Genomic DNA, 124,383 nt, shown 5'->3' with positions numbered 1-124,383 from the left:
CAATCTCAATGTATACATGGTTGTACTTTGACAATAAAGGTTCATTCATTCATTTGTTCATTAGATGTGGCCATCAAAAATATTTCAGAAATATTTGGGAGACAAGCATATAACTCACTTGAACCCACCCACCCTCCAAATAGTTGCACGGAAGTGGAAAAACTGCTTTGCAATCTAAGTGAAAAGGGAAGAAAAATTCTGGCCAGAATACTTATTTGTGGTGTTCTGATCTAGATCATTGGTTCATGGCTTATATAGCCCAGTTTTCCAGCTTTCAAAGTCTTCTAATTTTTGAAGTCTTCCATTATTTTACATAAAATCTGCAAATCTTGGACCTTCTTTAGCTGGAAGAAAATCTTTCTGATATCAGTAAGGATACTTGTGAATAGTCATATATTGGATAATTGTTTAAATTCACATTCCATATTTTAGGAAATGTACAGTATTACTGTACAGATACAGTATTAATGTTGTCATTAACATCAATGTTGGCAGAGACACAAGTTATGATTTGTTCTTTGGGTTGCTATATATAAGAGCTATATGTTTGCAAATAGGAAAGGAGCTATATGTTTGCAAATCAATAGGGGTTTTTTTTCTCTTCGTATTTCCAATCATTTTCCCAAAGTCAGTTGATTTGGAAACAAGGCAAGATTCAAGAATTCTTAATTTGTGTTTTGTGCACTTGTGTGGAAAATGTAGGGAAGGGAGCTTTCTGGGCTTCTTAATTCTATATTGAGGCACTGAAAGGAAGCTGTGAGTTAATAATAACACACTATCTTCCAGTGGATGGATCAGTCTATCCCCTATCTATCTGAAAATCATATGCACACATTCTCAACTGTGTCCTATTTCAGCATCAATCCCTGATTTTTAAAAAATGCATGAACGTTGGCTGCATTTGATGCATGTGTTACCCTTTTATATATATATACATTTCTGTAACTGTTACAACCTGAAATGTTCAATTTTAGTTTTTCAGATGTAAACTGAAAGTTCCAAATTGTGTTCTATTAGGTTAGGGGAATCATTTTGAAATGGCAAACTGGTAATGACACAACAGTAAAAGAGAAAAAAAAAGGAAGGAACATCCTCCCCACAACATCCTCTATTTTATGTCATGTTTCTATCCAAAATTTGTTGCGTGCTTTTGGCTTGTACTGAAAGACCACCACAAACCACAAATGTTTAGCAAAAAACCTTGATTTCTCTGAATGGTATGCTGTAATATGTAGGTAAGCTTTTATTGTAATCTTAGATAGATAGACAGACAGACAGACAGATAGATATAGATATAGATATAGATATAGATATAGATATAGATATAGATATAGATATAGATATAGATATAGATATAGATATAGATATAGATATAGATACACACACACACTATACACACTACACACACACACACACACACACACACACACACAGGGCTTTTTTTCTCATAGAATGCTCAGAACAGCGTTCCAGCCCCTTTTTTCGCAAAAAAAAAAAGCTCCCTCTAATCTTGGCTCTTTTTTTATGACTCGTGGACTTCAACTCCCAGAAATCCTGAGCCAGCCATGCTGAGGGGAAAGAGAGAGGTTTCCAAGCTGAGCCATGCTAGCTCAGGAATTCTGGGAGTGGAAGTCCCTGAGTCATAAAAGACCCAAGGTTGCCTGCCCTGCACTAGAGGAGGACATGAAAATTATTTACAAGGTTACTTCTTTAGGAACTAAACTTTTAGAATCTAAAACAGCTAATTCAAAAAAGCCAACAGGAAAGAACCTCACATTTTTCATCATCTTCTGTCTTTTGGAAGGTAAAATTAGATAACAAAATAATCTATTTCCTATGTTAACATCTATTTCCTCTAGTTAACATCTCTGCAATGAAATCAATAAAGGTAACAGGAAAGAAATGAGAAACATTTTTCTCAATGTAATATGTCTAATTTAGCTGATGCTAGAAAAAAATAGTATCTTTTGTACACTCTTGAAAACTGTTTTGAATCTATAACCATCTATTACAACTAAACCACTTTAAACAATTCTTAAGAATGAAATATTCTTAATTTGAACGTTACTTTTACTGTTTGGACTGTTGTGTGTTTTGAAAAATAGATTATTTAGAATCTAGTTATGTTGCACTTCAGTGTTTAAATAATTAACCTAGTATATACATAACAATATATGGTGTTTTCCATGGTGAGCTTAACATCAATAACAACATTTATCAAAAAGGCTAAAATAATTTCTGGTGGTATTATCTGTGGTATTATCTGTACATTAAAATTTTGTTTAGTCACAAGTAAGTAAGTAAGATATTATTTGCAAATAGGATGGCAATAAACAATTTAGGCTGCATTTACATCAGGGCTTTTCAACCTTTTCAGAAATTGTACCACTTTTAGGACATGACAATATTCAAGCACCACCAGTGCTTAACAAGGTGTCAAAAACTTGATGAATAAAAAAAAAAGGGGGGGGTATTTTGGGTTTCATTGGTTAGATTCATTTATTGTCATAGAAATGGCTAGTTTATAATATTATAGAAAAGCAAAAAGTTGAGCTTCAATGTTAATGCTTCCTTCTAGTCCTGTAACAGAGGAAGTCAGAAGTCAGTGCCTTTTCTTTTTCCCTTCTCCCCCTCACTTTTCCTTTTTTCTCTCACCCTTCGCTCGCAAAAGCTCCCCCACTCACTCACACTTTGCTCACAAAAGCATCCAGTCGCTCTCACTCACTCCTCCATTTCTTTCAAAGGCACCTCGTTCAGTCTCTCCCCCACTCACTCCGTCTCTTTCAAAGGCCTCTTGCTCACTCACTCACTTACTGCCCCGTCGCTTCCAAACACCATTTGCTCATTCGCTTACTCACTTACTGCCCCGTCGCTTCCAAACACCATTTGCTCATTCGCTTACTCACTTACTGCCCTGTCGCTTCCAAACGTCATTTGCTCGTTCACTTACTCACTTACTGCCCCGTCGCTTCCAAACACCATTTGCTTTTTCACACACTCACTTACTGCCCCAATGCTTCCAAACACTTCCAAACACCACTTGCTCGCTCACTCACTTACTGCATTTGGAAGCGACGGGGCAGTAAGTGAACGAGTGCTGGTGCCAGAGGCCATCAGCTGTTTGGCGCTGGAGACCGCTGCCACAAGGAACACAGCTCTGGGTCGGGGTTCAGAGCAGCTCCGGGTGGGAGCTCAGCACAAACTGCGACATGGCAACTGCGGGGAGGGGAATCCCCACGGCGGCTGTGGGGAGGGGAATCCCCACAGCATGTGGCTCCAAGCTGCAGGGGCGGGGGTGCAAAGGACAGGCGGCGACGCCGTAGCAAGACACTGGCATCGCTCCCAGTGACAGCACCTCTGAGTTCCGGTACCTTTTTTTTTTTTTTAAGAAAAAAAAACACTGTATACACACACACACAAACATACAATTTGCAAAATGTACATTAAAAAAACTAATTAAAAGAAGTTTAATAAGTTAGTGAGGAAGGAAGGAAAGGGGAGAGGAGAGGAGACAAATGTAAAGGTGTCAAAGCCAATACTCCAGAAGATAGGCTTAAGATACAGAAGGATCTGGACAGACTCGAACACTGGGCACTATCTAACAAAATGAAATTCAATGGTGAAAAAAGTAAGGTTCTACATTTAGGCAGGAAAAATCAAATGCATAGGTATAGTATAGGTGGTACCTTGCTCAATAGTAGTAACTGTGAGAGGGATCTCGGAGTCCTAGTAGACAATCACTTCAATATGAGCCAGCAGTGTGCTGCAGCTGCCAAAAAAGCCAACACAGTGTTAGGCTGCATTAACAGAGGGATAGAATCAAGATCAAGTGAAGTACTAATACCACTTTACAATGCTTTGGTAAGGCCACACCTGGAATTCTGCATCCAGTTTTGGTCACCACGATGTAAAAAAGATGTCGAGACTCTGGAAAGGGTACAGAGAAGAGCAACAAAGATGATTAGGGGGCTGGAGGCTAAAACATATAGGGAACGATTGCTGGAATTGGGTATGTATAGTTTAATGAAGAGAAGAACTAGGGGTGACATGATAGCAGTGTTCCAATATCTCAGGGGCTACCACAAAGAAGAGGGAGTCAAGCTATTCTCCAAAGCACCTGAAAGCAGGACAAGAAGCAACGGATGGAAACTAGTCAAGGAGGGAAGCAACCTAGAACTGAGGAGAAACTTCCTGACAGTTAGAACAATTAACCAGTGGAACAACCTGCCTCCAGAGGTGGTGAATGCTCCAACACTGGAGGTTTTTAAGAAGAGACTGGACAGCCATTTGCCTGAAATGGTATAGGGTTTCCTGCCTGAGCAGGGGGTTGGACTAGATGACCTCCAAGGTCCCTTCCAACGTTGTTGTTGTTGTTGTTGTTGTTGTTGTTGTTGTTGTTGTTGTTGTTGTTGTTATTATTATTATTATTATTATTATTATTATTATTATTGCCTTTTTATTGGACAATATCTGTTACCTCACTCTTGCAGCAGAGTTTGGCTACTTTCTGGGTGGTAGTGGGTTTAAGGTCTGCTAAAAGATAGGAGACATACCATTGGTTGTTGGTTGCTCTCCCTGGGAATTCCTTTATGATAAAAGCTGAATTAATACTTCAGGCAGATTCAATTAGAAATTATCGTGCAGCTGGACATGTCGAACATCCTCTATGGCAGGGGTCCCCAGTCTTTGGGCCACAGACTGGCCCTGGTCCATGGTCCAAGTGAAGTTTCATCTGCAAATACACAGGATCTAGGTTGCGTGTGAAACCATCCCTCCTGTCCACGAAAGACATTTCCCCCCCGAAATCAGTCCCTGGTACCAGAATGGTTGGGGACCATTGCTGTATGGCATGGGAGACACAGGGGCAAAGGTGTTTGTGGAAGACAATTTTGGGGTATTTACCATCAATATCTGCTGAAAGGAACATGTTGAATTGAGCCAGAGCAAATGCTCTGTCAGGTCTATTGTTTATTAAGAGTTGGCATTAATTAGCCATCTTAATCTATTATGCTTCCAATAGTTTTACAGGGCCAACATTATATAAGAGGAATTCTCTCTGGGGACTTTGCCGCAGACAGGAGGAGAACCTAGCCTGTCACAGACAGCCATTTTTTAAAGCAAGTTTGTTTCTATTGTGAAATAAAATGTAGCATATAAGTATCTCGCCAGGCAACATGGAAACTGCTGTGGTCAGACAAAAACGGATGACCTGAGTTTTAAATGTTTGCCACAATCTTTCTTTCCCTGCTTCTCTGCATCACTGCTGCTATTACAGTAATTGCACACATGTCTTATCTCCCTTTGGTCAGGACTGTAGGCTGGGTTAAGACACAGGAAGCGAAATTTAAATGCAACACCTTTATACCTATCTGAGGAGAAACCAGAGTAATAACATTTTAATTCACCAGTTCCAACTTTGTCACACTTAATCTTTGAATCTCAGAAAGGTACCAACTGATACAAAGGTACAAACCAACAGAAGAGAATATTTGTAGCTCAGGAGTGAAGTGTGGAGACTTTGGTGCTGTCTGAGCTTGTTTTCTTGCAGACATTTCATTACATCATCAGTGCTAGCAGGATGATAATGGTGTTACCTTGTTTGGATAATGAAATGTCTGCAAGAAAACAGCCAAGCTTAGAAGGCACCACGGACTGCATGGTGCAAACTAGGCTTGTAAGAAGACTTTAACCTGCTTTCTTTTTACTTATGGTCACCTCAGAGGTAACTGTTATTTGTGCTACCAAAGAATTACAAATCCTGCAAAAATATTCTTCCAAGAAAGTCCAATTGTCTTTTGAAAAGCACCTTTGGGACTCATTCCTACTACATTTGGCTTGCTTAATTTTTCTCATAATATATACAACTCTCACTTTCATGTAACAAAATAGGCAGAGGGGTGTTCTTATGCATAGACATTATTGGATCTCTCAACATTCATTCCTTTTTTAAAAAAAATGTATATTGATTAAGAATTTTTGCATAGAATAAAAAATAAGGGGGGGGAGACAGATGGAGGGAATTTACCAAAATTGGGTCACTAATAAAGGAAAATTAAGTCCTGAGTATTAATTGGCTCCAGTTTCCAAGATACAGCTTCAAGTCAAAGTTGCATCAAAGTAATTCAAAAGTATGAGGGGGATGTGCAATTATGCTCCATACCTTTTCTGCAATGTGTGATATAGAAATGAGAATGGTGCCCCACCAATCATTATAAATTTATCTTTTTATTGATACCAATAACATAACTTTCCATTCATTCATTGGTTTTTCATGTAACATTTTCATGCATTTTGCATGAAAAACTGACAAGCTCTAACATCAGATTAGACTACGAGGTTCCATCTTTGTTCAGTACTTTTTGGCTTTTCTCTTGTGAATTGCAGTAGGATCATCCTTGGGGAGATTCCAGCAGTAATCGGCAAGCATGGACAGGCTCCATTTGCCATGGTATCTTTTCTCCACCCCTGTGATATTCTGGTGGAATCTCTCCCTATGCTCATCACTGCTCCACAATTCAAAGGGAAATAGTCTAAATGCGAGTGTAAGAAGTGAATTTTCAGTGACGTGTTTGCACCAAGTGCTTTATAGGACCTAAGCAAATTTTCCACATGATTTTCATAGTCATCTGCCTTGCTGTTCTTGAGAAATTCCATTGCCATGGACCTGAAGGCTTCCCATGCCATCTTTTCCTTGGCATGGAACAGATGATCAGACTTGTCATCTCAGAGATGTTCTCTAATCCGATAAAGACGCCTTCATTGATTTTGGCTTCACTAAGTCTTGGAAACTTTTCACAGAGATATTGGAAACCTGGTTTTGTTTTGTCCATAGCCTTTACAAATTTCTTCATCAGCCCCAGCTTTATATGCAATGGTCATAACAAAATTTTCTGAGAGTCAACAAGAGCTGGATTTTGAACATTTTTCTTTCATGGCTCCCAGGACTGTTGGGATGGCCGGTCTTTCTTGACATAATGAGAGTCTCTGTCTTGACTGTCCCATTCAGAGAGGAAACAGCAGTACTTCATGTATCCACCCTGCAGGCCAAGCAACAGGGCAAGAACTTTCAAATCACCACAGAGCTGCCACTGATGTTCCTCGTACTTTATACACCTCAGCAGCTGTTTCAAATGTTGGCAATTTGATCTCTAGTTCCTCTGCCTGTTCAAAATCCTGCCTGTACTTCTGGTAGTTCTCGATCCACATACTGCTGGAGTCTAGCTTGTAGGATTTTAAGCATAACTTTACTAGCATGTGAAATGAGTGCAATGGTGCAATAGTTTGAACATTTTTTGGCACTGCCTTTCTTTGGAACTGGAATGTAAACTGATCTTTTCCAATCCTGTGGCCACTGTTGAGTTTTCCAAATTTGCTGGCAAATTGAGTGTAGCTCTTTTACTGCATCGACTTTTAAGATTTTGAATAGCTCAGCTGGAATACTGTCACATCCACTAGCTTTGTTGTTGCTCAGCTTTCCTAAGGCCCACTTCACTTCACATTCTAGGATGTCTGTTTCAAGTTCAGTGACCACCTTATTGTGGTTATCTGGGACATTAAGCTCATTCTTGTATAGTTCTTCTGTGTAATTTTTCCACCTCTTCTTAATCTCTTCTCACTCTGTTAGGTCCCTGCCATTTTGATCCTTTATCATGCCCATTTTTGCATGAAAAGTTCCCTTCATCTCTCCAATTTTCTTGAAGAGATCTCTGGTCCTCCCTATTCTATTGTTTTCTTCTATTTCTTTGCACTGTTCATTTAAGAAGGCATATCTCTTCTAGCTATTCTCTGGAATTCTGCATTCAATTGGGTGTATCTTTCTTTTTCTCCCTTGCCTTTCGCTTCCCTCCTGTCATCAGCTATTTGCAAAACTTCCTCTGACAGCCATTTTGCTTTCATGCATTTCTTTTTCTTTGGGATAGTTTTAGTTGCTACCTCTTGTACAATGTTGCGAACCTCCATCCATAGTTGAGCAAGGTGCCACCTATACTATACCTGTGCATTTGATTTTTCCTGCCTAAATGTAGAACCCTACTTTTTTCACCATTGAATTTCATTTTGTTAGATAGCGCCCAGTGTTCGAGTCTGTCCATATCCTCCTGTATTTTAAGCCTATCTTCTGGAGTATTGGCTATTCCTGCCAGCTTGGTGTTGTCTGCAAATTTGATGAGTTCCCCATCTATCCCCTCATCCAAATCGTTAATGAAGATATTGAAGAGCACTGGGCCCAGAACAGAGCCCTGGGGCACCCCACTACACACTTCCTTCCATGTAGATGCAGTTCCATTGAGGACCACACGCTGAGTACAGCCTGTCAGCCAGCTATGAATCCATCTGGTGGTGATGCTATCTAACCCACATTTTTCTATCTTATCAAGTAGTAGGTTGTGATCTACTTTATCAAATGCCTTACTGAAGTCCAAGTAAATTATATCTACAGCATTCCTCTGGTCCACTAATTTTGTCACTTGGTCAAAGAATGTAATAAGATTTGTCTGGCATGATCTGTTTTTGACAAACCCATGTTGGCTTTTGGGAATGACTTTGTTTGCCTCTAAGTGTTCACTGATTCGTTGCTTGATTATCTTTTCCAAGATCTTCCCAGGTATTGAGGTCAGGCTGTCGTTTCCTGGATCCATTTTTTTCCCTTTTTTGAAGATGGGAACTACATCAGCTCTTTTCCAGTCCTCTGGTAGTTCCCCAGTGCTCCAGGATCTTTGAAAAATATAGTTCAGTGGTTCTGAGATCACGTCTGCCAGTTCCTTGAGAACTTTGGGGTGTAATCCATCTGGTCCTGGTGATTTGAACTCGTCTAGGCTGGACAGGTGTTCACTTACCATTTTTTTGCCTACCTTAACTTGCATTTCTATAATGTTTTTTATGGCACTGGTTTTGGTAGGTTGGACTGTTTTTTCCCTTTGTGTAAAGACAGATGCAAAAAACGAGTTAAATAGTTCTGCTTTCTCCCTGTTGCTTGTCACCTTCTTGCCGCTTTCCCCCCACTAATGGACCACTCATTTCCTTAACTTTTTTCTTGTTTATTATATGTTGAAAGAAGCATTTTTTGTTATTTTTGACTTTGGTTGCAAGCCTTAGTTCATATTGAACTATTGAAAAGTTTGCCTTGGATTCGAACTGAGATCATTCTGTCATTTTGAGGATTGTATCCCAGTATTGCTTTTCCTACTCTTTTATTGACTATGAAGGCTACTCCATTTCTTCTGAGGGATTCTTGCCCACAGTAGTATACCTGATGGTCATCTGAATTAAATTCACCCATTCCTATCCATTTTAGTTCGCTGGTTCCTAAGATGTCGATGTTCAGTCTTGTCATCTCTTGTTTGACCATGTCCAGCTTGCCTTGATTCATGGATCTTACATTCCAGGTTCCTATGGAGAAAAAATCTTTACAGATTCAGACTTTCCTTTCACCACCAGATACATCCACAGCTGAGCGTCCTTTCACCTTTAGCCCAGTTGCTTCATTCTTTCTGGCGCTACTAGTACTAGCCCTCTGCTCTTCCCCAGTAGCATATTGGAGGACCTCCGACCTGAGAGACTCATCTTCCAGCATCATATCTTTTTTCCTTTTGATACTGTCCATGGGGTTTTCAAGGCAAAGATACTGGAGTGGGTTGCCATTTACTTCTCCAGTGGATCATGTTTTTCAGAACTCTCTCTATGACCTGTCCGTCTTGGGTGGCCCTGCATGGCATAGCTCATAACTTCATTGAATTATGCAAGCCCCTTCACCATGACAAGGCAGTAATCCATGAAGGGGAGCAAGAATTATATTTGCATAGTATTGGGAAAATGAAAACAATTTGGGAAGAAAGGAGGATCAGGGAAAAAAGACTGGATTGTGCAGTATTGAACAGATTTATATTGAAGATGTTAATGTTAAATATGTGAACCCACACAACACATTGTTTACTAAGCAATAAAGATTGTAATTGTTAAATTACCGCAGCCCGGTACTGGTCCACAGACCAGGGGTTGGGGACCCCTGGTTTACACAGTTTCAAGGCATCTTGGCTTCTGAGGGAAAATATCATGCAACTGTTCCTTGGAAATGTTAGGCAATGACACTTTCACAAGCAACCAGATATAACTGTATGATGCGTAGATCTGACGTACCTTGCAATACAGGAATAATAATTTATAGTTAGGTAATAATCTTTAGCCTCAAAGTGAAGATAAATTTATACACTTCCATGTGGTACCATTTTCATTGTTCTACTGTACTTTGTCGAGAAGTTACGAGGCATCATGATCATTAGACACCTCCCTCCCTTGCCGGCAAATATATCTTGAAAACTTTAGCCAACCAGCACATTTATCACCTGTTTTCTAATTCATTTAATCAAAATATGTAAGAATTAACACATTTTATCTTGGAGGTCGATAATTTCCCAAAATTTGTAGACCAGTTAATTATTCTCACATATTTCACTTCCATCATATGCCAGTCTTCCTGCATTCAACAAGCAACTTTCAACTTCATCTTTGTTCAAAACACTCGGCAATTCAATCCTATTCACTTTATTTATGCTTTCTTTAAATCTACAAAATACCGTAAACTTTATTTCTCACATTCATGCATTGCTCAAAAATTTCCTGAAGAACAAATATTCAATCTGCACAGCCCCGGCTAAGCATAAAAATGACTGCACTTCCCAAATGGTGCTCATTGTCACTTCTCATAACCTTTTAATCAGAATTCTGTCAAAGACCTTTCTGGGCAATCTAATTTCCCTGTAGATTTTTCATTCCCTCCTGCTACCTTTCAATTGTTCTCATATGAGAACAATAACAGCCTTTTTCCAGTTGCTAGACACAGATGTCACCGTCACCCACATAGCAAAGATGTTTAGCCATTCCTCAAGCAAACCACATGCATATTTTAAGATTTCCCATTTCCATCATCTACACCTCTATACCTTTTTTTCCATATTCTCACAGCATTTATTTTCTTTTCATATTTTTTATCCCTTGAATATGAATGCTTGCAGTATTTGCTTCCATTCTACTCTTCACCCTATCGCTGAATTTCCTTTTGTGTGCCTTTGAGCAGTGTTGACTCCTGGCAGCTGCCTGGACAAGACCTTGCAGTTTTCTTAGCAAGATTTTTCAGATGTGGTTTGTCATTTCCTTTTGCCTACGGCTGAGGCAGTGACTGACCCAATGTTACCCAGCTGGCCTTATGCCTAAAGCAAAACTAGAATTCACACTCTCCTGATTTCTAGCTGTTGCCTTAACCACTACACCAAACTGACTCTCCCGTAGTATTTTCCAAAGAAATCTCTAAAATATTCTTTCCAGGATTCCCTCACTTCAGTCATGCTTTAGTAGCCATTAACTTATCTGGATGCCTGTGTACTAAAGAGAAGATGCATCTGCTCTTTGCTGAACAATTTTATCTATCCGGCTGCATTTTCTAATTTGGTTCTCTCCAGCTATGTCAGGACTACTGATCTAAGCTTTCCTAGTTAAGCAGTAGAAATTTAAAGGAGAGAGCTAAAATATCAGTTTAACCAAGTGTTGAAAAGGCATCCTGGCAATTTTCCACGAAGACACAATTGGTTAAAAAAAAATACAGACTTTTGGAGACAGACAGTCAAGACTGTCTCTTATAAATAGGACAGCTGCAACAAAATGTTAAAAAAAAATCTTGAGACTGGAGTGAGGAACTAAACTATCACTGTCACGATAGAAATCTCCACTAATCTTCATTACAGCATCATTTTTATTTATTTTATTTTAATTCCATTTATATTCCGCCCTTCTCCGAAGACTCAGGGCGGCTTACAAGCTTAGCAGTAGCCTTCATTCTATGTATATGCCTGCTTGTTAGGGCTTCCCCCCCCCAGCGGCATTATTACAAAGTCAGCTTATTGCCCCCAACAATCTGGGTCCTGATTTTACCTACCTCGGAAGGATGGAAGGCTGAGTCAACCTTGAGCCTGGTGGGACTCGAACCTGCACTAATTGCAGGCAGCTGGTGTTACTTAAGGAGGCATTAGCCCACTGCTCCACCAAGGCTCATGCTGCCTTCACCATCTCACATTCAACATATTGCAACTGTTGGGTTAACTTGGCGAACCAGCTCCCCCCCCCCATTAGTTGGCAATAATAAATCCAAACAATTTCCCATCTGTTCACTAAAAACTAATGTGGTGAACAGTTTCTGTTTTCCGTGAGTGTGAGGGGCACATTCTTTTGGGATGATTCCACAAAATCCTTGTTAAAGGGAAACAGGAATAACTCTCAGCCTTGTATTTATTTCACAGATGGAAAGTTGGTTGGGCTTGAGCTGATCTTAAAATTTTGCCTAACAACTATCTTGTGGGAAATGCGCTTTAGAAGAACTCCACAAGTGAACAACAGTCACCTTGAAACTTCCCTCCAAAAAAGACATTAGAAATTATATCTCTGCCATTTTGGTAGCTGTGATACCTATGTATTTCTCCCCTCTCCTTCATATCCCAATTGCTTGTTTTACTAATTGCCTCATGCTGCCAGCCCTTACGGTGAGAAAGAATTTGCGCTGACAATTTGACAAATGGTGGGTCATTCATTGTCACAAGGAATAACACTCAAACTACTCTCCAAGGAAATAACCCATCAGTGACTAAAGTTTTGCCCAGTGCTTAGAAATAGTTAGAATTTTGCTTTTCTACCATATACTCTATAATTGGGAAAGTCTGCAAAGCCTGCTAAGAGTACAGGTGGTCCTCAACTTGCAGCAGTTCATTTAGTGACCATTCAAAGCTACAATGCCACTGAAAAAAGCAACTTGTGCCCATTTTTCACACTTAGCACCTTGGCAGCATCCCCATGCTCATCATGAAATTTCAGATGCTTGACAACTGACTCATATTTATGACGGCTGCAATGTCTCGTGGTTATGTGATCACTTTTGGCTACTTTCTGACAAGCAAAGTCAATGGGAAAGCCAGACTCACTTAGCAACCGTGTTACTAATTAACAACTACAGTGATTCACTTAACAACAGTGGCAAGCAAGGTCATAAAATGGGACAAAACTCACATAACCAATGTTTCACTTAGCAACAGAAGTTTTTGGGCTCAATCGTGGACATAAGTCGAGGACTACCTATATGGGCAATTGCAGTGGATGAAAAGGGAAAGGAAGGAAAATGGGGAGAGAGAAAAAGATGTGATGCAATGTGTAATGTATTGGGATTTACTTGAACTGTTTTCACATGTCTTTTGAATGCTGCTTAAGGTTGCTCAATTGGTGTGTCTGTGTAATGGTCACTGACTAGCCAGACTCTCTGTCTCCAAGAAGATCATTGGATGATTTGGGGTGGGAATGGGTTCCTTTAAACCTATTGGCCGCCACCTAGTGGCCAACTATATAAATAGCTGCGCAGAAGCCTCTGATTCAGTTCTGTTCCTGTTTGCCTCAATAAAGCAATGTTCCTGTTTGCAACCTCTCGGCTCGCTTACTGCCTCTGAAGAACTCACTACACAACACAATGTATCTGCATATCCTTAAGGACAGAGAATTATCTATAGAAGTTTAATTATCTTTGCTGTCAATGAGAGAATGGCATGTACTTCTCTTCTTTAAATCAAGAAGAATTTTGATTTTGATTTCTATTACATCAGATTGCTTTTACATCTAGGATGCTGCTCTTAAATTACCTTTGATCAAAGCCAAGCTTACCAAAAGTACTTAATTACTGTAGTAATGATGTGCAACTCATTCTGTGTATAATTCGGGGAATATCACATTATCTGTTGCAGGTTGCAGCACAACCCTGGCTAAGCACATTGTGCTTTAGATTGTAAGCCGCCCTGAGTCTTCGGAGAAGGGCGGGATATAAATGGGATTTTTAAAAAGAAAGACCAAATGGCTTTAGCTGTTAGGCTCCTCCTCCTGACTCCCCTGGCCAATTGAATTCTTGTTAGGGTTCCACTCCTGTAGAGTGACTCTCCAGTGTGAACAGCCATGGCCATTGGTGGGTAGCTTTGCATGGGTTCATCTTGTATGCAAGTTGTGTATGTTCCTGGACCAGGAAGCTTTGTTCAGTTATTCACTTCCTGGATGGATTAGTGTAGTGTGCTCTGCATGAGGCTATCCTTGATGGATATTTGGAAGATTGCACATATGTATGCAGCAGTACATGCAATCTTGGATGCTTTAAAGGTCATGCATGTAATACACAGCTGCCTGTGTGCTTTTAAGTGCAATTCAAAGTGTTGTTTATCATCTTTAAAGTCCTACGTGGCTGGAGGTCAGGCTACTTGTGGGGATCATCTATCTCCAAAGATTTCTGCCTGTTCCACCTGATCCAATAGAGCAGACATGTCAAACACAAGGCCCGGGGGCCGGATCCGGCCCGTGAAGTGGTTTCATGCGGCCCGCGAAGCCATCCTGGAAACAGTGAGGGAACGGTCCCCACTGCCTTGGCCCTGGCCCAGAGACCCTCCTTCTGCCAGAGACCCTCAGATCTGCCCCGCTCCTGCCCAGGCCCCCATAGGCACCCTTGATGCGAATGATGTAGAGCTGGCCATGCCCACCCAGTAGGCCATACGCACTCTAGCCATGCCCACCCAGTAGGCCACACCCACCCAGGCCATACCCACCCGGCCCCCTGAGGGCAACCGCAGTGCTGATGCGGCCCTCAGTGAAATTGAGTTTGAGAGCCCTGCAATAGAGTAGGCAGATGGATGAGAAAAAGAAGATCAGTGCATTGTTCAGTGGAGAAATAAAGCAGATGTGCTGAGTGGGTGTAAAGTCCATGGCAATAGAAAGATAAGCAGGTCCATCAAGTAGCTGCTATTGTTATAGCAGGGAAGAAAGGCAAAAGAAAGAGTGGGGAAGGACCAAATGAGTTGGGCAGCCACACTTGGAAGGAAGTGTAAGGGCAATTAATAGAAAACAAGGGGGAGAAAGGTGCTTGGATGATTGTTGGGCAGGCTGATGCACAGACCAAGTGGAGGAAAGGAGTGAGTGATAGAGTGCACCAGACTTACTCTACTTGCCCCTTAGGATTTTGGCTCAACCAAAACCCCAAATCAGCCTAAATTATCTGAGTTTTGCTTTTAACAGGATCATTATGTGTCTTGAATAGTTTGGGTGAAGTTCAAAGGCACACTGCTTTTGTTCTATACTTGGAGCAAAATACGTTTTTCCATTTTTGCACGCTCCTGCTCTGTAGTGAAATAGGATCCTTTCAGTGAATTGGAGAAAGATGGGCTGCCAATATCTTATAAAGCAAAGAAGAACACAAAGGGAACAGTAGCATCAGATTTTTAAAGCACGAAGCTCGCTACTACAGACAAACAACTGTAGCAGTAAAGCTGTGCAACAATTCAAATTTGAGTGGAAAACAGGTGGTTCAGAGCTTGGGTAGGCAATCATGTCACACTTCATGGAAAGAAGCTGATCATTTTTATGGGTCTGCCATGATTTCTGGAAAAGATGCTTTGATTTAAGAAGATGTATACATCAAAATACACCCAAATGCAGGTTTGAAGTAAAAATGGTTCAGGATCTGAAGCCCACCATCATGATCATGCATTTGTCCCAATTGTATCCAGCACCCATCACTGGGGCTGCAGCAGACCCCATGCTAGATTTGGTATTCTGTTCAGCCTGTGTGGGTTACCTAAAAATAGAAGAGTTTTTCTGTAACTTTGCTTTCATTACAGGTCAATTGGTGGCCAGTCTTAATGTCACGGTTCTGATGGATGAAACCCATCCAAAGAACTACAAGGCAAAAATTCTTCCTTAAAGAACATTTTATTCAGGAAATGAAGTATCAGCACTACATAGTTAAACCCAAAAACTAAATAAAATCCCTTCCCTGGGATACAAAATAGCAAAGTGCAATTCCTACCCACAATAAGCTGTCATAAATCACATTCTCCAATTAGCCTAAAATGTGTGCTTTCTCCCCAGCTCCTCAGCCCGCCAAAAAACGTTATCAGTTTATCCTTGGGTTCCCACAAAGCAGCATTGTTATTATGGCTAGCTGAGCTTGAGCTTTCATCCCAACCCCCTCCCCTTTCTGCACTTGAATTCTAAATACCAGAAAAAGCATGTTAAAAGGAAAGAGAAAATAGCTGCAACTTTTCTCAGTTGTCAGAATGGGAACATCCAGTGTTTACAGTATTGACACTTAGTTTACTAGCAGCCGTAAAGCTCTGCAAGGGTAGAGGATCAGTTAAAGTGATCTAATCTAGGTAGCTAATGAATCCAGATTGTTTTTTGGGTGTGCTTGGGGAATATCCTGTCTTGCCTGCTCATAATACCATGGAACACAGGTGTCAAACTTGTCATGTCACATGACGTGTCACGACATATTGGGAATTTTTTACACATTGCCAGAGCTGGAGTGGGCATGGCCTCTGCATGATGCAACCAGCTCATGTTTGACACCCCTGCCATAGAAGCTATGGTTGATCCAAGGTTTGACACCCCTGCCATAGAAGCTATGGTTGATCCAAGGAACATATATTCAACTCCAAGCAGATCTGTGCAAAAAATATTTTCTGGATACCTTGAAAACTTCTCATCATGATCCAACATACAGTATACTCTTCCAACTATCCTTCCCTAATAGAGTTAACTTTAAATGGCACCATTGAGCAATCCTCTGTGGATATAACAGTGAAAAAATATTGATGCTTTTATATCAATAGTCTAAGGCAGGGGTGTCAAACTGCCGGCCCACGGGCCAGACGAGTCATCCCAAAACCATGCCCACCCCATTGCTGGCAATGGAGAAAAAGCTCTGATATGTTGCATGACATCACGTGATGTCGCAAGTTTGACATGTCTGGTCTAAGGTCAGACCTGAACTCTTACCTCTGTCCACTCAAATTCACTCTTTGTCTTATGTCAGCATTGCTTGAGGAGATCTTCGGCCTCCTGTTATTTTACTGGAGATATAATTTTGATCCCACAAGGCATGATCTCTAGCTTAGATCTAACGATCTTTAAGGGAAAAAAAGACATTTTTGGCTTCTTAGAAGATATTTGCTTGGTGCTTTAAGTCTGGAGCTGAATCTTACCATTCTCTTCTGAGTTGCTGATGAAACTTGCTACTTGCTGTCTCTGATGAAATACAGATTGGTTACTGCAGAGCCACAGGTTATGGCCTAGCTTTTAATAGATGCTGCAGCACTTAAACCTCAAGTAATGTTTTTCTCTGATGACTTTCTGAAATAAATTTAAATGAAACTCTGTGTCTATAAATACATGTTTCCTATGATGTTATAAAAAAAATAAAGTTTGCTCTGAAAAATTCTGAATGATTCTTATATGTAGATGACTCTATTAGTCATCTACGTATTATTTGAAATAATCATGAAATGATTAGACATTATCTTGAGAATAACGACATAAAAAACAAACCAGTAGATTCTAAGGTCACTAAATTAATTACTAATTTTAAAGATTATGGTAAATAAATAATAGCAGAATATGAACCATTAGTGTTGTAAGACAACCAATTTAACAATGTAGGGATTCAGGGGCAACAGGTGTGTGTGTGTGTGTGTGTGTGCAAGAGGTTGTGTGTATGTCCAAACTGTTAAGGTGGAAAGGAAGAGCTTCAATCACAGCTGCTAAGTTTTTGACATCCTCCTATGGGCATCCCTATATGGACTTGAATATTATAAATGTGTATGTATGTATATATAAACTTTATAGGCTAAGAGTTTGTTTTTATAGCCACGGTTAAAAACTTGCCTGTTGCTACTATAATTTTAAGATTTTAAGCTGTGAGTAAAAGTTTAATATATCCAGAAATGACTCTTACTGCTCTTAATTTAAAAATAGGACAAATTACATTCTGCCTAAAAGTCTTATAAAAATGTAAAGTGCTAAAATATTTAGGAATTAAAAAGTATAATTGTATTTATTCCAAAGGTCAGGGTGAACATTTGACATTAATTTTTGTACTGACTTGTCCATACTTTTTCTTCATTATCATAACTTGCTGATGTCACACTTCTAGAAAGCATATATTTGAGTTTAATGCCAATCTAATGTATCTTTGGAATCACCTGTTTAAACCACATACTATATATAAGAATCATTTAGAATTTTTCATAACAAACTTTGTTTTTTGATAACATCATAGGAAACATGTATTTATAGACACAGAGTTTCATTTAAGTTTATTTCAGAAAGTCATCAGAAAAACTGAACATCAAAATAATGCACAAATAATTCTGTGAAAATGCATATTTTGGGGGAGCTATTTACTTTTGAGTCAATGTAGGCTTCTGGTGACAACCTGCACAAGTCCATGTAGTTTTCCTGGCAAGGTTTTTCAAAAATGGTTTGCCTTTGCCTGCTTTCTAGGGTTAAGAGAGAGTGACTGGCCACAAGGCCTCTAGTTGGCATTGTGCCTAAAGTGTGACTAGCATGTAGCCTCACAGTTTCTAATCTGGTGCCTTTATGCACTACACCAAATTGGCTAAAAATATACCAGATTACTTGTATAGTTTGTAGACCAACTTGATGAAGTTACAAACAGATTAGCACATATTTTGTGTGTTCCAACTTTGTGGCCATGCCATAACTGGAAAAATTATTAGATCAGATGTTCAAAATGATTCCTGCTATTGATTTACCAAACATTTTTCCTAAATGGAAGCAATATAAGAAATTGATAGCAGTAGCACTTATATACCACTTCACAGTGTTTACAGCATTCTCTAAGCCAGGGGTATCAAACTTGAAGCATCATGTGACATATCGCGACATATTGCCACTTTTTTTCCCCATTGCTGGCAATGGGATGGGCGCAGTTTTTGCATGATGCATCTGGCCCGCGGGCCAGCAGTTTGACATCCCTGCTCTAAGCATATTGAGTCAGCATATTGCCCCCAACAGTCTGGCTCCTCATTTTACCAACCTTGAAAGGATGGAAGGCTGAATCTACCTGGAGCTGATAAAAATCGAACTGCTGGCAGTCAGCAGAGTTAGCCTGCAATGCTGCATTCTAACCACAGCACTACCATGGCTCCGATGTTAATTACTTTTGTTAGCTGCCAGGTTAGTTACTGCAAAAAAAATAAAAATAAAATACATCTTTTATCAAATTCATGATATTTAAGTGCAAGAAATTGATTTGGCAGAAAAATTGATCCAGCAAATGAACAGCTGAAAAAAAATGTCATCACAAAAGTTTTATTTAAATCTAATTACCATGCATTGGCTACAGTAACAATATTTTCTCTAATTGATTTTAATTTGTACTAATATTATTCTAGATGAAAAATATTGAATATGGATATTTAAAATGCTTTTCCACTGTTTAGATGACATATGATATGTCATTTATTGTATATGCATATATAAACATACTCGCCCCAAGCTTTATTTTTAACTATTTTAGGGATTTTTTTAGTTTTTTAAAAATCTACAATATTTCAATTAATAATTTTGTTTCGCAAAGAAGGTTTTAAGATCTAAGAAAAGATGACAATATTGTATATTTTAATACTAAAAAAAATGAAGATTACCATATCATTTTTTTATACATACATGTATATGTCATTTGCCATTCTTGACATGGAGTAGGATTAAGAACTGTATTGACATTTGTAACTTTGGTACCCAAACACCTTCTAATTATTGGAAACTGCCAATTTTTGGAAGGTGGCAATTTATTATGTTTAATAAGTAAACAAATAAATTAAAGTCAAGTGCTGTTCATATATACTTTTGATTTATTTTTCTCTATGGATGGAGAAATTAAGGGACATAAAAGCAAAGACGAAGAGGTTACCAACTTTCTCATTTGTTTTCAATAGTTAACAGGTGTGTCTTTTGATGTTTAAGGCTAAAGAGAAAGAAAAGTGAAAGAACTATAGTTGCTTTACACCATAGTTTGTAGGCAGTTTTAAACATTTAAGGTTTCTGTCCTATATGTAGGTTGTGAATCTTTTCCTTCTGAAGCATGTACTACATGTTGTTAACTTGCCCATGAATAATAATTACTATTGCAGCACAAAGAGCCTTGGTGGAGCAGTGGGCTAATGCCTCCTTAAGTAACACCAGCTGCCTGCAATTATTGCAGGTTCGCATCCCACCAGGCTCAAGGTTGACTCAGCCTTCCATCCTTCCGAGGTAGGTAAAATGAGGACCCAGATTGTTGGGGGAAATTAAGCTGACTTTGTAATAATGCCGCTTGGTGTGTGTGTGAAAGCCCTAATAAGCAGGCATATACATAGAATGAAGGCTACTGCTAAGCTTGTAAGCCGCCCTGAGTCTTCGGAGAAGGGCGGGATATAAATGGAATTTTAAAAAAAATTCAGGGAAAAGGTTTTCCTACCTCCTGGTGACTGAGTGACTTTAGGGGACTGAGGAGTGTTCTAAAGGGTTTAAATCAACATGCAATTTAGCTGCTTATTCCTAAAGAAGTCAGTTAGGGTACATTGATTTTACTAATTGCATTGATACTACAAGTTCCCAAAGGTAAATAATTATGCCCTATATTTTTGCTTCCAGCTGACCAACCTTGTAACTCATGTCATATAAATTATAGCACTTCCCATGCAATTTACTATGCAATTAATCGAGCCATATCCTCAATTATTCTGCTAATACCAAGCAGCTCTGCAAAATGAGAAGGCTGGGAAAAGGCTCTTTGTGAATGGGACCCATAGCTCTCTGATCTGTAGATCTATAGAGAAGCTTTTTTTGCTCTTGGTGATTGGAAGGCCAGATTACTTGTTTCATGGATATGATGGTGCCTACTGGTCAGCCACATTTGAAAACTGTTTTCTTCCATTCCAGTTTGCACAATCTTACATGGGCTATCAGTCTGCAAAAATCTGGATGTCAGCTAGATGGCAGCAATGATAGTTTTATGCAACTCTTTGAATTCTTCTAGTGGTCATCTGGAATTTTGCAAGCCAGACGTGGTAACCCTAGCCTTAGGAACATTCTGTAAGTCAAATCTCCAGCAGATGGATTACATAAAAAGTTCTTTTTAGCAGGCAGGAATATAAGGATATTCGTATAAACTGTTCTAACATAGAATTGGTAAGTCTGGTCTGTTTTATTACCGGCTTTGCAGGACAAATTTGTACTCTAGCACTTTAATATATCCAGAATTTTAACAGGAAATCTGGATATAAATTCATTGCCTTGTTTATAGAGTGATGACTAGTTATTTAGTTGTGGAAACTTATTTTTCCCCCTTTTTGCAGGAAAAATGATCTCTGTGTTCAGAGCACTGCAATTTTCTCAGCAGAGGTTGCGTGAAAAGTCATATGGCCTTTTCATCAAGTGCCGCAGAAGAGAAACGGCCTCTCCAAAAAGCCATATCCTGTTGTGAGCAGATGGAGGCTTTTTGCTACAAGAAGAGAGAAAAAGTCAAATCACTGGGCCTTGCAAATGTTTTCACAACAGCGTAGGAATTTTGGAAAAATTGATAACAGGTGATTGGAAATAGATGATAGCTAGCCATACTATGTATCTGCTTAGTAGCAAACAATCTACCTGCTGCTAAACTGCTGTAAATTCACTAAAATTCACTTCTTGTTCGTCTGTATGCCACAGCTGTAGTTCAAAGAGTATACCAATGTGATGGGTGAGTGAAAGCCCGAGTACATGTGTTTTACATGGCCTAGTTATTGCTCTTAATGTGTTTCTAAATTTGCTGTTACATTCTACTAAATTTGTTCTACACTGTGTACTGTTTGGGGATGCTTGAATAGGAGTACTGGTCATGCTCAGTCAGTACTAAATATTCAACATTGACGTGAAGGAATTTCTGAAAGTTTAGATCCATTTATATAGGACTTTGGTTACTGAGCAGCTCAGGTGAAGTCTACTAGCAGGGGATTGGACTAGATGACCTCCAAGGTCCCTTTCAACTCTGTTACTCTTTCCTGTTACTTAATTTGACTCTATAAATCAGAAGAAAACTGAACATCCAGGAAACAAAATTTCAGGTTTGCACAGTTGTAGCTCTCCTTCCTGTCATTTCTGCCCCCTATGTATAGATTTGGCTCCATTTCTGTGTTCACTAGAAATCTGTCTTTAAAAAAAAGTTTTTGGGGAAAAAAGTCTGTTTGTTAAAGTGTGTGTGTGTGTGTGTGTGTGTGTGTGTGTGTGTGTGTGAAACTGCCTGCTGCAGTGCTGTTCAAAGCAATGTGCAAAATAGAATACATGCAAAGCAATGACCCTAATCTTGAAACTTGGCAAAGACATCAGAACTCATAGCTAACCCATTTTCTACTTTGCTTTTGCTCTGTGGTTACCTGGGATGTTTGCAGTGCAGCTAGATCAAACAGCTGATCAAGCTTTTACACAGCTTGGCCTCTGTACACTTGACCTATTAAGAGCAAAGCAGAGGCCCAATGCTACTTCTACTGGCTGGATTAACCAACATGACTCAAGACTTCAGCACTCAGCAAAGGGAAAAAGATCCAGTGGGGATTCCAATTCTACTTTAGTTGAAGTTTTTGATCAGTTGAGTTTATTGTTTTAACCTTAGACACGGTTGTTTGGACTGTGGAAGTGTTTTAGTTTTGTACCGTATAACTGCCGGAATCACTGCTGTGGGATGGATAGCCAAACAAACAAACAAACTTAGAATTGTGTAGTTTGTAGCAACTGTACAATTTGCTTCTTCAAGCAAATGGCACAAGAGATTTAATAAACTTTGAAAAGAGACCCAGGGTTGTAACTCATAGTGCTATTTCAAATCTAGCAATTGTTCTGAATCTGAATCTCATGCCCATAATTTCCCAAATGTGTTCAAAAGATTAGAGATACTCCAGAGCAGATCAGGGTATGCACACAGGGATGTGCCAAGCAAGAAAATAGTAGATTACCTTATTCCTTAGGCTAAAATCTGCTTAACTGATGTTGGAATTAATCTGTTTTATTTACTTGAAAAATTAGTTTTATGTTACAGTATACATACAGAAAAAAGTAGAGTGAACTCTGTGACGTATTTATTCACTTGCTTATTACTTTTTCATATTACCCAATAGCCACAATTATTTTGCAAATATGCAAAGTATCTTTTAAAGTCTAGAGCAGGGGTAGGCAACCTCGGCTCTTTTATGACTCATGGACTTCAACTCCCAGATTTCCTGAGTCAACTAACTAGATGTTCCTGAATATGAATGGTAGGAGCTATCAGGAACACCTTACACCAATTTGTCTTTTCTGGAGACTATGCATCAGATGCAGATGGCAGCCAGATTTTTTTGGGGCGGAGGAAATCCGATACTTTTTAAATGTCCATCATTCCTGAGAGAGGCTGTATGGTGTTTTATTTTATTTTATTTATTTTATTTTAATTCCATTTATATCCCGCCCTTCTCCGAAGACTCAGGGTGGCTTACAAGCTTAGCAATAGCCTTCATTCTATGTATATGCCTGCCAAGGTGGCCAGGGTTGCATGATTGAAGCTCTGCTCCTTTTTCACATGTGTTGTACACACAATGCGTATAAAAGGTAAGTAAGGAAAAGGTTGTAGAAAGAAGTGAATTATGATAAAATCTTGGAAAGAGAAGTTTGATTAGAATTATATATAAAAAGCTGTCGAGGAAGATAGATAGATAGATAGATAGATAGATAGATAGATAGATAGATAGATAGATAGATAGATTCTGTTTTTTAATTTTCTTTTTCTATCTTTTCTCTGTCTTTTTCATATTTACTTTACTATATGTATATATATTTGAATGTATTTATTATCTATGTAAAATCTACCATCAAGTTAGCATCTTGACTTTTTTAACACCTCAACACTCCTGCTCAATGATTCATTCACTTCAAGTGGGAAGAGGCCCACCACATGCCTGACTCTGCCCACACAGAAACTGGGAAATAAATGGTCAAGCAAACAAATACGCCAACATTTTGAACCCAAGCAGTTCCCAAAGCCTGATTAAATAAATGTCTGATCCAGTCTGCAGTCCTCTTACCTTGAAATAAGACCATATCATTACCTAAATTATTCTTCCACATATATTCTGAATTAAATACAGCATGCATGTTTAATTACTACTTAATATACCCTGAACCTAATTACTGCATTTAAATTTGGAAAGTCACTTCCAAATTTTATTACAAGTTTGGCTCCAGTTTTTGCTTTATGTCACAAACACAAACTGTTGCAGTTCAAGAGCAAATTGCTAGTGTATATTTAGTATTATTTGTTCTGGCTTAGATGCTAAGCCAGAACAAATGGATGCTAAGCAGGGGGCCTTCTTGCTAAGAAGGAAAAGACATATGCTTTGTCTAACTTAGCTCAATGAAAATCCATTCACAACAAGTACAGCCATCTATCAAGGTCTCATAATAACTACCTGAGTTTCCTATTGCTGCAAGTATACATATGGAGGATGGGGAGTCAAAAAGTCAAGATGGCAACCTCAACCATGCAATCAAAGACTCTCCCCACTTAACACTGGGAGCATTCAAGAGCCTTTCCTAGTGGCTGTCAGTCATCATGGTATCAAGTTGTGAAGTTGGAGAGGCTTAAGGATGCTGTAAACAACACATTTATATTAAAAGTTTCGTGAGAAAGCGATTATGTGTTGAAGAGAGGAAGTGGAAGATATTCCACTGCATACTGAAATGGGGTGTTTTGACTGAGGAAAAAAAGGAATCAGATGTGATAGGAAACCCCTCCTATTGAGAACCATATTCCTGCTGGCTGCAGAGGCATCACCAAAAGAAAAATAAAAACATGGTAATGTGGATTTTTAGGAGAATTATGGCCTTCCTTCGTGGTGGAAATAGATGGGGGAAGGAGACACAAGCAATGGGTGAGAATCAATAAGTTTCTAGCAGGCCAGTGAAGATGCTCAGAAAACTTATCTGAGCCAGTCATAGACTGAATAGTCCTTTAGATGAAGATTTATTTATTTGATTTATTTATTAAATTTACATGCTGCTCCAGTTCCTCGATAAAGTGACTCAAAGAGTAGATGGTCTCCTTACAATTTGTAAAAATTGTTTATTTGAGTCAAGCTTGATTTCTAGTGACCATATGGCCATATCAATGTAGGTTCCTTGGCCACAAATAGAATGGCTTCCTGTGCTTGGTATTAACCAAGTCCAAATGTATGTAGCTGCATTGAGATCAGCCAATGTTATTGTTAAATAGTGGGTTCTTTGGCGCAGGAATGAAGACGCAAAGCTGAATACAAGGTAACTCATAGTTTATTTCGTGCAGAAACTGTACTGGGGGAAAAGGCTGCAACTAGCCGCAATATATAGTCTAGCCCCTAGGCGGCAGCCAATAGGTTTGAATCAACCATTGCCGCCTGGAGATAGCCAATTGCAGCACAGGAGACTTGTAGTCTGGGTTGCTGGAGAGCTGTTAGCTGCTCCAGCAACCCACATGGTATTCTTTAAGAGCCCAGTACATAACAGTTAAGTTCTATCATCTGTTTTGGTTCTTGAAATACTGAACTGTCCATTATAAAGCAGAATGCTGACCATCCTTTGAGACCCTCCCTCATCTTTCAGCTCCAAATATCTTCTTTCCCCCAATAAGTTTGGGCATCATGGTTTACTGATACCATCATGTGTTTTTTTCTTGCAATAATAGCACAGGCAGCAGGGGGAGTTTAAAATATCACTCTCTGGAAATGCTGCTCTTTGCATCTGCTCTGCATCTGTGAACAAATCTAACTTTAGATAGAAAACAATAAATATTTTTAACTTGCTAATGATCCTCTTGCAGAGTCACTATAGGGACTCACTAACACTTTCATTTGCTTAAGTTCTGGCCTGCTGTAACGTGCCCTCTCTGATAATCATCTCAAAATGTAATTTGAAGTAGAAGCAGCAAACTGCTTTGCTTGCAGCAGAGAATCTATTGCGACAAACTGATAGGTGTTTCAGTAAACAAAACAGATATTTGACAAACTTGTAAAAACAACAAGATTTGGAGTGTTCTGTGGGAACATGCTCTATACTTCTGAATTAGAATTAGTAGGTTATTTTTAGACCTTTTGCTCTTAGCAGTTTTAATTGATCTTGAGGTAACATAGAACAGGTGTCTCCAACTCCCAGGCTGCGGCCTGTTCAGAACCGGGCCTCACAAGCAGCTGGCAAGGACATAAAACTCCACTTGCGGGGGCGGGTGGTCACACTCCTGCCCGCTGCTTACACAAATGAAGTTGCACACATGAGTGTGCTTGCCCACTGCTTGCATGAATAAATGAATGAACCTTTATTATCAAAGTACAATGTGTACAATGAGATTGGCTGAGCCTCCCTTTGTGACCCCCCACAACTCACAGTGACAACAAACCCACCATCTTGTTACACCATGTGAGCTAATTGCACAACACACGGCCTAGAGTTATTTCCCATTCAGGAGCCTGACAGCCCATGGATAGAAGCTGTTCTTCAGCCTGTTGGTACGGCTGGCTATACTTCTATATCTCCTACCCGATGGTAGGAAAGTAAAGAGGTACCGGCCAGGGTGTGAGTCGTTCCTGAGAATTTTCCTCACTCTTCCAAGGCAGAGAGCCCTGGTGAGGTCATCCAGTGGTGTCAGGGGACAGCCCACGATGTTTTGTGCTGTGCTTACCACCCTCTGTAATATCTTCCTATCCGTGGCTGTCAGGCCAGCATACCAAACCACAATACAGTGCGAAAGGACGCTCTTTATAGTAGACCGGTAAAAGAAGGTCATTAGTTGTTGTTCTACCTTGTTCTTCCGCAAGACCCTGAGGAAGTGGAGTCTCTATTGGGCCTTTCTGGCCACCTGGGTTGTATTAACTTTCCAGGTAAGATCTTCACAGAGGTAGACGCCTGAAAGGTTGGGGACTACTGACATAGAAGTAGAAGATATGTTTTGCAAAGTCCTAGAAACATCTCACCAAGCTTTCCAGAATAATTTGTGAATTTGACTATACTATTTTCACTTCTTTAAAGTTTCCTCTTCCATAGTAACACATGCTTGCATTTGAATGTGTGCCTTCCTTTGGAGAGTAATGTAGATTTAAATTATACTAATTCTATAGCCATTAACTTCTGCACTGATTCAGTTATGTACTTAAGGACCATAAATTTAGAGTGTTTGAAGCTAATCCCAGCTGAATCTCTGCATAATCTCTGCATAATACACTTACACAGAGAAATATATATATAACATTTTTATTAAAGACAAATTGCCATTAACAATCTGATTGGGATTTGTTTTATTTCTCCAGGCCTGCTACAGAGACTGGAGAGGAGGAGGAAGGTAAAGGTCCACCAAGTCAGCTTGTTGCTCTGAGGAATTGTTTTCACCCGCAGAGGAACAGTATCCTTGAGAAGCTCATCAAAAGCTGCCCAGTTTGGCTTCAGTTTGGCATCAATCTGGAAAAGGCTTCTGACATACTCTGCAAGGAACCATCAGGGGTACAGTTATGCTTCTTCAAACATAACTCAGTTCTTCAGGGATCAGATATTCTTTCTCAAACCTCGATCTGATCCTGAATCAGATCTTTCAGCTAATCTGCATTTGACCGATGGCTTTGTTTCCCCATTATAGATTTGTCACTTCCTCAAGTGTTCATAGGACTGATTGTAAGATAGCGCTGTAGGCATAAATAGTAGAGACCAGCCTTAAGCAGCTTGCCCTTCATCAGAATTGCCAACCAACATGGACTGTCTCATCTTAGAAGCATCAAGTTGGGGAATGCAGGGTAGCCTGAGAGTGGCAGGCATCAGGAATGACAGGTTATTGTTGTTTACTAGCCTCTCCAGGCGGGCTGTTTAGAACCAGATACAGCATATGATTTATTCATTTGATTTATTTAAAAATTCATATGCAGCTTTTCCAAACTTTTTCCCCCCCAGGACAGTGTGCAAAACATTTTAGAAACTGATATCTGCTTCTGAGTACCTGCTTAGCTGAAGAATTTCTTTTTTTTTGACACACCAAGATTGAATTTTCCTTATTATAACAATCACATTTGGTCCAGGGAGAGGGAATTTTTAATTATTGGTAATATAGGGTTGCAATTTGATGACTGAATGTGGATTGACTACAAAAATTGAGTAACCTGTACAAAACAAGTATATTGGGGTGCTTTGGTCATGAATGAGCATGAGAATGACTAAGGATTGAGTCTTTCTCTTATCTCCTAACTTTAATTTCTCTTGTTTACTATTTCTCACTTTTCTTTTGCTTTATATAATGTAGCTTATCCAAAAAAAGTGTTGCGTGATACATATGCATGTATGGAAATCTAGTGACATTTTACTGAGATCTGTTTGGGAGATTTTGTTCTGTCTTTTGCTCTGCCTCAGCTTGCAGGGATGAAAAGAAAATACACCTTGAATTTATTTGCACAGTAACTTTTGTAGCAATTGTGTTGACCATAAAATGCTTTATAACTATTACATGAATGAAAAAACGCAAAGGCTGTAGCTCGTTGATATTCAACATGTGCTGCTTGTAAATAACTCAAATCTGCAATACAAAATTACACTTCAATTCCCATTTACCAAATCTTTCATCTTTTATTATTCCTTTGTAGTACCAGCTGCTATCTTTGAATAATGGAAACAAATACATAACACAGCAGATTGCTAATACATATACTCTTATTTGGTCCTTATCAACCTTCTCAGTTCAGTTGTCCCAGAATTCCCAACTTCGCTATCTGGAAGCCAACAGATTGGGGAAAACTGGTAGACATATTCATTTTTACACGAATCCTTCCCACAGAGAGCCTTTCATCTCCTTATTCCCTTATATATCTCATCTCTACTTTCCTCTAAACCCAGCTCCATTTGCATTTGTTTTGCCGCTCAGTCCCAGTGGCTCTGTCCTTAACAGTCATTCCCTCTAGCGCACTTCTGCTTCCTTTCTTGTGTCATTCTGACTTCCAAAAAATCTTCTCCCCACTTTAGAGACAGCTCTTTACAATAGACAGGCCTTGGTAGAGAATCTGAAAGGGCTAAAAGCAGAATGGATAATCACAATGAAGGCAGCTTTGTATCTCAACCAACCTATTTATGCTAGGTCTCAAATGATCTGGAACACAGGGAATAGGAAGGTAGTCTGATTTTCAGATGCGAATAATAAAATTCAAAGCACGTTTTGTGGGTTGTTTTTTTTTACAAAATTCTAGAAGGAACAGCAGATAAATGGGTTACACAATGGTGAAGATTCAATATATTAAATAATGTACTTTGAATGGGCTGTCAGTGCCCTTGAAAGTAACGTTGGGATCTTGGTGGACACCTGATTGAAACCATTGATATATTCTGCAGTAGGGTAAAACAAAAATTAAACTGTAGGGTAGGGATTGATGTGGGGGCGGGGGGGGGGGGAAGAAGCAAATCCATGGCATGGCTTTCTTTGCTATCTAAGATATAGTTTCCAGATGGTGGAGCCTTCTGTATTTCCCACAGCACTAGGTCTTAAGTGGAATGCCTTAAGAATCCACTGCTGTGCCTTCTTCAGAATCATCTTGAAGGCAGTGACACTCACAGAGGGGTTTGATAGGAGCTGGAGGGCATCTGATGAAAACTGATCACAGCTTTTTTTTTGTAAGCGCACCATAATGTCACTTCCATGTAAAAGGGGGGGGGGGTTGTGCTGCAATGGTGCAACTTCCCTGGTCATTTTGGTGATAAATCCTACAGATGCTTCTGCCTGAAAATATGATGTGGCTGAGGTTTCACAGGGTGTTTTTTGAGAAAGCCAGATAGAAAGCTTTCCAAGGCTATTTCATGGACTTGGTATTGGAACAAACATGTGTATCAACCGACACTTAGGTTTTTTCCCCTTGTTTTATCTGATAGTGTTATGCTATGCTTCAGAAATTAAATTTGGTGCAGGACTGAAGACAACATCTCTTGACAACAGCATGATAACAATAATGAAGAATCTCTTAAGAACAATAAAATTAGGAAAGCACTGATATGTCCATTCCTTAACACGACAAAGCAAACCTTACTTTAGCTGTGGGTAAACTCATAGTTAAAATTATATGGAAGTTTTTGTTATCGTTGTAATGAGTGGATAGAATGGGGAAATTGTTCTGAGAAAACTTGTGGATTTGATTTCAATAGATTCAGAAATGTGTGAAGGTTTACTTCCATGAAAATATCTCAGTATGCAATAATTCTGCCTTACCACCTGTTAAATACGTTTCTTTCATTTCCTTTTATCAATACATTTTTGCTATTACATATTACATGCTATTGCATATTACTGCATCATTAGCATTGCTAGTGTTACCTTCCCACTTTTTGTAATAAGAGCAGCAGTCTATAATTAGTCTATAATTAGTCCATTTTTAAAGCTCTTGACATTCTATTTGGCCCAAGGCAAAATGTCAGTTATAAGTCTTCTCATCCCACCTTAAGCATGAAAACCATCTGGGTGACTATCGGGCCAGTTATTCTTTCTCAGTCCAATCCACAATCAGACGGTTATTGTTGTTGTGGGAAAGATAGGAAGAAGAAGGAGTATTAGGTATGTTTGCCACCTTGAGTCATTTATAAAAATAATAAATGTGGGAAACAAATAAATAAGGACTTCATTTTCTATTTTAAGGGCAAGCTAACGTAATTTGTCATAATTAGAGCTCAGGCTCTAATTAGATGTCTACAGAAAGGGACAAAGTAGGTATTATCTATTACTTAAGCAAACCTTATAAAAAATTAGTGATTAGGGGATCGTTAGTAGGCAAAATGGGGGTAGTAAAAGAAGCATTTAATCCCTTGTTAGGGCAACTAAGTTTCCAAGAATAAAAAGGCATATTAATTTGTAAAAATGTATTTATTAATGTTAATTCATGAGTCCTGAGCAAAATTTACAATAAATAAATAAACTTGAAATTTAATATGTGGAAAAAGTTATTTAGAACAAAGCGGCTTTCAATACTTACAAACTTTTCCTGTTTCCTATTTGTGATCACATTTTGGTCAAAGCAAGTTAGTCAATGACTGAGAAACAATAGACTCTTTGAGCTATGATTCAGGAAATGAAGAAAGGAGTAGATCCTCTTTTCCATTCCACAATCCATTAAGAAGCTCTCCCAAACTGGATTAATACAGAATTGTGACAACAAAGGGAGATCATTCATCTATGTAACAGTTCTGACATTCATTAAGAGAGAGGACCTAGAGGAAATCCATGCTACCATAGAAAGATGGTTTCTGATACATTTGGCATGCCGAAACTATTAGGACCAGGCATTTTTTTCTACTTTTCCTGCAACTAACATTTCCTCCTACAAACATTTTCCCACATTTTCCTCTCAGCTGGATTTATCTTCCATGTTAGAATCCAGAATGGGTTGTAAGGATAAATGCCTGCAATTAGTGCAGGTTCGCATCCCACCAGGCTCAAGGTTGACTCAGCCTTCCATCCTTCCGAGGTAGGTAAAATGAGGACCCAGATTGTTGGGGGCAATTAAGCTGACTTTGTAATAATGCCGCTTGGGGTGTGTGTGAAAGCCCTAATAAGCAGGCATATACATAGAATGAAGGCTACTGCTAAGCTTGTAAGCCGCCCTGTCTTCGGAGAAGGGCGGGATATAAATGGAATTAAAATAAAATAAATAAATAAAATAAATTTCCAGTTAAACTTAACAGATGACACAAAAGCTGGGAATCCATACTGATCTTACTGAATCAGTGTGATGGCTGAATCCGTGTGATAAAGTTAGCTGCACAATGACCAATGTCCCCACTGCTTAAATTATTCAAACTTATACACATAAATTCACCAGGAATATGTGGCTATAAATTTGACAACCAAGCCATCAGTCAAATGCATGTTCATTATACTGTTTCTTTTTAGGGGAAGCAAAGTTATGCAAAATGAAGAAAGGGAACGATCCTGGCAAAGCACATTGTTTCTTCTTCATTCAGTAGATTTATATGTTGCCTTTTGTACTTCAATCTTCTCATTTTTTCAGGGTTTCATTAAATTTATTCAACCACAATTCCCTTGACTTTCCTGTTCTTCTCAGCCCACTCCCTCCTTCTTCCTTGTTTTTGCAATTCAGTCCTTATTCACCTGAACATCCTTCTTTTCCATTTGTCTCTCACATTCCCGTTCAATTTCTGTTCATTCAGAATCCATCCATTTAGAATCTATTTACCAATCTCTTATTATATTACCACACTCTGATTCAACTTACATTTATGTTTCTCCTTTCATTCACCTATTTCTTTTGATATACCCAGACTTTTGGACAAATTCTGCTATCTATCTATCTATCTATCTATCTATCTATCTATCTATCTATCTATCTATCTATCTATCTATCTATCATCTATCTATCCACACACACACACACACACACATACACTATATATATCTATTTTTAACATTTCATTCCTCATGACAAAAAGATATGCTTTGCTTTGCCTTTCCAAAAGTATTTGCATTAAAATTTCTGCATCTAATTTCTCATCATATAGTTTTCAAGTTACAAATTCATCTACTTGTTCTTGTTATTCATTACTTCTGTGTAAGTTTCTCTCCATTTAACCTGTCAAACCTTGAACTTTATTAACTTTCAGATCCATATTTCTTGTTTCATCAAACTATACAATCTACCTAACCATCATTAGTAAATAATTTGAATTCTTGCAAACAATATGATCTCATCTGCAAAGAAAATTTAATTTAATTTAATTTATTAATATTTCTATACCGCCCTTCTCCCGAAGGACTCAGGGCGGTGTACAGGGCAAGAATAAAACACAAAGCTACAAAAATTAAAAAGTAATTAAATACATGCCCATAAAAAACAATAAGTACATTAATAAAACCCCAATAAAATAATAGTAAAAACCCCACCATTCCCCCCTCAGGCCAGGCCGGCTTGTTCGAACAGATATGTTTTCAGATCGCGGCGAAAGGAGCGAAGATCGGGCGCCGTCCGGAGCTCAACCGGTAACTGGTTCCATAGCTCCGGGGTGCCCACAGAGAAAGATCTCCCCCTGGGGGCCACCAATCTACATTCTCTGACCGGTGGCACCCTGAGGAGGCCCTCTCTGTGGGAACGCACAGGGCGGAGGGAAGTTGACGCCGGCAGCAGGTGTTCCCTAAGGTACTCCGGACCCCTGCCATGTAGGGCTTTAAACACCATAACTAGTACCTTGAATCTCACCCGGAAGACAACTGGCAACCAATGCAGCTCACGGAGCAGAGGTGTGACATGGGAGTATCGGGAAACTCCCAACACAACTCTCGCGGCTGCATTCTGTGCCAGTTGGAGCTTCCGGGTGGTCCTCAAGGGCAGCCCCATGTAGAGAGCATTGCAGTAGTCTAGTCGAGAGGTCACGAGCGCGTGAGTGACTGTGCATAGATCATCCCGGCTTAGATAGGGCCGCAACTGGCGCACCAGGCGAACCTGGGCGAAAGCCCCCCTAGTCACAGCTCCTATGTGGTCTTCCAGGGTGAGCCGTGAATCTAGGAGGACTCCCAAGTTGCGAGCCCTATCTACGGGGGGTAATAATTCGCCCCCCATAGCAAGAGGTGGAATGTCCGAATAAACCCGGGATGAAGGTATGCAAAGCCACTCGGTCTTGTCGGGGTTGAGTTGAAGTCTGTTCCTCCCCATCCAGACCCGAACCGCCTCCAGGCAACAGGACATCACGGTGAGGGCATCACTGGGGTGGTTTGGGGTCAAAAAGAAAAGCTGGGTATCATCAGCATACTGATGATACCCAACTCCAAAACCACGAATGATCTCACCCAGCGGTTTCATATAGATGTTGAACAGGAGAGGCGAGAGGACCGACCCCTGAGGAACTCCACAAATGAGAGACCTCGCGGTCGACCTCTGCCCTCCTGCCAACACCAACTGCGAGCGTCCCTGGAGATAGGAGGAGAACCACTGTAAAACCGTGCCTCCCACTCCCAATCCCCCGAGACGCCGCAGCAAGATACCATGGTTGATGGTATTGAAAGCCGCTGAGAGGTCTAATAGGACCAGAACAGAGGAATGCCCCCTATCCCGAGCCCTCCAGAGATCATTCACCAGCGCGACCAATGCCGTCTCCGTGCTGTACCCGGGCCTGAAACCCGATTGGCACGGGTCTAGATAATCCGCTTCATCCAGGACCAGAGGGAGCTGATGTGCCACCACACTCTCAACAACCTTCGCAAGAAAGCGAAGGTTGGAGACAGGACGAAAGTTGTTCAATACAGCTGGGTCCAAGGCAGGCTTCTTGAGGAGAGGCCTCACCACCGCCTCTTTCAAGATGGCGGGGAAGCTACCCTCACTCAAAGAAGCCGATATAACTGCCTGGAACCAGCTGCATGTCCTCTCCCGGGCTGCATAGACCAGCCAGGAAGGGCACGGGTCCAATAAACATGTGGTGGTGCTCAGCCTCCCCATGATCCTGTCCACTTCCTCCGGAGTCACAGAATCAAACTCCTCCCAGGTGATATCGACAAGACCACCCGTGTCCTGCTCGACAGACTCTGCCCAGTCAGAGTCCAGACCGGTCCGAATCCGAGCGATTTTGTCCGACAGATGCTGGTTAAACTCCTCGGCACGACCCTGCAAGGGATCCTCCCTCACCTCCTGATTTAGGAGGGAGCGAGTCACCCTAAACAGGGCGGCCGGGCGATTATCTGCGGACGCGATAAGGGTGGCGAAGTGGTTAGACCTCGCCTCCCTTATCGCAGCGAGATAAGACCTAGTGTAGGTTCTTAGTCGCAATCGATCGGATTCGGATCGGCTGGATCTCCAACCGCTCTCTAGGCCCCGTCTCCGACGCTTCATCTCCCGGAGCTCCACGGAGAACCATGGGGCTCGACGGGATCTGCACCGGGTCAGGGGCCGCAGGGGTACAACTCGGTCAAGAGCCTCAGTGGCTGCCCTTTCCCAGGCTTCCACTAAAGTACTGTGCGTGTAAGAAAAAAAATCCTTGTCTTGCTTCTTTCTCAATGTAATTCATTTGTTCTCATGCAAATTTTATTTCAAGACTTTAACTCCTAGACTTTTTGAGTCAATTGACTTTTGGTCATTCCCCCCCCCCATCCTTCAGAGTCAGAAACATCTGCTTCATATTTACATAATGGCTTTATCTGGGCTGAGAATCATTGATTCCTGCCTACTTGGCTTTAGCCCATACAGTACCTTTCTTTCACTTCATTTATTAAGTCATATTATTTACCATTTATTGTTCTCAAATTACAAGTTGCGGTCTTATATATCGTCACCAGACTGGCCCATGTATGTTGACCTCTGCCAGACAGTATGGATTTCTTTGACTGAAGCTTTCACATAAACATTTTTTATACGTTGGAGAAGAAATAGACTAGCTTACTCATTATAATGGTGCCACATGAGCATTCTGTGCTGCATGTAATGACAGAACTGATGAACCTGGACACAATTCAGCCAAAGTGCAAAGTCCACAAGTGCAACCAAAAATGAATTCTATCCCAAGCATGCTTATGTTATGATATGCAAACAAAGAACTTTAGTTGTATGCCAAGACACTGCTGCCCATACCCCATCAACTAGGAATGTTTCTTTTACAAGACACCCAAATCTATAGTGACTCTTAGCCAGTGCCTTTTTTGTAAAAGAAAAAGGTGCCGGAACTCACAAATGTCATACAACCCACCTTGCCTACCCTACAAGGTTCCATCCAAAAAAGGTGCCGGAACTCCGTTCTGAGCGTTCTATGACAAAAAAGCCCTGCTCTTAGCAGTGATTGACATACTCAGGGTACAATATCAAGAATACAGAAATTCACTTCCATATCCTTACAATGCATACCCGCACACTTATGCATTCAGTTTATTTGATTCAAATGATATGAACTCTTAGTAATTATATAATTTTCCAATACAAGCACATCAGCTTTTCTTCTTCAAATTTCTTCAATGAGAAAGAAAGAAAGCAATCCATGAGGGTACAGGTTACTGCTTTAAATGTTATAACTACACACCAAACTTGATTTTAAAGCAATCCAGAAATTTCTTCCAGTATCAAACTGATCATAACAAGAATATGTGAAATTGTAATTTTGGTAAGAATGTAATAAAATTTTGTGTTCATTTTACAATTCAGATCTGATATTTTTAAATGAGAGAAAAATATTTTTATATTCTCATATAATCTCATTTACCCCTTTTCCTCTGTTTAGATATTTCTGGTTCGGAAAGATGAGAGCCTGAAAAATCTATTCCTGTTAGTTCATTTTCCAGCCCAGAAAGAAGGATGTGACATTCTAGAATACAAGATAAAAGAAGAAAAATCATGTAAGTTTATCTTCCTTCTTGAAACACATTCCACATATTTATGCACACTGTATCCACATTATGATCTGTTTCAGTGCATTATATATATATATATATATATATATTTACAGTATATTTGTCTGCATATACATTTGCTATGAACCTCAGATTCTGGGGCTTGAACAGGTGCAGGAATTGGCTTTATTTAGTCTAGTGAAAAGAAGGACTAGGGGGTAACATGATAGCAGTATTCCATATTTGAGGGGCTGCCACAAAAAAGAGGGGATTATCCTCTTTTCTTAAGGGACGCGGTGGCTCAGTGGGTTAGGATGCTGAGCTTGTTGATCAGAAGGTCGGCAGTTTGGCGGGTCAAATCCCGAGTGCCGCGTAACAGAGTGAGCGCCTGTTACTTGTCCCAGCTTCTGCCAACCTAGCAGTTCAAAAGCACGTAAAAATGCAAGTAGAAAAATAGGGACCACTACGGTGGGAAGGTAACAGCATTCCGTGCGCCTTTGGCGTCTAGTCATGCCGGCCACATGACCACGGAGACGTCCTCAGACAAGCGCTGGCTCTTCAGCTTTGAAACGGAGATGAGCACCGGCCCCTAGAGTTGGAAAACGACTAGCACGCATGTGCGGGGGAACCTTTACCTTTACCTTTATCCTCTTTTCAAAAGCACCAAAAGGCAAGACAAGAAGCAACGGTTGGAAATTAATCAAGGAGAGAAGCAACCTAGAACTAATGAAAAATTTCCTAACAGTGAGAAAAATTAACCAGTGGAACTTGTTGCCTTCAGAAGTTGTGGTGGGTGCTCCATCACTGGAGGCTTTTAAGAAAAGACTGGATGGCCACTTGTCTGGAATGGTGTAGGGTCTCCTGCTTGAGTAGGGGGTTGGACTAGAAGACCTCCAAGGTTCCTTCCAACTCGGTTATTCTGTTAGGACTGTAGGACTGAGTTGGATCTTCTCAGGAGTGCTGTCCTTTGAGAGAGGAAGAGATTCTTCCTTGGTGGGTTTTTTTTTAGCAAGATGATTTTAAAATTATATTGGACAAATTCAGAGAAGATAGCACTATCAGAAGTTATTAGCCATGATAGCTAAATGGATATTGTAAGTTCAGGAACATTATATTGCTTAATCTCAAATGCTGGAGACCTACACTAAAGAAAAGGATTTCCTTTCATGCTCTGTTTATGGACCATTTAATAATATTTGGCTGACCAATACTAAAAACCAAGCGCTGGACTAGAGCATCTGGCATCTGGTGGTAATGTAGTAATAAATCTGTTGCCAGATGGTGATAGGCTTCTTGTCTTTAGTGCATCAGAAAATCTCTGTCCAGCTCACTGTTTCCAATGGGTGGAAGTTTATCCATCAGGAAAAAAATACTGATGAACAAAAATGGAACAGCAGAGCTATTATGATTGAGATGGAAAAGCAATACATATTTCCATATTAGAGAGATTGTGATCAAATGGTCTAGTGTCCCCTTTCATAATGCACAAGATTGTGGCTACTCAATTCTTGTCTGGGCATTAACACCGAGGGGCAGTTTTCAAGAATGTTGCTCTCTTTTCTTTCCTAGCTGCCCATCTTATACATTATCGAACTCTAGGGAGCTCACGTTTTTTAAATCTTTAACCAACTAAGACTGGACAGCCCTTAAAATAAAATGCAGCAAATTTGGACATATGGCCACTTTAGCTTGGAGCAGCCGTTAATATTATGAGATTTCCAATTTTCCTATTACGGATCTTAGAAAATCTATGTAACTTTACCTGTTCCTTTTGCAATGTTATCTAAACTGCTGATTGGTATCTCTTGGTAGGGAATTCCACAAAAGCCTTGTCTTTCTGAATAAGGCTGATGTGCAGAATGGAAAAATGCTTAAAAAAAGGCTGACCCTGAATCAGGAATACTATGCTACACCAGTTTTACCTGCTGGCTCATAAAGGGAGATGACATTTTCCTTCCTTGAGTTTTGAAATGTGTCCCTCCTTAATCACCACATCTCTCTGGCAATTTTCCAGGTTACTTTTCATTTCATTGCTGTTCCCAATTCCTGGTAATAAGGTGATTAAGTGAATGCAAATGCTAATGGCTATTCCAGAGCACTAAAACATTTAGCATGCTGCTTGCTCTCTGTGGCTTGGCCCACAGTGGCCTCTTGCAGATTAATTATTTTGTCCTAGCTATTCTCAGAAGCCACATTCTCAAGTGTGATGAGTTGTGTCAAAGAAGCCAAACATTTTAAAAGTGTGTGTGTGTGTGTGTGTGTGTGTGTGTGAACATGTTTCCATAGCATTCCGCAATTTGAACTTCACAGTGTCCTCCTTCCTGAAAAAATCCTGACTCTTTGATTCCTCAGCACACTTGATCTCATTTTCTGATAAGCAGCATTGCACACCCTGATATTTGCTGAGCTGCTGCTTTTGGAAGGAAGTAAAAAAAAAGTGGAAACATTTATCAGAATAGCTTGCATTGACATGCATCTGTGCCTAGAACTATGGAAATACTTAGGGAATTTTCATGGGTTTTATGGCATACAACATATCGTGATTAATATTCCAGTATTTGAGGGACTGCTACAAAGAAGAGAAGGTCAATTTATTTTCCAAAACAATCCCAGAGGTATGACATCACTGCTGCATTTCTGCACTATTCATATGGAAACTAATGAGCAAATGGAAGGAAAAAAAACAAGACAGAAGCTTAGACAGCGTTATTCTTTCAATTGAGCAGACCGTTTGCTTCAGCTTGTTTCTGTAATTATCTGGAAATGCATTACAATTCAGTATCCCTTGCAAAATATCATTAATCCTCCAAATACAGTTCAAGCATATTTTAACATAATTCATGAAAAGTGTCTAAACTAATTGCATCATGGAACCATATCAGCATTGACCCTTGAGGTTACATTTGTATCCTATTGTTGAATCTTTCTGTTAGGGTCAATCATTATGCAGCCTGCATATGAGATCATTCTAGGAGGCTGGAACCAAATGGTAGTGATCTCAGCCAGGATGACCGATCACCTCCTTTTGGCTGCAGCTGGAAACTAGATGTAGCCAAATGCAGCTCTGGGTCCAAAGAAATCAAATATTACTTGGTTCCAACCAGATCTCATCACTATTTCTGATGTGGCCAAATTGAATGAGAAGAGGTAGAGTGAAGCAAGCTAACTGTTGGCTGTGTTCCAGGTTGTCTCCCAAGAAATATTGGGCACATGCTACTTTTTGAGAACTTTATCTTATGAGAGTGTTAGTCACTTTAACAGATCCCAGGTGCCTCTTGGAGACCTTTACTTTTCTCCCCAGTTTGTTCCTGATCCTAATGCCAATGATCCCTTGGTTATTCCTACAGTGTACTTCTTGTAAGTTGTAGGTTCCTGGAGTGTACAGGGAGTGCAGAATTATTAGGCAAGTTGTATTTTTGAGGATTAATTTTATTATTGAACAACAACCATGTTCTCAATGAACCCAAAAAACTCATTAATATCAAAGCTGAATATTTTTGGAAGTAGTTTTTAGTTTGTTTTTAGTTATAGCTATTTTAGGGGGATATCTGTGTGTGCAGGTGACTATTACTGTGCATAATTATTAGGCAACTGAACAAAAAACAAATATATACCCATTTCAATTATTTATTTTTACCAGTGAAACCAATATAACATCTCAACATTCACAAATATACATTTCTGACATTCAAAAACATAACAAAAACAAATCAGTGACCAATATAGCCACCTTTCTTTGCAAGGACACTCAAAAGCCTGCCATCCATGGATTCTGTCAGTGTTTTGATCTGTTCACCATCAACATTGCGTGCAGCAGCAACCACAGCCTCCCAGACACTGTTCAGAGAGGTGTACTGTTTTCCCTCCTTGTAAATCTCACATTTGATGATGGACCACAGGTTCTCAATGGGGTTCAGATCAGGTGAACAAGGAGGCCATGTCATTAGATTTCCTTCTTTTATACCCTTTCTTGCCAGCCACGCTGTGGAGTACTTGGACGCGTGTGATGGAGCATTGTCCTGCATGAAAATCATGTTTTTCTTGAAGGATGCAGACTTCTTCCTGTACCACTGCTTGAAGAAGGTGTCTTCCAGAAACTGGCAGTAGGACTGGGAGTTGAGCTTGACTCCATCCTCAACCCGAAAAGGCCCCACAAGCTCATCTTTGATGATACCAGCCCAAACCAGTACTCCACCTCCACCTTGCTGGCGTCTGAGTCGGACTGGAGCTCTCTGCCCTTTACCAATCCAGCCACGGGCCCATCCATCTGGCCCATCAAGACTCACTCTCATTTCATCAGTCCATAAAACCTTAGAAAAATCAGTCTTGAGATATTTCTTGGCCCAGTCTTGACGTTTCAGCTTGTGTGTCTTGTTCAGTGGTGGTCGTCTTTCAGCCTTTCTTACCTTGGCCATGTCTCTGAGTATTGCACACCTTGTGCTTTTGGGCATTCCAGTGATGTTGCAGCTCTGAAATATGGCCAAACTGGTGGCAAGTGGCATCTTGGCAGCTGCACGCTTGACTTTTCTCAGTTCATGGGCAGTTATTTTGCGCCTTGGTTTCTCCACACGCTTCTTGCGACCCTGTTGACTATTTTGAATGAAACGCTTGATTGTTCGATGATCACGCTTCAGAAGCTTTGCAATTTTAAGAGTGCTGCATCCCTCTGCAAGATATCTCACTATTTTTGACTTTTCTGAGCCTGTCAAGTCCTTCTTTTGACCCATTTTGCCAAAGGAAAGGAAGTTGCCTAATAATTATGCACACCTGATACAGGGTGTTGATGTCATTAGACCACACCCCTTCTCATTACAGAGATGCACATCACCTAATATGCTTAATTGGTAGTAGGCTTTCGAGCCTATACAGCTTGGAGTAAGACAACATGCATAAAGAGGATGATGTGGTCAAAATACTCATTTGCCTAATAATTCTGCACTCCCTGTAGATTCTCAATTACAATTCTGCATATTACATAAAGAGGAAAAGTAATGGCTGATGGAAGCATCCTAATTATCTTCCAAGATATAATAGTATCAAAGTGACTTCAGAATGTTCTCTGAAGGCCTGAGAGTGGAGTGAAGAACACCCCTTATCAGACACAGGTTAGAATGAATGACAGTTTCTTAGAAAGAGGACAGATTGGAGCAGGAGAACTAGCAGGATGAGGATACTGAGAATGGTTGGAAGGCTGGTCTAGACAATAAATAAGATCATGTATACACAAAATTCTGGCCTGGTGGAGCCAAGCCATGTACTGTTGGTGGTAAAAAAAAAACAACAACATCTGAATTCAAGGCACATTCCTGTTTAAGTAACAGAGGTAAACCTTGAAGTTTATTCATCTATATTTAAATCTGCAAACTCCTACATCTGGTGCCTCTTGTAGCTCTGAGGATTGAATTGCAGGTAACCCTGTCATGAGAAATGTCTGTGGAGATTCTCAGTCATCCAGGTCATGGTTGTCCCAAAGGTGCTTTTTCAAAAGGCAACTGGACTTTATTTTTTCTTGAAGATGTTTTGCTTCTCACCCAAAAACTGAAGAAGCTTCTTGGATGAGAAGCGAAATGTCTTCAAGCACAAAGTCCAGTTGTCTTTTGAAAAAACACCTTTGGGAAAACCATGACCTGGATGACTGAGTATCTCCACAGAAATTTCTCATGACAGGGTTACCTGCAATTCAATCCTCAGAGCTCAGGGATAAATCCTTTGGAGAACAGCCTGTAATGTATGGCTTAAAACCTTCCTGGTGATATGTCTCAGCCAGCTTTATCTTATACTTATAGCTTTATCTTATACTTAAAATTCTGCAAGCAAACTGTTTCATTGGTGTAGCCTGGACTACACCAATGGATCCATTGGTCCTTGTATTCACATGGGACCCTGAGCATCCCTCTCTGCATGTTCACAGGACAGAACTGAGCAGATTTCCCCTGGAAAAGATGATCCATGAGGTAACCAGGATCCAAATCACGTAGGCCGTTAAAGATCAAAACAGCCCTTTGAATTGGACCCAGAAGCTTATTAGCAACTAAGGCAATGACTGGAATATAGATGCTAATAACCTACTGTAACTGTAGCATTGAGCTTTGTGCCAACTGAATGGTATAATAGTAGCTTCTGAATAATTTTTGGCAGTTTCATGTAAAGCTTGTTAAAATTAAGTATAAAGTTATGGGTCCCAGTTGTCGGTACATCCTAGTCCAAGTACTTCAAAACTGATGTTCCAGCCTCAGCTAAACCACAAGCCTCTGGCCACAACTTCTAGTTCTCTTATGGGGAGAACAAATCTGTCCAGAACTAATATTGGAACAGTCATGGAACTAGAATGGTTCCAGATAGACAGTCACTCCCTCTTGCTAGGACTGAAGCTTAGGTTATTTCTACTCATTCAGATTCTCACAACTAGGACTTCCACAGCATCTCTGATCTGGTTTGGGATGGCAGTACAGAATGTAGAATAAGTATCAATAATGTACTGATGATCCCCCCCTCTCTCTGTCTCTGTCTCTGTCTCTGTCTCTTTCTGTGTGTGTGTGTGTGTGTGTGTGTCTGTATGTCTGTATGTCTCTCTCTCTCTCTCTCTCTCTCTCTCTCTCTGTCTGTCTCCCTTTTTCTCTCTCTGTCTCACTCTCTCACATACGCACACACACAAACCAGATGTCCCCTCCCAGGATCTTCATTTAGATGTTAAAGAGCAATGAAAAGACAGTTGAGTCCTCTGGTATCTCATATTTATTCCAACAGGCAATGAGGTGCAGGGTGGTAATGCTTTCCAGAGATTTAGGAAAATTCCAAAATGCTTACAGGAATCTATTGAGATATATTTCTGCCTACCACTTCTACAGTGGTGGTGGGACAACAGTTCTAGGCAAGAGTAATGTGCAGCTTGACCAGAAAACGATCGATCTGACCATGGCCAAAAGCTAAAGGTAATGTCCCCCATTTTCAGATGCCCATGCCATTTGTTCTGAGCTAAACTGCTAATCACCAATATATGAGTAGGGATTGACATAATCTGGGACACGGAAACCATAAATTCCTGAGCAGCACTGGACCTCATTCCTAAGGCATTGATATTGAAAAGCTTAACCATTTATAGCATAAAGGACTCCGGCATAGTAATGAGGTCTATTGCAAGGTTTCTCTCAAAAAGTCTCACAACTGGTGTGACTGCTGCTATATTTAACTTGTAGGTATATAAGAATTTCATCTGAGCTTCTTCTCCAGATGTCCCAACCTAATGAGAAAATGCTAGTGTCAGAGAAAGAGCCTTGTTGGAGGCAATGCAACCTCCCCCAAAAGACTCATTTGATGTTAACATTAGGAACTTTGGGGCAACAAATCAACTCTTTGTCTTTATTTCTCAGGCATTTTAGGAACCATTTTGGTGTTAGAATTTAGCTATTTTCATGATTCTTTACTATGATTTTATACTTTTTAGCGATTGCTATAGCTCTACTGCTTCCTAAGAATGTTTTAATTCTGTTCTCTGGTTTTTAAAAATGTTTTAATATTGCTTTTGTATTTACTTTTTTGCAACATGGGTAGTACAAATACTGGCCTACAGGACATGAGATTGCTTCCTAATCTGTTCTCAGAATGAGTGCCAGGGTGCCTTTTTGGGGGACAGCAGCCTGGAGACAAACAAACCTACCTTCTGGTTGTTCAGTCACTACTCCCTCTAAAGTTGGTCCAGTCAAAGAGCAGAACTTTTTCCCAACAACAGCAGAGAATCAAACAGCTCTAGAAGTAGCATAAGAACAACTGCAGGCTTTGAAACTTGATCCCTGCCAAGACATTGTCTCACGGACAAACAGAGTAGAGCCTTGGAGATGTTGCTTTCCAGTCATGGTCACTGGCTTTATTTTTAGCTTCAGCAGTGTGCCAAAGATAGCAGTGTCAGTTCTCCATATTTAGTAACTGTGACCACAGCACATTGGAGCAAGCTCAGGGTCGTGCCTCTGGTGTCTTTCCATATTTTGGGTAAGTTGCCCACCTATTTGTGAGTTCTAGATAATTAGAAAATAAATGTTCTCTTATTTATATTTTCTGAGGGAAGCAAGGATGTCTCTGACAGTCTAACAGATTTCTTACAGTTTAAGTCATTTTGTGAAAGACGAGTATTGCTTTAATAGTTTTATTGCTTTAGCAGTTTTCAGAAAGCACGCTAAGCAGATTAAATGTGAAAGGCAAAGGGATATTATTGAGGTGAACTGTGATTCAGTTTAGATTGGTTGACTTTTACAAGTACAAGTATTAAAGCTGGGCTAATATAAAAAGCAGATTAAAGAATTATGCAACCAAGAATGAAGTTCAGTTCCAGAGAAACATTCCTGAGAATATTTGTCACAACTTGGACTCACATCATGTTGTTGGAGCCAAAATTCTAGCTCAGGAAATGAGCACTGATTTGGAGCCTTTGGACTTAAATCCCTTCTCCACCATGAAGTTTATTGTTTGAGTTGGTTAACCACCTATTTTTGTTCTGTATCGTAGGAATAGCCCTAAGGAGCACAGTGAGCAGACGTGCCTCTAGTAACACTATGCATTGTATTATTTCAGAGAGACGGGTGATGAAAATAATAAGATTAAGGGGTACAGTAAAAAAATAATTAAAGGCTGGAATGCTTAGAAGTAGGAGGGATGCTTTTTAGGAATAGCTGGTGTCGGAAAAGTGTTTTTTGCCAGCACTGATTTAGGAGGAGCCATGCAAGGGATAGCCTGTGTCTTCTTTGCTGGATAAAGTTTTAAGAGATGGGGCTGGTCACCATCAACCCTTGAGTTTAACTATTCAAGTTGCAATCTATTTATGTTTTTCACTTTGTTAAGGACAGTGAAGATACAATGGAGATCATACAATGGGACAGAGTGGAGAGCAGGGGAGGAAACAGCCCTGGGTCAGGTGTCTCCCACTATTAATTTGCTATTGACAAGTTGACCACGCTTCCTGAGGCAAGGTCGTTTCCATGTCATGGTCAAAGCTGGTTACTGATTAAAGGTATAATAGAGTTGATGTTAGCTCCACTCTGGCGATTTGAGGCACAGCTCAAGACAGCTATCATGCATAAAAAAAATTCCATTATGAAACTAAATCTCCTTCCTGTTAGACTGGACTTCTTGGGGGAAAAAACTGCTTCTAGCAAAAGATCACCATTTCCTCATTTCTCTTCTGTATTTTTTTTTTGGGGGGGGGGGAATAAGGCACTTTATTTGTCTTGCTTCCAGAGTGTGGGGGTGTTTTAGAAAATGTATTTGTCAGACTAAATGTGAAAACAAAGGTCATGCAGTAGCTTTAATGAAACCAGGTCTTAACTGTCACATAACTGTGGGCAAGCTTATAAATTTTACACTTATTCAGGATGGAATTTAAGAACCATCCACAAACAAAACCCAACCAATATGGGAGAGTGAGTTAAATATGATGAGGTGATTTGTCATCTCATACAAAAAAAAACAGGGCAGATCTGTGACTATATAGTTGTGGCACCATCTTGAATTTTTGATCCCCTCCCCCTCATCTCCTGCAGACACTCCCTGAGTTCAAACTTTAAATCAAGTTTAACAAGGAAATCAACCCTTCCTTCCTTCCTTCCTTCCTCCCTTCCTCCCTCCCTCCCTCCCTCCCTCTCGACATTCCTGTTATAACTGTACCTTGCCAAAAGCTTAGCTGATTCTTTGGAATGGCTAAGGAAAAAGTAATTCAGAGTAGGGGGGGGCATACCCATAGTACCTGTTAGCAACTCTGTAAACAATTGCATCCTTTCTGGTCTTGTACAGGATTCCAAGAAGAAGATTAATTTAAGGTGATGCTGACAATTGTTATATACATGCCCACAAGTACCTGAATCATATTTCTCCCTTCCAATTGGAGTCACTGCACAACCTCAGCAGTTAGTGCTCAGGAAACGTCCAAAACTATCCCAGGGTTTAGACTGGACTGGGCAATTAAAAACAAAACAAAAATAGGTAATGGCAAATCATTTCCATACTGTTGCTGAAAAAGCCAATATAGACTGTCCACATAGCAACCATATATAGTAAGTGTTCTACCATATGAAGGATGTATCTGCATTTGCAGGGCGGTAGAGATAGAAGACTTGGTCCACATACTATTTGATTGTTGTTTGTATAAGAGGGTGAGAGACAGGTACCTTGGTTCATATATTAAATGAATGACCCATTGGGAATCCCATATTAAAACAACATACCTTATGTGCACCCAGAATCTGAAAACAACATTTAACACAGCACAGTACTTGAGTAAAATGTTTTAGCTGAGATCAGCATATGTGGGATCGATTGGAGTGAATTGTAGGGTGATACTGAAATATAATTTTACCTTCTTTTACTTATCAGTATATTAAATTAATGTATTTTACTCCAATTTCATTTTAAATTGTTTTTTATAGGATTTTATTAATAATTTGTGTTTGGAACTCTGTATTTTGATGTGACCTATGGGCTAATCAATAAACTGAGCTAAACTAGTAACTGTTCATTCAAGGGATACTTGGCTTTAAGTATTCTCCCTATTTAGGTGTCTTCTAATTTTCAGGTTGTCATTCCCAGTCATTCCATAACTACTTTATCTCTTCACTCTAGAGAAGTTCATAGTTCTTCTTTTCAACTAGGCATAGGAGAAGTTACAGTACTTGTTTTCCAGACCAAATAAGGTTTTCCTTTCTGCCAATTACAGGACTATGTTTGCTGAGCTATTCTCTTTCTTGTCATTGCAGAATGCTTTGTTCTGTTTAATTATATCAAAGATTGCTGAGGCATATTCAGTGGTCAGGATTTGTAGCTCCTTTTCTGAGTGAAATGAGATTTGAGCAATGGGATAAAATCCTTGCTCTGAGAAGGTTTTAAACAAATTGATAGGAAGTGGAGCAGAACAGTGTGTGCTATTATTATTCTAGCTCATAAGTTGTCATTTCAACTTCACAGCAAATTATTTGTGGCAAATGTCAAATTGTTATCTGTCACTGTAAATTTTATTTTTTAAACAGCACCAATGAAATGAGACCCATCACCATTTTTTGCCATTTCTCCTGCTATGAAGTGACCATTTCAGAACGAGTCCATCATGCATCAATCATTCTGATATAGTGAGAGCAATCCCTGAATACTTTTCTTATTTCTCATCAGTATTTCACCTGGAAGGATCTCTTCTTGTGTTTGAAGACATCTTCAAACTGGTGGCATTCTACTGTGTCAGTAGGTAAGTTGGGTAGATGATTTTCAGTAATGGTGCCTAGTGACTTGCAAATATGCTTGTGAAAATGACTAGCCTGCAAAAAATAGTCTTCAAGAGTTAGGTAGAATAGACAGCATGCTCCCTCAACCCACAAGGGAGGGAAGAGTGATGGAAAAATCTGCCTGTCCACCTGCATGGAATTCCTTGTTCCTGCTGACAACATAATGCCTAAGTAAAAGGAGTCCATTCTCAGAGTATAAAGATAACATGTATCTATATAGATATACTACACAAAATCCTTCTTGTTGTGACTTTTAATTTGGGTAAAATAGTGCATACAACACAACAACTTTTTAATCAAGGTATTTCAGATGGGCTAACTTACCGAATGTATCCAAAATCCAGGACCCATGATTCCCAAGGGAATGACATTTGGGGAATTTGTGGCTCTTTCAATGCTATTAGCTGCTGCTGTGATTACGTGATCTTCATTTTCAATATTCCATGACAGTTTACCAGCCAGTCTCCTAATCCCTCACTGTCCCATCCAGGACCAGCCATTTACTTACCTGCTAGAAAGGGGAGGGAGGGAGGGAGGGAGGGAGGGAAGAAGGAAGGAAGGAAGGAAGGAAGGAAGGAAGGAAGGAAGGAAGGAAGGAAGGAAGGAAGGAAGGAAGGAAGGAAGGGATTTATAGTGTTCCTTGCCAGATTTCCCATGAAGAAGTTCAACAGGGAAGCCAAGCAAGGAGTCAGAATTCACTCTGACTACTACTGCTTATCCCAATATTTGAGGGCTGCCACAAAGAAGGGGGGCTCAACCTATTCTCCCAAGCACCTGAAGGCAGGACAAGAAGCAATGGATGGAAACAATCAAGGAGAAAGCCAACCTAGAACTAAGGAGAAATTTCCTGACTGAGAACAATTAATCAGAAGTTTGCCTTTAGAAGTTGTGGGTGCTCCATCACCAGAGGCTTTTAAGAAGAGATTGGACAGCCATTTGTCCAGAATAGTTTGGAGTTTCTTGCTTGTGCAGGGGACTGGACTAGAAGACCTGCAAGGTCCTTTTTAACTCTTTGTTATTCTGTTATTCTGCTTTTTTTGCTTACCTTTGGTAATTCTTTTTCTCTGTATAGATAAGGAAATATCTCTGAAACAATGACCCAATGGGACATGAATTGTCTGGTAGTCTATATAACATTGCAGCAGGCATGATTTCCACATGAAAACAGAAAAACAAAATTCAGTTTGTAGATGTTATTTCAAGCTATGGATGGGGCAGTGTAGATAATTACATTTAGTAATGCTTTAATTTTTAAAAAGCCTAACCAAGCAAATCAGACAAATTTGGGACAACATCTTTCTATTCATAAGAAGTATTTTATTAGAAGGAGCATTCAAAATGGGCACCTTCTATCTGCAATCAATAATGTGAATCCAGCCCATTATATTCCATCCATTCAGAGCATGTCTGTATGCAGAATAGATCTTTCTTTATAAAAAGTCCTCTTGTACCTTCTTTGTTTCTCCCCATCACCTGTTTTGCATTATAATTGCATACATCTTGAATACATGAAGTGCTACAAAGAACCAGAAGGGGGAGATAGTTTGGCACTATCCAAGGTTATCCTATGCTTTGAGACACTCTTGTTATGAAACTATTATGTCTCAAGTCTTTTTTCATTCAACATTATTAGGCAAACATAAGCAAGAGATATTTTGAGTCCTCAGAACCAGACCTATTATTGTGTGAGCAAAGGCAAAAAGATGGTCACAAAATGGACAGTATTTAGGACTAAGGTCAGGGTCATGTTTAATCATGTTTAATGAAAACAAGGATTAGGGGTGATATGACAGCAGTGTTCCAAAATCTAAGGATCTGCCACAAAGAAGAGGGAGTCAAGCTATTTTCCAAAGCACCTGAAGGCAGGACAAGAAGCAATGGATGGAAACTAATCAAGGAGAAAACCAACCTACAACTAAGGAGAAATTTACTGACAGTGAGAATAATTAATCAGTGGAATGACTTGTCTCCAGCAGTGGTGAATGCTCCAACACTGGAGGTTTTTAAGAAGAGATTGGGCAACCATTTGTCTGAAATGGTATAGGGTTTCCTGCCTGAGCAGGGGGTTGGACTAGACTTCCAAGGTCCCTTCCAATTCTGTTATTCTGTTTTATTTGAATATCTCCATGAACAAACCAAACAGGTTCTGTCTAAATGACCTATAGTATTATGAGGAACTTGTTCATGCTCCCTCCAATTCGATATACAAAGGTGAACCTAATGTTGAAATAATCAGTTCTTCAGCAATATGTGAATTGCCAGAACATCACCAAAACATCTGAAGGAGGCAATTCTTTTCTTCTAGTACTTTAATGAGGCCTCTCAGAGTTGTTTTTTTACTAAATACTGTCCATTTTTGCATAGCAGAAAGGAACTCTTTTATTTCGGCAACCCCCCAAATAGCTGCTGACTAACAATTTTATTTTATATATCCACTCAGTAGGAGGGAGACTCCATCTTTTATATATATATAATTTAAAAAAAATAATAAATAAGTAAAATACTGCATATAATTAAGTGATGGCTGGAAGTAAGTAGTCCAATTACCCTAGACAGTCCTGTGAAAGCTTGGGATAAGTGAGATTGCCTTGGATGGGATCACTTGCTAAAGAAAATTTAATGTGGAAGACTTGGACTAATGCAAAACAAGTATCAGCAAAATGGAATGGGTGGGCGGATGGCAGCAGTGACTTCATTTCTTAACCTTTTTTAGGATTTGCCAAGGCAAGCAGTTTGCTTAACCCTTGTCCAACTGTCTGACAAAAATGACTTCCTTTAATACAGAGAAGCTATAGCCAAGTTCTATCAGCATATATTAAATGAAACTTGCTGTTTCAAGCTGTTTTTTTTTTAAAAAAAAAAGAATGACCTCAGTTGGGAATAAGAACAAAGAATCTTCATCAGTGGTCTCAGAATATTTTGCTGCATCATCCTTTATAATAGCTAAATGTAACTTGTGTCCCTAATCTCCTGAAAGGACATGTATATATAGGGACTAATAGGTTGGAACACAGAGAACAAGACCAGAATTCTACACAGTTTGGGAATATGATATGTCCCAAGAAACATATTACAAACGTGCATGTTGTATTACCATAGAGGCTAAGACCTCTATGGCTGCATCTTGTGACATTTTAAGTGAGATAACTTTCTGGCATGAATAGCAGGTTGCTGAATAAGCTGGATACCCCTTTTTGGATATGAATGGGTAATCAATGATAGCACCAGTTAGTTAATCAATTTATTTTTGTTTTAAAATAGCATCAGTCAATCTGTACTCTTTAGCTATGCTGGATGAGAACTTTGGGAGTTGCAGCCCTATTACATCTGAATTGCAAGAGGTTGGCATGATCAGTGACATCTTATGAAGAGCATGTACTTCAGAGGTCTTCCCCATTAATGCCTTTATAGTGTTCCCCAACCATCCAGAGCATGTTCTCATTACTATTATATCAGCGCAATAATGGGTGCATAATTCTAGAAGACATTATGACCATTTCATCATTCCTGGTTTATGTTCTTTCAGCATCCCCAACTGTTCTTGTGTTTATATTATAACTTCTTCATGTTTGACTGGCACAGCAGTTGTAGGATGATGCTATAAACTGTTATAAATCCCCAAATAAGGAAAGGCAATTATCACAAGTGGAGATGTTGAATAAGACTTTTCTAAAGTGGTAGCTAATTATGGCAGAAATATACCTTGGCAACATCTGTTTTCTGCTCAGTTTCCATTATGTTGCCTTCAGTTTATTGACAGCCTGAGAAAGGTATGAGAAAAGTTTAAGTCGTCTTAATTTTGCCTGCGTTAAAATTGTGTTTTTCTATTATTCTGACTATGTCTAAGGACAGCCTTAGGATATACAAATAGGGAAGCTTTGCCATGCATTGCCTTGAAGTGAATCAGAGACTAGTAGCGACTGAGAAGAGGGATGACAAAGACGGCAATGGGACCAACAATTTTTATGCCATGTCGGGGCTGCAACAGAGCACTATAGAAAGACTCTAAGACAGGGGTGAGCAACTATGGCATCTTGATGACTTCAACTTCCAGAATTCCTGAGCCAGCCATTTTGGCTCAGGAATTCTGGGAGCTGAAGTCTGCAGATTGTAAAGATGCCATAGTTGCTCACTCCTGCTCTAAGTGCTATGTTTATAACAAAAAAGTAATTAATGAAAAGACTTTGCGAGACCACCCCTGGCCTTATTTCTATGTTCATACAGTATATACATAGCTTCCACACTCTTCTTTTTTGGGATTAAAAAATAGTAATGCCAAGAGAGATTAAGGGCAGTAGGCAGGACAAAGATAAGGAAAGAGGTAAACCTCTTTCATATACCTGTTCACACACTTCTTGTCCTGGCAAAATCAGCCTGTTCCCATTACATCCTTTGTATACAGATTGATTCGCTGCCTTTTGTTCTTTAAGTTTATTTCTCTTTTTATCATGATTTTATCATTTCTCCTCTTCCTTTTGACCCTTTTACTCTTCCTTCATTTATTTGGGTTATGATTTGTTATGTATTATCTCTGTATAATCAAATCACTGTACTTACTGTATCATTTTGTACTAGTGTCCCTGTTTTGTTTTCCACCCACTTCTATTTAATGCTCGCTCACTTGTGATCTGGTCCCTATAGGCACCTACCCTTCATTACAAGCTCATTTCTACCGCACTCAGCTAATTTTTACATTTCTCCTGACACGCTGAACTCTCACTTCCTTATAACGAAATGAAATGAGCAGAAACATGCCCATTACATCTTTTTTCACTTCTTTTGAAAAAGTCATTGCAAAAGGCATCTTCTGAATATACATCCCCATCCTCTTAAATCATCATACATAAGCATTTCTTGCACATTTATCCGCATATATTTCGAATAAACAAGGGATGAATGTTAGTCACTGAAACAGTTCCCTAAGCATTCCACTAATTTTCATGCAAGTTTTATTTCGATCATGACTTTATCAAATTCAACAACCCACCATCAACACCATATTCATTCAAAACATTTCCCCCCAAATTCAAGTCTATTCACTTCACTTTTATTCGCTTCTATTCATATACAATCTTCTAAAAATCAACAGAAATACAGCACATTTTCTTTCCCACATTCATACATTTGTAAATAACTGCTAAAGAACCAAAATCTGGTCTGCATATCCCTTAAAATTGCAATATACTTCTAAAATTTGGCAACTGTCTTCTCTGCCTTTATACCCATTCATTCAGAAACCTGCAAAACACCTTGATAAACACATTTAAGAAACTAATCCCCACGTAGTTCTTCCATTCAATTTTGCTGCCTTTCTTTGAACAAGAGAGAAAAAATGGCTTTCTTCCAATCATCAGACTCTGATGCAATCTTGGTGCATGTTAAAGAAGTCACACAGCCACTGCATTGGCAAAGGACACTCGTATTTTCACATTTCTCTGGGTACATTTTCTAGATCTGAAGTTTATTCTTTTTCAGCACTAGAACTCTCTTTTCATCATTTCTTTTTGCTTACACTAATAGCATTTGTCTCAGTTCTGCTCTAATGGTAATAGATTAATAATGGAGAATATTTGTAATTCATGGTTGAACTAGGGGGGGGGGGCTTGGTGGTCTCTGACCTTGCTTGTTTTCTTGCAGAAGTTTCATTACCCAGACTAGGTAACATCATCAGTGCTGATATAATATGTTGTTATCATTCCCATAGAAATCTCTAAAATGCACAAGCAAATTAAAGTCTGGTTCTATGTCAAGGATGCCCCCACTATTCTGTTCTAACTAGAACCTCATATCTGTAGACCACCTTGCAAACCAATGTATTATTGTTCACAAACCGACAACCCAGAAATGTTTGAAATCAGGCAGCATCAAACTGAATAAACAAAAAGCCAATAACTTGGAGATACAGGTAATCTACTGATAAACACAGCAAACATTGTTTTGCTTTCTCATATTCTCTCTCTCTTTTGCTTTCTTTTTGTTTTCTTTTTTACTCTGTAGAGATCTGCTTCCGTACACACTAAGATTGCCACAAGCAATATTGGAAGCCAATAGTGCCACAGAATTAGAAACCATCTCTGGTTTGGGGATAGGTAAGTTGTGTTGAAAACTGGTATAATATACCAACAAATACAGACTTTTTACTTTGTTGGTTTGTTTTTGTAATATGATGCTACAGATTTCTGCAAGAAAAATACATTCCAGACTGCCATGATCTGTTCCTTCTTCCCATTATGGAACTGCTTTAGGTGCTTCCATGGTGCATTTTCCTTTATAGAAATGTATGAAAGGCTGCTGAGGACAATCTTCTATTTGAAGAGCCGTGATGGCGCAGTGGTTAGAAGGCAGTATTGCAGGCTACTTCTGCTGACTACCAGCAGTTTGGCAGTTCAATTCTTACCAGCTCGAGGTTGACTCAGCCTTCCATTTTTCCGAGGTCAGTAAAATGAGGACCCAGATTGTTGGAGGCAATATGCTGGCTCTGTAAACTGCTTAGGGAAGACTGTGAAGCGGTATATAAGTCTAAGTGCTATCACTATTGCAATTCTATTCCTATTGAAGGGATCCTCTTCTTTGACACATTGTCCAATTCAACTCTGATTTAAAGAACCATTAAAGGAATAGCAGGAGGCTTGAATGTTTTCATCAACTGTAAGTAATCGGACAGGAGACGGAAAAAGAAAATGATGAGAATTTACTTCTGCTATTATTCTCAGCTACATTAGTATACTTTATTGCAAATCTGAGTTCTGTTGTTTTCTTTTCTGATAATGTTTAAGGGAACATTTTAGCATGGCATTTCTCAACCTAGGCAACTTTAAAATGTATGGACTCAGCTTCCAGAATTCTTTAGGTAGCATGCTGGTTGGGGAATTTTGGGAGCTGAAGTCCATACATGTTAAAAGAACCAAAGTTGAGAAAATGCATTAGCACAACATTCTGCTTGTGTCTTTGCTTATGACTCACCTAAAAAAAATTTCTAAATTGTAGACAGGCATTTGTTGCTTCACTTTGTTTATTGGTGGATAAATGGCAGAATTGAAGAACATTGGACTCTCTTTCTGCAGTCATAAGTCTGTTCCCCGATACATTTATGGGAAAATGTCTGGGGAAAAATCTGAAAAAAAAGATCTTTCTGGCTAATGCTTACAACATTGCTGGTTACATAAAAAAGAAAGAAACAACAGACATTTTTTTTTACAATCGTATACAGTACATTAGGAGAAGCTGTATAAAAAAGCTCCTTATGTGAGGGAACAAAACTAATTTTAGACATTACTATTTTAAAACAATTATTAAAACAGTTGAAGCAGAATACTCTTTGTACAGAAAGAATAACATGGGTTGGATTTATCCTGATCCACACTATTCAGTGAACCTATCGCTCAACAAGTTGCCTTGAACATTTGATGGGATTATAATGTTCTCGTGCCATGCTGTCTGGAAGCTGTCATCCCAAAATTATAGATAGGAAAGGCTAATTTGGTATTTTTGTATACTATATTGGGTGCAGAGACATAAGACAACCAATGGCAACTGCCTCAAGCATGGAAATAATATGACTAGGCTGACTTATCACTGTCATTAATTGGGGACAGCTACCAAGTCGTCTTCAAACACAGTTTCACACAGAGGATATGTCAATTGGCTAATTACATTTTGACAAATTTAAACTCATGAAATTGAAGGAAAGAAATCGGTAGAAAGAATTTTTCTTTTTAATTTGGAGTATAAATATTGCTAGTGGGGCCTAAGAAGAGCTACAGTATTAAACTTAGATATGTCCTGACCTGACTACATCCATATTAGAATTCTACCCAAGGGATGTGGTTCTACAGCTGTTGCTGTTGCTATTCTACAATTTCTGTTAACACTAGCCAGCATGATGTTTCATGAAAGATGCTGAGAATAGTAGTTTAGCAAACATCTGGAAGGCCTCACATTCCTTACCTCTGGAGCAGAGGGGCAGCCATCATCTTAAGATTGTTCCAGGGTCAACTCAGCTCTGAGGACAAACAATTTGCTTTTCTTCAATTTTCACACAGATATAGTACATACATAACTCGGTGACATCATCCCCTACCTAAGGGGGCCAGGGAGAATGGTGGAAAACATGCAAATCTCTATTAAAAATTAAAAATACAGGACCAAAAGGAATTCAGTACATCCAGTTCAATCCCAGTGTTTTAATATTGCTTTCATCTGGAGACTATTCATTTCTGAGTATATGCACTTATCTTTGTGTTTGTAAGTCTGTTCTTATTTACTTTAAATAAAATGAGTGCAGTGTATTTGAGGAAAAGTTATGAATAAACAGGTTCAAATATCATCTAAGCTAAAATTTCACTGGGTATGTGGGTGTCTGAAACCTTGGGATTCATCAACTCGCCTATAATATGAGATTAATATGTTCTGCACATATAATTTTTCTCACAATAAAGAAGATCAGGATCCCGAATTTAGATCAGGATCCCGAATTCCCAGGCCGTGGATCATCATCAGTCTACAGCCTGTCAGGAACTAGGCCGCACAAGCAAGTGAAGCCCCATCTGCGCACGCACGGGATCCAGGCAGTGTGCAAAACCAGGCCCTCTGGTTCACAGAACACCCCCCCACACACGGAACTGGTCCCCAGTGCCCAAAAAGTTGGGGACCACTGGTTTAGATGATTGAAATAATATGCAGAATAGTCTGTGTGTCCTTGGAAATACTATTCCAATTACAGAGTAAATTTGCCTTGTACCAAATATATTAGCCAGGTAAGCTTAATGTTGTTTAGACTGACCAGCAATGGCTTTCTGGTATTTTAGGAAATATCCAGGACTAAACCTTGAACTTCCTGTTTGCAAAGCATGTGCTATCTCATTGAGCTATAATTCTTATTAAACGTTCTTTTTTTTTTAAAAAAAGGTCATACTAAATAAGAGAATAACTAGACTGTAGTCTTTCATATTTTTTAAGGAAATCTAACCAACATAAAGAGAAGGTAACAACAGGTAGTGTGGCCATAGTTTCTTTTCTAAAAAGGAAAGATTTCATAATCTAAAACACTCACTTATTGCCAATTTCCACTTCCTCTGGAATCATAGGCGGTGGAATTCCCCATTTTGCATTGACCTTCCAAACTGATATACACATCGTCCTAGAGACAACTTGTATTACCAGCTCCTTCTGCCGAGAATGTGGTTTCTATCAAAAGTCATTGCTAAATTGCTAATTTTTAGAACTCTCTCTCTCTCTCTTTCTCTATTTGGGGCATTCTTGAATTTCAGCAAAGATGTCACCTGTAACTTTAATTTGTTGAATATTATGAAGTGGTAGAAGGTGAGCTGTAAACAGGACACAGTGCAGTTGTTCTCATTCAATTTAGATTCCGTTGAATACTCTTCCTTTACCTAAACTCAGAAAATGAGCTTAGAAGTACTGTACTCCCCTCACTTTTATTCTTAGCAAAAGAACTGAAGAGAGCCTTATTCACAGTTAGGGATTCTTCTCCTTTGCAGGATTCCTTTTCATGTATGCAGGTAGTAAGCAATTTTTCTCAAGCAGGTCTGTGAGGCAGTTAGGTTCCCAAAAATAATGGCCCCTCTGCAAGGTAAGAATAAATAATCTCTGTTTCATTTAGGAATAGAAACCCATAGGGCTAATATGTGATACTTAGGGCCATTTTTTTATATAAGTTATGGTTGTAACTATACACAGTGTTCTGAACAGTATTACCTATTGCAAAATATTGCCACCCACTCTCTGTGCAAGTTGAGGTTTGAAGACATTATACCAATTAACAGATATAATGTTGGATTATAGTGTAGAAATTGGGACAACATCTAATGTGCTGGCTTTGCCTTCTGAACATGTGAGCATTGCCCTTGTATCTGTGAGCGTGATCTCTCATCTAAGACAGAGACGACAGGTCCGAATCTTAGCAGATATCTGCTAAGATGTTTTTTTTTTCTAATTCCCAGTTGTTTAGCAAAATGACTTATTACTATTATTTTAGTATTCTTTCTAAATTAAGGTACCCAGGAAAACTGGGAAACTGATTTTTTTCCATCAAAGAATTGTAAACTCACTTTCAGTTTTCTAACATCAAAACAACCCCCTGCACTGAGCTTAGCTTGTTCTATACCTGTATTTGGTGGTCGAATTGTAATTAGTGGTATAAAATAAAATAGACTCCGAGGTATGAAATCTGAGTTAGTTTATGAACTATCTTAACTACTTGATTATTTTACCCACTACAGTAGACTGATTTGGTTTTTTTATCGGAGGTGAAATGGCTTTCCTTTTCACACATCATTATTTAGGGCATCCTTGTAAAAGTCACTGCTAATGCCAGGCTGAAGAAGCTGACAGGGTTGGTCACTCAGAGGGCCTCTCCCTGCATCAATCAGGCAATCCCTGCAAATATTCCAATAGAATCGTAGTTCCACCATTTCAATGAATAGGAGAAAGCTGCTATGCAGGAGAACTTTGAGTCTTGTTTTCATGAGTTCTTCATGCAGAAACCTTTACATTTTTTATTTCTTTTGCTTGTTTCCTATTGTTTGAGAGAGCATAGAGTCTTCCATGTGCAAAGTCATGCAAATTTATTTTGGAAGCCTAGGGCTCTGTGCACCCAAACTTTTCTAGTTTCATAGAGCAGCAATGAGTAATTTAGCTCCATCAACTCACCTTCTTTGCCTCTTATAGGCCATCTTCCTTTCAGATATTGTATTTACAACAAGATGTATGTACATTTATTAAACTGTTAATAAACCCTCCACTCCAGAATCAGCTAAACTGTTGCTAAAAGGGAAGTATAATCATCTAAATCCAAGCAGAGATGTCTTCAGGTATTGGGTTCAAGGATGCACAGCTTTGCAATGCCATCACCAGATTTTGCCATATAGAAACTGTTGAAAGAGCTAATTTTATATTTGTATTCTATTTGTATATCCAATGAATAAGAAGTTGTTAGAAGCATCTTAAGAAACTTTCTGCAACATTGTTCATTTCTTTCTGTATCAGATATGCTTTGGGTGTTGCATTTTCCTAATTATGTTCTCAAACACATGGGTAAAAGCATTCAGAAAGTAGTTTGAAGTGCATTTCCTGGGGTCAAAGGAATTTGTTTTTTTGGAATCATGTAGTTGAAAGGGAATTCAAGTAATCTAATCTTTGCTGGTAAAAGCAAAAGTTTATTAAGTCTTCCCTGATAAATGGCCATCCAACCACTTATTAATCATTTATAAAATATAATATTCCAGGTAGAAATGAATTTACATTTGACCTAGCTCATACGTCTTCAAATAATAAAGGTAAAGGTTCCCCCACACATGCGTGCTAGTCGTTTCCGACTCTAGGGGCTGGTGCTCATCTCCATTTCAAAGCCAAAGAGCCAACGCTTGTCCGAGCGCCTGTTACTAGTCCCAGCTTCTGCCAACCTAACAGTTCAAAAACATAAAAATGCAAGTAGAAAAATAGGGACCACTACGGTGGGAAGGTAACAGCGTTCTGTGCACCTTTGGCGTCATCAAATAATATCTCTTGCCTAATATTTCCATATTCATTTGCAGATTAACACTCTACCATTAAAAAGGAAGAAATTTATGCTATGAGTTGGCCTGATGGCACTTTTTGAAATAGAATTGAGTAATAAGATTCCAAATGTCTATAAAAGCACAGCTACCAACATTTTCACTGAAATTAAGGTGACAAATGATTCTGGAAGCAAAGGGTCTCATACCTATCCAGGAAATTTGGGTTGGGAAAAATGCTGGCTATCCCTATATATTCATGAAGGCTATCAACTTCCTTTCCTCCTATAATGTCATGACACTATTTGTCTTAATTTATATTAATTGGATAAGTTTGAAACACTGTGATATATTCATGTAATTCTATGTTTTAAGCAACATTGTGCAAGTAGCATTAAAACATTATTGCTTTTAGTTGGCTATTATTGGAGATATACGTATTTATTCACAGGTTTCTGGAACTCCTCTTTACATCAAAGGCAAGAAAGAAGGCTTCTCCATTCTGTGAAAGATCCTGCTTACATCACAGCTCAGGCAAAAAAAGGAAAGAACCCCAGCCAGCCTTTTGCAAGCCGCACAAACAATTGTTCATGTGAAACTGAGCTGTCAGTAGGAAGTGACAAGCTGTGGTTTGTAAATCCTATTTTTATAGAGGAGAGCAGCTATCCATTTCCCCCACATGTTTCTCCTTCAGAGATCTTCAGGGAGAGTCCTTCTGGTGGTAGAAACATTGTGACAAAACTTCCAAAGAGATCTCCTACTCGACGCCCTCCTCCTCCTCCTCCTCCTCCTCCTCTTCTTCTTCCTCCTCCTCTTCCCCCTCCTCCTCCTCCTCCTCCACCATCTCTGTTGTCCTTTCATGCTGTTAAGCAAACCAAAACGTCTTCTATGACCCCTTCCAAAGAGGATCAATTCCATAATTTGGAGAAGACCAAACAAGAGATGAAAACTGAAATTAGCAGAGACAAGGAAGATAGCAGACCAGAACTCTTTTTTCCTCATAGCCTTCCATCTACAAATTCAAAGAAGAGTCCTCCATCCATTCCACCAAGGCGATGTTCATCTGAAAGAACTTCAGGAAATTCTTCCTTTGATAAAAGTCAGAAAACTTCACTGTCAGAAGAAAAACAAGTAGAAAAACAAAACAGGGGGAATGAAGCTTTGGCTAATGATCACCAGTGCGATGAGGCTCCAAATGTATTGGCAGAGGTGACAGAGAAATCTGCCCCAAATGCTGAAAAAGTAAAGCCTACCGGAGAGGACAAGAAGGAACTTACAGAACTGCAGCAGAGTTTATCAGGAAAAACCCCCCAGCCTCCCCCCCAGCCTCCCATCCCACCGCTTAGAAAGAAAAAGTTCTTTAAGCAGTCATCGTCTACCACCTCTTTTTCTTTGGAGCACAAGGAAACTGAAGAGTCAGAGGTCCAACAAGAAAACAAACAAAGAATAGAAAAAACTTGCTCCATTTCCGAAAAGGAATCAAAATCTGGCCTTAAACTTTTCAGCACATCAGATTCTGAACGTTCAAGTGATTCATTGCATTGTCCTGTAAGCAATGCAAAGGCTCAGATGTCTGCCTCCGAGCCAGATTCTTATTCTACAAGTAGCACTGAAGATGAGTTCGAACTGATGACCAGTCCTACTGTGAAGAAGACCCGTTCTATGATTTTAGGCAGAGCCAAGCGTCGTCTGTCCATGGTCAGCCTAAGCAATGTCTTCACAGCATTTCTCTCTTCTGACCGAAAGCTCCAGAAGAAGATTGTGGAACTGGCCCAGGATAAAGACTCTTACTTTGGCAACTTGGTGCAGGACTATAAAGTCTATAGTCTGGAGATGATGGCAAAGCAGATCTCCAGCACAGAAATGCTACAAGAGATTCGCTTAATGATGACACAATTGAAGAGTTACTTAATTCAAAGTACAGAGCTAAAATCTTTAATGGACCAGACTGTTCACACAGATGAGAAGCTAGGTGAGTGTTCATATTTCTATGGGGGTTTTGACCTATAAGCAAGAATAGCATATAGTTTCATTGCATATGGACTAGGGTAATAGGAGATAGGAAATATAGTCATTTTCATGTAGAGGTGCTCCAGATCCAATTCAACAGAGCACTTAAGAATCTGCTTCTGCTGTTCCTTCTCTTTTCAGAATGGTGTTTTAGAAAATTGGATGGAGAGAAAAAAATCATTTGCCCTGAGTTAAAGAATATGTTTTGATTTCATTCACTACATTTCAGCATACAACTACAGTTGATATTTATCCTTAATTTTAAGACACCTTCAGTTATATGCACTCAACAAAAATAGTCATCAACTTAAGAAGAACATGAAGTTTACGTAGAGTGAGGTATTGATCAAAGTTGATTCCTTTTTCCGACTGCAAATTTTCCCGTAGTCCTTCTTCTTCTTTTTATTCCACATTGAGATAAACTAAGGTGCATGTTGTAAATTAACAATATGAATGCAATATGAATGCAAATAAGGACAAACATGGTTTCTAAGGACAAAGTAGTCTTTCTGAAGAATTGGTTATTTCTTTTAACTTTTTGATCCTCAGTTAGTTTCGTATAGATATTCCCAGGATCAGGATGAAAAGAAGATGCAAAATGCTTTTTAAGTCTGGTCAATGGCCACTATTCAATGGTATATTTCATACACAGCTATCCACAGATTAAAAAAAAATGCTTCAATGATACAGCTGATTGTGGATCATTTGGAAGTAAATGTGTCCCTTTCTTTTATAATATTATCATGCACTTTGGTATCCAGGCATCTAGTCTATGAGACTATTTTTGATATAAATGCATGGAGAAAACTTATTCTACTAAATTTCTCATTTCAGACTGCTTTCAAAATGTGTAGAAATGTCAGTTCTGAAACTGAAATTTCCATGGTTATTAGCTATCACCTTTTCACTTTCTAGTTCTTTCCTATTGTACAGACTATAATTATTTAGGCTTAAGGATATAATTTTATGCATGTGTTACATTAATAATATTATGGACTTCAATTTTCATCAACCCTATCAGTGAGCCCAATGGCAAGGGATTGTGGGAGTGTATGCCAAAGCATTTTGAGAACATCAGAAATGTCTATTTTGCCATGCCCGTTAATTTGGTACCAACACTACTGAAATCATTGAAATTACTTCTGGGTAAATCTTGGGAGTCCATAACTGCTATGATTGGCGTGTACATTAGTATTATTGAAATATTAGTTTGTGTCAAAATTTCTGAATTAAATTACAGATTGCTCTGATTAGTTCTGAGAGGAGAGGGGAAGTTTGTCTGAAAGTGCCTTTTTAAAAAGATACATGTTGTATATATATGTGTGTGTCATTGCTTGTCCAATTGCTACAAAGAGAATCAAGTACTTTGGCTGTATTCTCATGGACTGACTTGGATTATGAATACCCTAGAGCTGAGACAGGACAGTGTGGTGCAACTTGCTGAACTTTTGCAAAAAAAATAAACTTTTTGCTCAATTGTTGCAAATCTTTGGCAATAATTTCAGTAGAATATGAGTTATAGAGTCATGAACTACGTCCTTGCCGAATTTAACACTATTCATGGAGGACTGCACTCCATGAGTAAAATATTTGTTTTGCAGATATAACAAGTATGAGTCTCATGTAGAAATGAAAGTTTTAAGAATTGCTCCATTACATATCCACTTCCTAAAGGATCATTTATTTACACAGGCATGCTGTTGATATTTCCTCCTGATCAAGAACTGAGCTCCATTTTTTTTAAATATAAACCTTCCAATTCTTCACAATATGCCTCTCCCTGAGGAATTACTTGAAACTGCTTTGAAAAAATGCTGAGATTATCCCTGAGCTTACTTCCCTTGTTACATCTAGACAAAATTTCATTTAAATTTTCCAAAACTATTCTTTCATCTCTTAAAGAGTGTTAAGATCTTTTGGCAAATGACAGAAATCTTCTAGCCCATAGCCCATAGACAAGTGAATTTAATTTTCCTTTGAGTCTACTCTATTTTCATTGCCTGAAATGTCAATGTTATATTTTTTTTCACTATGTTTTGACTATTATATTCAGTTCCCAGTAACCAGGCACATATGGAAAAACTAAAAATACTAAAAAAGCACCATCTTTGGGATTTTAATTGATTAGCTGTATTTCTTTAAGTGAATTATCTATCTGGTTATCTCAAATGTGGAACAGTACTTTGTACTTAGAGCCCCTTCCAAGAGTATGGCTTGAGGCAATTCTTTTTCCCCATATCTGTAAAAAGATCCTGGTTTAGAATTAAAAGATATGTGTGAATCTGCAGGAGAAACTGATTGATTTTTATGCATTTATTAAATGTGTTATCTGGAGCCTGTTTTGATTAATAGTAGGAGACTCAAAGTGGAACATCAAAATAGATTCAGTTCTGTTAATCCTAGCCTAATTTTTAACTTAATATAATCTAAACAGCAGGATTTTAAAGTATTTTGAGTTGAGGTTTTAGGCATTCCCAGCAGAAAAACATTGCTCTTAAATGAGGAAACACACAGAGAGACATACACAAACACACAGACACAGACACAGACACACACGTCATCAGTCATGAGTCCCTTCATGTCCACAAGAGATCTAAGTCCAGCCCCCATGAATTCCTTATTTACAGCCAAATTGCTTTAACCATTAGTATTTCAGATTCTTATAGAGAGCTTAAGTTTGTAATAAATATACTTATTTGAACTGATTGGATTACTTGATTTCCATGGCACTTGGCAAAAGCTCTCTCTTAGCTCAAGTGCTGATGAAATATGGTATTTATTTTATTTACAAATACCCTTTAGTCAGAGAAGATCTATCTCTGACTTCACCAAAGCCTAATCCCTCAAATTTGATTATAAAGTGGCTAATGGAATTTGTACAAATATGCACAAGTGCCCAGAGTGATGACAGAGAAACCCAAAAATTACATCTTATTGTGAAAGTTAATTGAGGTCAGGATCAAGGTAAGTAAAACAACAGAGTCGATATTAGCTGGGTTGATATAAATCTCTACTGGTTCCAAATTCTGAATATGCCAGTCTTATTATGTTGCTGCTTTCTCATATATTCATTTGACATGTTTTATTTTCCCCCTTTTCAGAGGTGATAATAGAATCAGCTTTGCACAAATGTGTCTTGAAGCCTTTAAAAGTGCCCATTGATACTTACCTACGGGAAATCCATAACAAAGATGGATCTTTCAAACTCCTAAAGGAAAATCAGGAAGTCATACAAAATACAACTACAACTGACTTGGGAGTCACTACTAGTGTACCTGAATCTGCATTGCTGGAGAGAATACTCCATAAATTCACCACCATGACCAAGACCTATTCTCCAGAGAAGAAAATCAGCATTCTACTGAAGTCTTGCAAACTCATTTATGATTCTATGACTCAAGGAAACCCAGGTACTATAAGACACCCTTTAAAAACCCAGCCATACTTTTTAATATTAATAGCTCTTCTGATAAAGTGACAATGATGGTTAGTGTAGATTTGTGCTAGATGTAACAGAACCTTCAGAATGTTTGTTTATGGACAATGAGAGCAGTATCTGAACAGATACAGAAACATCTGAATTAAACACGCTAGAGATTATCAAACAGTTGCAAGAATTATTGGCACTATTAGCAAATAAAGGCCTCATGAGAATTATTTTTACCTAGATTGAACATTAGGCTATGTTTTGGGCAGCCCTTGAGCCACTAGGATTAATACTGTCTTCTTTTAAGAAAATCAAATGGGTATTCCCAATAATACAGAAATGATCCCTCTCTACTTCTGGTGGGCTGTTAGACCAAGCTATTTTGTAGTTTTACTATCACTGGTGGGAGAACCATCTATAATAATTTATCACTCACTTGGGTAGAATTAGAACTTTTACTAGTGTTGTTCCTCTGCACTGGCAGAGACTGTCAAAGAAGCATTATTCCAAACCTCTCTAACCGTTAACAATTGGATACTTGAATGGCCGTCTAAACTATTTCCTAACTTACTGAACCTCTAGGGCAGGGGTGTCAAATTGCCAGCCCGCAGGCCGGATGCGTCATGGCAAAACCACGCCCACCTCATTGCCGGCAATGGGGAAAAAAAGTCTGATACGTCGCAACACGTCACGTGAGGTTGCAAGTTTGACACCCCTGCTCTAGGGCTACCTTACTCTGTGAAACTTTTATTGGAGGCAGCCAAATTTCTGCTTCCGATTTGGATGCCTTTCAAAAATCTCAAATATTTCATTTCATTTCATTTTATTAAATTTATATGCCGCCCTTCTCCCTGAGGACTCAGGGCAGTTCACAACAATAAAAATTAAAAAACATAGAGTAAAAAATTTAAAAGAGAATTAAACAATAAATACGAAATTACAAAACAATTTAACCCAGTAAAAGCCTAATTAAAAATCGTAGTCAGTCCAGGCCCGCTTGTTCGAACAACCAGGTCTTCCGGTCTTGATTTTGGTTAATTTACAGCATACTTTAAGCTGACTTTCAATGTTATCCACCAAAAGAAAATTCAATATTATGTTATAGAGTTGTCAACAGTAAAATTAATACAACAGAAAGATGTAGCTATTTGAACACTTTATATATAAATGCAAGCAGACACTGGGATCCAGAGATGTGGAATTTTATGGCTCTCCATGGTTTGAAAATGAAAGAAAATAACCTGATGTGATAATAATGTGTTACTGATAATATAATTTTGATCTACCGCTAATTTCTCCAGGGCTACTTAAGGACATTGAGAAGCTTTGGGACAGAATGTTCATTTGAATTTCCCCACACCACACATTTTTCTTCTCACTATATCCCATCTCAGGTTTTTTTTCCTGCTCTGCTTTTATGAAAGTGGAGTCCCAGTTAAGGGGAAGGTATGGGAAATTCAAAATAGTAAAACATTTTTTGAGATTGTTTTAAGTAATTAGTTTTATATCCATAAATGAAAACAAGCAAATCATCTGATAATTTTAAATGCTGGATCATATTCTGGATTGTGACTCTTGCTGCTGCCCTATAAAAAGCTATGATTCCTATCTTATCTAATAGTCTTTACTCCATATTAGTACCCTTCATATAGAGCTAGCCCACCTGCTGAGTGGGAATTCTGGGAGTCATAGTCCCTCTTTACCTTAATGGTACCAATTTGTGAACATTTACCAGGTAAATGTCTGTAAACTTATGTTTGGTTGATTAAAGATAGAATAGTGTTCTTCAAACTTGGCAACTTTAAGATTGATGGACTACAACTTCCAGAATTGGATCAATACCTTCCAGATGTGTTGCAACTGCAACTCCTAAATTTATTTATTTCTTGGTTTTTTTATTATTTTATTATTCCTAGCCCTATAATCCAACGATTCTTGGATTAAATTATTGATGCTAAAGCATCTGTAAAGAAAACAATAAGAAAACAAAAAGTAACAGTTAAAATTATCGTGTTGTACAATATCTTGGAAAGTCACCACAAATAAGTCAAAAATTAAAATCAATAAATATATTGTGACATTCATACTTCTTAAAATAACTTGGCTTTCAATTGTTCCTGAAAAACTAAGGTAGATGAGGGCTGGTCAGGTTTCAAGAAAAGGATGTATCAGAGACAGATATAGCATTAGAAAAACAATACTTGCAAATCTCCATTCCCATTTCCCTTAGGGAACTGGAGAACTACTAGCAGGTCTTTCCATGAAATATATATTGGGGAGAAGACCACCCTGGAGAAGTCCACTCACAGCAGGGACTCTGGTTCCAGTACATCTGTTGGATAATAGATTGGGAATAGACACACTAGATCCACTAAAGTCAGCAGGATTATGCTATGACTTTGGGAGGCTTATAAAATACCATTGTAAAAAATATAGTAGTATTGCAGCCTGAATCTGTAATCAGGATCTGAAATTCATTAGTAAGAGGTTGATGATTTTGTTGTACCGTGAAAGACAAGATCCTTTCTTTTAAGAAAAGCTGTGTTGTTCCTGAATAGTATATTTGAATACTTTAATTAAATATGTTTGTAAAATATTTAGAAATCAACACACAGCTTTCTGCTCCATTAATTATTTGTCCAGTTCTACCACAAAATCAAGGGAGACACATGTTTACCCATAAGTGAGGAACGTTTCTTCATTCCTTTATGGACATCTTGGAAGGATTCCAATTTCTTTAAACTCTGCATTCAATTATTAAATACCTCTTTCTTTCAAGTCCTGCAGTCCAATCACAATTAATGGTTGACCCAGCAGAGTTTAACTAGGAGACGGTAATAGCATGGGGCTTTACAGCACAGTAGGAGAGTGTTTATTTTAAGCCTCTTATAGATATTTCTTTGAACACAAACCAAAAAGAAGACAAGCTGGTTTTGGATTAAGGCAGTTTCACCTTGAGCAAGTGAGGCTGTTCCAATGTCACTGAAGGAACCCCTGAAAGATTTACAGCTGCTAATTTGGTCAGAGGGAGGAGACCGAGAATTCAGGCAGATTTCCGCAGATTCTTCTCTTTCCTTTCTTGCTCCCCAGAATGACAAATACTAGAGAATACAACTTGTCTCTCCAGCACTCACCAGCTGTGGACCACTATTTGCACTTTACAAAACGTGCCAAGAAGAAGTGCTCGCACACAAAGTATAGTAGAAACTTCCGTCATTTTCCCTTTGTCTGAACTAAATGGCTCTCTAGAGCAGGGGTCCTCAACCTTGGCAACTTTAAGAATTGTAGACTTCAGTTCCCAGAATTCCTCAGCAAAGCTGGCTGAGGAATTCTGGGAATTGAAGTCCACAAGTCTTAAAGTTGCCCAGGTTGAGGACCCCTGCTCTAGAGACCCCAGAGTACAGTCCTATTGGTGTGTGCGAAGCATAATTCCCATCAGACACATTACAGGTTTTTTTCCCCACTCTGCTTGGACAAGCTGGTTTGGTCCATGCCCAGCAGGACACATCTAAGATTCTAATACGTGTAGATAATTTAACAACCATGAACTGGCCTGAACTACTTCGAGAGTACCCCTTATCTGGGCACCCCAAGTCTGGGAAAGATAGTATAAAACCTCTATTTTTTCTAGATAACTTGTGTTCCCTTCCTTCCTTCTAACCACATCATACTTAGCAGCACTATTTTTTTTTCAAATGTGTTCCCATGCCACTGATTTTATCTTTTTCCACAGCCCATGACTGAGGCAGCTTTAAGTGGTTCTTTGCTGCATTTGTGGTAAAGCAGCATTTCCTCCCTTACATTAACACATCTGACCACAGCCTCAGAGTGTGTAAAATGTTTTAGGCTTCATAAGATATTATTTTGGAGGGAGGTCAAGTAACACTAGTGATGTGAAACAGAGGCGGTATTCCTCAGAAGGACTGTCACCAGAGATGTTCATTTTGTACTGATAATTGTTTTTTTACAGACTCAAGGATGGGTGGGTACCACTTCAGCTCTGCATTACCCATAGTAATATGGCAATTTGAATTTTGTCCCAAGACCACACTAAAAAGGGATCGTGCAGGGACATGGGAGGGAGATCAGCTGATGCTCTTTGCCACTCCTCCATCCTGATTGATAGGTCACTGAAGTGGAGAAGGAGTGTGTAATAAAACAGAAGGTGTTGCTCCATACCATGTCTTCCAACCCCTTTCTCTGATCCACTGACCTGTCAGCTAAGCTATTTTGAGACAAAGATGTAATGCTCTACTGGAAGAATAGACTAATGTTCAGAAACAGCCTGAGCAGCAGGTCAGCAATGCAGATTTTCCAACACTGATGATCTATCAGTAGGGAATCTTGAGAGGTCTGTCCCACTATATGTTAAAAGCAGCAATTGGAAGTGGCTTTTCCTGACTACAAGTGATGCTGGGTGAAGAGAAGATGCAGCCAGGAAAATGCACCAATTATTGTCCTTAAATTATCCCATATTAAAACTATAAGGACCAACCTAGAGGGAGTTGAAGTTGCCGGAACCTTGGGTGAAAGTGACCACATCGTACTGGAATTTAATATAATGCAAACACTAGCAACAGAAAACAATCCAACCAGTGTGTTGAACTTCAAAAGAGCTGACTTTAACAAACTCAGAGAGAACCTAGGAAAGATCCCATGGATGAAAATCCTAAAGGGGAAAACAAGCCAAGAAGCATGGGAAACTCTGAAAAATATGATCATAAAAGCCCAGAGCAGCACAATACCACTGAAAAAGAAAAACAAGAAATTCAAGAAGAAACCAGCATGGCTGCATAAAGATTTCTTTGACAAACTGAAAGACAAAAAGGACAAATACAAAAAATGGAAAGAGGGGCACATAACTAAGGCCGATTATCAGCAGACAGCCAGAACATGCAAAGATGAAGTCAGGAAACCAAAGACTCAGAACGAACAAAGACTTGCAATAGAAATCATGGATAATAAAGTTTCTTCCAACATATTAACAACAAGAAAAAAGTCAAGGAAACTATAGGTCCACTAAAGAGAGAAGATGGCAAGGAAATAACAGGAAAAGGGAGAAAGCAAAGCTGCTTAACTCATACTCTGCATCAGTCTTCACACAAAAAGAAACTATAGCCCAACATACCAAAAATACCACTGCAAAAGACAAATTAGAAACAAAAGATAAAATAAATAAGAAAATTGTAAGAGAACACCTATCTGACCTTGACAAATATAAATCACTGGGGCCTGACAGATTACATCCCAGATTTCTGGAGGAGCTGGCAGATGTTATCTCAGAACCATTGCACCACATCTTTCATAAATCCTGGAGCACTGGGGAAGTACCTGAGAATTGGAAAAGGGCTGATGTGGTTCCCATCTTCAAGAAAGAGGAAAAAAGGACCCAGGAAACTAGAGACCATTCAGTTTAACATCAGTACCTGGGAAGATCCTAGAAAAGATAATCCAAAAACAGATATGCGAACAACTAAAAGCAAACAAACTTATAACCAGTAGTCAGCACGGGTTTGTTAAAACAAATCATGCCAAACTAATTTTATTTCATTCTTCAACAAAGTGACTAAACTAATAGACCAGCGAAATATTGTGGGCATAGTATACTTAGACTTAAGTAAGGCATTTGATAAAGTAGACCACAACCTACTCCTTGGTAAGCTAGAAAAAGGTGAAATAGACAATAGCACCACCAGATGGATTTGTAGCTGGCTGGCAAACCATACTCAACGAGTAGTCCTCAATGGCACTACATCCACATGGAGAGAAGTAAGCAGTGGGGTACCACAAGGTCCCGTCTTAGGTTCAGTACTCTTCAATATCTTCATCAATGACTTAGACGAGGGAATTGAAGGGGAACTCATCAAATTTGCAAATGACACCAAACTGGCAGGAGTAGCCAACATCCCAGAAGACAAACTCAGGATCCAAAAAGATCTTGACAAACTTGAACAATGGGCCCTATCCAACAAAATGAGTTTCAATGTGGAGAAAAGCAAAGTTTTACATTTAGGCAGGAAAAATCAAAGGTACAAGTATAGATTGGGCAAGACCTGGCTTAAAAACAGTAACTGTGAGAGGGACCTTGGAGTCCTAGTGGACAATCACTTAACCATGAGCCAGCAATGTGCAGCAGCAGCCAGAAAAGCTAATAAAATCCTGGGTTGTATAAACAGAGGCATAGAATTAAGATCACACGAGGTATTAGTACCGCTTTATAAAGCCTTAGTAAGACCACACCTGGAATACTGCAGTCAATTTTGGTCACCATATCACAAAAAAGGGATGTCGAGAGTTTGGGAAAAATTCAGAGAAGAGCAACTAAGATGATCAAAGGCCTGGAGACTAAAAGAGATGAAGAGTGGCTGCAGGACTTGAGTTTGGCTAGTCTAAAGAAACAGAGGAGACATGAGAGTAGTATACCAGTATTTGAGGGACTGCCACAAAGAAGAGGGGGTCACCAAAGCACCAGAGGGCAGGATAAGAAACAATGGTTGGAAACTGGTCAAAGAGAAAAAGCAACCTGGAATTAAGGAGAAACTTCCTGACAGTGAGGACAATTAACCAGTGGAATAGCTTGCCCTCAGAAATCTTGGATGTTCCATCACTGGAGATTTTTAAAAAGAGGCTAGACAGCCACTTGTCTGAGATGATATAGGTTCTCCTGCTTGAGCAGGGGGCTGGACTAGAAGGCCTCCAAGGTCCCTTCTATTCTATCTATTCTATTCTATTCTATTCTATTCTATTCTATTCTATTCTATTCTATTCTATTCTATTCTATTCTATTCTATTCTATTCTATTCTAGGCTAGGCTAGGCTAGGCTAGGCTAGGCTAGGCTAGGCTAGGCTAGGCTAGGCTAGGCTAGGCTATCTTCAAGCCTTAGCACTGAAATAGAACACTTGGGCAATGTAATTTATGCCAGTATATATAACTACTGAATCAGAGATGGGAAGAATGACTACCAACATAGCTATGAGGAAATGCCCAGTGACTAATTGAAACTTTCTCTGGGTGGAGTTCAAATTATTTACAAAAGAGCAATGGGGTAAGGAAACTTTAAAGAAGACTTACCAAAAAAATCAATAATGTTTCAATCTATAGTTAACTCTAATAGCGTAACTAAGTTCACTAAAAAATACTCAGAAAAGGAAAATAAATAATTTTAAAAGCATATTCCCCTCCTCTCTCTATCTCCTATATTTTTTTCAAAACAGTGAACATATCCAACACACCTTTCTCCTCCTATTTCTCCCACACAACAACAACCCTGTGAGGTGAGTTGGGCTGCAAAAGAATGACTGCTCCAAGGTCACCCAGCTGGATTTCATTATTGATTTTGGCAGCTAGTATTTAAGTCTAGGGACGCGGTGGCTCAGTGGGTTAGGACACTGAGCTTGTCGATCAGAAGGTCAGCAGTTTGGCGGGTCGAATCCCCAGTGCCGCGTAACAGAGTGAGCGCCTGTTACTCGTCCCAGCTTCTGCCAACCTAGCAGTTCGAAAGCATGTCAAAATGCAAGTAGAAAAATAGGGACCACTACGGTGGGAAGGTAACAGCGTTCCGTGCACCTTTGGTGTCCAGTCATGCCGGCCACATGACAACGGAGACGTCCTCGGACAAGCGCTGGCTCTTCGGCTTTGAAACAGAGATGAGCACCGGCCCCTAGAGTCGGAAACGACTAGCACGCATGTGCGGGGGAACCTTTTTATTTAAGTCATGGCTGAGATTCTGGAAGCAAAACTTCCATTATAGAAACTAGCAAGCACTAATAGTTCTTTTCCCAGTGAATTTATCTAGTTCTTCCCAAATGATCCAAATCAGTACAATTATTGCATAAGAGAACAAATTGCATACTACAGATTTGCTTTAGTTCTTTGTTCAGATATATCAAGGGTGTCAAACTGCTGGCCCACAGGCTGGATTCATCGTAGCAAAACCGCGCCCACCCCATTGCCAGCAATGGCAAAAAAGTCATGATACGTCCCGACATGTGACGTGACATTGCGAGTTTGACACCCCTGAGATATATGATGGATGAACCTAGGTGCTAATATTTTGGAAAATTGGAGTGAGGGGAGACTCAATGACTCTATTGCATCCCTTCTATCATTATGACACCTTGTATCAAGTACTGCTGTGTCATTCTGTTGGCTCTCTAGCCACACCCAAGAAAGCTTCCTCTGAAGTCACTGAATGTGGTAATATAATACAAAGAAAAAAAAATTAACCAAAGATTATTGGAATAATGAAGCCTTTCCTCTCTTTAGCAATCATATTTTACATTTTTGCAAAACAAGGTGATTTAATATTATGAAATTCTATTGATAACATAAAATACAATTTATAAAGGAAGCCTTAATGTTTATAAGCTCTGCCACCTAACCTAGGGATTTTCCTTTTATGATTTATTCTCATGATTTTTTGAGTTTTGCATAAAAGAGTATTTAAGGCTGTATCTGAGTATAAATCTCAGCTTGAAAAGCAATTTATTCTGAGGTTTTCTGACATATAGGGAAATTTTTTAAAAAATCCAATGGCTGTGTTCTAAAATCCACTTAAGCATGCTTAAGCCTTTTGATTACGGTGGTCTTAAAGCATGATTTAATCTGTTTTGGACTGTGATTGGTGAGAACATCTGGAAACAGAAGATTATCTCATAGCATGTCACTTCAATATTGGTATACTTTTGAACTTAGTTTGACTGTCATATTTTGTCTAAGCGTCTGCACAATAAGCATTTACAATAGTGAGATCTCTTCCATAATTAGATGCTCATTTTTTTATGTTATAATTCTTTCCATAATTTCACGGTATACTAGCTGGTCAGAATTCTGTTCCTTTCCACACACTATGTTTGTCTGCAATGGAGCACTGTTACAGCTGCACTCCTACTCTGCACAAAACACTGAGTACTATTTCCTCATATAGCATACATCATTTGCTTTCATGAAATGAGGTAGTGACTACCAACTTAGCTTTAAAAGGGAAACAAGTAAATTCACAGAAGTACAGAGTCAAAATGTTATATTTAATGCTAGAGGCGGCATACTAGTCATTAGGGAGAAGGAGAGGATGGCTCTCATCATGTCCTGTCTATGAACTCCTCAGAGCATCTGGATGGCAGTTATGGGGAGAGTTTTTGGAGTCATCAAACCATGCTGTTCTTGGGTTCATACCTCCGACAATTTCTCCAAATCTGATGAATATAATGAAGTTAGTGAAAGAACCCTAGAAATCTGGATTGCAACCAAATCAATTTGTATATTTATATCATCAGAAGCATTTATTCTAATTCACGTTTTACAAATTGTAAGAACCAAATGCTCTACAATGATTTGGATAAGGCCTGGTTAATTCATGAACTGGTTATTTGGATTGCACAACTAAGTTACACTTCTTTAAGTTCAAGCATCTTTTCTCTCCCACACAGAGACTTTTGAGTGAATCAACTCTGTTCTCCTTTTAGGGAAGCCTCATGGGGCAGATGACTTCCTCCCAGTGCTCATGTATGTTCTGGCCCGCAGTGACCTGACAGAGATGATTCTCAATGTGGAGTATATGATGGAACTTATGGACCCTGCTCTTCAGCTGGGTGAAGGTATGGAAGAACTCCAGGATTTTTTTAAAAGAAAACAAAAAACAAGATCCGTGCACAAAAGTTCAGATAAGCTTAATCCACATTAACCTCCCTAACCTAACCCCAAAAGAAAAACAAAATTTACAAGCAAATATTCCTTGGTGATGTCACTAAAGAAGCACTATGCCTTACAGTAGGGGTATCCAAGCTTGACAACTTTAAGAGTTGTGGACTTCAGCTTCCATGTTGGCTGGGAATTTCTGGGAGTTGAAGTCCACAAGTCTCAAAGTTGCCAAGGTTGGACCACCCTGCCTTACATCCTTCTGAGGTGGAATGAAAAACATATGGCTCCTACCTGTGGTGGTGGTAAAAGGTATCAAATGAGAGTAAAATGGAACATGCCTAATAAACTATTATTATGTTGGCTAATATTCACAAGCTAAGTAGGATAAATCCTGTTCAGTTTTACATTGGGAGACCCTCAAGGAACTAAGCAATCTAGGCTAGACTAGAAAGAAGAAGAGAAGGGCAAACAACTTCCATACCATTGCCAAGACAATTATATGGATGTTTCCATGATGTCACAGAAAATCAGGCACAACTTAAAGGAAGCTGTTTCATTCTCACGGAACATCCATTCAGGGCTGCATATCTCGTGTGGGACAATTGATTCTTTCTAGATATATTTTTATTTTTTTTCCATATATTATATTGATTTTTTTAAACATAAATCATTTAATAGTTGGTAAACAGTGTGTTTCTTTACATTTGTAAAGAAAAAAAATAACAATTGGTTTCTATAATCCATAATCCACATAGTACATTTAGTTGATTTCCCCTTTTCCCCAAAATGTCTTCTTTGCAAACCTTGAATTAATACAGTTCTTATTATGTTGATAAACAACAGTTACATATATGATTTTTCCCAATATTCCTAGAAATAATGATCACATCAATATAATATTTCTTTTCTATCTAATCATTCTGGTGGCCTCATCTTATATCCTGTTACAGTCCTTATTTAGATTTGTTTCTCCCATCCATAAAGTATTATTTAAAGTATTCTTGCTGGTTAAGATTTTCTCAACAGTTAATTACATTTAAAGATTTAAATCCATTTTTCCCATATAAACCATCTCAACACTTTTACATTTCTTAAAGAATAGATAAAAACAAAAAACAGAAAACAGAAGGAAAAGAGAGCAAGAGTAAAGAAACATAAAAAGTAAAATACTACTTAAAATATATATTCCTCCTAAGCTAATATATATTCATTCCCAAAATTTCTTATTCTTTTTAACCATAATTAAAATATATATATTTAATCTTTAAATATTCCATTTAATGTGTCTAGTCATCTAATCCTTTAACTCTTATTCAAAACATTTGTTTCTTTTTATACATTATAATTTCCCTAAAATCACATTTAATTATCTAAAACATTTCCTTCATCTAAGCCATTTCAACAGTATTATATTACTTATATCAAGAAATAAAATAAAAAGTGGGGGAAGCATACAGTATTATTTAAGGAATTCATTAGGTAAACATGTTATATAAATTGTGATTATTGTTATTATTCACTGGATTACGCCATATCATTCCACCACAGAAGAATTGCATATGAATTTGTATAGAATAAAATACAGCATAGGTGAATTAAAAAGATAATTTTAAAAATAATAAAATTCTCACAAAAATTTAATGTTTTCATAGATTTTCACAGGTATAGGTATGTAGGTCTTGGCGTATTCGGGTCTCTTCCCGTGTAGGATTGAGGGTCTCTTGGCGACGTTTCGACGAGGTCCCACTCATCATCTTCAGGCTGGTGTCTTCGGTTTCATGCTTGTGCAAGCGAAGACACCAGTGGAACAACCTCCATCCAGAAGCTGTGAATGCTCCAACACTGGAGCAACACTGGTATAGGGTTTCCTGCCTGGGCAGGGGGGTGGACTAGATGACCTCCAAGATCCCTTCCAACGTTTTTATTATTACTATTATTGTTATTGTTATTATAAAATAATACATTTTTATTTTATGTATGTATTTATATTAGAGCTGTATTTCAGATTTGATCTGCAGACCTCAAATGTTTGAATTCTCTGTAGACTTTTACTTCCATCTAGTGATCATTTGGATTTTTATAACTGTTTTTAGAGTACTGTACAGGTAGTCCTTGACTTATGACCACAGTTGAGCCTAAAATTTCTTTTGCTAACCAAGACATTTGTTAAGTGAGTTTTGCCTCATTTAACTACCTTTCTTGCCACAGTTGTTAAGTTGTCAAATGAATTTGGCTTCCCCATTGACTTTGCTTGTCAGGTCACAAAAGGTGATCACATGAACCCGGAACACTATAACGGTCATAAGTATGGACCAGTTGCCAAGCATCTGAATTTTGATCGTAACCATGGGGATGCTGCAAGGGTCTTAAGTGTAAAAAATGGTCATAAGTCGCTCTTTTCAGTGCTGTTGTAACTTCAAACAGTGATTAAACGAACTGTTGTAAGTCAAAGGACTACCTGTATAGTATTGTGACAGGGAGGTAACTGGGATTGTATATGTTTCTCTGAAGATGTGTTATTTTTGCCACTCGAGAATGAAGGAGATAGGATAAAAATAACAATAATAAATAGCAGCATAAAAAGAACATATAATTCTTGATCAGTTGAAATAAAAACTGTTTTATTTCAAGAATATTCATCTTCCTCATTCAGTATGTCTTTGAAAATTAAATGTGCTTTATTGGGCCTCCCTGATCTACTGTAATATAAATGACCACTAGATAGCAGCAAAGAGAGGTAATTTTTTTCTTTGCTGCTAGTAATTCGCATTTTTGCAGCCCAGATTTATTATTGCATGTTTTTATGATGACACTGACAAATTTCTTCAAATGATTTTGACACCTACTCATGGGCTCAAGAAATCCCTCTAGAAGCACTAGCACATGTTTTTTGCCTAGGTAATATTTAATCAGGGCCGAAAGGGAGTTTGTGCACTTGCAAAGGGAATGAAAGATTCCCCTGAATAAGAAATAGAAAAAACAAATCATATGGCACTTTAAAAATGAAAGTAATGTGGATTTGTCATACCAGAGCCATTTGTATTAAAGAGAACTCCTAGCAAACAATCCTGCTCTTTTTTATTCAGGAAGAAATCTCACTGAGTTTTAATAAAGTATTTCCCTGTATTTCCTTGTACAGGATTCCCTGTTAGTCTCTAATATTCTATTCAGGATGTTGTTGTCACTGTAGAAGTACAAATACAGCTTCCTTTCGGGGAAACTGTAAGTGGCTCTCCCAACAGCTTCAGCTACTGTATTCTGAAAACAGATCTTTCTTCTGCAAATAATGTTCACAACAACAACAACAAAAATCTGCCAGACTGCCAGAAATACAGACATGTCTGATATTTTCTCTTTGCAATAGTTCAGTTATGGCTACTATACCTTGGTAGCTACAGCCCAAATAACCACAAGGCATGGATTTGGGAGGAATAGTTCAGGGGTAAAAGAGGTTAACAGATTAATCTGGAATTACAAAAAACCCACCTTCAAATCCTATCAGTCTAAGTGACTTGAGGCTGGTCATTCTCTCTTAGTCCAACATACCTCACAGGGTTGTTTCTATGAATAAAATTAAGAGAGAGACACATGGAAGATACCTTACATTCTCATACAAAAATAATGATATTAATGCATTTTAAAAAAAATAAAAGAGAAAAAGACGAGTAAGAATTAATAGATATTAAATATTCTTATACAGATTCTTTTTTGGACCTCTGTGGATTAGTCTTACTCTATAGTTATTAGCTGGAAGGAGGGGGGGTTATTAGCTTATTAGCTGTGATATTTTGCATATTTATAATATTTTGTCTGGCTTGATTTGTTAGTCACCTGTAGAGTATTTGTTGGCATGTAAGTGTATCAGTGAACAAAGATAAGTTGCATAAACATACAGCAGTGTCCCCCAGTCTTTTGGGGACCAGGGACTGGTTCCATGGAGAGGTTTTTCTCTGGGCCCAGAGGGGGCATGATTTCATGGGCTGCCTGCATCCTGCAGATGGGGCTTCTCTTGTTTGTGTGGCCCAGTTTCTGGCATGCCGTAGCCCAGTGCAGTCCATGGACTAGGGGTTGGGGATCCCTGACATACAGTACATCAGCTATATTTGCCTACTGGGGAGTTGTTTTCACATGCAAGAGGACACTTAATTTAACATGTAGTTAATGCAATACTAAGTTGGACAAGGCTAAAAATACTCCTTTAATTCCCCTTCAGCAATATTTGCAAAAATGCTAGGCAGTGCTTCCAATGAACAGATGGAGGGGCACAAACTCAATTTATAAAAAGAAGAGGGAAATGTTCCAAGAATGAGGAAATAGTTGGGATGGAGATTTTTCAAAACTGTTTGCCAAATATTATGGAAATATTTGCATCTCTGGAATTAAATGAAATCATTTGGAAGGAGAAAATAGAGGTGCTGGTTTAGGGAAGACAAACAGGAGAGACAAATGCAACAAGGATTTCATGTCTCCTTCAATGTGTCTTAGCGTGTCCTTAAAACATGTTTGCAAGGATAATCAAAATGAAAGGTTACAAATATGCAAAATATCAGAATTAAAAAACTGAAAAATCTCTGTAATAAAAACAGCATAAGGTTACTTCCCAAAAGAGATTGGTAGATGAATATTTCAGTGCCTATCCATTCTTACTTTTCTTTCCTGTCTGTTGTAAGAGTGCCATCTGTTGTCCAGTTCCCATTACAATTTCATTTTCTTAAACCCAGTGAATTGGTTTTGAAACCAGGCCTGGGTATCTCTCAATCCCAACTGGAATGATCCCCCAGATGTTCATGCTATATTTTCACGAATACTCCCTTCCATATTTAAATTTTGTTTGTGGGTTGGTTTAATTCAAATCATTTATATACCCATTATATAACCAGTAGCTATTTGGCAGTATTAAAATAAGGTGCAAAGGAATAAAATTTGCTCAGTTTAAGCTTATGCATCTTCATTTTTCCTAGGTTCTTATTATTTAATCACTACCTATGGGGCAGTAGAACTTATCAAAAGCTATGATAAGATAGCAGTCACTCGACAGCTAAGCACTGAAGTTCAAGATTCAATCCACCGCTGGGAGAGACGGAGAACACTTAACAAAGCCCGGGCATCTCGATCATCTGTTCAGGTCAGGAGAGCATGGATCTTTCATTTTATGCATTGATCATCTCAGTCGGCTTTAAAAGAATCGCATATCTTCCCTGAGCAAAGTTTCCAGTAGAGTTTAAAAGCAGAAAGAGTTGGTAGTACTCTTTTTAAGACTTTAACAATTTTCTTTTTTTTTTTAAAATCCTATTTATATCCCGCCCTTCTCCGAAGACCTGGCATACCTTTTTTTTAAAATTCCCATTTAAATTCCCATTTAAATTCCCATTCTCCGAAGACTCAGGGCGGCTTACAACCTAAAGCACAAATCAATGTGCTTAGCAATAGCCTTCATTCTATGTATATGCCTGCTTATTAGGGCTTTTGCCCCCCCCAAGCGGCATTATTACAAAGTCAGCTTATTGCCCCCAACAATCTGGGCCCTCATTTTACCTACCTCGGAAGGATGGAAGGCTGAGTCAACCTTGAGCCTGGTGGGATGCAAACCTGCACTAATTGCAGGCAGCTGGTGTTACTTAAGGAGGCATTAGCCCACTGCTCCACCAAGGCTCTTAAGACTTTAACAATTTTCTAAGGCATAAGCCCTAACAAGCAGAGCTTTGGGAAATAAATAAAACTCAAAGGAGCTGTGATGGCACAATGGTAAGAATGCAGTACTGCAGGCCAATTCTACTGACTGCCAGGGTTCAATCTTTACCAGCTCCGAGGTTGGTAAAATGAGGACCCAGATTGTTGGGGGCAATAGGCTGACTCTGTAAACCACTTAGAGAGGGCTGTAAAGCACTGTGAAGGGGTATATAAGTCTAAGTGCTATTGCTATTATAAAAGCAATGGCAAAGACATTGAAGATCGAAACAGACATTGACAAACAAGGAAAATCTTTTTAAAGGTGTTGAACTACGCCAGTGGGCAGATAATAATCAAGTCATAGGAGACTAAAGGAAGATGAAAGGGATATAATGAAGCACTGTACAGTATTGTGTAGTATAGTAAAGATGTCAAAACCCAAGATATTTCAGAAGTAATTCCTTATTTACAGTAACTTCTAGTTAGTACTAGAAGATCAAGTTAGAACAGACATGTCAAACTCGTGACGGTTTTGCCATTGCTGGCAATGGGGTGGGTGCGGCTTCTGTGTGACGCATCTGGCCCACGGCCTGGCAGTTTGACACCCCTGAGTTAGAACAGCTCTCTGGTCATTAACAGAGCAGAAGATTACAGGAACTGATAGAATGCCAGCTGAAAGAGGCATGCAACAAGGAAGAATCAGTGAAGTCTCTAACCAAGCTATACCAACAATATCTGGAGAATGACAGAACGCCCAGCAGATTGGAAGATAGGTCAATCTACATCCCATTTCCAAAAAAGGAGACTTAATAGAGTGTGCAAACTATTGTACAATATCCTTAATTCCACATGGTAGCAAAATAACACTTAGGATCATCCAAAGCAGATTAGAGCTCTGCATGGAAAAAGAGATGCCAGATGTTCAAGCTGGTTTTAGAAAAAGCCAAGGAATGTAAGGCACTCCTGCTGATGCATGTTGGATAATTCAGAAAAAAGTACCAAAAACAAGTCATTATGTGCTTCATTGATTATAGAAAGGCCTTTGATTGTGTCAATTATATCAAGCTGTGGAAAGTGCCCAGAAAAATTGGAATCCAAGAATATCTTATTGTCCTCATGATAAACAAATATATATATATATATATATATATATATATATATATATATATATATATATATATATATATATATATATATATATATATATATGCCAGGAAGCAACAGTATGGACAGAACAAACAAACTGGCTCCAGACTGACAAAGGAGTGTGACATGACTGCACAGTACACTCTCCCCTTATTTATTCAACCTATATGCTGAACATATATTAAGGAACATTGTATTAGAAAACGTTAAGTATGATTTTAAAACTGGAAGAAGACAACAACAAACTTAGACTAGATTGTAAAAGATAAGGATACTTCAGTGACAAAGAAAGTTAGAATAATTAGAACAATTCTATGGTACTATGTTGCTTTAGTCAGTGAGATGGACAGCATATAAATTTAATAAAATAAAATGAAGACTGGCACTGAAAAAGAGTCAGAGAAAAGGATGGATGCTTTTGAATAATGGAGGTGGAGATGGTTCCTAAGAAAACATAGGCTGCCAATCAATGAGTCATGGGTCAAATAAAAAGCTGACTGCTGTCCTCGTGGCAATGATCAGCAGAAAGGTATATAATGGGTAAGATGAAAGACTAGGAAAAAAGTGATTATAGTTAACTATATCAAAGGAATAAAAGGGAAATAATAGGGCTTATGATGAAACACAAATTAAATTGCTTTATAATTAATGGTCCAAATAGCATAAAGTCTGCAGAATGGTGTTAAATAGACTTTATTGGTCAGGCGTCCTAGGCAGACTTACGTTTGCTGATAAGATCCTCCAACATGGCACATCTGTCCATCCTGACAGTGTAAAAGATTGAAGGTAAATTTACCCCATATTGTTTTGGAGCGAAGAAGCATCTTTGCATCCCTTCGTGAAGAGATGTAGAACAAAGACAAAGCCCGGAAGTCCTGCTATAAAACTTAAAACTCTACCCACTTAACTAGGCAAGCATGGTATTCACTTAAGGGTCAAACTACCATTCCCATAAGGCAGGGGTGTCAAACTCACTTTCATTGAGGGCCACATCAGCATTATGGTTGCCCTCGGTGGGCCGGGTGGGTGTAGCTGGGTGGGCGTGGCCAGGTGGGCATGACCAAGTGGCCGTGGCCAGCTCAATGCTGCTTACTCAGCGCAGCTTACTCGAAATGAAAGAAAGTTGGCAGCAGTGCCCCTGAGGGGCAGGCAGGGTGGCAAAAACAGTTTTTAGCGCTCAGCTCTACTATACCAGCAAATCAAGCTGCGCGCGGAGAGCTGCGCGCACACTTCCGCCTGAACGGGCAGCAGCACCACCCGTTTGCAGACCTGCTGCCGCCGGTTTGGAAAGCTGCCGCGGCCAGTTTGCAGAGCTGCTGCCTTTAGAGGAAGGCGGCAGCTTTACAAATGGGCTGCAGCAGCTTTCCAAACGGGCAGCGCCACTGCCCGTTCGGAGAGGTGCGCATGCCGGGCGCTGCTGAGGGCGAGCAGAGGCAAGGCCCCGGCCGAGACATGCCCCCAGCAGCAGAGCTGCTCCGGTTCCTCTGCTGGGCTTGTTTCACGTGCGAACTACTTTGCCGGGCACTGCTGAGGGCGAGCAGAGGCGCCCGGCCCGGATCCTGCAAGGCCCCAGCTGAGACATGCTGGGAATAACCAGGTCTTTAGGTCTTTAGTAAGTATCTGTTGGTGCAACCATTAGAACACCAGACTCAGTGACAGCTACTGTATTTGTAACTTTTGAGCCCTAATGCAGTTTAGTATTTAAGATTTCAACCTCAAGTTGGCAGCAAACATTGTTTTTCTCAAATAAGAAGCTTAGCATGTCTGCATCCAGGGAGTGTCTTCCTTTGTGCTATCTGTACACATTGTAAATAGTTCTTCAGATATTACAATCAAAAGTTGCCTTCTGGATCTCAAATCTTTTCAAACTACAAAGAATTTGATCAAAACAAATGGTTTTATCTCAGGCTGGAGACCCTTTGCCTATCTTGCTATGTATTGTCTATCCTGATTAGCAGTTCCTTTTATTTTCCCCTTGTTAAATATTAAATTTCAAGATCAAACATTAAAATATAAACTAACATAAAAGGGAGGTGGGAGAATGGAATAACAATACAAAGTAAGAGCGACAGAAAAAAATACAGCAACCAAATTTTAACAAAGTTGACCTCTGACTTTCTTTTAGGTCAGAGAAAATAACCATACAGCAACCTCTCTAAATGTAAACAGATAATATTAATAAAGTCCTGATAATCAACAGTCTAAAAGGCCAATGTTCTTAAAATACTCTTCTAACTTTAACAGATATTAGGGGACTGAAGGTTAAAACATATAAGGAACGATTGCTGGAATTGGGTATGTGTAGTTTAATGAAGAGAAGGGTGAGGGGTGACATGATAGCAGTGTTCCAATATCTCAGGGGTTGCCACAAAGAAGAGGGAGTCAAGCTATTCTCCAAAGCACCTGAAGGCAGGACAAGAAGCGATGGATGGAAACTAGTCAAGGAGAGAAGCAATCTAGAACTAAGGAGAAACTTCCTGACAGTTAGAACAATTAACCGGTGGAACAACCTGCCTCCAGAAGCTGTGAATGCTCCAACACTGGAAGTTTTTAAGAAGAGACTGGACAGCCATTTGTCTGAAATGGTATAGGGTTTCCTGCCTGAGCCCAACTTTATTCTTATTCTTATTCTTATTCTTATTCTTATTCTTATTCTTATTATTATGTCAATTATATATAAAACTTTATATTTAAAAAGCTACAATACAGGTAGTCCCCGACTTACAACCATAACTGAGCCCAAAATTTCTGTTGCTAAGTGAGACAGTGGTTAAATGAGTTTTGCCCCATTTTTTAACCTTTCTTGTCACATTTGTTAAGTTAATCACTGGAGTTGTTAAGTTAGTAACACGGTTGTTAAGTGAGTCTGGCTTCCCCATTGACTGTGCTTGTCAGAAGGTCGCAAAAGGGGGATCACATGGCCTCAGGACACAGCAACCGTCATAACTGTGAATCAGTTGCCAAGTGTCTGAATTTTGATCATGTGACCCTGGAGATGCTTCAACAGTCGTAAGTGTAAAAAATGGTTATAAGTCCCTGTTCAGTGCCGTTGTAACTTTGAACAGTCACTAAACAAAGTGTTGTAAGCTGAGGACTACCTGTATACCTTTTGGCTGCTTTCCTGTAAAGGAATTCCCCTGCCCCAAAGTTTCAGGAAAGGAAGTTTTTCCAGCTCAGTCAGAAGTGGAGTTAAATCTGGGGCCTTCTGCATGGAAAAGCATTCATTACTTAATTTCATTAAAACTTTTGAAGAAATGCAAGGCACTCTCTGCTTCCTCAGATCATATAACTAAAAATCATTAACTCTTTCCACATTTCCTTACAGGACCTGACTTTCAATTACTTAACTGTCTTAATCCAGGCTTGTGCTAAAGCTGATACTGCTGACGCTCTGCAGTCTACTCTTATACAGTATATACTTGTCCCATATTTTAACGTTTTCTTCTGTCTTTTTAACCTTTAAAATCATCTTTTTACCATAGTATTATTTCTGTTTTAACTTTTAGAAATTTGTTAAAAGCAGTTTGTTATTTTTTAATGAATTGTATCCCGCTTTTGGGTGGTGAAACGGCTGGACAGGAATTTTATGCGTAAATAGGGTTGTATTTTAATAGAGTCGTGATGAGTATTGATGTTATTTCAAAAGTTATATTCCTTGTTTCCAGGATTTCATTGCAATTTCTTTTATGGAGGCTGATGCCAAAACAAGGACACTGGCATATCGGACCGATTCCACGGCTCATCAGCTAATTCAGCAGTGTGCTGAGAAATTTGAAGTCTTAAAGCCCCAGGACTATGGGCTGTTTGTTCAAGTTGATAACAAAACAATGCAGATGGATGATGATGCCCTCCCTCATCAGATCAAATCTCATCTCTTGAATAAAGAGCCGAGGCTGACTTTCTGCTTTATTTATAAACAACTTGGTGGAGAAGAGTCACCAGTTCCCGTTATCAAGGATACAGATGCCTTGTAGCAGCAAGGCTGCTCTCCTGAAGCAAACTTGGTTTAGACATTTCTTCTTCCAAACCATCTCTTCCATCAGCAGAAACTCTCCAAAATGCAGTTTCTGATCTGGATGGTGACATGGATAGCGTGTGCAATCCTCGTCTGGGGCATTTACTTGACAGAATTCATTTGCAGTCATAAATGGAATATCCAAGGAAAGTTCATTCTTGGAAGGAAAACAACAACACTTGAATAGTAGTTTAGCACCTCAATCCATGAATGAATGATGTAGCGTTAGTGCCAGATTCCCTGGCACAAAGTAAATCCTCTTGAAGTTATGGACCTCCTGGCAGATTGTTAGACATTGTAGCATCATCTCCTCAGGATTTATGGAGATTCTCAGTCATCCAGATCCAAATGCTTTTTCAAGAGACAACAGGACTTTCTTGTTTTTCTTTGAAGTTGTTTCGCTTTCTGACAGCTGAAGAAGCTTCTTGGATGAGAAGCGAAACGTCTTCAAAGAAAAACAAGAAAATCCAGTTCCCTCTTCAAAAAGCAACTTTGGGATCTCCTCAGTGTATAACAGAAAGGGCGCAAGTCATTTTTGATGGTTGTCACAGAAAATCCAAATGTATTGGATTTTCCTTTAGTAGTACAAAAATTAATAATGAATTAAGCAGCTCAGAGTGATTAGATTCTCACATATCCCGCTTGAGATGGCCCACAATACCCATCTAATGGTAAACTGTCGTGGGATGATATAGATGTCTGTGCACTTACATAAAATCTCAGTGTATCAATATAGTATCTGCTGTTATTAACAAAAAAAAATCTGAGTGACCGTGTCTCATATTCTATGTCTTTGTTATGTTCTCTAGTTGCACATATTATATCACAGCCAATTCACAACCATCTTTATATTTCCAGGTACAAAATAATTTGCCATGAAGATAAAATTGACAATCAAGAATCTGGCCATAAATTACTGTAGAAATGTTTTCATTCCATGTCTCCTCCAAAATTCATCATTATTGTTCATAAATTCATTCTCAGGAGTGTAACAGAAAGCAATTTTGCATCAATAATTTGCTTCTTCAAGGAGAAGAACTATATGCCCAAAATAGAAAGTTTACTTTTGCATGCCAAACCCTCTATATAAGACTAACAACGATACCTGTTAAAAACGAGGGTGAACTGCTGGCAGTCAGATCAGATCTGTGTGCCAGAGTCCAACTCTGCATAAGAAGAGATGACAAGAGTGGAGAGGGCCAAGTAAAAGAACATTATTGTAACAAAAGTTTTCACAAATCACAGACCACTTCATTTATTTGTGTCTTTAAGCTGCCATAGGATTCCTCATTGTCGTTATGATAGGGACTATGAAAAAACAGTTGACTTGAAGAATGGTTGTTTTCTTCTACTGTTGGTCCTCTGTACCCACATTCTGGGTACAGAATGTGGCTCTTCAGAGTTCTCCACAACAATACAAAGTCAGACATACACAACCTGGCCATGAGAAGGTGAACCTTGTGTGTTAGCACATGAAGATGATGGTTTTCGCATATGAGTTTGTGATGCATTATCTGGCATCAAGTAATTCTGATTTATACAGCCTATCTATCTACAGACATTCCTTGTTTAAGGACTACTCATTCAGCAAAGTTGTGATGTTGCTGAATGAATTGTACTTGCAACTGGTCCTTGAAGTTTTGATACTGATCTGAGCATTTGGCAACTTGTTTGCATTTATTATGGTTGCAGCATCTTAAAATCATGTGGTCACCATTTGCAACCTCCCTTGTTGACTTCCCACAAGTAAAGTCAATGGGGAAGCTGGCAGGGAATGTTGCAAGTCACTGTGGTCAGTGATTTGCACACCTTTCCCACCTGGTTCCTGCTCACCATCCCCCATCCAGCAGCCTCCCTGCACTTGCACTGTGCCTTGTGGTCCACTTACATGTCCTCCCCTTCCGGATCTATTTGTGAGGCCCCTGGGACTCACTTAGCAGGTTGCAATCCTCACCAAACAGTAACTAAGGGGTGTGCCAGGATTGCTATCATATGATGTCACACTCAGCAATAGAAATTCTGGTCCCATTTGCTGCTGTTAACCAAGGAATACCTATATCTGCCTGCCTGCCTGCCTATCTTGGTTGGCATCCAATTTTGGCAGTTGTTCGGCTTACCATTGATTAGTTAAGATGCTAAACTGCTCTGGCAGAGCCTGAAATCAATTGTTTCATTAGGAAGCTCTGTTGGCCTGACATATTGACATCTCAGTGTAAGAGGCCACACAAAAAGTGTACCTTCCAATGATGTATTATTTCTTTTAAACCTGATATTGAGAAATGTGTCATCTTTACCACAACATTTCATGAGACCTATGCTCTAAGAAATCTATTTATTTTCTTGATTTATACTGGGTATTTTAAGGCAATGGAAACCGTGTCAACAAAGACTTTGGAGTGGAAAGGCTTTAGTCACCCAGACAGCCTCACTTGTCCTCTTAGATCAGTCTGGTAAAGCAGCTCAGAAGGTCACAAGATAATCTTTTGTACTCAAGGTCTGGAAAAGATGTGGCTACTTGTATGGACTATCTTATCTCTTCAAATAATTCTGCATTATTGTGTGAGTTTATAAGATAAATCATGTGTTGTCTGAAGACATTCCTCCTCCCAGATATGCTTGATTTCTATCCTTCTCAATTTTGCCATTAAAAAGATTTAAATTTTCTTTAAATATTCCTTAGCACCAGCAAATAATTTTGGGGTTGACTATAAATGTAAAAAATATTGAGAGCACCTTACAAAATGACTGCTTGTGAAAACTGGCAAGCCAAGGTAACTCACAAAATGCTCATTTACCAGAAGACAAAATTAATGAGGTTGATTCTTGTAATCCCATAGGACAGTGGTGGGATTCAAATATGTGAACAACTGGTTCTCTGTGTGGATGCCACTTCCGGCAGTCCATTCTGGGCCTGGGCAACAAAAAATTAGCTACCAGTTCTGACCAAGTGGTGCGAACTGGCTGAATCCCACCACTGCCATAGGATGTTTTGATCTCACAGTTCTCTTTCTCTTTTTTTATTTTTCTGGATACGTGGGCACATTTTCAAAATAGGCAACATGGCAGCTTTCCATTTATTTATGTGATATCTACAGCTACCAAGCTATCAATCCCTGGGCCTTAGATTTGAAGTGTAATCTGAGGGAACAAAAACAATCTTGGACTTCAAACAGAATGGACAGGTAGGAGTCCTAACCAACAGGAGAGAGGAGAAGAGAGGAGCAATCAAGAAGAGCTAGTCCAAAATACTGTATCCAGCTGCATGAAAACCATATAGCATAGCTTCATGCCCAAATTGATTGCTGGGGGTCAGTCTTAGATCAGCCCAAACTCTGGTTGGACTAAACAATTTATGATCTGGTGTGGCTTCTGTATGAGTCACAGTAGGGAAGTGGGTAGAAACTGAACACCAAGTTTTTCTCTTTTCTTCATGTGATGAGCTTATGTCAAGATAATCTTTTTCTGGTCATGGGAAATCACCTTGACTGACATAATGTTTCTAGATCCAACTCTGCTTTCAGACAGTATAGCAACAGTGGCGTAGCGTGGGGGGTGCAGGGGGGGCCGGCCGCACCGGGCGCAACATCTGGGGGGGCGCGCTCGCACTGAGCTGCTCAGGGAGCCCCAAGGGCTGCACAGAGTTGGCTTGGCTCCGCTCTCGAGCTGCTCTTTCTTGCAAAGCGAAATGAGTCCGGCAGGTGAGATGGGCGGCCACATAAACTGAATAAAATAAATAGAAGCGGCCAACTCTCCGCCCAGGCTCAGGCCAACCGCAAGCGCCCCGCAGGCGCCCTGGCAGGTTTGGCCGAGCGAAGACGGACCCGCTGGCCGGCCGGCCTAGCTTCGTGCGCATGCGTAGCTTTATTTAGCGGGGCTCACGTGCGAGCTTGAATGCAGCGGCTCTTGCAAGTCGGAGCCCCGCCCAGCCACCCTCGAGAGGGACCCGGAAGCATCCCGCATGCGCGCGACTCTTCTTGGAAAGTCTACGCCGCTGCGGGGTGCGTCTTTTCAGCAGTGCAGTGACGTCACCGCCCGCCCGCCCCTCTATTTCCGCTTCCGGTTGCCTTGCCCCGGGTGCTGACAACCCACGCTACGCCACTGTATAGCAATTCTCTTTGTTTTTGCTTGGAAATAAAAGCAAGACAGGTTCTCGTAGAACAGGAAAAAAATATAAACTAACCAAGAAGATAAGGCTGTGATAATTTGTTGTACTTAATAGAGGACAATTAATTTGAAGAGGTCTCAGTTTTATTTGAAATGCCCTGTTTAAATGTCTATTTAGTCTAAGGGCAATTTAAAGGTCAGGAACCAGAATCAAATTTTTTTAAAAAAGGCCTTGAAACTGGCCATTCGCAGCTTCAAGCATTTACACTTGGAGGGACCATTTTTGGGAGACCAAGGGCCACATTTAAATGTTGAGGGTGAAGGCTGCAAACGGGCTACATCACGTGTTTGGAACAGTTTTGGAGAGAGGCTTATGTCCTTTGTTTTGCTAACTATAAACCTATGTTAAGGCTTTAAATATAGTTTTCCAGTGTTTCCTAATTTAAAATTGTGAGAAAATGTGCCTTCAGTTTCCAAGAGTCATGGTGAGATGGTTTCCAGTGGCCTCACAAGGAGATTTCAGGACTCAGAGGTTACTTAGCTTTGATTTAGAAAGTACAATGAGAAGATATACAGTATCTTGTTATGGCGATATCTGTTAGCTTTATTTGTTGTTGTTCAGTTGCTTAGTTGTGTCTCTTTGTGACCCCAAAGATCATAATAATAATAATAATAATAATTTTATTTGTATACCGCCCTTCTCCCGAAGGACTCAGGGCGGTGAACAGGGCAATGCATGTTAAAAGACAAAATACAAAAATTAAAAAAGATTAAACAGAATGCCCACAACTCTTACAATAAGTTAAAACACAATAGGAACAGTTAAAAGACATTAATAAAACCCATAGCATGCCAGACACCTCTGTCTCTTGGAGTTTGCCAAATTCATGTTCATTGTGTCAATGAATGATCTAACCATCATCCTTCTGCCTTCCCATTCTCTTTTTGCCTTCAATTTTTCCCAACAGCCCAACAAAAATAGCTTTCTATTTAGTTTTATTGTCCTTTAAAAAATATGCATACACACATAAATCGGCATGTGCAAATTGTATGCAAATTTGTGTCTTTTACAAGTTGTCATAAAGGAAAATCTCTGACTCAAGATTAAGGTGTTTCAAGATGTCTATCAAATGAAGAAGACTATGAAATGTTCTGTAGACCAGAACTGAGGCTGCCCCAGTCTCAGGCAGCCCCAAAAGCTTTAAGTGAGGTTGTAAGACAGAGATCCCCAATATTTCCAGCTTGGTGGCCCTGCCCAGCGTGGAGTGGGGGATGCTGCATGTTGAGTGGCAAGCACACGTGCACGCGCAGACAAAAAAGAGAAGACTATTACTTTCATGACTGGAATATAATCATATAATCTCTATATATAACTTCCTGACTATAAATATCAAGAAAATCATGTCAGATTCCATTTTTGTCCTGGCCTCGATCATGCCTGTCTGGGAGCAGGTCCCAGGAGATTATCCAGAGGACAAGTCTGACCTTTGTTCCAGAAAAAGTTGCACACTTATGTTCAGGATTCTGAAACTAAAGCAGCAGCAACAGCAGTTTTGTTCACATGAGCCACTGTCATGTGAAAAATTAGGTGAAACATTCCTCTAGTGACTTAGATTATTCACATGTCTTATCTGCTGATAGTGCAAAGTTCACTCAGCTTCTGGAAACTCTGCCCCTCTGAATTAGTCACCTTGTGTAATTTGGATAAACATCTGTTTCTTGCCAGCTCTTCTTTTTGTCATATATTCCACTGGCTCAGCTATTCACCACTGAGCAAAGCAGACACATACATCATATGTGTTCTGAATGAGAATTCCCACTGCTCTTCCTGTTCAGGTCCCTTTGCTGATGCATGACAAGATTTTATTTAATGAATTGGAACTTGTACCAGCTTGATTTTTAAGATATGAATTTATCTTAGATTCATGCGAAGAAAGAATGACGTCTCGCTAGTTCAAAGGAAAAGAGGATGAAGAAACACAGAGTCTTGTTTCTGTTTTTTAATTAAAGGAATGTGTCTGTAAAGCAGACATGTCAAACACAAGGCCCGGGGGCCGGATCTGGCCCGCGAAGTGGTTTCATGTGGCCCGCAAAGCCATGCTGGAAACAGTGAGGGAACGGCCCCCACTGCCTTGGCCCTGGCCCAGAGACCCTCCTTCTGCCAGAGACCCTCAGATCTGTCCCACTCCTGCCCAGGCCCCATAGGCACCCTTGATGCGAACGATGTAGAGCTGGCCATGCCCACCCAGTAGGCCATACACACTCTAGCCACGCCCACCCAGTAGGCCACACCCACCCTGGCCATACCCACCGGGCCCCCTGAGGGCAACTGCAATGCTGATGCGGCCCTCAATGAAATTGAGTTTGACACCCCTGCTGTAAAGATTTGTAAGAGTTTCACTTTCAATTCAAATATCAAGGGAGAAATCTGAAACCATCCTGGGGCCTTTTAGTTACTAGTTTTTCCAGGCTGAAATCATTGTGGTTTCTAAACTCCAACATTTTCATCTGAAAACAAACTTCCAAGTGGACTTTTCTAGCAAAGACCAAAACAGGACTCAGATCTGACCCAAATCAAAAACTATAGACCGATATCACTACTGAATGGGAACTATAAAACCTTCATTTCAATAATAGCTGAGAGGCTGAAAAGATTTTTGACTGAATTTATACACCCAGATCAAAATGGATTTTTGCCAAAGAGACAAATAAAAAATTATTTGAGGGTAATACTAGATACATTGGAACATTATGAACTTCATCCAGGGAAATAACTGGCACTAGTATTTTTAGGCATTTGATGTTTCTTGGCAATTTATGATTCAACAACTAAAAACAATGGACTTTGGTCAAAACTTTATAAATATGATTCAGACAATATATCAGAAATAATCAGCAAAAGTAATTGTAAATGGGGATTACACAAAGAATTTTGATATACGAAAAAGCACAAGACAAGGATGTCCATTATCCTCCTTGCTATTTATCTTAACTTTGGAAGTTTTAAATAGAAACAATAGGCAAAATCCAGAAATTAAAGGATTGAAAATAAAAGGTGAAACCTACAAACTGCAAGCATTTGCAAATGATTTTGTATTCATTCTAGAAGAACCTTTAGAGACAATTCCTAAACTGTTGGAAAAGATAGAACAATTTGGAGATAGTAGAATTAAAGATAAATAGAGAAAAAACTAAAGTGATACTTAAAATTTTTACAGATAAACAAAAAAAGCAATTATCAGATAAAATAGAATTGCAAATAGTCAAAAAGATCAAATATTTGGAAATATATTTGATAGCAAGATGTTCAACAATAAAAGAAGAAAATTACATTAAATTGTTAAACCAAATAAACCTTGATTTGGAAAAATGGAAGAATCTTCAACTGTCGATGTTAGGAAGAACTGCTACAGTGAAAATGAATATATTACCAAAAATATTATTTTTATTTCAAACAATACCTATAAAACTGGAGAAAAAATTCTTGTGAATATTTAAACTCTCTAATTCAGACTCGTCAAACACAAGGCCCGGGGGCCAGTGGTTTCATGCAGCCCGTGAAGCCATCCTGGAAACAGTGAGGGAATGGCCCCCACTGCCTTGGCCCTGGCCCAGAGACCCTCCTTCTGCCAGAGACCCTCAGATCTGTCCCACTCCTGCCCAGGCCCCCATAGGCACCCTTAATGCGAACGATGTAGAGCTGGCCATGCCCACCCAGCAGGCCATACACACTCTAGCCACGCCCACCCAGTAGGCCACACCCACCCAGGCCATATCTACCAGGCCCCCTGAGGGCAACTGCAATGCTGATGCGGCCCTCAATGAAATTGAGTTTGACACCCCTGCTCTAATTCAAAAATTTATCTGGCAAGGAAAGAAAGCTAGAATGAAACTGAAAATATTACAAGAAGCTAAGGGAAATGGAGGCTTTGGCTTGCCAGATTGGGTTTTATATTATCAAGCATCAGTGTTAACATGGATAAAAGAATGGATAGCTCTTAAAAATAAAAGATTGCTGTATCTGGAGGGACATGACGTGCTACTTGGTTTGCATGCTTTTCTATGGTACGGAAAAAATAAAATACATAAATACTTCCAAAACCACCACATTAGAAATGCATTATTATTAACTTGGGAAAAAATAAAATGTAAAATTTATTGGAAAATTCCAGGATGGCTTTCAACAATGGAAGCATTCGTACACTCAAATCTAGTCAGTCTCGATAAAATATGGACATACAAAGATATTCTAAATTCTGAAGGAAACTTAAAATCCAGGCAACAGATGGAAAATCAGGTCATCGATTTAACATGGTGGTAACATTTACAAATACAAGTCAGATATGATAAAGATATTCAACAGTATGGATTTTACAAAGAACAGACTATGTTTGATCAGACATTATTAATTTCTGGTGAAAAGTTAATCAAAAAAATGTACAATTTCTTATTAAATTTCAAAATGGAAGATGAACAAGTAAAAGAGACATTGATAGCATGGGCAAATTTTTTTGGATATAATATAGACTTAGAAAAGTGGCAAAGTTTGTGAAAGAAACTATAAATTGACAAAGTCAGCTTCATACAAAGAAAACTTATATAAAATGTTTTATAGATGGCATTTGCCACCAACAAGATTAGCACAAATGTTTAAAAACATGACAGACAAATGTTGGGAATGTAAATACAAATCAGGTACTTATTATCATATGTGGTGGACATGTGTTAAAGCAAGGAGATATTGGACAATAATCCACACTTGGTTAGAAAAAATGTTAGAGAAACTCATAGACTATAAACCTGAAATTTGTTTACTAGGTATAATGCCAGAAAAACTTGATAAGCAAAGTACGTATTTGATTCTACATGTGATAACAGCGGTAAGAATTATATTTGCACAATATAAATAATTAAAGAAATACCACCAGAAGAAGAAATAATCAAAAAAAATATTAGATTGTGCGGAAATGGACAGACTTACTTTAAGCTTGAAAGAAAAAGTAGAAACAGAATATTTTCAAACTTGGGACCTATTTTATCAATGGTTAGAGAAAAGATTTAGAGATTAGGAATTTAATTTGTATTAGTGAATAAGATACTCAGACAACACGTTTTTTTGTTGAATAATTATTATTGAACTCTTAAAAAATAAAACTTAAAAAAATAAAATTAAAATGCAAATCAATTTATAACTTTTTTGAAATGTGTTTTTGTTATTCTGTCTCTCACTGTTAAAATAAACCTACCATTAAAATTATAAACTGATCATTTCTTTGTCAGTGGGCAAACGTACAAAATCAGCAGGGGATCAAATATTTTTTTCCCTCACTATACATATTGGAGATCTCCAAGACAAGAAAAAACATAAAATTAGCCCTTGTAACCTGGAGTAGTCTGGTTTTCAATAATCTATCATAGAGTTGGAAGTTAGGGTATTGAGTCCACTTGGATCAATACAGAATGTTTCAGTAGAAATTTCTACGACTATTTTGGACTGGAAATCTGAATAAAAACAAGAAACATATCAACCACCTTTGGAAACCAGTGCTATTCTTGTGGTTAAATTTCAGTTTAATAAATTCAGGCTCTAAGCAATGGATTTCCAACTGCCCTTTAAAAATGAGGGACGGAAGACATAAACAGAGGAAGCAAAAAAGTGCAATGCCTTGTTTTCTAAGGAAGTTGTTTCAAACTCAAGACACAGCTAACAGCTGCAAGAAAGCCTATTAGCTTACTAAGCTCTTTAGAGAACAGAGGTCACAGGATCAAGTTATACTACTTAGTTCAGCAATTCTGTGTTGCCTAATGATTTTCTAGAAGCAGAAGGAAATGGAAAAAGCAAACAAACAGACCAGCAAATGTTTAAGAGGAAAAGGTTGGGGGTGGGTGGGGGTTGGAGTGGTGAAAAAGAATAAGGCACAATTATTAATAATAATAATAATATAAAGTTGGAAGGGACCTTGGAGGTCATCTAGTCCAACCCCCTGCTCAGGCAGGAAACCCTATACCATTTCAAACAAATGGCTGTCCAGTCTCTTCTTAAAAACCTCCAGTGTTGGAGCATTCACCACCTCTGGAGGCAGGTTGTTCCACCGGTTAATTGTTCTAACTGTCAGGAAGTTTCTCCTTAGTTCTAGGTTGCTTCTCTCCTTGACTAGTTTCCATCCGTTGCTTCTTGTCCTGCTTTCAGGTGCTTTGGAGAATAGCTTGACTCCCTCTTCTTTGTGGTAGCCCCTGAGATATTGGAACACTGCTATCATGTCACCCCTCACCCTTCTCTTCATTAAACTACACATACCCAATTCCAGCAACCGTTCCCTATATGTTTTAGCCTCCAGCCCCTTAATCATCTTGGTTGCTCTCCTCTGTACCCTTTCTAGAGTCTCGACATCTTTTTTACATCGTGGTGACCAAAACTGGATGCAGTATTCCAGGTGTGGCCTTACCAAAGCATTGTAAAGTGGTATTAGTACTTCACTTGATCTTGATTCTATCCCTCTGTTAATGCAGCCTAGCACTGTTTTGGCTTTTTTGGCAGCTGCAGCACACTGCTGGCTCATATTGAAGTGATTGTCTACTAAGACTCCGAGATCCCTCTCACAGTTACTACTATTGAGCAAGGTACCACCTATACTATACCTATGCATTTGATTTTTCCTGCCTAAATGTAGAACCTTACTTTTTTCACCATTGAATTTCATTTTGTTAGATAGTGCCCAGTGTTCGAGTCTGTCCAGATCCTTCTGTATCTTAAGCCTATCTTCTGGAGTATTGGCTATTCCTGCCAGCTTGGTGTCGTCTGCAAATTTGATGAGTTCCCCATCTATCCCCTCATCCAAATCATTAATGAAGATATTGAAGAGCACTGGGCCCAGAACAGAGCCCTGGGGCACCCCACTACACACTTCCTTCCATGTAGATGCGGTTCCATTGAGGACCACACGCTGAGTACGGCCTGTCAGCCAGCTACGAATCCATCTGGTGGTAATGCTATCTAACCCACATTTTTCTATCTTATCAAGTAGTAGGTTGTGATCTACTTTATCAAATGCCTTACTGAAGTCCAAGTAAATTATATCTACAGCGTTCCTCTGGTCCACTAATTTTGTCACTTGGTCAAAGAATGTAATAAGATTTGTCTGGCATGATCTGTTTTTGACAAACCCATGTTGACTTTTAGTGATGACTTTGTTTGCATCAAGGTGTTCGCTGATTTGTTTGACAGGAATCTGTTTGATCTTCCACTTGGTGCAGAGTTTGTCTCCTAGTTGATATCAGGGTAATTAAAGTCCCCCATTACTATTGTGATGTGCTTCTTACATACCTGACTAGCAAAAAGTTCATCTATTTCCTCTGCTTGGTTGGGCGGCCTAATTCTTTGAATTAGAAACTGAAATTCTGAAAACATGCTGTGGGTATTCTCTCTCTTTGTGAGGAGGCCTCCTTTGGGTGGCTGTTGTTCTTAACACACTCCACGGATGGATCAGCTGAAATCTTGGTTCAGAACTAGCAGTTTGATTTGATTGCATTTTTTTTTGCTAGTCAGCGTGGCCTCTCTGTCAGGTCCACAAATTATTGTTTTCCTTGCATACATACTCTTGTGCTCTTGTTTTGGGGCCTGCCATTCTGCTGGGCAGAGGGGGGATATTTGCTTTCGCTTGGGATAACTTTTGCTTTCTACTTTTCCTCTCCCACCTCTATCCACTTGAGAAAGGAATGTCTCCCCGTTATCAGGGAGATGGTTACAGAGAAACGAAACTGGAGAAGACCTTGAGATGCACGCCAACTGTGCCAGTTACCGGCAAATTGTGCCGCCTGTGGATTGGCTGGATTTCAAATGGACATTATGACTCTGGTGGGAGGAGGAATATTGCTAGTTTAACTATACCATTTAACCAGGATTTTCCCCAGATCTCACCTGGACTTCCCTACTGTTACTAATCCCTAATAAAAGTGCCTGTTTCAAGAGTTCTGCTTTCTTGGGTGGTTAATTTAGGTGAGTCCTTACCCTCTCAGTAACACAGCTTTTTCAGTTTAGTATCTAAAACATTTTGGGCTTTTAATATTCTCTGAAAATGTTTGAACTACTGCAAAATAATATTTTCACAGATTAGAAATGAAGCATCAAAGGTACTGTATGATGAACACTGCACAACTAATGCAGCTGTCTCTCAATCTCAGCGTTTAAGACTTGTGTGGACTTCAACTACCAGAATTAAGATGCCAACAACTTGCTGAAGTTGAGAAACACTGGGCTAAAAGAATGGGAAACGTTTAGGAACTGTATAGTATTTATATGATTAGATACAACTTTTTATTAAGAAAATTTAGTGGGCAAACCCCAACATTTCATTTTCAGCCCTCAGATTTTCTCATAATATTTGGGTCTCCTGGAAAGGGGATTTTAAGTGACAAAATAGGTGCCTTATTCCTGTGCAAACTTTAAACCACTTGTTTCACTTATTAAAGCACTAAAAATTCCCAAAATCTTGGACCAACCACTTCTGCTAAGTCATAAGATTAACATCCTATTTTCTGTAGTAGTCTCCCAAACAGTTCAGGAAGTGCCCTCCCGCTACTACCCACCCCCTGGCTAAGATTTTATCCATTGAGGTGACTCAAAAGTGTGTGTGTAAAAAAAAAAAGTCAAAATGGCAGCCACAACTATGCAGTTGAATCTCTTTTTACATGGATCATATATGAAATAGCTGTAAAAAGGGCAGGGCCCTGATCAAACAGGCATGGCCACAATATTGACTGTATCCATGCTTTCAGCAGCAGCAATCTGAATTAAGGAAACACATACTGTAGTATGAATATTAGGTTTTTGGGTAAATACAATTTACTAAAACTCATAAGACTGGACTAAATGGAGTATATATGCTTGATAGCAGATCTCAAATAATCAGACTTTCAGAATCCACTTTCTTACTAAGCTAGCTAATGAAGAACCGTTACTTTTTGACATGAAATCTTGGCTGCTGTGGTACAATAACAAAGATGAACTGTTCTCTATCTTCAAGTGCCACAAAAGACATGGTGATTAATGCTAAAGTAAAGTTCAAATGATTTCTTTGCATAGGTTTAAGGACAAAGAATAATTTCTTTGTTTGCTTCAGGAAGCCAGCAGAATAATTTCCAGATTAGATTTATTGGAAAAACTTCATGCTAACTTCCCTGGCGCTATTAATTTTCTCTGCAAGGAATATTTCCTAAGCTCCTGGGGAGCTCCAAAGATTCCAGAAAACACTTCCTGGTTCCTCAGGCAAAAGCTTAAATACATGCACTACAGGCATAAATTATTATGCAATATCGCCCATTTAAACACCAAAAACTACAGAAAGACACAAATGGTTTATCAACTTCTTTTTAATTCAGAGATTTCCCTAAATACGGCAATGTCTCCTATCATCTTTTGTAAACATACATCAGACTTGAAAACAGAAACACTATATATATTCCCTTTCAGGAGAAGCTGCAAAATAATTCTTCCATCACTCCTGAGTTTAAAGACCATGATTCATTCCTTAATGAAGCTGAACCATGTTAAAGTATAGTAGCACACACACACACACCAGCTTTAATGGGGAGGGAGAGAATGATGGCTTTTTATTCTTGAGCCATGCAATGTAAACTTTTTAATTAATGCATCCTTCAAATCATGAAAGCACTGACCTACAATTATAAAAACCAAAAATATTACATTCACAAAAGGAAATTTTGAGAAATCTATTGGGTCATCTGTAAATGGTTGAGACACCCCAGCCTCTGCAAAAGGATTATAACTAAACATATTTCAATTCAACAGAAGAGCTTTCGCAAGTCAGCCCATTCATAAAGTATTACAAATTAAAAAGTATCCCAGACTGACACAGAGGAATCCAGATGGCAACTGGGAGGGCTCAAGCTGCTCCTGGAATAAATCACACACCTGGTTTGGATCACAACACTGCATACTGTGAAAGCTTTAAAGTGTAGGACCCAGTCACTTGTTTTAAAAATAATGGGCTTGTTGCTTTGCAACATATGCCTGTAAATGATTTTGCTTTGCTTTGCATTAATGCCTTGTTGATTATTCCAGATTAATGTCATGGGTTATTGATTAATTGATTGAAAGGAGGTAGATTTTGAAGGGGCAGTTATCCAAGGCACACTTGATCCATGGCCAATTGTATCCTGCAAGGGGAAACAATGGTAAATTAGTAAAATCTTCATAGCACTAATGTTTTATAGATCTAAATTTTACAAAGTACCAACCACTAAAGCACATTTTCACACAGCAACAATAAAAATGTCTACATCTGAAAGTTGCCAGAGCTACCAGTAAATAAGGACTGACAATAATAGACCATTTGTGCTCCCCTTCTTGAAATCCCACTAAGATTACATTATAGAAATTTTAAAGCAATTTTTTTTAAAAAAATAAAGTCACAAGAAGAGGAGGAAAATTCCATCCAGAAAAGTCACTGCTATATCCTTTATGGCTGTCAGGCCTTTAAAACAAACAAACAAACCTGGCCTTTGATTGTAAAAGGTTGCCTATCTGCAGATCAACAGATAAAATACTCATGTGATTTTTTTTTTACCTGTCAATGGGATACCCTGTTTCACAGACATTGACCAAGGCATATAACTGTCTCAGAGCGTATTCATACTGAAAATGAATACAAACAACAGAAATTATTTTTCATGACTCAATATGAAGAGATTTTCCTAGATTTTATTCCTTTTCAATGGATTTATCTGTTTTCTTAAGCTGCTCAGTTTCTGAAAAATCACAGCAAACCAATATAACAGGAGTAAAACCAAAAGCAAAACTGTTACGATTGACTGAAGCCAACCTGATGTACCATCCCTTAAAGGTGAAATACTCATCTTCAAATGCCCTCAAGAACTATGTTGCTATAGCTTTTCAGAAATATAATAAGAAATGGAGGTCCAAATAAAGGGATTCACTGTTCCATTACTGAAAAAACTCAGCAGTGTGTCTCTGCATCTCATGGCATTTCCTCAGCAGTGGAACCCCTAACAAGCTGTCTTGTTAGGTGGGCAGATTCAACCTAAGGAGATGGACCCACTGATATATGCCTCAACCATGTGATGCTTTAAAAGTGACAAGTAGCACTTTCAATAGTACCCAGAAGCTAGCTGGAAGCCAATACAGCTCCCTTAGTAGCGTTTTGTATAAAGTTTTTTTTAAAATTTGATTTGGTGCACCCATAACAAATAAGCCCTCTCCTTCTAGATCATCTGACACATTTGAATGATCTTGAAGGTCATTCAAGGTCTTATAGAGCAAATTGCAACAGTTCAGATCTGAAACAACAAGGCCATGGTTGACCACTGGCAATTTTTTACGGGCATACTTGGATCCAGCAAAGGACCCAATTTTCTACCATGAAGTAGGCTGGGCACACACCATACCAAACATTTTTTTTCATAATGAGTGATTTCAATAATTTTTTCTTCTACTGAACAAAGTTGTACTTCACAGCAAATAAAAAAATGTATGCTAAGAAGTTTTATCAAACCAGGAATAAGAAACCTTGATCTTTTGGATCAGAAGAAGCTATAATTTCCAGCAGCCCCAACCAACTTGGCCAACAGTCAAGGATGCAAGAAACCCAGGCTCGGAAACACTATGCCCAACATATCTTAGAATAGGATACAAAATACGCTACTTTCCCAAGGCTGCTGCAATACTATCTTGTTCAAAATCAAAGCACCTTGACACAAGCCCTTGACAATTCCGGCTAATTTGTTAAGTAAGATTTACTTCTTGCTCAAGTGGAAAAACAAAAATGCAACTATTTACGCTCCTGGTCAACCAAATAACCAAACTGAACTTTTCCTTTGGATACAAATAGAACAGACCAGTTTCTCAATTTTACATAGTCCAAGAAAGACCAGCCACCCCAACATCTTGAATTAACTTACCAAAGGATTGTGCCAGTTAAAGCAATGTTTTTTAAAGTGATCCATTGCTGACTCGTAACAGTCATAATTTCTGAGGCTCATTCTAGATGACAAGATTTTACTTCCTTGCTCTTTAGAGCCTGTTATTAAAAATATGATCTTGTGCACTGACTCCTGAATCAACTGTCTGGCCTAAAAGAGAAAAATACAAGAGAAATGGATGTTTTTTAGGATCTTAAAAATATAACAAGAGGAAATAATGAATCCTGGAACAACTTTCAGGGCAAAGAAAAACAAGAACAGGTTTTTAGCAACCACCAGTGCGACTAAGCAACTCAACAGCCGCTAAGTGAAACATGACAAATTTTGGATTTTACTTCAAAATTTTACTTTGTAATTGCAAGGACTAGTTGCAAAGTTATTTTTTCAACACTGTAACTGCGAACAATTGCTGTATAAGACAGTCATTAAATGAGAACTATCTGTATTCACATGCACATGAATATTTTCCCTCCTACAACCTGCCTACAGTCATCATCGTAACAGCTTTTTAAGATCAAATTCTAGGGAAATATCTGGTTCAATGCCATTCATAACACTTAAATTCTTTGTATTATCTTCCTCCTCATTCTGATTGATATTTCATGCATTTTTTCAACTTTTTGGAATTTCCTGATTCTGCAAATCTTGCAAAATAGAGGTTATAATTATTTAATTTAATTTATTAATATTTCTATACCGCCCTTCTCCCGAAGGACTCAGGGCGGTGTACAGGGCAAGAATAAAACACAGAATTACAAAAGTTAAAAAGTAATTAAATACATGCCCATTAAAAACAGTTAATACATAATAAAAACCCCAATAAAATGACAATAAAACCCCCACCAATCCCCCCTCAGGCCAGGCCGGCTTGTTCGAACAAGTGTGTTTTTAGATCGCGGCGAAAGGAGCGAAGATCGGGCGCCGTCCGGAGCTCAACTGGTAACTGGTTCCATAGTTCCGGGGCGCCCACAGAGAAAGATCTCCCCCTGGGGGCCACCAATCTACATTCTCTGACCGGTGGCACCCTGAGGAGGCCCTCTCTGTGGGCACGCACAGGGCGGAGGGAAGTTGATGCCGGCAGCAGGTGTTCCCTAAGGTATTCCGGACCCCTGCCATGTAGGGCTTTAAACACTACTAGTACCTTGAATCTCACCCGGAAGACAACTGGTAACCAATGCAGCTCACGGAGCAGAGGTGTGACATGGGAGTATCGGGAGACTCCCAGCACAACTCTCGCGGCTGCATTCTGTACCAGTTGGAGCCTCCGGGTGGTCCTCAAGGGAAGCCCCATGTAGAAAGCGTTGCAGTAGTCCAGACGAGAGGTCACGAGCGCGTGAGTGACCGTGCATAAATCATCCCGGCTTAGATAGGGCCGCAACTGGCGCACCAGGCGAACCTGGGCGAAAGCCCCCCTAGTCACAGCCACTATGTGATCTTCCAAGGTGAGCCGTGAAACTAGGAGGACTCCCAAGTTGCAAGCCCTATCTACGGGGGGTAATAATTCACCCCCCATAGAAAGAGATGGAATATCCGAATAGACCCGGGATGAAGGTATGCAAAGCCACTCAGTCTTGTCGGGGTTGAGTTGAAGTCTGTTCCTCCCCATCCAGACCCGAACCGCCTCCAGGCAACGGGACATCACGTTGAGGGCATCACTGGGGTGGTTTGGGATCGAAAGAAAAAGCTGGGTATCATCAGTGTACTGATGATACCCAACTCCAAAGCCACGAATGATCTCACCCAGCGGTTTCATATAGATGTTGAACAGGAGAGGCGAGAGGACCGACCCCTGAGGAACTCCACAAACGAGAGACCTCACGGTCGACCTCTGCCCTCCTGTCAACACCGACTGCGAACGTCCCTGGAGATAGGAGGAGAACCACTGTAAGACCGTGCCTCCCACTCCCAATCCCCTGAGACGCCGCAGCAGGATACCATGGTCGATGGTATCGAAAGCCGCTGAGAGGTCTAATAGGAGTAGAACAGAGGAATGTCCCCTGTCCCGAGCCCTCCAGAGATCATTCACCAGCGCGACCAATGCCGTCTCCGTGCTGTACCCGGGCCTGAAACCCGATTGATACGGGTCTAGATAATCCGCTTCATCCAGGACCAGAGGGAGCTGATGCGCCACCACACTCTCAACAACCTTCGCAAGGTTGGAGACCGGACAAAAGTTGTTCAATACAGCTGGGTCCAAGGCAGGCTTCTTGAGGAGAGGCCTCACCACCGCCTCTTTCAAGACGGCAGGGAAGCTACCCTCACTCAAAGAAGCTGATATAACTGCCTGGAACCAGCTGTGTGTCCTCTCCCGGGCTGCATAAACCAGCCAGGAAGGGCACGGGTCCAATAAACATGTGGTGGAGCTCAGCCTCCCCATAATCCTGTCCACTTCCTCCGGAGTCACAGAATCAAACTCCTCCCAGGTAATATCGACAAGACCGCCCGTGTCCTGATCGTCAGACTCTGCCCAGTCAGAGTCCAGACCGGTCCGAATCCGAGCGATTTTGTCCGACAGATGTTGGTTAAACTCCTCGGCACGACCCTGCAAGGGTTCCTCCCTCACCTCTTGATTAAGGAGGGAGCGAGTCACCCTAAACAGGGCGGCCAGGCGATTATCTGCGGACGCGATAAGGGTAGCGAAGTGATTATGCAGATGATTGTAAATATTTTGGTCATAAATCCAGTGTTATGATACAACAATATACAATCCAGTCATTCATAGAAGAATTCATTCATTCTGTGAGTAGAACCATTGGGCTAATGGAATTTAATATACTCAAAACTAAGATTTAGGTCTCAACATCCTCATTGTTTTCTTTTAAACCGGATTAAATCTGAAATGAAAGTCTGAAATGAAAGTCTGCACTGTAAAGTTAACTCAAATGAACCAGACTATTTTCACTTCATCTATTTTTAGCTCACTGACCATTTACCATTCCTGTTTTTAAGAACATCCTTGCCAACTTCATACAACAAAACATCCAAGTGTAACGCTTCTGATCTCAGACTTTAAAACTTTAAATAACAGAAAAGTATAATGATATCAAATAAGACAAGACCATGTGGAGTTAGCAACTTACTATAAATGGAGGACTATGGCAAATTATCTAGATGACCTTCCAGTATCCCTGGTTAGTATGATACATAGCACAGTTCTCCAGAATAGATGGCTCCCGACTCAACTATTACTTCTCTGAATTCTTGTAAAATCATGCTTGGGTCATTAGTATCTTGCCAACTTGTTTGCTGACAGCCTCTTTTTTATTGCTTTTGAGGGTTTTTTTTTATTGCATCAGGGGTTTTTTTATTGCATCAGGGTTTTTTTTCCAATGATTTTATTTTTCTGCGGTAAAGATGTGGTTGTGATCCTGGACCACACGCCTCAACTGTGTTAAGGGCCCTATAGTGTTAAGGGCCCTACAGGTACAGTTTTACATAGTGTGACATATATTTTATTTTGTATTGTTTTAATTCTTTAATAACCTTTAATTGTTTTATGTTTTATATTACGCCTTGTCGAGATGTGTGGCTATAATTTTAATTTTTGTATTTCTTGTTTTAATTCCCTGTAAACCGCCCTGAGTCCTTCGGGAAAGGGCGGTATACAAATCCAATTAAATAAATAAATAAATAATAATCAAATAAATAAGGTGCTGTATTATCAGCTGATTTTTTTCCTAGCACAACTCTAAAGCATCATTTTCCTGTCAAATAAAACAGTGAGTCGGCATTTTCTAAATACTGAAATACATTTAATAGCACATTTTTAATCCTCTTGGGTAAACAGCAGCATGAATTAAACATCATGCTAAATCATGGTATTGTTTATTTAGTTAGTGCATTATGTGAACTTACCACACAGACTGAGGTTTATTAATAAATCAAGATTAAGCATGGTTTAATATAAAGGTGGGCAACTTTTTACTAGCTGGGAACCATATTTTACTTTTGGGGAGGGGTCAGAGTGGATGGAATCCAAGATGCAAAATAGGTATGTAACAGCCCTAAGCAGGATATTCTTTGCCTGTTTGGGGCAAGGTTCCTTTCTGTAAAGCTTGCATCATAAATGTTATATATTTCCCACTGTAAAAGGTGAGAGAGCCATGCTGCTATTTTTTTTACCCCTATCAATGAAAGGGTTTCCAGAGGCTTGGTATGAACCCCTGTAGCTTCAGCTTGTTTAGTCCTAGCTTAGCCCAATATGTCAACACGGCATTTCTGTTCTAACGGAGATGCCTTTCACAGAAACACAAGACAGTCCCTTTCTAATGAAGCCCATATTGCATTTCCTCTTCACCCTTACCTCTAGATGTGTCTTCATCTCTTTTACAATTGCCTTTGCTTCATAGATGTCATTGGTGGCCATCAGTTTTCGCTTCATAATTGCAAGGGGCACATCAGGGCTAGGTGTGAGGTCATAGTGATCGACTGGCGGCAATGAAATGGGGATGCTGGAATTCTGTTTTGAGCCCTGGAACTGCATTACTTTCATATGGGAGATAGACTGCAAGTAGAAAAATAAAAAGACAACCCCTTCAAAAACAGAATGGAAGCACATTTAGGGGACTATTAGATAAAATTATTTATCAGGGAGACTCACTGGCGACCAAGTGAGCCTGCAGATCCTTGGTCACAAGGACCACATTGTAAAACATGATCTCTGTTGGTCTACCTGGCACAGGAAAGATAAGCAAAGGAAAGTTGGAGGCCACTGCAGATGGGATTGCTGAGAGTGGCAGTTCAGCAGAATTGTGAGTTCCATTATTTCCTCTTCCCTACACTAAACAACCCCAAGCTAGAACTGGGAAGTTGCCAGAGTTTGCCCTATATATGAACTTAATTTGGAAAAATTATGTTAGGAAGACAGTTGGCCATTCGTGACCCTCACAGATGTCAGGTCCATACCTCTTATGGTGAGATGATCTACTGAAAGTTAGATCTTAATTAGAAAGTATAAAAACGAGGAAGGTAAAGAATTCTCTGTCCCTCTCCCTCTTTTTTTCTTTTCTTTTTCTTTCCATCTTTCAAAACTCAAATGTTGGTCTGGCATCCGAAAAGTTGCATTCCTTGCACAAAACTGTAAATAAGAATACTCAGCAATGCAACATCTAAAGGACGTTTCCTTTTCTCATATAGCTTTCAAAATGAACTTTACAGAAGAGGTGGATGCCTATAGAGCAGGGGTTCCCAACCAGAGGGGCTCGCATAGTCCAGGGGGTGCGAAAACTTGGGTTTTCAAAATTATAGTTATATACATAATTCGGACGCAGTGTGGCTCAGTGGGTTAGGACGCTGAGCCTGTCGATCAGAAGGTCGGCAATTTGGCGGGTCGAATCCCGAGTGCCGCGTAGCAGAGTGAGTGCCTGTTACTCGTCCCAGCTTCTGCCAACCTAGCAGTTCAAAAGCACGTAAAAAATGCAAGTAGAAAAATAGGGACCACTACGGTGGGAAGGTAACAGTGTTCCGTGCGCCTTTAGCGTCTAGTCATGCCGGCCACATGACCACGGAGACGTCCTCGGACAAGCGCTGGCTCTTCGGCTTTGAAACGGAGATGAGCACCGGCCCCTAGAGTCGGGAACGACTAGCACGCATGTGCGGGGGAACCTTTACCTTTTACCTTTACATAATTCGTTGCCGTTATTTTGAACGTTTGTAAGGAGTACGAGAATGTATCAGAAGCATTCTAGGGGTGCGAGGTATAGAAAAGGTTGGGAACCACTGCTATAGGGTGTCTCAATCATCCAGGTCATGGTTATCTCAAAGGTCCTTTTCCAAAAGGCAACTGGACTTCCTTGGATTTTTTTTTCTCTGAAAATGTTTCACTTCTTATCCAAAAAGTTTTTTCAGTTCTGGGTAGAATGCTACTTTCACAAAAATCTGTCTCACTTCCCTATTATTTATTACTCACAATGTTTCCATACTGCATCACGTGACTAGTGTTGGTGTGGTTCCTTACTAACACAAACTGCTTGTGGAGGGTTTCTTTTTTCAAATCTTCCTGCAAGATGAAAAAGAAACAAAAACTTTCCATGCGATTAAGGCTTTTATGAACAAATATTCAAATATTCAAATCCTCTCCAGTTCTCAGTTAGAATCTTTGTAATATAATCTTTTAAAAAATGTTGAAAAACTCCCCAAGTGACAAATTATACAAGAGAGTTTTAAATTCAAAAGGAATTTCCACAAAACTCAGCACAGATCATTTGTTTTACATTGGAAAAAATTATGAGGAATATGTAAGGACCGGTAATTAATATTCAGAGAAATGAAAGAATATGCCTCTTTTAGACATTTGTGCAATACACTTTACTAATGGTATCCAGAAGTGCACAGAAGTTCGTTCTCTCTCTCTCTCTCTCTCTCTTTTTTTAAGGGACCAGTTTCTATAAGGTAACAAAGCAACTTACACATTACGAAAATGGAGAAATCACCTGAGCCCAAGACCAGAGAGTAAAACCAAGTTTTTATGGCTCATTTAAAAGAAGGCAAGGTAGAGAGAGCTTGAATCTGGGGAGGAGAGACACGGGCAGATGCTGCAAAAGGGAAGGCACACTTCCTGGATACCAAAGGCCTGGCTCTAAGTTAAGGACGAGTAGACACCAGCTTAAGGGCACCAAATGTTAGGAAGTGCCAAATTTGAGCAATAAAAGAGCAAAAAGAAATAATGATGACCAGTGCAAGTTTTGCAGAATTCTTGCCAACAATGGTATATAGTTGCTTATATAATTAAGATTATTTACTGTGTAAATAGGGTAAAAAAATGCCCCCCGCAGCCCCCCCCCAAAAAAATTGTCCAGGGCTGAAAAAATCATAAGTAGCTCATAGGGGAAATAATAGGTGCCTTTTTAAAATACCTAACAAAATCTGAAGATGAACCAAACCATAGGAGGTACAGAATATGACTTCACCTAAGGCACCATAATGTCTAGAAGTGGCTCTGAATGACAATATTGGCCTTAGCTTCAACCTGGAATAGGTGGGTGGCTGAGGACGTGGACCAGATTACTCTCACGTGGCTTAGTATTTCTGTGACCTCTCTCAGGAGCTCTGGGAGATGAAGCACCAGAAGGGGGAGACAAAGACTAATGAGACTGAACATGAATAACAACCCATGTTCAGGCTTATATCCTGGCAAATACTGTAAGTATGGCAAAACCTGATTATTTCTACATATTTACTATATCTGCATGACCCGTGTAGAGTGAGGAAGGTCAGAATCCAGGAGCCACCTACAGGGTTTTTCTTGCTATTCGGTGGAGAAAATAATTTGGAGTCACTCAGAGTTGGACTCTGACTGGTCAGGTTCAATGAGCTGCCTGGGATACAGTCTAGTGATGTTAGGTGGATTGAATTTGACTTGTGATTCCTGATTAAGTGGACAGGGTCATTGAATTGTATGTTTGGCCACCCGTTTCCTAAATCCAGGCTCCTCCTGTATCATTAAGGTTGCCTCATCCTTGTTTGGGTTGCAACACAGGTCACTAACCAGTGCAAGCATCATGCCATCTTGATGCTCTACAATCTGAACTGATTCAGGATATAAGTAATCCACTCCCTTTCAGAGCTCTCTTCAGCTGCAACCCAACCACCTTCTCAACAAGGAGGCCAAACAAAAATTGTCTAGGGTGGTTATCTGTGTATAGCAATGGACTTTTGAAGATTGGGCACATCAATGCCTCTTTCAAGGCTAATAGAATAAGCCCCTCCCTCAAGATGGCTGACACCACTACATGGACTCAACCTCATGTCAGGTGATTGGACTAACAGTCCACAGCATGCTGTCCAATTATTCCCAGATAATTGAGCAAGACTATGCCTTAACTGGACCAGCCTAGTCAAAGTCCATCTGTGAGCAAATCCAAGTGACATGATCCCCCAGATGTCAATACCTTTCACAAAGGTCCCCCAGATGATTCTCTCCACATAAGAATAAATCATTTGGAATAGGGCCACTAGCTGGCTATTTGCAGATGCAATAAAAGCAAAGAAATATATATGTTTCATCTTTCTATTTCTATTTGCCACAATGTAATCCCTAATATGGGCTCTTGCACAAGCAAATACCGTATCTTGGCAACTTACCACATCAGAATCCTCCATCCATTGGACACTGTACAAATCCCCAAGATATGTTTCTCTCTTTTCATCATAGTAACATGCATATGAAGATTCATCAGGGTTAGATGCTGTTGTGGCATAAACTGTGAAGAAAATGGATAAGCCCTATTGACTTGCTCAGGACAAAAATCCGTTATACTTGTACAACCTGACCAATAGTACAATTTGAAGCACTTGGATTTTAAGGTAACTTGAAAGTCATAATGCATGTTCTTTTTAAAATCTTTCCACTTTAAATAAAGTGAGAAAGTAAAAGGACAGGCTGAACAAGGTAATCAATCAGTAATGAAATGTCTAAGATATGTTGGCAATTTCAGTCTGTGGGCACAGGTTAAATTGTCCCAGCTTGAATGGTTTCTGAGATCTTAGCATTTTCAACAATAATTAGAGCTCTCAATTGATCATAGAATTTATTCACATATTTAGAATCTACAAAAGGGACTAGGTGGCCCCACCTCCTAAATGCCAATGGCTGTGCTGGTATTAATTTGAGAAGAACCTTTACTAAGTACATTTCTACATTTCAAATCTTTGAAGAATGTACCAATAATTATTTTTGACAACAAGAAAGCCAAGAAGGTGGCTTCATTCTGGTAGTAAAAGGTTTGATCTAAACATGGAAAAAGAAGAAGTCTGAAGAATAAAGACTATTTTCATACACATAAATAATGCAAATACCGGTAGTTCTTTCAGACCACTAACGATTTATGTTGGCTTGCACATTTTTAATGGTTCTTCAACAATTTCAAAGTCAGTGATTCTGAGCACTTGAAAAGAACTACAGATACTGTTTATCAACTACAATTGGGATTGGCAACTCATTTGTTAAAGTCATCACTAAGTAAAACCACAATTATGCATATGATCTTGCTTCAAGCCTTTCTTTTCTTTATAGACCTGCAAAGGTTGTAAATGTTGATCACAAAGTTACTTTTTCACAAGTTTTTTTTTAGTTCTATTCACAAAATACTATTGGATGCGCCCCAAAATGTAAAGTAAAAATCTGCAGTTTAACCCACAGATTGAAAAAAAATAAATACATAATAAGCAAAAAAGTCAGCTGATGACAAGTTAGACAAGGTACTCTATTTTTAAACCAAAATTAACTAGTAGTGCAACTATACTGCCAGTACATATACTATCTGCTGAAATGAATTACAATGAAAACTCAGTTTAACAATCATCATTTAACTGGATACAACTAACCAAATCTTCACTCTTCAAATAACAGTCAAGTCCATTATTTTTAGTTGGTCCAAACAAATGTCATCTCACGTCTCAAGTACTGCCAGGTACTGTACATGGGGCTACCCTTGAACACCACTCAGAAGTTTCAAGTGGTCCAAAATGCCCATGTGACCTCTTTGCTCTATGGCCATATTAATTGACAGAGTACTTCTGTGGGCAATTCAAAGTGTGTTATCATGATTAGGGGACTGGAGGCTAAAACATATAAGGAACGGTTGCTGGAATTGGGTATGTCTAATGAAGAGAAGGACGAGTGGGGACATGATAGCAGTGTTCCAATATCTCAGGGGTTGCCACAAAGAAGAGGGAGTCAAGCTATTCTCCAAAGCGCCTGAAGGCAGGACAAGAAGCAACAGACAGAAACTAACCAGAGAGAGAAGCAACCTAGAACTAAGGAGAAACTTCCTGACAGTTAGAACAATTAATCAGTGGAACAACCTGCCTCCAGAAGCTGTGAATGCTCCAACACTGGAACTTTTTAAGTAGAGACTGGACAGCCATTTGTCTGAAATGGTATAGGGTTTCCTGCCTAAGCAGGAGGTTGGTCTAGATGACCTCCAAGATCCCTTCCAACTTTATTATTATTATTAAACTGTCAATTATATATAAAACTTTATATTTAAAAAGCTACAATACAGGTAGTCCCTGACTTACAACCACAACTGAGCCCAAAATTTCTGTTGCTAAGCGAGACAGTGGTTAAGTGAGTTTTGCCCCATTTTTTTTAACCTTTCTTGTCACATTTGTTAAGTGAATTACTGGAGTTGTTAAGTTAGTAACATGGTTGTTAAGTGAGTCTGGCTTCCCCATTATCTACATGGCATAAGACCTGGATATCTGGAGGGCCGTCAGTCTCCCATGGTTTCTGCCTAACTGATACAATCCAGCCCAGTGGACATGCTCCAGGCCTCTCAATTAAAGGGTGTCATCTTTCAGGACCCAGGAAGCATGTCTTCTCTCTAGTGGTATTTCCCCTTTGGAATGAGGTTCCTCCTGAAATGCATATGGCATTCCAGAAGGACTTAAATACCTGGTTGATCTCCCAGACTTCAGGGTAGGGTAGTTGAGACTTCCCTGTTTGTGATTTATGTTTCCTTTGGTGTTGGATTGCCATCTTGTCATTATTCTGTTGTTATTTTTGTACTTGCTTTGGTTATTTTTGCATTCTGTATTTTTTATACTATTGTTGTGAGCGTCCCAAAGTAAATTGGAATAAGGTGGCACCCAAACTGAATCAACAAATAAATGGGCACAGATTTAATGTAAGTTTCAATTATGTGACTTTGCAAATTATTATAATTTCATAAATTAATGTCTATGATATAAATTTGGATTGAGAATTTTTCCTTCAAATGTTCCATTAAGCTGAGTTTTCTTTAATGTTACTTATTAGTTTCCACATCAAAATACTGACTGATCACTTACCGTTAATATTATTAGGTAAATTTTCCATCATTGATCCAGACTCACATGCTTCAATGTAAAAAACCATCTGTAATTTACAGAAGACTCCATTAGAAATATTTTAGCAGTGGCTGGTTCATTATATTCACTTTTTTTCCTCTATTATATTGCCTTTTAAAGTAGCCTTTTCTGATCTGAAATCCTCAAGATATAATTCTTAGTCAGCATTCTCAGTGATTGGGAATCCTGGCTAGGGAATAACAATTTTCACATATGTTGGCAAACACAAATTTTATAAGATGCTGAATGAAAGGCTTGAAACTCTTTCCAATCTGTTTGCATGAGAACATGGTACATTTAAACACAATTGCAAATTGGATGATTTATTGTACAAGTTTTTAAGACATTGGAAGGGGAATATAAATAGAACACATCAATTAAGTGCTACTTGGGGTCTCTAGATTAATAAAATTGAAGAAAAAGGTTCTATTTTATCTTTTTCTCTGGAAAAGAGCGTTCGTATCAAACAGAGAATAATATAAGCATCTTCTGTTTCAGTGCAGGCATTCAAAACAGATGACAACTTAGCTATGTAACACTGACATTCGCACTATACTTTTTAAAAAAGTGAGTTGACAGAATATTTGATATGATAGAATGATAGAATATTTGTACCTAAGGCTGACCTATGGGGTCCTTTGTGCTCTCTGAGCTTGGTGATTTTCTTACGCATTTCATAGGTAACACCATCAGTGTTAGAAAGGAGTGGAGTTTGCTCTTATTTTACATGTTATATCCCAAATTAATCCTTATTCATCTTTAATCATACCAGAGCTATAGCAATCAGAGTGAAAAAGTAGCCTTCATAGAACTGAGCTCAGATTTAACATCAATTTCCCTTGCAATTTCCTCATTCCAAGGCCACATTCCAAGCAGCTTATTAGTGAAAAATTTATTGCATCACAGCATAGAACTGAATACTGTATGATTCCCAGGCACTTCAAAACCAAGATTTTCATGCAGTCAATTGCAATAAATAACAAAGGCTTGCAGGTTTACTGCTATAGTACTATAATTCCTCATATTTGGTAACACAATCATCTAACTTTCTATGTCATCCTTTCTATTAAACTATGTAAAAATAGTTACAAAGCTACAAAGAAATTTTCTATGCTATTTTTATATCTGGATCATAAGAATTTTACCTTTTGGTATTTTTGATGATGGTACATATACCTAATTGTCTTGTTCAGGTGTTGCACCTTGAGCTGGAAAACAAATTGACCACAATTAGCTCTCATTGCTCTCAAGCAAATAAAATTGGAAACATACTGTAAGCATTCCCCCCAAAAAATTATACGAAACCCTTACAACTTGAGATATATGCTGGCATAATTATCCACATATCAGAGATTAAAGAGAAGCCTGATTTTTGAGTTTAGTCCCTGTTTTGGTAAAACCAAGTTGTTGGAACTAAAATAAATCTCATAAATTATCTAAATTAGAGAAAGAAGATATAAATTCAGAAATCAAAGCAATAATTATTTACATTCTATTTTTATAGTCAATCTAAAATATATGCTACTTGGAAAATGCATTACAATTCTCAACCAATATGCATGCATTCTTTCATACTATTAGTCATATGTACACATGGACTCCCCCCAATATTCAGAACAATTTCTGCAAGCATGCCATGTCAAATTCAGGAGCTGATATTCTGGTTTCCTTTTCATAAAGAACCAAAGAAATAAACACCGAGGAGCTTCCTCTCTCCCCCTCCCTTCCTTGCAGACACACAGGCAGGCATTTTGTGTGGAAAAACATACATCGTCATTTGGAAAAGCCAGAATTCCAGGGCCACCATGATCTGTGAAGTAAACAAATACGTGATCCTTGGGGCCACTGCAAAACACAAAGGAACTCGTCACTTATGTATAAAATAAATAAAGTCTATAAAATTACATTAGCAACGAAGTCATATTTTTGGAACCTAGTCTGTCCTTTTTCCTATTACCTTCGTAATACTTTTCCTGATCCGATATTCTTTACTGCTTCAGCATCACCCCTTAGCACGGCAAGGAAGTTCTCTGGCGTAACTTCCTATAGATTGGTACAAATTGAAAACTGAAATGAGCTCTTTGTTCAGAATCTGTAGCAAACAACTCATAACCAGCGTATCTATTAATTTATTTATATCCTGCCTTTATTATTATATATAATAACACCTTCATTATATGTAAGCAACAGCAATGTTTCTCAACCAGAGGGATCAGTATAGTATAGGGTGTGACTCCCATCTTTAAAAAAAAGGCTGATGGAGAGAATGATGGGAGCAGAGAAGGTACGTGCCAACTGATTGGTCTGAGGTAACAAAACAAAGCATGGAGTCCAGGATTGAAATGGCCTTGAGGAGCACAAAAGCCTAAATGAAATAGCATTTTCCATAGTTTGCAATCTCTTATTATTTGGATGTACAGTATTTTTTTTATTTGGGTTTAATTACTGTATTCATAACATCAAGCACTGTTTTAGCCCCAATTAGCTCTTCTGTTCCATATCATCATACAAGGAAATCAGACACTTACATCATTTGTGTAATCCTTTATTACTCCTCTGTATACATCTGTGCCATTTGGTCGATTAATAATAATGCCTTTGGTTGGATTCCTGGAAATGGAAAAAGAGTGTGAATACTACATGTATACATAAAATATCATAATCTCTAGACATTTCATAATGAACATTAACTGCTTTAGAAAGCAGAACCTTCTACAAAGCTAAATAAGGATTCTAATCTTTGAGGAAATCTAGTTTTTCCTTCAGGGAAGCCAATTTCCCCATCCTGATCCATTAAACTTTCTCCCTTAATTACTTTTTCCTCCAATTTCATGATGATGATGCTGGTTAGCCTCCAGGTAACAAAAATAAAAATAAAAATACATATAGCATTTCCAGACTTTTAGATACACATACCTTGTTTGCTAAGGTAGTAAACCACCCCCCCCAAATTTTTGGTATTCTTAACATTAGTTTATTATCTTACCACTTATCTGGTCCCTGTAAAAATATTATCCTTTCTTTATCTATAGATCATAGTTTTTATGTGATATCATTTTAAGTAGTATCACAGAGTATTTTCTCCAGATTTGAGGTCCATTCCTCCAACTTGGTGGAAGATTTCTCTTCCCCACAGAGGGGAGGGGAAATAGACCTCAAAGCCAACGTCCCTTCTGTTTGCAACATTCTCTAATGGCTTTCCCACTGACATTTTGGGGAAGCTGACAGAGATTGCAAATGGCAATCACATGATTACAGGATACTAACTGCAAATGAGGACAGGTTGTCAAGCACTCAACATGCACTTATGGGACTAGGGGACCCAGTGTAAGACTATATGATGGCTTGCTTTAGAGCTGTAAAGTATCCGTAGTGAGGCTGTCATGACCACAAACAGTCATTAAACAATTGGTCATAAGTTGAGGACTATCTGTACTGATTATTCCAGTGGAATGCAAGCTGTGTGTTTCCTGAGAAAAATAAGAGGTTAAAGCAGTTGGGTAAGCCCAAATGAGTTGGTTGTGTAGTGTGCCTGAAAAAATTATGTGAGGCTCATTCGAACAGTAAGCGAAAGTTACTGTTGTGAAACTGAGACTTTTATGAGAAAAAAACCTTGTGACTTTATTTGTAGCATTGTTGCAAAGACGATATGCGCGGCTAAATGTTTATCACTTACTCATCATTATAAGCAATATCATCATACATCATGACAATGATTCGTTCATCTGGTATACCATTCCGGTGCACAATTTGGTAAGCATGGCATGCATCAGCCTGAAAGATGTAAGATAGTTTTCTTTACCAGCTGTTTTTCAACAAAGACAAGACATTAGGACATTATACAGCTTTTTCTTAAGTTAATGTCTTGTTTTTCACAATATAGTGTTGGAACATGATTGTTCATTGGGAATCAGACAGGATCCTCTGAGAAAAATCATTCACAGAAGAATAGTTCAACATGGCACTGAGCCACACATACTGTATCTTCTACTCAGCATGGGATATGGTTAGGCCAATCCAACACAACTGGATCTAACCAGGTCCCGACCTTTATCGTCAGTGAATCCAACAAGTACTCTGCCTTCCCTATTGCATGTAACTAATCAAAGTACCTAACCATCAGAGGGCCTTTACTCTGGCAAGATGTCATGCCCTCTCCAAAGCTGTCCTTGAAGGCTGAGGCCGGAAAATTCTCTACACATTTCTGTGATTCTGAACACGTAGAAATAACAAAACATATATTTGCCCAGTGCCTGTATTACAAAGACATTTGAACTAGCCTCATCTCACCATTACTGTACAGAGTACTGTACATTACACAGGGTGCATAGGAGAAATCTACATCTCTCTGCTGTTTTCAGATACTGACCCTGATACAACATATTTTGACATTTTGTATGCAGCAGTGCTTAAAATTCATCAGATGATCTGTGCCATAGTCTCAACGAGCACTAGTTCCTCATCTTAGAGTGCTCTGTACTGTGACAGTCTACCACTTACTAATTTTATACCCCTTACATTCAATCTAATGTTCTAACCTCTCCTTTTAGATTCTTTTTAGACTTTTGCTTCATATATACTTCTGTTTTATATCCTTTAAATTTTTATAATTACTATTCTTTAGACCTGATGTATTTTCTATGCTTTTTATTGTACTTTTTATTGTACTTCACCCTCCTTATGGTGTTCTTTGACCATAATAAAGTTTAATGATTTGCAGCTGTAATTCTAGAACTTTCCAGTTCCAACAGCTTGTAGCATTTGCATATCTAGCAACTGCAAAAACACAGTTTTGAAGACAGAAAGGCCAAATTTGAGACCATTTTTATAGCATTCACACTTCACTGAATTTCTGTGGTTTCTGTTTGGGTCACTGCTTGGGAAGGACAAACTGACACCTGCAAAATTATGAGTCATCCTCCAAAGAAGCTCTATATGCTCACAACCATAGATACTTTTTCATTCCAGAGTGTCTATTGTAGTAAGTCTAACTTATTCCAAATAAAGAGCAGGAAAAAGTGGTAAGAAGAGATTATTTATTTTATAAATGTTTCTATACAGTTTGAAAAATACTGGGAAAATTCTTTTAAACCAGAAATTAAACCTACAGCTAAGCCAAAGTAACTATTGGCCAAGTTCCTATTGTTGGATGCTGTTCAATATCTGAAGTCCTCTAATTTCCTGGTTTAGAAAGAAACAGTTATTACTCAACATTTAACTTTCACAGGACACTGTAATGAATGACTTTCGAAAGTGCTTTAAAATTCAATAATACAAAAGGTTTGTTGCAAAAAGTCACACCATTCTGTAGTAGATATCATTATTTTCTTAAAAAAAATTCCTAGAAACCCATAGAATGAACAGCATTTTTAAATCCAACAATTCTGAAAATGTATGTGTACTTGTGTTCCAATAGTGGGACAACTTTTGTCACACAAAATGCAGAGGTCACTGTTATGCTAGCCTTTCCGTTTTCTTCTCTATTGATACAAGCATAGTGGAATAAAGATCTATAGAGACGTTTTAGCCATGTTACATACTGAAATGTCACAGAACAGATGGGGATTAATAATAAAAAGTAAAGTGTAGGGGATACAAAAACATCTGAAGACAGAGCAATTTTTAGGCATTGTTTCTCAACCTTGGCAAATTTAAGATCTGTGAACTTCAATTCTCAGAATTCTCATGCCAGCTGAAGAAATCTGGGAGCTAAAGTCCAGGTATCTTAAAGTTGTCACAGTTGAGAAGCATTGGTTTTTAGGTCGGGAAACGGGATAGAATCTTAGAGCTGAGCTGAAAGTTTCTACTATGGCCATTTTGTTTCCTTCAGTGAAAAGTAAGAGGGCTGCACATTTCTGCAACGTCTGGTTATTCTGACCAATTGCAATTTAGTACAGTTTTCATCTTCCGTCAACAAGTTTCTAGTTGCAATAAGGACAAACAAGTTTGGTGCAAAAGAGAGGAAGATTTCGCAATAAAAATCACTGCCGCTTTTATTTAACATTTTTTTTAAAGGTAAACATGTCTTTCTGCAGAATCTGAGAACTGCTATTTCTACATCTTCTGTTGCAATTTCTCTTCATGTGATTGTCTAAGAAATTTTCCTTACCTCAAGCTTCCTCCTCCATAAATATCTTACTTGTCTGTTTCTCTTTGACCTGGTTTGTACTTAATATTTACAAAACTGAAAAGAAACTGCAAAACTTACTAGATTGCCTTATTTATTGTATTTCTTGCTTGGTGACTGTCTTAGTTACTGACCATTCTCAAATACAAAGATTATAAATTGTAATTTAAAAAATCATTTCGGACCTATGTAGCATTCACTACAACATTTCCTGACAATGTGAAACTGATTAAAGTCTGGTCAGTTTCAGGCAGCAAGGTTCTAATCAACTAATTAAGGTCATAGACCAGAGCCTGTTAACTTGCATTAGCAATTTTTAGGGAAACTCTGTTGTGGAGAAAAGCAGCTCAGGAAGATACAGCTTGTTTTGGCAATCTCTCCACCCTGTAAGGGGGCAAAAAAGGGAGGAAAAACAGGTTGGACATTGTACCAGAGAACTTTATCTGAATGAGATGGTAGCAATCAGTGATCTTTGCAACATGTTCATTTAGTGACAATATCACTTAATGACCAAGTCACTGGAACAGAATGCAAGTGCTAAATTAGGAGAAAGCATAGTCTGTTCTGACTCTGCACCACAGCAAAAAAAGGAATGAACACAAAACCTCTTAAGTGTCTCAAACTTTGCTAAAAATGTTAAGATTTGGTGCCAATTTGGTGACTTCTAGATGGGTTGGGAAGTCTAAATAAATGTAAACCATGCTGTGCTACAAGCAGAATGATAGCAATATTTTTGACTCTATTTATTCAATGTGTAGCCTGCCTTTCTACTCAAAGAGGACAGTTAAGACAATTAACAAGAAAAAATTACAGAGTTTTACACCATATTACAGTGTTTCTTCAAGTTGTAAGAATAAATATTTGAAAGCTGAAGTATGGAAGACTGATTGCAGTGATGGCTCTGAGTTACTTTGATAGGCAGCTCAGGCTTAAAAATCTTAGCTCTGGGTTATTTCACTATTATTATAGGTACATCTGGATAGTGTTAATAAGGAAGTGCATTGAGTAGGCTAAACTTCAACAAACAAGACATTCTCAGTGTAGTCTACTGACAGTTTTAGCTAGGTAGCAGGAATCCTCAAAAATTCCATTCAATTCAGCAAGAAGTCTTCAATTTCCCGAGTTATTTGTTCAACTGGAGTGCAAAGCCTTCTCACCTGGTGCCTATAGTTATACCAACCATTGGAACCAGCCACGATGACAACCCAATGCTTGCCTCCGTCTTCAGGATCCTCCAGGGTCAGGGTACCAATTCCTAACACATAGCTCAGTAGTACAGCTACCTTTAAGGCCATCTCTTCTTTCTTTACTCGAGACCTGCCAAAACTGAGAGGCAAGATAACAAAGCAGCTATGAAACAAAGCCATAGCAAAATGCCTATAAAAAGAATTTTACAAAGTCAATGTAAATATGTTTCAAAGTCCACAGTGCAATAAGGAATATGACTTACTTTGGGTTTAGTTAAAATAGGCATTCGAGTCTGAAATTAGCCGACAGATTGGTTTGTTATTACATTGCATTTATACTTGAGTGCTTGGAATTGGATCCATGGTGGTGCTTTAGCCACCATTATTATATTGGCTGTGTACCATGCCATACCACATGACAACTTAATTTGTCCCCAATTTAGCTACAGCAAAACCTTTCCAAATTTGATATATTCATTCTTACATAAAGGTACTGTTCACCATATTCTAACTGCAGACTACTTCACATTGCTTTTTCTTTCTTTTGGTTGATACCAAACAATAAAAAGGCGAAAGGGCATTGCAAGTCATTAAAAATTGTTTAGCACTTGCACAAATCACCCAATGCTCCAGCTAATGCCAGATGTATAGAGATTGTCCAAGTACTTCTCTAGCTTTTAATAATTGAAGTGAGAAAAAGCAGATGCTCTTAGAATATGAACCATCAGGATGAAGAGATCTAAACATAGTCAGGAGCAGGGAAATCTTTTTGCTTCTACAATTTTGGCTGTAGAAAGCATGATCCTGACATCACCCAAGGAAGCAAAGCTAACACCCCACTTCCCTGAATTATTAGGATCTTTTCTTTTAGCAAAATAGGTACACTTAGTTTAATGGAGACTTAACAGAAATGTATTTGTGCCTGTTTAAGTAGAATTACATGCCACTATTATTTGATGATTTGGCACTAAATTTCAGTAGAATAAGTTTTAGAGGCTCTAGAGCAGCAGGCCCCAGCCTTTTGGGCACCAGGGACCGGTTCTGTGAAGAGTTTTTCTGTGGACCAAAGGGAATGTGATTTCATGTGCTGCCTGCATCCCGCAGATGAGGCTACGCTTGTTTGTGCAGCCCGGTTTCTGGCATGTCATGGATCTGTGTGGTCCACGGACCAAGGATTGGGAACCCCTGCTTTAGAGAGAACAAAAAGAAGAAGCTGATACTGCTACATGTCTAGATGGTGTAGTTCTACCACTATGAAGGTCACCACTTAAGAAGGAATATGTTTTCTCCTCCAAAGCTGCTTGTGTTAATTCAGCCTTCTATCATCAACTATTCAGCAATTTACTTTTAAATTTCTCCCTTTATGGGAAGCAGTTCTGACATGAACTCTCCAGAGACTACTTTTTTTGTCTGGCTACCTTATTGGTCTGATATTGACTTAGAATTAGTACATTAGGGAGTTGGCCTCTTTCAACACGGAATCACAAGACATTATACGGTGTTGACTCTCCTTATGCAGAGAAGTTAGGAAATCATAGGAACTTTTCAGTCATATGAAAAATTCCAGTATATGCAGTTGAACTCTCTCAGTAAATAATTATACCCAGTGTGCTGTGCTTTGAACTTAGTTACATCTTTTTTCTAAAACAACTGAATCTGCAGGCTTTTGAGAGACTTCCTGATAAATACAGTATTAAAGCCATCCTATTAAAACGATGGATGAAAGAGCTATTGTAATAAATAGCATCGTTTTTAGATAAACACAATCCAAACTGGCTAGCAATGTTCTATTTCTAAGAGAAGGAAAGAACTTGATTTTAATACCCTTCTGCTGATTTGTCCACCAACAATCTCTGAGAACATCAGAGTTCTAGGTACGTGCATTCAACCCACTTAGGATTCTGGCTAAGCCAGTTAAGCCACACACACACACACACACACACACACACCTGCCTCATATTAAAGGTGGACCCCAAACACACCCAACTCCCTTCCAGTCCTGTTGCCATGGTTGGCAGGGAAAGATAAGCAATAGAGAACCGACTGTCACTTGGGAAAGCTTATCTACACTCTTCATCCTTCTTCCAGACCACTAGTGCTCCTCATATCCTGACTTTATGCTGCATTGAAAAGATTAGAGCTCTTCAGTATGTTGAAATTCTTAACTGGTAAACTCAAGGTAGTTTTTCTTACACCACTACTACACCCATGGCTGAGTGATTACAAGTGGAGCCAGTTTAACCAAATAATTCTCTGATCTCATAACCTGCATGTAGCTTTCAGGATGATTTTTGAAATGTTTCAAGTTATATGTTCTTGTCCTGATTCTAATATCAACACTCCAGCAGCATTTCATTAACTTATGACACATTGCTTAAAAATGCCAGGGACCAAACCATGTGATTTAACAGGGAGCCACAGATCTCCTGACTTGAAGCAAACTTAATAGGAAAAGAAATCATTATATACTTACCAATAATAATAAAAAGTGACATTATCTAGACTTGATTAGAGCAGAATATTATACCCAGCCACTGTGTACTACAAATGCAAAACAGCAGATTTCTTTATGAAAATTTATTTACTCTCAGTGACTCCAGGCACTTAAAAAACTATAAAAGCCAACATAAAAACAATAACTACAAAGACAGTCCAGTCTCATGAATTATTAAATTTATGTCAATATGTCTCAAGGTTTAATGCCCCAATTTTACATTATTTCAAATACTCTTGTCATCTCCCAACTGGATTACAGTAATATGCTCTACATGGGACTAGACATGAAGAATATCCAGACACTTCACTTGGTGCAAAATGCAGCAGAGCAGGCAGTTATGTATATTTCTACTTTGCTTATCATGTTGTATTGGTTGCCAGTCTAGATCCAATTCAAGGTGCTGGTTTTAATTTTCAAGGCTTTTCATAGCATGGGGCAAGGTTATCCGCAGGACCACCTCACCCCAATTACATCTGCCTGTCCCATCAGATCTGGCAGAAGATGCATGCTGCAGGTCTTATTAGGGAAAATATTGGGTGGGTTTGAGGCAGCACATCTTCTCTACAGTGGTACCCCCCTTATGGAACATCCCTCCCCCACATTCCAATTACTGTTCTAAAGAAATGCCTTCATCAGCTTCCAGCATCTTTAACCACTGGGGGGGGTCCAACTACACTGAGTTCAGAATACATAATTCAGTATTGCTCCACATTTTAGTGAGCAAACAAACCTTTTAAGTCTTATGTAAGCCCATGCTGGTTACAGTATACTAACACTTATAACATCAAGTAGGTGCTAAATACTCACACACCAATGCAATTCTGGTAAGATTTCTTCCAGTAATTCCATTTACTGGATTTACCAATAATGTGGATTGAGAAACTGCAACCTGAAGGAATTCTTATACCCACAGCAAAACAAGATAAATAACTCTGGTGAAATAACTGAAATCCAGGAAAGCATCTTTTCTTTAAAGTTACAGCTGCTCCGGAAAGACAGACCATCCGTTTCAACGCTGCTTCGTCCTCGCCCAAACACTGAGAAGGCCAGGTACCCTTACCTGACAAAAGTAGGAAGGAAACCATCGCAAGGGGGGCTGGTGGAACTACCATGGCCTATGCTGCAAATTTGGGGATCACGTCTATTTATGAAATCAGACTTTACATCAAAGCCCAAAAGCAATCAGTCCATCGATTCTCCACACCTGTCGCAGCAGAAGCCAGAACCGCCGGGCATTTCCAGCCACAACTAGAGGCTGCGAAGCTCTCCATCCCGAAACCAACAACAGGAAATGGCTGTTGTCATTCTGGCGACCCTCGGCAGGGTGAACTGCTGGGTACTTTCGAGGTCTTGATCCAGTTCAGCAATACTTGGGACCTTTAATCGAGTCATTCGCCCCTTCGAAAGGGAGGGATAAAGTCCGGGAAATCTAATCTCAATTCCGTCCTGTCCTCGCCAGCAAGCAGCCCGAGTGGGGTCTTTCTGCAAGCTAATGCCCACCTCCTATGAATTCCACGTGCTCTTCCCTCCAAGCCCATTCCCTCCATAAATGGGCTCTTACCTACGCTGGAAGAAGATACGAAGTGGTGGTGTAAGTGGGGCTACTCCCGCCCGATCTGTCCTTTCCACCTCTGTTCCTTCGGGAAACAGAGAGCCAACGGCGGCGGCGGCGGCGGCGGTTCGTGCGGCTGCCGGAGGCTCTTTATGAGAAGGTGGGGGGAGAGAAACAAGAGGTGGGGCAGGCGCGTGATTGGCGGACTTTGCGACCATTGGCCTCCCAGCAAAACAAATCCAGGGGCCAGGGCCGAGTGCGCAGGATGGCAATCCCTCGGGATGGAGGCTGTCGTCTGGGAGAGCATTGCATGATGGGAACTGCGATAGCGATCCGAGGACAAACCCTGGTGGATGTAGGTAGTGGAGGCTGCGGCTGGATTAGTGCTGGGAGGGAAGGAAGCTTCTTGCAATCAGGATTCCTGATTGTGCAGTCCGATACGTGTTTGCTCAAGGTTTCTCCGGATTAGCGAGTTACCTTTTTATACAAATCGCCCAAAGGTCGCATTCCTACAAACCCTCATATATAGGATTTAACCTGGTTGACCGCGGTAGAAAATACTCCGGAATGGGGCCTTATTTCTCCTGACTAACATTTTGGCCTTCCTTGGCAATTGCAGGTGGATTTTACTCGCATTTTCACATTAAAAATTAGAATCAAATTGCATATATTGTGATATCCTACAAAGAAATTGGTTAAAAAAATCTAACTAGAAAAACAGGGATAAATAAATCTGCATTTCAAGCTGAATCATAGATTAAAGGTAAAGGTAGTTTCCCCCCCCCACACACACACACACATGCATGCTAGTTGTTTCTGACTTTAGGGGCCATCTCCGTTTCAAAGCAGAAGAGCCAGCACTTGTCCAAGGACGTCTCCGTGGTCATGTGGCCGGCATGACTAGACGCCAAAGGCGCACAGAACGCTGTTACCTTCCCACCGTAGTGGTCCCTATTTTTCTACTTGCATTTTTACATGCTTTCGAACTGCTAGGTTGGCAGAAGCTGGGACGAGTAACAGGCGCTCACTCTGCTACGCGGCACTGGGGATTCAACCCGCCAAACTGCCGACCTTCTGATCGACAAGCTCAGCGTCTTAACCCACCATGTCCCTGAATCATAGATTAGTGAGTCATATTTTAGTCCTTTCATCCTACCTTATTCTTGAGGTGAATAGCTGAATATGGCCTAAACAGATTTTACCTATGGACTATCTACCTGTGAAAATCACCGGTTATA

At 39.2% G+C, this 124,383-nt stretch overlaps 2 protein-coding genes across 3 annotated transcripts; one reads left to right on the top strand and one right to left on the bottom strand.

Annotated features, from left to right (window-relative positions):
• Positions 1 to 42,150: 42,150 nt before the first annotated feature.
• Positions 42,151 to 86,140, top strand: RIN3 (Ras and Rab interactor 3; the record flags this gene model as incomplete). Its single annotated transcript, XM_083353869.1, has 9 exons — positions 42,151 to 42,162; positions 44,083 to 44,194; positions 47,357 to 47,429; positions 53,464 to 53,555; positions 59,434 to 60,954; positions 64,094 to 64,402; positions 73,885 to 74,016; positions 79,021 to 79,184; positions 84,541 to 86,140. The coding sequence occupies 9 exons, from the start codon at positions 42,151 to 42,153 to the stop codon at positions 84,847 to 84,849; spliced, it is 2,724 nt and encodes a 907-aa protein (XP_083209995.1). The 3' UTR covers positions 84,850 to 86,140.
• A 12,205-nt stretch (positions 86,141 to 98,345) lies between these two features.
• On the bottom strand, positions 98,346 to 123,439 carry LGMN (legumain). Of its 2 annotated transcripts, none has more exons than XM_083366783.1 (14): positions 123,155 to 123,439; positions 119,067 to 119,235; positions 115,459 to 115,556; positions 114,311 to 114,392; positions 113,740 to 113,825; positions 113,552 to 113,627; positions 112,928 to 112,990; positions 111,744 to 111,810; positions 109,035 to 109,153; positions 106,861 to 106,950; positions 105,256 to 105,456; positions 100,932 to 101,102; positions 99,581 to 99,648; positions 98,346 to 99,170 (listed from the first exon to the last, which is right to left on the bottom strand). In XM_083366783.1, the coding sequence occupies exons 1-14, from the start codon at positions 123,361 to 123,363 to the stop codon at positions 99,134 to 99,136; spliced, it is 1,536 nt and encodes a 511-aa protein (XP_083222909.1). In that variant the 5' UTR covers positions 123,364 to 123,439; the 3' UTR covers positions 98,346 to 99,133. The 2 variants fall into 2 exon arrangements, with proteins under 2 accessions (XP_083222909.1, XP_083222910.1); XM_083366784.1 differs by having other exon boundaries at positions 123,159 to 123,276.
• Between the last annotated feature and the right edge of the window lie 944 nt (positions 123,440 to 124,383).

This window comes from Vipera ursinii (genome assembly GCF_947247035.1).
Source record: "Vipera ursinii genome assembly, chromosome: 1".
Lineage (NCBI taxonomy): Eukaryota > Metazoa > Chordata > Lepidosauria > Squamata > Viperidae > Vipera > Vipera ursinii.
Note: the sequence above shows the minus strand (reverse complement) of the source record. Positions and strands in the feature narration are given on the sequence as shown.

Coding starts and splice junctions, on each gene's coding strand:
- LGMN (XM_083366783.1), bottom strand. CDS start 123,363: ATGGTCGCAAAGTCCGCCAATCACGCGCCTGCCCCACCTCTTGTTTCT. Junction 113,826..114,310: donor TAAAGGATTACACAAATGAT/GTAAGTGTCTGA, acceptor ACCAATCTATAG/GAAGTTACGCCAGAGAACTT. Junction 112,991..113,551: donor TGGCTTTTCCAAATGACGAT/GTATGTTTTTCC, acceptor TTTGTTTTCCAG/CTCAAGGTGCAACACCTGAA.